Source organism: Manacus vitellinus, unplaced genomic scaffold (assembly GCF_001715985.3).
Source record: "Manacus vitellinus isolate BGI_N305 unplaced genomic scaffold, ASM171598v3 scaffold_20_pilon, whole genome shotgun sequence".
Taxonomy (NCBI): domain Eukaryota; kingdom Metazoa; phylum Chordata; class Aves; order Passeriformes; family Pipridae; genus Manacus; species Manacus vitellinus.
In genome coordinates, this window is record NW_021939471.1 from 6,936,708 (window position 1) to 7,080,886 (window position 144,179).

At 40.2% G+C, this 144,179-nt stretch overlaps 1 protein-coding gene and 1 long non-coding RNA gene across 8 annotated transcripts; one reads left to right on the plus strand and one right to left on the minus strand.

Annotated features, from left to right (window-relative positions):
- Positions 1 to 2,430: 2,430 nt before the first annotated feature.
- ANKRD44 (ankyrin repeat domain 44) lies at positions 2,431 to 76,580 on the minus strand. 7 transcript variants are annotated; one of them, XM_018071800.2, is made up of 28 exons: positions 76,498 to 76,580; positions 67,580 to 67,658; positions 61,232 to 61,302; positions 56,788 to 56,988; positions 54,652 to 54,739; positions 52,789 to 52,931; positions 51,176 to 51,388; positions 49,648 to 49,726; positions 46,262 to 46,376; positions 42,626 to 42,708; positions 41,213 to 41,276; positions 38,731 to 38,799; positions 37,907 to 38,047; positions 35,008 to 35,091; positions 33,895 to 34,006; positions 27,327 to 27,353; positions 21,794 to 21,865; positions 20,139 to 20,340; positions 16,321 to 16,399; positions 15,137 to 15,254; positions 14,257 to 14,473; positions 13,443 to 13,530; positions 11,469 to 11,552; positions 10,091 to 10,236; positions 9,171 to 9,253; positions 7,922 to 8,004; positions 7,020 to 7,111; positions 2,431 to 4,809 (listed from the first exon to the last, which is right to left on the minus strand). In XM_018071800.2, the coding sequence occupies exons 1-28, from the start codon at positions 76,531 to 76,533 to the stop codon at positions 4,544 to 4,546; spliced, it is 3,135 nt and encodes a 1,044-aa protein (XP_017927289.1). In that variant the 5' UTR covers positions 76,534 to 76,580; the 3' UTR covers positions 2,431 to 4,543. The 7 variants fall into 7 exon arrangements, with proteins under 7 accessions (XP_017927289.1, XP_029815347.1, XP_017927284.1 ...); XM_029959487.1 differs by lacking the exon at positions 35,008 to 35,091 and having other exon boundaries at positions 2,431 to 3,366; positions 4,642 to 4,809; positions 41,213 to 41,330; XM_018071795.2 differs by having other exon boundaries at positions 41,213 to 41,330.
- On the plus strand, positions 10,751 to 19,490 carry LOC115307434. The gene is made up of 3 exons (XR_003915759.1): positions 10,751 to 10,842; positions 13,394 to 13,570; positions 19,382 to 19,490. It is a non-coding gene; the product is annotated as an uncharacterized LOC115307434 (long non-coding RNA).
- Positions 76,581 to 144,179: the final 67,599 nt, after the last annotated feature.

Genomic DNA, 144,179 nt, shown 5'->3' on the forward strand with positions numbered 1-144,179 from the left:
AAAAGTACAAAGTGCCTACATATATAGTTGCACTTTCATCTTCACTGCTAAATATTAAGCCTCCCTCTTCACTTCCCCCGTCAAAAGAAACAAAATTTACGCAGTTTTCCAACAGTATTTGTACCATTTTTATTTGTAAAAATAACCATCTGAATGCATTGCGAGAGTAGTTTACAGTTAGGGTTCTTTATTACATTAATACAGCATTCAGTAGTTGAAAAAGTTATTAAACTGTGCTTGAGAAGATTCAGGTTGAATTCCAAGTCATTCACCGAATTAACTTTTTTCCTCATTTCGTATGTGACATTTACCCAAGTCCTTAAACTTCAATTTACAAAAGCAAACAATACCGACAAAACCCCACTGAAACCATCAAACAATATTTTATATTGTTTATTACAAATGTTATGCAAAATATAACACTGGCACCAGATGCGTATCACCATGGTTTGTAAAGATATATTGCACATGCTAAAGCATAAAATATAAGACAAAACCTACAAAACATAAGATATTGGCTTTAATATGTAGATCACTGCATAAGAAACGCATAAAATTACATTTTATACACACACTCAGATTGTCACCAGTTTAAAACGCCCTTTCCTATAACACTGACCTAAGGTTTAATTTTTGTGTAATAAGAAAGCATTTTCAGCACTGCAAAAATTATACATTATTCCTATAGAAATTTAGCATATTAATTTTCATTTCAATGCAGGTAGAACATATGAAAAGAAGAAACACTTTATACATTCAAAGAAGGTCTGAAATGAAAATTTACTGGTAATATATTGCTTTTGTAACACTCAAATGAAAAAAAAAGACAAGTTTCACAAAACATTTCCATTATACACAAATATAAAAAGGCACTCTAATATTTCTTACATGACTAAGAATAAAAATCACAATTTTTTTTTAAATCATTCTCAAGATACATAACCAAGTTTCTCAACAGTACAATGGATAAACAATTCATTTCATGTGTTTGTTCTAATTCAATAACCTGGCAGTTGTTTACTGCATAAAAGTACCAAACACATTATGGTGCCCTTTTAATAGCGATGAACAGAAATCCCCTGAGCTATTTCACAGCAATTTCAGGCAGTCCGGAGGTTGTAACTCAGTATTTATGAGAGAGACTTGGGACCCCATCCTGCTATGGATTCCACCTGCAGCTGTGGTTAAAATACAGGATGAAACGATCCTGCTAATACACCTGGGCAGGCAGCTGCCCCTCCCCAAATACCCTTTGCTTGGTGCAGACACAAAAGTTGTCCATGTACTATAAACTGCAGGATCCAGGGTTAAGTGCAACAATTATGTATGATTACTCTTGTAAAAAAAGTCCACGGAAAGGCAAGGAGATTATTTACAAGAGTAAAATTACTCCCATGCTTAAATACCTGCCCTAAATTACACATATGTTTCTACATGTGATAAATTACAGATTAATGTACTAGCATACATAAAAAAAAAAAGGGATTCCGGTGACTCCCGTGAGACGTGGGACAGGCCAACACTGAGAACTTCCAAGTGTTTCACTTGTGGCAGATTTCCTCCTCAATATAGCACACTCAAAACACATTTGCAATGCCCTTAAGGGGCAAACAGTGTATGTTCCAATGATTTTTGGAATAGTGCATACTGACAGCACTGTTAGCTCATAGAAGTGTTTAATGGGTAAAGGTTAGATTTGGTTCCTAGAAGGATCAGCATAATTCACCTCTGCTTCTGGGATGCTGTGTCCATCACTGAGAGGCAGGAGCTGTTGCACTACACGATTACCAGAGTTATGAGGTATTGCAAAGAGAAGTAATTTCCCTAACTCTGTCTGGTAGCAAGTAAAAATACTGAAACTTTTTAAATGGCCACTTAAAATAACGTAACAACTCTTTGTAAAGAGTGCTGGTTTCCTCCTAATGAAGTAATTTCATGTACAATGGGATAACTTTCCGTATTTCAGGGTAAGACATGGCTAATCTTACCAAGGAGCCTCCCTACATTTCTGCTTAAAATAAGAATCCTGCTGTTAGACAAGTGGCAACTATTTCCCATTTGTTTGTTTTCAATGCCATCATTCCACATAAAGAATCCAAAATTTGGGACTCCTATTTATTTTGGAACAAGCACCACTGAAAACTTTGATGATTGATCTCTCCTCTTATTTTCAGTGCTTAAAGTAAGGTGGTTATTGCTATTCTGCAACTTTAAAAAGGAAAACTGTTGAGAAAAATCAATCATTAAAACGTTATTTTGTGCTATTTCTGAGGAGAAAACCAGGGTTTCAGGTGATCTGTCATTCTACTGCAGAAACTAGAGTTGAAAGAGACACTATCCCTTGTGATTTTTTTTGTTGTAAACTTCGGAAAATTGTTAACATTCAAGGAAAAATATTTAATTTTCACAAGACAAAATAAAATTAATATATAAATTTTCTTTCCTAATTAAGGAACTGAAATCTGCCAATAGATTTTTAACAATTAAGTGGAACATGGCTAAAAATATCGCAAGCAAAATGTAAGTCCTTCCTTTTCATTCCCACTGCCAAAAGCAAGCACCACGGAAGCTCATCTCACTTTCCCAGCACAGACTGGGCCTGCAGACAACCTGAGCATGAATCACAGGAATGTTAACACCTTGGCTCCATGCTGTGCTACCTTTTCCCCTCTACTGCAGCTCTACAGTGTTTTCTCACCTCTCTGGCAAGGGGCTGGATCCCTTTCTTACGCTCTTTAAACAGGGGAAGGTGTTTTGCTTTCTGCTTTTTACCAACAAAGCCTGTGGACCCAACCTTTGCATTCCACACAAGAAGATGGGCACTCTCCCAAAGTGCATCCACTCTTCCTTTTGCTACTCAGGCCATCACTCTTGCCTAGATTCACATTTTGTTTCACACCGTCCCAAACAGTATGCATAAATGCTAACTAGGAGAACAAGCCATAGTTATTTTTCCTGGGCATTTGTTTCATTTCAAATAAATAGAAAAACATTTACATTAAAAGTATATGAACATATTTTTTAGTCTGGAAAAAAACCCCACCTGTGGTCAACACATCAGTTAAAAATGTCAACTTGAAACCTGCGTCATAAAATGTAAAATTCACTCAAGACTACTAATTACCTCAAAAGTTTATATTTTTATGGTTTAGGAAAAAATACTTCATTATGTCACTCACATTTGAAGAAAAAAATAAAAGTAGCAAAGTCTTCAATTTAATTACTGAAGCATTTTGGTCCTCTTGGTACAGCTGGTTAGTTCAGGATAACTTTTTGTTTGGGTTTTTTTGTTTTTGTTTACAAAGTCTCATTCTTCCTTTTGTACATCTGTTGCAGAGGAGGGTTGTGGTCCATTTGACCTAGAAACTTTGGCAGAAGGAGTAAACATATTCACAAAGTTGACATTGCTTTAAAAGCTGGTGACAATAGGCTTTTTAACATGTTATCTCTGATCCCCTGCACAGTACACTGCTATGTTTTCTGGTGTTTGGTATTTCAACTTTTGGTGTTATGCTTTCATTGCTTTACCTTTGCTCTGTTAATCCAAACACTGGCAAAAGTATTTTAAGAGTTGATGCTGTTTACAGTAAAAATAAGTTATTTAACCATAGAAAAGGAACAAAAAATCCATTTAAGTTGGCAAGTCATTATAAACTTTTACATACACTTTTGTCTACACTTGATTTCTCCCCCCTCCCCTTTTTTTTCTGATACTGGAATCATGATTAATGGCTCAGGTGACAGAAACATCTAATGACCCTAATTCTGTAGTGCAAATAAACCATACACGTTTGTGCTGAATTGAAAAAAAATAAGGGCCAAGTGATTTTCATTTTACACAAGTGGTGTCCATGGGAAAATATGGTGAGATGAGTAGAATTTGGCCTTAAGAGTTAACAACTACATTTTTTTAATTGTGTGCTGCAACTAAGAACTGTAAAAAGTGCCTTCTGTATGTTTAAGTGCTTAATACAGGCAGAATGTAAAAGGTTTCATTTCCTGTAGAAAAGTAATACAGGCAGTTTTAAGATTACAAGTTCACCTTTGGTTTGTATAAAAAAAAAATTATCTAATTAACAGAGCCCCTGGAAGCAGGAAACAGACAAACGTAGGAAGGGGGTGATGCTCTAATCTTTGAAGGCTACGCTGGAAATATGTTTGTCTACTAAAGGTACAGCTAAAACATGAAAGAATTCTTCACAAACAGTTCCCTGTTTATTTGTGCTGTCAAAAAGAAAAAAAAGGCATTTTCTCTTTTTCTACTTAAAATAAGAGGTAGAGACTTTCCACAGGGGCACTTTGGACCTAAAGAAAACATCAGGAAACTGAAAAGCTGCAGAACACTAACGGGAATATGTTCCAGTAAATCCCTCTAATTTTGTTATTTGAAGGCTTGATTCTCATCAACACTACAAATCTTTCAATACCTACTTGTCAAGAATAATAGTTAAGAATATAGTTGTGAGATTTAAGCTTTTTAAAAAGACAAAAAATAAAGCTGAAATTAAATAATAATGAAAAGAAGTTTTTGAATACCAATGAGTCAAAATGTTTCAGAATCCGAATCATTTTCATTGTACCCATCCTCTGTTCCTATGTTATTACTCAAGGGCTTATTGTAAGAGTTAATGCTACCCATACTGGAGCCATCGCAGAGATGTGTCCTGCCCAAATTGTCTTTTTTAAAACAAACGAAGTTGAAAGCCGTCACTGAACTGGAAGGAGAAAAAGGCATCATGGTAGCCAAAATGAGTGCCAGGCAGTCAGCCACGTCTTTGTTAGGAGCACAAGCCAGGGCTGGCGTATGACCTGGGCACAAACGCAGACAAGGCAATGGTTAGTGCTGAGGTACCGGGGGCAGCGCCGAGCATTCCTCAGATACATCTCTAGGGACACGGGAGCGGGAGATGTATGGCCGGTTACAGTCATGCCAGGCAACGGGGGTGTTACTCATTTCACATTAGACATGCTGGGAACATACACACTCTGGGGGGCATTTAAATCACCGTGACCACAACAAGCACTATTTTTTTAAAACCAGGCAGCAAACAGACTTCACGATTTGAATAAAAGCACTTGCTAAACACAATTCTACAGCACGGACAGTATGGTGAATACAGAACACGGGGGGTACAGCAACAGGGACAGAAACTGGCTTCAGTTTCTGTGCGTATGAATGAGTCTCATTCTGAGAACAACGACTTCCATTAGAACATAAAAGACATTGGTTTAAAAATATTTGGATTTAATAAGCAAATGATTTTAAAGACTGATCAGCTGAGTATCTACTCAACTCGGAGAGTAGTTTATTTAGGAATTAAGTTATAAAAGAATTAGATCAGTGCACAGGGTACATGGATAGCAGGTATGACTACATGGATGTTTAGTTACCCAAATTTACCTTGTGTTAGAAGAATTAATTGCTGTATTCAGCAAGCATGGCATTTAAAATACATGACACTTTAAATACAAAGCTAATATTATTTCAATGTCAGTAAAGTGAAGGACTGGGGAGCTATTAGAAGCTTGTCTTCACTGCAGTTTAACTTGGCTGCTGTCCAAGTGCTGCCCCTAAAGCAGTTCTTCACGTACCCGAACCTTGGAAGCTACTGTGCTCGTTACACTTGCTGTCTGTACATTTTACAGGCTACTGTGCAGTACTCCAGCACTTTCCAACAAATCCTCCTCTATGGTCAGAGCTGACAAATTCTTTGGCAGCTGGCTAAATCTTAAGTGCTGCAGCACAACTAATCTGAGCGAGTGACCATTACTGGTACCTGCTGCTTTAAGTAATCCAAGAGCACCTGAAGCATACATGAATTTGGTGGGAAAACATGAGTACTGTTCTGTGCACAGTTAAGCACTGACTGCAGTCAATGCATTTCTTCTTCCACTGAGTTCCAAGCATTAATATTCTTCAGAGCTGTACTTACACAAAGATTGTACTTAAATGTTTCTGTTTTAAACTGCGTAAAATGGCTCTGTTTTAAACTTGTTCCTAGAAACAACTACAATTAGAAAAACTAAATGTGAATAAAACTTAAACTTCATTTTCATTTGTTACCTACATACAAATTAGCTGGATCTGTATGTACACTTTTAAGGATAAAAGCTGTTATTAGAACCTAGCCTGGTTGCTTTTTCTGTTCCCTATCTGTACAATGAGGTTGGGGTCAGATGGCTTCAGTGGAACTCATTCATGCAAGTATAGCTAGGTGGCATTTAGTTTATAGTAAATACTCACCACTCAGTTCTTTTCATCCATAGATTTCAAATGTCTTGCAATGATAGGTGAGTATTATTATTGTTACTTTACAGATATGGAAAGATGGAGGTCCCAAATTGTTACATTAATGACATTAAGTTAGTATTGTAAGAAAGAACAACTTATTTCAGGAAGATATTTTCTAAAATTATAATTTTAGACTCACATCTCTCTATAGGCTATATAATGTTTAGGGAAGGACTTCATTGAAGTCTGAAACAAAATTATTAAATTCATTAACTACTCGTGTATTTTATGAGCGACAGTAATTTAATTGCATCTTGGATTAGGTCAGATAAATGGCAAGCACAAGGTTTGATCTCAGAATGAACTGGGACACACTCAAACATATGTGGATGGTTTTCTTCCTACCCATTAACACATGCGCTGATTGAATGCATAATCCTTAATTCTTCTGCAAGGCGTCAGAATTATCCGGTGCCACTTGCATGTTTAGGAAATTCAAGTTACCACTGCACTCAAGCATTAAAAAAGACTAGCTGTTGACAGTACATGCAAAATGAACAGTAAAAGGGACCACTGTGATGTTTAGAATACATTTTTAGATTAAAGAAAAATAAATAGTATCTTTTTTATGTTTTTAAATAGGTACTCACACAACTCATTGTCTGTTCTTGGAAGGATAAAAGCATCAATGAAGTCTATCATCACCTTTTAAGTCTATTGCTTCGGTCTGTTGTAAAATTACCTGTTGGGTCCTACTGAAGACTGTCAAAGTATATTATTTACTTACCATTTTCATCTACTGCTAGGACACATGCCCCTTTGGCCAGCAATTCTTCAACCACCATCTTTAAGCCATTTCGTGCAGCAATATGGAGAGGTCTACAAAAACATAACAACTGAATTCAAGTTCAGTTTAAAACAGATTTTCTAAACAAAGTTAGGTAATGCTTAAAGCATACTCAGCATCTGAGTGTTTTCCTTCCTGGGATCATTAGAATTATACTGTAGACACTAAATTATATTGCAGCCTTTGAAATAATCATCTTATACCATATCTATAAAACATATGTGCAAGCACACAAAGATGGCTAAATTCTAAAGCCTTTCTTTAAAAAGTTCATATTTTTGCACTGTTCGCAGCACACAATTGACATTTAAAAGGAAAATGAATCTAAGCCTGAAGAAATGCCTGTGTCCCATCCCTAATTCTGGCTACTACAGACTGTTCAGAATCATTGTATTGCCTTTTTATCCTTGAATATTCGATTGCTAATCTCTGTTATTGCAGAGCAGGTGGAAATTAAAAATAACCACTGGTTTTCTCCTTTCCTGGCCCAACACCCAGTGCTCCTGTTTGGGGACATTAACGGGACAGGAAAAAAAAAAAGCTAAAAAATGTCAGATGTATACCTACACATTCACGTGATTAATAGACATTTTGATACAGTCATCAAATAAATGACTTCATATAATTTTTTCCACCAGATCATGTATAGAATTGACATCAATGGAATCAAAATTAAAAGAGAAAATGCAATACAATTCTGGTCTTTTTTAAGAGAATGCATTCAAAAAAAATTAGAAATTAACTTCACTGCTCTATGAAAAAATCTGAGATGTGAATTTGAAATGCTAAATTGGAATCTTCTGGTAAATCAACTGAACTTGAGAGGATTAGGCTATACTTACGTCTGCAATGCATTATTTTTTGCATTAATAAGGCTCTGTTCTTGTATCTTGTCAAGTATTAACAAGGCACATTTTTCATGACCCTGTAATCAGGGAAAAAACCCAATAGTGTTAATTCACTGAGGATTTTGAAATTGAGGCAAAAGAAATGTTACATAATAAAATGTTACATAATAAAAGTGAAATTTAATAACTCAGTTTGAAATACAAAACATGCTGCTCAGTAAGATTGTGTAGAAGGTGAACTATAGGAGCCTTAAAATACTATTTTTTAACTGCCACGGCTGGGACGTTTTAGCACATTCAGAAAATTACACATTCACCTGTCTTTCAACACTTCATTCATTAAATATGAATTCATTTCCTCAGCTTTCAGAGAGTACTGCTGTTTCTCTTGAGAGAGCATTCAGTGGATAATTTATCAGAACTATCTAGTGACATAGAATGGTTTCATCTCAGAAAGCAGTAATGCGCTTTCTGAGTCTTTAAATGCCTTTCTGTATTATTAATAAGATACTACAAAACCCTACCACTGTGACAGAGCTCTAACAATGAATCTTTGGGAATAACACTGATCCAGGCCTTATTTCTGATCTTGTTTCAGCACAGCAAGTTGCAGATGCTGAGCCTACAGTCCTGGCAGGTGGAACCTTGGCCTGAAGGACCTTGAGAATTCAGCAAGGCTCATGTGTCTCCAGACACTGGAATAATACAATCAAACTGGAATCCAGTCTGTGGGTAGGAGCAAAAGAAAAGGCCCAGGAGAGGGAATCCTGTGGGCATTTTTTCTTGCAGAAACAGCAGTAGCAATTGGAATTAAGAGAAAGAGGGGGTAGGAATAGACATCACCACCAATCTAATCAATGCCTCTGGTTTTACTGCTACTCTGTCAAGGGAAAATTTTGGGTTCCTTCCACAGAAATTGGAGAATAAGAAAAAATACTTTTATTTTTATTTTGCTACCGAACCTGTTAAGCTATTTTACATTGAGATTATCTGGTAAAATCTTAAAGGGTTTCCTTTACTTCTCTTAGTGTCACTTGCTTATGTTTCAGTTGCTGTAAGAGGTATCCCTATTTCTCCCAAACTTCGAAACAGACTTGAGAAAAAGCTTGGAACAAAGTTCCCTTTCTCATGACAAGTTTGGCCACCACATTTCCATTGCAGAAAAAAACTTGGGAGCATAAACACACATATACATTCACACAGATTGTGATGAGCAAAAAGCACTGAGAGGTCTTCAACTTACTTTACTGCTAGCCAAGTGCAAAGATGTATTTGACTCCTTATCTTTTAATGTCAGGTCAGCCTTGGCAATGTTCACCAAAAAGTCTGAGGTATGGAGTAGAAATCAATGAACAAACCCAATGGGCAGACAAACATGTCAAAACAGAGAAAAAACATTACTATTTCAATATATGTGTGCATACATGCTAATCAATTAAGCTTTATAAAATGGAGTGAAATTAGTGAATGAGAACAGACTAATCTTGTGCAGTTACTCAGCAAGCAAAGTCAGAGCTAACAGCTTGTTCATTGTGCCCCAAACTGTCAAACATATATTAATTTTAATTTATTTATGAACTTCCCTATCTGCAGATACACAAGTTTTGCCTGAATCACCTTCTCCTGAGAACAACCGTGAATCCTGCTCTAAGAGGACTAAGTGGATATAAAGAATTTGAGGGTGTAGCCTGCGCTGTTGAAACTAGAGAAAAGGGAATACTCCAAAGACAATAGGTCCCAAATCTGTATGCCTATAGCACACAGTCTAGCCTGGGGAAAACAGCTGCTGATAGCTGCCATTTCAAGAACAGGACTTCCTATAATAGAGGACAGAAAAAGGTTACACAATCCTTTTCACACATGCAGCTTTACTGCTCTATAAAATCAAGGAAGTAAACAGGAGAATAGAATTACTACTCCCCTTGTGCTCTTTACAGTGTGATCTTGGGAGGAAATAAGACTCGAATTTGTTACTGCAAATGTTCACCAAGGCTGCTGAGAAGAACAAGTACTTTTTTACAGGTGTAGAGGCAGCTTCATACAGAAGCATATTAATTCATTTTCCTCTCTTAGTTTCCACAGGATAAAAAGGATGACTCATTTGGGATAGTAACTGCAGTAGCACTCTCCCTTCAGGACTAAGAGAGGCGGGGATGTCCTTACCTACAGCCCCTACGTGGCCGTTCTGAGCTGCCATCATGAGCGGCGTTTTCCCTGCGTGATCCGCAGCGTTCACCTGTGCGCTGTGGCTCAGGAGGAGCTGGAGGCACTCCACGTGGTCGGCGAAGGCTGCGGCGTGAAGGGGCGTTCTGGGGGAGAGGAACACGGCCACAGCTTTTGCTAAAGAATCACAAGAGTCACGGGTGCCCACCTTCCCAAAAACCACAAAGTGCAATTTTTTTTTTTTCCTGCGAAACTTAAAGTTATCACCAGTAGGAAGTTATAGTAGCAGCATCTTAAGTAAGTTAAATAATATTTACAGTCTCTGTCCTGGGAAGTAGGAAGGTGGATATAACAGTTTAGAGATAAGACACTGTGAAGAATCTCATATTAGCAGCGTATTTGTTTTAACAGAACATACTGCCTAACATGAAAAGCAGTACAATCCCTCATTCTTATTCCTGTGATTTTTTTTTTTAATAAGCCTCAGATGGGAAGAACTATCAGAAAAGAACAGATCCATTACTTAAAAAAACTAGAATATTTTAAGTTATATCCAAAGATACTGCAGGAACAGCACTACTCTAAAAGGCAGAAGGAATACAATCCACTTTGAAGGCTATCAGTTTCTACAACACTGAGACACCAGAAATCGTTTGCAGACATTTTGAATCTGAAGTGTGACTACTAGAATTGAAAAGACAGTTGGTACACAACCCAGCTTACTGTTACTTCAGTTTTGCTTATCAGTAAAGGTGAGATGGTCTTACCCTTACACGATTAAGTAATCACCATTACTGAGGGTATTAAATTTGTTTTAATCAACAAAAACAATGAGTATTCAGTTTTTAGAATTTCAGATGTTTTATTTAAATATATATACAATGAGGAGATTATCAATGTGACAAGTGAAAGATTTGGCTGAATGCATATCTTTTGCTGTGTCAGTATTATTTTGCTGCATAGACATTTTTCAGTTGTGTGCACTAAGAATGCAAACACAACATGAAAACTTTTAATGAAATACTTTTCTATATGTAAATAGTATCACTTCATTTAGCAAAGAGAAATGTGTTTAAACATTTAACAAACAAAACAGGTTCAGGGAAACAGCCTATAGTCATAGCTGTTCTAAACAAACAAAATGCTATTTTTTTTTGTTTCTTTTCATGTGTGCTATGACACTGAATACTTCATCACATTCTTACTTCAAGTGAGCCACCATTTAACTGTGCTGCAGTGCAAACTGCTGTCTGAAAGAGTCAGCATGACATGTCTTAGCTCAACCATAACAGATAAGGATTAGTTCCAGGGGTTCAGAAAGAACTATGAAAAATACTGAATGGATTCACGAAATGCGATTTCTTAAAGAAACTATTACCTTCCTTTGTCATCTTCACAATTAACAATGCTGGCATCAATGGCTCCAATGAGTAGTGATGCACAGTTTTCATGATCATTGATTCTGCCAGAGAAAATACATTTTCAAAAAGGTAATAAGTCTTCATATTTTTCCACTTTGCAATATTAATTTACTTCACTTCCCATTAATATTTTTTACTGGTTATTTCCAAGTTACCCTAAAATGCCTTTGTCTTAATGCTTTCAGTCACATTTCTGCATATTCATCATCCTTCCATTTAACCAGACTGCATCTGCTACTATGGATTTCAGTCTCTAAAGCAAAGCTGATCCTTAATTCACTATGCATAAAGGTAATTTCAAAGCCCAGCCCAAACCGAGTACTAAAACCTTAATATCTTAAAATCCTTAGTCTGTATGTCCAACACACCTGGATCTGGAAAGCACTCAATCACAGATACTTACATATAGAAAGACTTATTCTAATGTTTAAGGTACTGAAGCCGACATCTCTTCCAACTCACACATTTAGTACTTTGAATGATGGATGTATTCAATTAATACTTTTTCTGATTATTGCTAAATTGTGTCATTTCATTATGAAAATGAACAGTAACAGTACTGGACACACAATATAGCTAACACACTTCCACATTGCATTAGCAGCTGTTTTCATTTTAAATTTACATATATATTTAAGCTGCACACATGTTAATAGTTTTGAGAACTGCATATTCTTTTAAAAAAAACATTGAAAATTTTTTTCAAAGCCATCACTAGAAATTCTGATTTAAAATACTATGTTTCAGCCACAAAGGATTTTATTTTAAGTGGAGTAAAAACAGTGCTTCCAATATGCTTTTATTTCTCTAATACATTGACTTTTTATAATCTCAAAGTTTGATACATGACAAGTTACTTTTCTACTTCCTAATGATGTGAAGGAAAGCCTACTCAGTAGTAACTTCTGTCATTACTTCTGAAAGACGTTCATTCTTCTAAGAGAACAGAGAATAGAATACAGTTATTCTAATTATTGGCAGGATTTGGGAATGTTTGCGTTTGTCTTTAGAGCACTTAATTCCTTACTCTTTGATGGCTTACACGTTTTAATAAGCATGTTACATCCTATATACTAATCTTGCATTTTTTTGTAAAATGCATTTGCAATAATGTTTTGCTCTATTAGCATCCTTTCTGCATGAAAACATACTGCTTTCTGTAAATAGGATGTGTCTTAAGTACATGCATAACTCATAATAGCCAACACTTTGTTGTTGTTTGTAAGTAATTTGAGAGCTTTGAATACAGAGTCTGCCTGTAAAGCTGATGGATCCCTTTGGTGAGGACCTGGATAAGAAGTCAAGTCCCAAACCCTCAAGACATGAGATTATCTCAGAAGTGAAAAAGACCATGAAGAAAGTCAGACTGGAAATCACTCCTCTGAGGATGTGTTGCAAAACATATGGCCTGCACAGAACACCATTCTAGCATGACACAGATTGTCATTTTAAAGGTTGTCCTTCATTAAGGTTTTGTTCCTGTGCTAAAATAGAATCACCTTGATTCTGACAAATTTATTTGAGCCACTGCATTTTTCAAAGGAACCTCCAAAGGTTATATTTACACAGACCGAGGCACTATAGCCCAGGCCATGGCCTCAGAGTGGAAGAGCTATTAAGTTCCACCCTATGTGAAGAAATGGCATAAGTCTGTAATTGTAAGCAAAGGAGTAGAAACTCTAAAGGAACAGAAATACAGCTAATGTAATTACAAGTCAGCATTTTACCAAAAAGCTGAGGGTTATGCAAAAAATATAGTCTTTATTCTATCACTTTTTAAGTAGAAGTATAAGGACAATGTTATGGTCAGCTTTAAAATTATTTGCTCATGCAAATAATCTCAAAAAAGCTAACTTTCTTCTCATACTGCTACTTTTTGCAGACATATCCTAAAGCGACATCTGCATTTGTTACTGGAGATTTCTACTTACACAGCACAGTGCAATGGAGAGAAGCTATTACCATAGAATTTGTGGAAAAGTTTTTGTTCCAATAGTACCTCTATGCAGTTTTCATGACCTATAAGAGATCAGATATTTCACAGTGTTGCACAAAGCAGGTAATTCACTTAATTCATATTAGGTTTATACAGGTTAGAATTTAACACTTTAAGTTCAAAGTTGGATACAATGTGTAAATAAGCTGTTATGCAACAAAACAGGGGATTTTTTTTTTGTTTTATGGCAGCAGCAAGATAGATCCAGGTCAATATTAGCACTTATGGAAAAAAAGAGGAAAGAAAGAGTCTCTTTTTAATGTATGTTGCCTTACATCTCCAAAGATGTATGGCGAATGATCCAAATGACAGTTCTGAGAATCTTTATTCTTATATTAAGCAACAAGTTCAGATTATCCTGTTTAGAATAACCAGTTCAGTTCAGAATATCCACCTATTCACATGGCCACTTGCATCAATAAATAAGGAGGTGACACCTCAAAGGAGCATTCCTGGTCCCACAGAAATCAACATCATTGACACAAGTAACACCAGAATTTCACCCTGGCTTCTTGTGACTTGGAACAAATGAGTTGCAAAGTCACTGGGAGGTATCACTGGAATTTCCCTGCCTTCTGAACTGAAGGGTGCACACAGCAAATGCTACCTACAGAGAGCACGTAGAGCTCTGGGAGATAACTTGCCTCTTCAAGTCAAGCTCCTGAAAGGCTTAAGCTGCTTTGTTAACATGTTCCCCTAAAACTAAGGCCACATTTGAACTTGGCAGTAGTCCACAGGGAGAAGCTTACCATTGTAACAAGCCCAGTGCAGTGGTGTGTAACCTTGATTATCTTTCAGACTGCAGTCTTCCTCAGCCAGTGCGATCTGCAGCAACTCGTTCAGCCAAGTGGCGTGACCCCGAGCTGCTGCAAAGTGCAGGGGTGTTCTGCCTCTGGCATCTTTACACAGAATAGAGACTTCTTTCTCTAACAGCATCTGAACACATTCTTCGTGCCCAGTCATAATCTGATAACAAAGAAGTGAGTGAAGAGGTTGACATAATACAGATTCTTGCCCAGGAAATATGAAATATGATTGATGCCTGTGAACATGAAATGGTCTGGATGGGACTCAGCAGGCAGAGATAAAAGCTCACTTGCTGAACTGCTCACTGCAATAATCATAAAATTCTATATAAATATCATCTCTTGTATCAGCTTCACATTGGACAAGAAGCTAGACTTACCCAGGGAAATCTATCTTAGTCTAGCTAGACTAGAAAAGATTAGATCTGCCTCAAGTTTCACCACTTCTAGAAAACTTAAGGCTTACCTACTTACACCATTCCAAGAAAAATGAAAGTAACAGCTGGCCAGTTCTTTTAAAGAAATTATTTTCAGAATTCTTACGTACTCAGTTATAAGAGTAATGACTGTTATGATAAAGTGTCTAGAGCCAAGAAAAAGTGGTCTAATCACTATTTCACCTAATTAATTAAAGTAAATGTGAAATAAAGTCAAAAGCAGAGCACTACTGAGAGCAGATCTGTCCTACTTTTTACATCATTGATTATACTTGGTCACATTTTCAGTCATTTACAGTGTTCTCCATATTTAAATATCCCTATATTTATGAGTGAGTTGTAGTCACCATAAAACAAATAATTAAGAATCATAAAAATTAAGTCACCCCTCGATGTAAAGCTGTGCATCCCAGGAGATCAGCTGCATCTACAGATGCTTCTTTTTCAAGTAATAAAGAAACAGCATCAACGTGCCCATAAGCCACTGCAAGCATTAGTGGAGTTCTAGGAAAAAAAAACCCAAACCAGTCACAGCTATAAAATGACATACTATGTCATACTATAAATGCCCCTACTTACTTACACAGAGAGAGAAATCAGGAAGCCCTACATTTCTCTCCATTCCTACCCATAAACCTTTTTTTTTTACCATGTTTATCCATATGGCACCCAAGTGAAGATCTTTTGTATGAAATTATTAAGATGTTTAACAATCAACTGCCACGACTGAAATAGAAACAAACCCATTTTTAAGCAGTTTACAGAGCAACATCATTCAAGGCAATCTGTTCTCTTAATAACCCACAATTATTGTCATCTCTGGTGACACATGAGTTTCACAACACCCAAGTTTTGTGAATGAATGTCCCTGCTAGTTACCAAGATGACAGTGACCCAAAGCATTTCTTTTGCAAAACTGCACAATTGCTTAAAGGGGATGAAGGGGCACGAGGAAACTATTCAAGTCAAACTTTGGACTAACATATCTTCCATTTTTTACTGAAAGAGACTTATTTTCCTTCTATTTTTAGGCAAGACTAATACCATTTAAAATTATATGTGCAGACATTATATGTACAGCATAAGATGTTCCATACACCCCAGATGAATTTTTTAAACCATTCACACTTTCACTTTAAAAATACACTTTATTGTCTCTTTGCAACTGTCATTTAACAAGCTGTAAAGTTTTTGTAGGAACATCTCCGATGCATGTGTCACCTCAAATAAACACTGTGTTCTACTGCACCAGCCTAACATAGCATGCAAACCCTGAAACAGCAACATTTTAGAAAGAAAAAGACTCTACAGAAACATCTCAGGAGCTTGTTAGTTTTTATTGAATCTGGCCCTCAACATCTATAAAAGAATGCTTAAACTATGAAGCAGAGGCTAAGATTAATGATTAGTCCTTTCCACATGGCTTAGATCAACTGAATATGTACTTTGTAATCTCTGCCAAATTCTATGAGGAGAAGTGCAGGAAATACAGTATTTCAAATAATTACTTTTTTTGGTGAGAAATATGAGATGCTATTTGAATTGCAGAGCTAAAAAAAAGAAAACTTACTGTCCTTTGGCATCTGTCACATCAGGGTTGTCTGCAACTTCTAGCAACAACCGTAGACAAGGTGTATGGCCATTAATGACTGTAAAGAAAAACAAGTATGTTTAATTTCAGATACTTCTCCACTGGAATGCTTATGGATAAGAAATTTCCTTACAGAAATGTCCACAGTATAAGAGATTGGTATTCTCCCAATTTTCATTTAAATTCATTTCACTTGTGCCAGTGAAATGGTGAGCTGTTTTTTCCCTGACCTCAGTAAGAGGAGGATTAGTTCTCTTAAGATACAAAAATCCCAAATGAGTAAAACAGAAATCATGATTTTCACTACTGAGAAGATTTATACTAAACCAGACAGTATTTCAAAATCCCCCAGACTGAGCAGGCACACAAGGTTTGGAACACAGTAGGAAGTATGTCAGCAAGGTTCCTTAATTTTATGTGCACTGTACAAGCAAGTACTTCATGCTATGAAAAGAATAAACATCTGCAAAGAATGACCAACTATACAAATGTCATATTCATGAAAGCACATAACACCAGAGACTAAAATTCCCTTTGAGTTTTTCCATTTTATCAAAAATAATACTTAACAAAAACGTTTGGAGTTTTATTTTTGTTTTGTTTTTTGGTGATGGAGTTTATTTTGGTTGACTTTTTTTGTTGTTGTTTTTTTTTTTAATGTAACCCATTGCTGCTGGAAAACAGCTCTGAGTTACTAATTTTGCAGGGCTTGACACTGAACCCCATCTGTGTGTCAGTTGGCTTAAAGGCTTCAGCCTTTCATGGAATGAAGAGACAAGTATTTTCTTCTTTGAAAAACAATTGCTGTGCTCAGTAGATATATGTGGTGTTCTTATTACACCAAGTCATGCATTCACACTGCCCACACCCCGTGGGCTGAGGCAAAACCCTTGGACACCACCTATGTCACATCACTCTGGCAGAGAAATGGGCACACATCATCACATTTAAATTATTCATCCAAAAATGGTCTTAGTTGCTCTACCCATAAAATTAAAAGACATTTTTAGTTATTTACCACTAAGTAATGCCATATACGTGACATGTAAACAGTTCTGCAGGGCAGATGAGTCACTGGCTTAGGGGGAAAAAAAAAAGAAAAGATCTGTTCTTTCTTCCAGCAGCAGGAAGAGAAATCTTAACTTGTTCACAAAGACATCTGAAAAGGATTTTGGTAAATGAGTTTTAGAATAGATACTCACAGAAACTCCTAGGTGCTGACCTAGCAATTGCTAAGCATTGCAGAGCCTGCAGGGAGTGTTAGTTTTGCCAACAGAGCTACAACACTAACACTAGGGGAACATTTGCAATGGATTCCCCAGGCTAGACAGAGGACAGGCTGGGGGTATTAAAATTATACAGGGAACGTATAATTTAGGTGAAGGAAATTCTCCATGTTATGAGGTCAGAGGAAGCCTATTCCCTAAGGGGGCAGACAGAAAAAAGAAACACTTCATTAGGCGAGTTCTCTACTAAAGTCACAAATCCCTTTACTGAATGGAATTCTGGAGAATCCCATCATCCAGTTCACCACTTCATATCCCCTCAGCTTTGTGTTCAGCAACTGTGCTGGTGTAATTAGAAGGAATGAGGGTAGACAAGTTTAAGGGGATGAGCACACATGCCTTCTTGTTTCTTTCCAGTGCACAGTATTGCATGTGCAAGTAGTGCCCTTTGTGTGTGTGCAAATGTGCACTGTCACTCGAGGGATTAATTCAGCAAGAATTCTGTTCGATTTCTGAAAATATGCCATGACCTCCTACACTTGCACTGCAAATACAACATTCTGAATGCTGCAGCAGCTCCAGGCCGAGTTCCCGACAGGTGGCACCAGTTTTTGCTAAAACACTCCTCACCAAAGTGTATCGTTATGAAACGGCACCATGAAAATCATCACGTTGCAAGGGGCTGTTTATAGCAGTTGTGGGTAGAAGCTTTACTCCAGAGCTAATTTCCACAGAGCTCTGCATAGCTCTTGAGTGGAAGGTTCTAAGTGTTGTCTTAATGGATATTTACCCAAAGTGCACTTAACTCACAGTTGAAAGCTTCCAAATTCATGAGGATGACGAATGTTCTTTACTAAGAGTTCAAATATTCAACCTGTTTTTGCAGTATTTTCTCTTCTGCTTAAGGTACATGTACTCTTTAGTGTCTCACTCCTGGGTGTAGGATTTTTTTCCTTTTTTTCTTCATTATTTGGGGGGGTTGTTTGTTTTTAATACATATTTAACTTATTTTGCTTCACTGCAGATGTAAAGAACATTTTATTTTTATCCCTGGAAATGCTTCTTAATCTGAGAAGCAAAAAGTATCACAGACCAGAAAAGTCTACAATACTACAGTGATGGGGGTGATTAAAAAAAGATATTAAAATCGGGGGAAAAGCCCACAGTCTGAATTTGTATGAAAGTAAGAAATGTGTGTAGTAAAATAACACCTTCCAGTCAACAAATTCACTCCATTCTACTTCACAGATTTAATCAAAAAATTCATATTGCAAGTCAGAGCTGCTAACAAAAATATGGTTTTGTTACCATTTAGTTTTCTCAGTACTGAAGAGCCCTTACAGTTCAGCTGTGACAACTAGAAACTTATGTCACTATAACCACATTTTTAAATAAATGCAAATCATTGCTATAGTGATGATGTAACAGAAAAAGATATGTTTGAAGTAACTACAGAAAAGCTCTTGAACAACACAGCTCAGTCTTGTGGTAGCACTAATATTAATTTAAATTAATTAAATCATCAGTATTTATCATGAGGAGAAATGTGTTCAGTTCTGATGCAAAACTGAAGAAGTCAGAAAGCATTTTTAGTATGCAGTGAGATCTATCACAAGCATTTCCTTCAGTGCTGCAGACAACATTGATAATAGTCCTTTTGACTTTATGTTTTTATGATCACACACAGAGAATAAACTGGTACTAGAGGATATGTATGCATTTTAATCTAAGCAAGATTAAAAGATAAACAGAAAGACAATTAAGTCTGGTCCTGAATTAATTATCCATGTGGTATTAATTTTCCTTCCCACTAGAGGCCACTGCTACCCTGTACGGAGCTCCTCCAGGAACAGCAGAGGAGACACCTTCCCTTTGGCACCTCCAGATATTTACCTGACAGGTACATATCCAATAACAACCTTCAAATAAATGATAAAGTCTACATTTCCCAGTTAATTATGCGTGTTACATAATTAACAGCCCACACATGAGGAGTGGAGCGGGCTCCCAGCAAGTGCAAGTTCCCAAGCTCAGGAGTAGGAGGAGGTCTGAGAGGAGGTGGTGAATTTCCATAGTGTTGCCACTGCAAAAGGCTGCAAGTTTTGAACACCAGGATAATTTCATCACCAATCAGAGCCTACATGTATTTTTCAACCTTTCTTCCAAAGGAGCAACCGTGAGGCAAGTGTTCCCTCTTCCCCTGATTTTTTGACTGAGGAACCATTAAGAGAAGGCATCACAAGGGAATCACCACACATCTTAAAGTGTAGTTGGTAATAGAGAGGTATGGTAAAGAAAAGGCAAGCAAGTAAGGGCAGAGCAGTAGTGGTGTGGAAAAATATGGGATTCTGTGTGAGGGAGGACTGAACCACGGGGACAGAGAAAAAAAGACCAATGAAATGGAAGATAAATGGTTTAACTGTAGGACCTCAGAAAACAAGCATCAGTCCTCAGTACATGTGAAAATCTCCTTCCCTTTAGAAGAAATGTGCACAGTGACAGTAGGTAGGTAAAGGTGACTGTTTCCATGTGGTAGGGTTTATACCACAAGTGTAACAAGATCACACTCACCTGAGGCATGGAGGGGGGTCCTTTTGGTGACATTGTCTTTTACAGTGACAGAAGCACCCTGGCTGATGAGAGCTTCCACACACTCTGCATGTCCTTTAAATGCAGCCAAGTCCAAAGCAGTGCGTCCCTTCTCATCCTTAATATCCAGATCTACCAGAGATTGGAGAAGTACCTCCAGGGCTTGATGATGACCATTATAGGCCTAGAAGTATGAAATGTGTCATGTTAAAGAACACAACTCCTGTCCTTCAAAGACCTTTCATATAAATTGTGAATAAAATCCCTCCTTGTCAGTGTCTCCTAAACACAATAAAAATCACACAGTTTTCTTGGTTCCTTCTGACTCCCTCTTCAACTTGAAAAGATTTTCCCAAATTACACTGTTGCCAAGAAACTAAAAAATTCCTAGTGTTTAGGGAAAGAAATTATGATTCTTGATTTGTTCTAACCTTCTAATACAACCCAAGATGAGGAGTTTCAGGCAATAATTTGCCCATTCAGCACAGGTCAATCAATTAATTTTTCACATTCTACAGTATCTGTCAGGGAAACACTTGCTTCAAAAACTAAATTGATTGTGATACTGGTCAGAGTTTGCATGGATTATCACCTAACTGGTTGCTAAATTCAACACATGTGCTGGTCTCCAACTAAATGAGGGCAATTCTCAAACCAGACTTGTGTGCAAATGCAAACACAAACTTGACCTGCTGTTTATAGCTGATGCTTCATGGAGTATTCCTGCCAGCTGAATCATTTGGTAGAACAACCACAGTGACAAGCACATGCACTTCCAGACCTACAGTTGCACTGGAGCCAACAACACAAACACAGCTGGCACTGCAAAACCCCAGTGGATAGCCCCAGAAACTGGAAATATTTCATTCACTTTGTAGGGACTGCCCTCCTCTCCTTACTGTCAGACTCACAGAGGACATCCTTTTTTTTATGCATGATTATGTAATTACTATTATCAGAGCTGAAACTGTGGACTCTCCATGCCTGGAGATATTCAAAATGTGATGGGGCACGGCCCGGAGAAAATCTGGTCTAGCTGATTCTGCTTTTACCACAGAGCTGGGACTTGATCTCCAGAGGTCCATGTCAACCTCAACTATTCTGTGATTGGGAAGAGGGATCATGACTCTTGAGCTCTTGGGAGGGAGAAGCTATTGTGATCTCTGAGGCCACATGTGCTAGATTCTGTTGCGATATCACAGTTTCCATAGCACTCTCACAGAACACTTCAGGAGTTTAAAAACACGCTTTCCCACACCCTGTTGTGTACCAGACAGTTTTTTGCACTGCACATCTCCACAAGAACATCAGAGTATCCCATTCCATGATCAAAGTTTAAGCTCTGGTCCCATATTTATAAACTAGGTCTAAATAAAAGTTGTGAATTTCCATTTAATTTCACTTCAGTGCCTGTGTCATCTTCTTACTGAAGTGTTAGAATCAGTAAGAATCGAGAGCTTCAGCTGCCAAAAACTTAATTAGCAATTCCAGCCCAGAACCTGTTTTTGTTACATCTAGGCCTACATCCCTTCCCACCTTTTTCAAAACAAGTCTATGGTTAAACTTGCTTCAAAGACAGAGATTAAGGAATTATTCTAGGAGATACTGATCAAACACTTTACACATCTCATACTTACAGCTAAATGCAAAGGACTTTTGGTAGCTGCAGAATCAGATTCTTCAAATATATTGTTGGTTTTTTCCAGAAGCTGGAAGAAGGAAATAAAAAAAAAGGCAGTCTTAAAACATTTTTACATGAGACAGGATAAATTTTCATGGATTATAAATCTGTAAATCAGCAAAAATATATTTTAGCCTCAGTGAGTATTGAAGAATTGTAAAGTGTCCTCAAGCTTTTCTGCACAGGGTAAAGCTATAAGACTAGTTTAAAAGCTTGTCATGAACATCCTTACCCTGATTAATTTGTCTCCATGAAATCCTAGGACTTGCTTGGGTGAGAAAGGAGCCCTCAAAAGAAAGGATTTGTGGAGTAAAGCCCTCACTAAGTTTACACTGGAGAAAGCACAGTTTCATGATTACACAGCATATGCAAGCCATGTCTGGTACAGTGTTTTGGATAATTCTGACACATAATTAGCACTGGGAATAATTATAACTGAGCCGTGAATCATTCAGTCAATTTTATAATTTATCAAAGAAGAATCTGCTCCTATAATGACAGTCTTCCAAAATCATACATGGTGTTGACAACAACATTGACAATTCAATATTTGTGAGTAGCACTGCTCATGTGCATGGTCCTTTGCTTAATAACTACTCGAAGTGTTAGTCTCCAAATGCCTTTGGGGCTGGAAATTAGCATTTCACAGAAAATCAGTAATGGGAGACTAAAACAGAAAGAAAAGCATGACAGGCAACTACAACTGACTTGTAACATTTCTAAGGCTACAACTCAACTTTTCACAGCCTTTTTTGAGTTCTCTTTTCATTTGTTTTGGATTATTATTTTTTTACAGAGTAAATTTCTGAAAAGAATGAAAAAAAGGAAAGGAATTTTTTGTGACAATCTGGGCAATTTTAGGCTATGACAACATGAAAAACTCTCCAGAGAGACCAGTGAAAGCCTAGGGATGGCTTGCCTGTGCTGCAAGATGATGGCGTGTCCTAAATTCTGATGTAGACCTGAACTTTTGATGTAACAAGTTAGTCTTTAATAGACCTACATCAATGATAAATTTATCCAAAAATCTAACTGGAATAAAAGTCAGCATTAATAATGCATGAGGTGTCACAAATCTCTTATCAAGCAAATGCAGTAATCTGAACCCTATGGAAAAGCTAGAAAATTAAGTAGTAATTTCATTTATTTGCATATTTTGTGCCTAGTAATATGTCAAGACTGGGAAAGAAGTGTGTGTTGATAAAAATACCACTCATAAGCAAGTGGGTGTGTGTATTAACAGGTAATACAAATTTTAACACTTCCCTACACCTAAGGGCAGGGGGAAAAAAAAAAAAATTCAAGTCCCCCACCAGTTTCTTGGTAGGTTTGGGACAGTTAAGAAACACATTTGGTGTTACCATGTGGAACCACCTCCAGCTAAAATACTCTTCTTCACTTATATAAGAGAGCTGTAAACAGGATGAAGCAGTAGCCAGCTCTGAATACATGAATACATCTGATTTTCCCTACTGAGTAAACAATCTAAAAAAAAAAAAATCCCACCAAACAAACCCAAGCACTAAGCCTGTTCCTCTGCCTACCTAATACTGGCCTTTACTCTGAGTCCATGAGGCCAGCACAGCAGGCTAATTGAATCACTTTTAATTACATTTATCATCATCTGTTGAAATTCCAGGATCAAAACTGTAACAAAGAAATACTTCCTTTCACCTGTCAGAAGGCTCCAAAAGTCTCCTGGAACAAGGCAGATAATTGCCTCTCAAGTAAATGAAAGAAACCACACAGAAAATTGACAAAATTAAGGCTCTAAAGGCACAATTTGTGGGATTGAAGAGCCCCTCACAAAAGGCATCTCCATGGCTTGAAGTCAAAGCAGTTTAGGCTGATGCAGACTAGGCTTAATGAGCTTATTAGTCATAAGGCTGAATGTCTCCATCATAAAGTCAAGCGTAAATAAGAATTTGAAGGCAGAACTGGTAGCTCTCAGAAACAGGGACATACAGTGCAAGAAGAGAAATTATAAAGAACAAGAAGAGAAAGATTAAAGAGAACAGCATTAATAATTTTGTTGGATTTTCCTGTCAAGTACCCCTTTCTAACAGTTAACACTAAGTCACCTGAAGGATAAACATCATGCACAAAGAAACGAAAAGTGCCAGGTCCAAGAAATTCTCCAGTTGCACCAGTGTCTCTAGGGTTCTGTGGATGCATTTATAGTAAATTACATCTCCTTGTTATATATATGAAACAGTGTGTCTTTGAGTGATTCTAGTTCCATTATACTTAGAAGAAGCTATCCATAATTGCATCAGTTTTTAAGAAGGCGAATTTACCACTCAAAATCATTTGCCCTGGCAGCCATGGAAGCTTAAATCCAGATCCTGCAGAGCAATCCCAAGGTGTCTGCTGCCATCCACACCTGTCTTGGCAAAGCTGGCCAAGGCATTTCACTGAAGACAGACAAATAAGCATGAATTACTAATAGTTTGTGGTTACTCGTGGCTGGCTGGAGAATGTCCCAGCATATCACATTTCTTGGTTTTGTGACTTTGAAAGGATGTCTTTTAGCTGATCACGTTTCTATATATTGAGTGCCACAGATTTGAAGCCCGTGTCAGAATTGTGCAAAGACACTGCAAGTGAGATTGATGGGCACTCTTCTCTGTGGTTAGGTTAGAACCTCTTAAAAGGCAAGGCTACCCTTACTCTCTTTCTGCCTCTTGGAAATTTCCAGCATGACCCCTTTCCTTCCCATAACAGCACTATTTAATACTGTATGTAATCATTCTGTGAAGTCTTCTTCAGACTCAGAAAGAGGAATGTGAATGCTTTGGGAGGGAGACACAGACAAAGTAAGATAAAACACATCAATTATTCAGTTCTATTCTTACAAACTAACAGCACTACAAGGATACTATTCTAAACTATCTTCTCTCCCCCGGTTCAGTATGAAGATTATTAACTTCTACAGTTCTCACCATTCTATTTGTGCAGTAAGGAAATATTTACAGGCATAAGAGGATTTGCTGCTTGATTTTATTCTGTGGTTATAAGAAATTACTATATGGCATATATGATATGGTCTGGGTCTCCCCCTTCATTGTTTGGGGGGTTCAGATATGCCACTTAATGAGTCTGGGTACTTCATATGACTGTCCTTCTAGACTATAATATATTCTAAAATTCAGTTCTGGTTTAAAAAAAAAAAAAAAAAGAAGCTCACTGAAGCATCTGAGTAATTTAAAATTACTGTTAAGGCAGAACAGAATCTAGTACTTTCATCATGCATAAAAGGTTTAAGCTACACTTTTAAAAGGAAGAGTCAAAAGAAACTTCAAACCATAGACACTGTGGTGCTGTGGGACAGGATGGGTGCTATCTCAAACCATAAAAGAGAAGAGAATGTGTGATCCCATCCGAGCCATCACACACAGGCACCTCCAGACACAGCTATTTAAATGCACTCCTGATAGTTATGTCAAAGGTTTGAGCTATCTAGCACTGAAGTTAAAGTGACTTTTCTTTGAGAGTTTTGCTATTCTAGTAAGGCAACTTCAACATTCCAACACACAGACTCTCAGTACTCTTAATGCCAATTGTAAAATGGCAAAACATTAGATTAAATGTGTGTATTCTATAAATAGCTTTACTCTGAAAGGTTATTAATCAAACAGCATTCAGAAATTTTCACACACAAAGAGCTGATCAAAAGGCATTTGAGACAAAATTTTAAGTTGAACACTGCTCTTCTGCAATAATTACATAGCAATGCAGCTTATCACTGACAGGGTCATTCGTAAGTGGAACTAGTAATGATTTTTAATGTCACTTTCAGAACTGAATAAAAATATATCAGCTAGATGTCACTGTGCATCTCATCTTTCCTGATAAACTGCAATAGATAATTGTCTCTACTGGGAGAAAACATACCAATAGCAGCTTCTTTTAAATAAAGGCTTTTCCAGCAAGTAGCAAGCACATGATTGAAAACTCTCATCAGTTGTTTCTGATTATATAGAAAAGAGTAAAAGAATTAACCTCTGTACGACTTTATAACAGGGAAGTGCATTTTTAAATCTCAGAATTATTCCTGATTGAATAATTCAACAGGTAAAGTGGCACAAACATATCCTCAGGGAAAAAAGCAATCCTGTAAGCTCTCTCCATGTTCGTAAATACAAATGCTCAAATTATTTTAATTTGATCAGGTTAAAGTCAATGTGCATCCTTAACCCAGCGGCTGGCATTTTTCTAAGATCAGGCTTTAAAAATCAGATTAACCAATATTTACATCAATTTCCCTCACGTGCATAGATTATGGGTGAAGTTAAAATAATGTAGGCAAGAAGTAGTTTCACAAGAGCTTAGGTAGACTGAGCCTGAAGACATTCATCAAGTAGTTCCATGCAACTCTTCCAGTACAAAGTTTGAATAACCAATGCCCCACCAGAACAGTCACCACCATGCAAACAGGACACTTACCTGGCATATAAGAGAACAATGTTCAAGTCTCTAAACATATCTAAATCTGAAAACTTGAGCAAACCTCCAGGCCACTGGCTGTTCTCACCAGGGGCATAGATCTTCTGCTGGAGCATTTCCACTCCATAAAACCCATTTCATATTAAGCCATACTTGGTGGGTCATACAGAGGAGATTCTCACCCAGTATTTATACATGGAGGACAGTTCCAAATGAGAGTGAGATCCCTCCCAGTACCAACCAGCACAATATGTTGGTCTCTTCTGGGGATATAGAAATCCAATTTCTTTGTCAGTCAGAGCAGAGATTTGAACCTGGGACTTTCACACTCAAGTCATATATATCATGTTTCTTTCTGGCCAGAAATTCTAACTCAGAGGTTCTTTAGAGCCTCAGACTTTGCTTTAAGGACCCTTTTAGCCAGTAAAGCTTTTGCAAATTTCATGGAGTTGTGCAAAAGGTATAGGAAGGCTTATCTTTAGAGAAATAATTATCCTTAAAAATTTCCTTTTTGGACAGAAAATTTGAGTGCTGGTGAAATAGTGACAGTCAATTTTTAAAATGTGCATTTCAGTGTTATTTTTGCTACTCTCCTCTCATTTGAGCCTATGCTCTGTAAAACACACAAGTGCTTTTTAAATTCAGGCTTACTTGAAGCTGTGTCATTTACATTTCTTCTCTGAACCACTTTGAAATTGGCCACAAACTTTCAGAAAACAGACAAGGGTTGGTTCCATTTCACATTACCAAATGCAAAGTTACTTTAACATCCAGGAAAGTGTCATGCCAGTCAGATACGTGCACTGGACTCACAACTCCTAAGACTGACTGAGGAGAAGCAACAGACTTGAGCAAAGCTTGAGCCTGTAAGCAACAGGAAGAAGGAAATCCAATGGAAGCAAAAGCAGCACACATGCAATTTCTTGAAGTACATGGCATGCTAGAGTTGTGATTCTTCTTCCTCAGCCTTTATCAGAGTGAATACAAGGATTTGCAAAATACAAAGAAAATACACAACATGCAATCGTTTTTCATTTACTCACTATATCCAATGGAGTTTTGCTTCCAATCTAATTAAAAATGTCAATTAGAATAATTAAAGACAGAAGTATTCAAGTATAATGGTAATCTGCAAGTGTTTCTTGGTTTTTTGTTTTATTTTTTCTGTACAAAAACTGCATTGCAAGCAGTGCACGAACAGAATCAAGACCTGATCCTGTGTGCCCCATGTCTACACTGCCCACCCACTGTGGAAATACTCCTGAAGCAACAAGACTACAGCCACTGTGGATAAACAGCAGTTACAATACTTCCTAAGGAAGGAGGGAAAAGAGGAAAATAATGATAATGTTTAAGATCAAACAGACCTACAGGTACAAAATTTATACTGTGGGAAACTTTGCTTAATGAAGTTAGATCGCTTTGTAAACCTACAAATACAAATAAACCAGTGATAAGTTCTGTTTGGAAGTCTGCTCATGCAGACAAACATCTTGCCTTCAATAAATAAGCCTGATTACACCCCTAAAATCCCAGTGACTGCAGCTCTTTCTGAGCTATGCACTCTCATGCAGTGCAATATGCCATGATCAAATGTCCTTTTCATTGGATTCAGTAGATTTGAGTGAGTCAGATATTCTTCTCACATTTACATTTAAACACCACACACACAGAGACACAGACAGGTATTTAAGGCAACAGCAGAAGTCCATGACCTCTTTCCAAACTGAAGGAAAAATGTCTCCTGCAATTCTGCAATGGCCTTGTTGTTCTCTGTCAGAAGACAGCAGATGTAAGTGCCTTGCTTCTCCACCCCGGGAAAATAAAAATATAGACTAAAAAAAGACAAGATCTGTCAGAGAGACAGAAAAAACCTCAGAGATGCTAGGCAATACTCTATCCTACAAACCAAAATGCCAGCAGGGTGCCAGTGCAAATGGTAAATGGCTGCACTCACTCAGATCATAAGCAGCATTAGCTTTCTAGGAAACATTTTTAGAATCAAAATTGTCTACTTTCCAAAACATAAAATTTAAGACAGGTTGTACTCTGATAAGCTAAAATATATCGGTGTATCCAGCATATATAGGCTCCTATTGATCATTTAACCGGGGGTACAAATTGCACAAATGCTGACATCAAGTAATTAAATCAGTCTACCATGATTTGAGGGATTCTAGAACTGAGAGACAAATTAGGTTTAATAAAGTTATTTTTGAGCATTAAGTTCCTAAGTTCTTCTCTTTTAGAAACATTTCAGTTAATGACTTTGTACCTATGTCTATGAGAGCTTTTCCAACATGGAAGCTCCTTTTTTAGCTGAGAAGTGCAAAGTAATTCACCACACAAAACATTATTGCCTCTGATTCAGACAAAATATTCCGTTTAAGAAGGAGGGTGTTGGTTCTGGAGATAGGCATTTATGAAGGAGAAAACCCAGGATGTATCCCCTGAATAAAGAGATCTGGGTCAGGGAGGAGGCCTACAGGTTGCCACTGGACAAGCACCGGAGCCAGATCCCCATGTGGCAAAGGCTTTTTAACACCTATCCCAACCATGCTTGTGATTCCCTCATCACTAATTACCAGCATCCTGCTCTCAGATGGATGAATGAACAAATTCTTGCTGATACAAGACATAGATAATGAGCAGCAGCCACATCGAAGAGTTATGTGGTCTGTAATTTCAATTTCTCCACAGGTTAAGGAACCAAGTGTTTGAAGGCATGGCTTAACTACCTTGGAGTGGCAAGGGCTGGTCTAATAAAAGTTGTTACCCAGCATCTGCTTTCACAGCACAGCCAAAATGGCCTTCTGCTGCCAGCCATCTCCCTCTGCCCCTTCTCCCTGACACACACAGCTCTGCCATCACGTCGCTCCAGGCAGGCAGAGATTTGGCTTTTCTTTTGGACACGGCTTTTGGTTAAACCTTGCTCTCTTCCCAGCCTCAAATGAATTAGCCCCTGTGCTGATTCAATCTCTGTTAGTCAAAGAATGAATTTCATTTACTAATAGAATAAGAAGAAGAGCAGATTAAAAGAAAAAATAACCATCAATTCTTCCAGTCAGAGAAGAGATTTCACTACAGGAGACAGGCATTTAATTCTGTCTGCCCTAGCATTGCATAGAAACCTATTTTTATCGGCACAAAGTGCTTGACTGTCTCTCCAGACAGAATTTTAATGTGAAATTACAATTTAAATTCCACTCTTTTCACACCAATAAAGATTTTGTGATAAGAGATCATTTCAATGAAAAAAATCCCATCATATTTTTCTTTTTCTTTTTTTCAAAGTAGTTTAGTGATGTGATCAGCTCTAAAATACCAGTTAGCAATTGTGACCAATATCCCTGACTACTGAACACCAAAGTCAGTCCCAATCTAAACAAACTTGAGGCTATTTTTAGAAGTAGGAAGGCAGATGGGAGTGTCAGTTGTTTGCAAGCACACATGCCCACCGTTCAGCCTTTATGAATGGCTCCTTACAAGTGGAGAAAGAATTGAAGAATCTACTTGCACTCTTCTTTTCTTAGCAACATCACATCATTCATTGCAGGCAACAACCCCACTAATATCCCAGACAACCTAAAGGTCCTCCAGGAAAAAAGCTTCTGTTGTTGCATTCTGTGGTGGGAGCGCACAGGCACAAATTTTATTTGTTTGGGTCAAAGGATATGACCTTTTTAGTCTTATTTCTCATATCTCTTAATACCTTTGCTCTTCACACAAAGAAATGTAGATAAGTTCCAACCAAGGTATTGGGCTCACAGTAAACACAAAAGTCAAAAAAATGAAAGTATATTTTCATAGATAAACCAACCTTTTCTAAACTGTACTGAAACATATAAATATTTTATAACACTGAGAAGCTATGGTGCTTAAAGCACAGACCAAATCCCCCAGTGAGGGAAACTCCACTGGATGCTGCATCTTCTTCTTTGGACTTACTTTTGAAAGTGAACATTTATTTACAAATATGCTCTTTTAGATACCTGTTATAAAAGCAGAGGGAAGAGGGGAAATAAAAATTAGTCTTACAAGGTCCTTGATGAACTTGACATATTCTGGAACACCAACATAATTCCCTAACGTTTTGCTGAAGTTTGGTATTGTGCATGTAAAGAAATACCAGTAATCATTACTTATAGAAAAACAAGATTATTGTTGCATCCACCTTGGCTTAGTTTTGACCAGAATTAAAGCTCCATATTTCACATGAACTCTTTCCTCTAACAAGTTTTGGGCCCATAAGGAACTGTCTTGTTCTAGGATAGATAATTCCTAGATATTTTAATTTATAATCTATTGATAATAAAACAAAAATATTTACCAAGGGGATAAAACAGTAAAATAAGAGTTAATTTGGCACTGAAAAGTAATGGTTTTATTTCAATAATCATGACTGAGAATATCTTCTTCAGGCTAGAAAGGACTGGAAATATTTTAAAAGGAATACTCCATATGTTGGAGTTCCTGTGATACAGATTAATGGTTCAAAGTTAGTGCTTTTAAGAAAGATATCAGTTTATCTTATTACTGCATATGTGAAAACAAAATAAAAAATATCTCTGCCTATCTACAGACATATTTACATTGGAATTAGGGCTGCTGGGCTCCCACTGCTCCTTGAGTAAGAGCAACTAAAAATATTGTGAATCTAATTTTCCTTTTCACTGGCACTGAAAAAAAAAACAACAAGAAAAACTTATTTCCAAGATATAGCAATAAAACCAGCCAAGTACCCCTCAGTCACAACCAGCTGCCCTTGTGCACCTGCTCTACACACGAACCCATCATCTCAGTGTGCAAGTTACCTGGAACTGGCAGCTGGAACTGGCAGCTGCACCATTCCTGAGCAGAGCCTCGTGTGGCTCAGGAGAGAGAAACAAGGCACAGCATGTTGATCATTTCCTTCATCTCTGTTGGTTTGGTTTTCAAGCTAAACACAAGGCTTGAAGACTAAGATGGCATTTCATGACTTACTGTGCTTTCTGCTATGTGGAGAAGAAGGGGCCTCTAGCTAAAAGCCTTGCCTAGAAGCAATTAAACTTTACTGGGTGCTTCATTCAATTATGAGTAACAAGAACAGTCACTGTACTCTGGTTAACAGCTACCAGAAATCAAGGTCATGGCTCATGATGAAGTCCTTGTCATAGGTCTACCACAGAGAGCACAACAAACTGTGACCAAGAGACCAGTCAGCCTCACAAGACAGCAAGGTTCCTTTCCATCTGCACCAGATGAATCCTTATTGCAGCTTTTAGACACAGACTTCAAAGAGCCATGAACAACCACAACTCTATCAAAACCAGTTTGACTGCATTATGGGATTGTAATGTCTACAGATGACACTACTTTATCAGAAGTAACACAGGAAACAATTGGCTTAACACATGGGAGTCTCATGTTGGAATAAGTGAATAAACTCAGGCACAAGGATTCTTTCCCATTTCATGCGCACAGTACAATTACCTTTCAGCTACTCAAGACTGCTTTTACTCAATCCTGAATGCTAGCATTGCAAAGAAATCAGTGTAATGGTGGTTCCTGTATCAGTCAGTTAGTCAGCATTATCAAATATAAAGTTACTAAACTCGGGACGTGGTAGCTCACTACAACAAAGCTGAATCACCTTCTACTAACAGTGAGTGCAAAGGTGACAGGTCCTGCTCCTACTGTTGGATGAGCAGAAATGCTTTCTGACACATTTAGCCTTTGTATTCCAGAGAGAAAATGAGATGCTTGTCAGACTCTAAATACCAATGTCAAAATCCTGGTCCCCCAAAACTTGCAGGTTGACATCTTAGTACAGAACATCGGTTCTGTGCCTCCAAAAGACTAAAATTCATAGCACTTTTCCACTGTACACAGAACAGCTGTGTGACTAACTCTGTAAATGACGCTTGACCTTGGGTTTCCATGCTGCAGCTATAGTCACAAATACAGGAAGACTCAGATGGAAAAACATGGAATTTTTCTGTCCAAATATAGAACACTTGCTGCACAGCTGTCTCTGGCCCACAGTTTGCATTTCACCCTCCAAAATTAAAAGAAAACCCAACACCTCTGACATGCACTGCATTCCCAGCTCTTTCTTTTGTCTGCCAAGCCTAAGCAACAAGGATTCAATAGCAGGTCTGTCATATGTTGCCAGAAAACACACACAGCAACAAGTAAAAGAACAGAGAGGAGACCTTGCTCCATGCCTGATCCATGCCTCATGGCACCCAGGGACTATGATACAGAGGCTGAAAGAGAATCCCCCAGTGAAGATGCTTTTATGGAGGTCTCTGCCTGTGCAAGTCATACAAGAATCTGGTGATGAGACATGGGTAAGATTGCATTACACATTGCTGTGGCTATACATGTGTGGGCTTGTACACAGCACAGAGCACTCCCCTCTCTATATATGCCAAGAACATTTGGTTTTGTTCCAAATGGAGGTCAGGCTCAGCAGAGAACCCCTCCTTCCTCACAGGCAGAGTCACCAGAGATCAGCTCTAGGAGAAGGCTCTAAACAAGGCAAGGCCAAATTCAGTGCCACAAGCAACAAAGGAGCAGTGATATTTTAAGTGTCCTAAATATACATGCTTGCAGATGGGAGTTAAAAAGTCTTAACATCCCACCTGAAATTCTGACCCAGTCTTGCCCTGGCATAATTACTGCCCAAGGTGTCCAAGCTGCTGGGATCCTGCCACAGGCCAGCTGCAGCATTTTTCCTGTGGTGGCACATGTGGTGTGAAAGCAGCATGTGCTGTGCAGAGCTCCTCCTCAATAATTAAATACTTTGACTGTTCAACATAGAAAGAACCAAACAACATATAACACTAAACAGCACACAGTGTTCTTACAAAGCGTGAATATCTACACAATTTTTTAATTGGGTTTTATTATTTTTTAAAGCAATTAAAATCTATTTATATGTGATCACCCTGGATATCAAGCAGTTAACACCCATCTTCATGACACTTACTTTTACAAGTCACAAACATCTGTAAATCCACACCACACATCTCCTAAATCCAATGTTTGGCTAAAAATTTTTGGCTTTTTCTAAGATGCAATTTCTAATCACTCAGGCAGAAAATAGTAAAAAAACAACAAAAGAAAAAAACCGGTTACATTGCATACAAGGTTAATCTTGATTCTGGTAATTTTATCAATGCTGCTATTGTTTCACCAGAGGCAAAAAAGAAACTGCAGGTATGCAGCTGACAAAAACTATTTACTCTCTCAGTTTGCAGGTCAGATAAAGTGTCAGCTAAATAAGGCACATTCTCTGTCATGTACCAGGAACTGTCCCTTACTACTGGTGCATACACATAGACTGGGAGTATTTTGATCACAGTTAAAACTAATTTGTGCACACAAAAACTCCACTCAAAGACAACATTTAAGTACCAGCTTGTTGAATAAGTACTGGATAATCAAGATGAACTTGTTTTTAAGATACATCTGGGTGCATATATTTGAGTTTACTGCACCATATTGCAGGTTTTCACAGATTTCTGAATATCCAAACAACTCAATAGTAGCCATCAGGGGAGTTCACAATATCAGCATATGCACAAATATAACAGCAGACAGAGACTTCTGCAACTGAGCACTCACCAGTTCCAAGCACTGCCGGTGCCCATATGCAGCAGCGTAATGCACAGTGTTGTACCCCTCTTTATCCTGGATGGATGGGTTGGCATCGTTCTGTAGAAGGAACTCTAGACACCTGTGGATAATTCACCAGTGTAAATGCAAGCTCACAATACTCAAGAGACTCTTCCTTCGCTGCAGCTGGAAGTGGCACTCAAAACTGGCAGCTGTGAATCCTGTATTTGTAGCAGCATCTCAAATCACTGTTCACCAATAGCTCCTCACATTCACCTTTTTTTTTTAAATCAGAACATCCCCACTCATCATTAAGGATCATCTTCAAGAAAAAATCTTCAACCTAACTTTTCTGGCTACTCTAGATTACAAAAATGGTTTTCTACTACAATACCAGAAAGAAAACTACACAACTCTGTGCCATGATGTAAACAGCCTAGAACTGCTACTACTCAGATAAAGACTCATATATCAGACCATCGGCCTCCAAATGTGCACTATGGCAGGCTGGAGAACAAAGCCTTAACTTAGTTAATTTTCTGACAGGTGCATACATGAATATATTTTCTTCTTTGTTGGCTTTTTTAAAATTATGTTTTTCAAAATATGTCTTTTGCTCTCTTTAGGTCTTACTACTTTCTCTTATACAATCAAGATACCATCATTTTTATTATTAGTATTTTCTTCCATAGGCTGTGATCTGTAGTGAATATAAGGCTGTCATATGAAAAAGGAGATTTAAAAAAAAAATAAGCAGATAGATAAAAATGTTAATCCCAGTGAATGCATTGAGAAAGCCATTGGCTACTTCTTTTTGCAGTATACATACTATGTTGTGAATGATACCAAAGACAGTGCACGATACTAAAAAAAAAAATCATAAAATTACTGAAGCTGTACATTTTCCATTAAGAAACGGCAACAAGCACAGAAACAGAAATATTGAGGCATATGTGCACAGAGAAGAGGGTGGAGCTTTTTTCTATAGGTTAGCCCTCATTGAAGCCAAGCATTGTGTTTAGCAGAGCAAAGAACAAGCAAGAGCAGAGTGTAAAACTGCAAACCAAAGCAGTGGTGTTCTCCAGCAATGAAGTCTAACTGCTTTTTTGACACCAAACTTACAATGCAGCTTCTTTTTCCTTCATCTCAGTGGTTCTTTCAAGTTCTTCAGCATTTTCATGGGAGTTACCTAAAATATTCTTTCTTCTTAGCATAGAGGACAGAAAAATGCAACTTATTTTCAAAGTATCATACTGGTGATTTTGATGCAGTCTGCCACCCATCCCCAATCTCATCTTCAAGGAGCTGATCTCCTCCAGCCAATAGTAAGAATGATACAAGTTAAACGAGTGTACTGCATGGGTCTGCAGTTACTAAGTTTTGCAAGTTATTGAGACAACTATAACCTGGTAGTTTATTGTCCCACAAGTAAAAGTCTGAAGAAAAAAAAAAATATCCTGGTTTGTATCAGATACAGTTTGATCATCACTTTCTAGAATCCTTCTGTTTCTCCCACAGCAATGTTGTGCACTTTTTTCTTTTCAAGAGAATAACTCAGGATTACCACACCTTGCTTCTTCCTACAATAACCTACTAGTTCTTCTCTAGCATTTAGGATTTAGAACAACTTTAATCACTGATACTAAATTGGTCTATCTTGAATCTGCATTAGCTGATCCCCTCACCTTCTGTCAAATACCTTGGCAACACTGTGTGATTAAGTGGTCAGGTTCTTTAGATTCTGAGGGAAATTCTGAAAGAGCTCAGCATGTTATCACATTCCTGCATACCCAATGATTTTTGGCACCTCTGGTTCCCAGCTGGATGCACAGCAGACAGACTACAATTTGAGATCTTACAATCACGAGCTTGTGATCATCATCTTTCTTGGCCACCAAGGATAACACAGAATATGTTTCCAAGCTGCTATCATCAAGGATTAGTGTTTGAAAGGTTGGTAAAAAGACAGTTTCCTAAATTTCAATCCTAATACAATACACAATATTCCCAAACGGATCCTGCACAAAACAGTACATCTGTCTTTAATATGCCATTTCCCATTTGGAATATCAAGATTTGACATTCTTCCTGTAGGTGCTAGCAGTAATGGGTTGTTCTACAATCTCAGAGTTTGTTGCCCACTGACTCAGAAAAAAATCTTAATTATTAATAAAATAACTCCCCTGAATATTAACATTGCAAGTTCATAGGCAGTATTCCTGTGCTATGCTGAATTCATACTTGCATCTTCTTTCAGTTAACTAAAAATCAGTGAGATCCCAAAAATAAGATTCCCTGAACAGAATAAGCCATGATCTAGAGAAAAAGTACATAGTCAGAATCTGCAATTGCCTCGTTAATGAAAATGCTGTGTGATTTCTGTTGCTGGAAAGGATACTTTCTGAAGATCATAAACAACAACAGTTACCAGAATAGCTGAAACAATAGGGCAACCTCACTGCACCAAGACTTTTCCCTGTTCATTAACTGCCCACATCCAAAGTTAATGATGAATATTCTTTGGACTGAGATTGCCTGACCTTGGGAGTTTTTTGACATACAGCAGGAAAAACAAATTGCTGACCTATAAAATCATGGACTGCAAATAGCTTTTCATCCATGTAACAAGGCTTCTTCCAGAACATCTCAAACTGAAAAAATTAATGAGAAGACAGCATCACCACATCTGAACCAATTTAGGTTTGGACTGTGAGGGCAAATAAAGGCCATATATTCCTACCAGGGTTCAGGATGTGACTAAAGTAAGCTTTTTCTTTTTTAAAGGGGGGATGAAAGCAGATACATCCTGAAGTTAACCAAGAGCTTGTTTAAATGCAGGAATTTCATCTACCTAGAACCAAAAGCTGAAAAACACACACTGAATCATCATTCTCAACACCCCAAGTAACACCTCACCCTGGTAAGACAGAATTAGAAACAGCCAGTGGCGAAAGCCTTCCTACAAGCCTACCCTCATTTTAATGCCAAGCACAGACCTTTGGCAATCCTGCCTCCTTCTTCCCAGCACTGTTTAGTTTTGAGGGCAACAGGGAAGACATTTTTTATATCAGTGTTATCATAGCAAATAATGCAACAGCTATCAAGGCTCTGATGTGGCATTCAAAACTCTGCCATAAAGTTAAACCAAACTTTTCCCAGTGTGGCTTTGAGGTGGTATTCTGCTGGGAATGATGCAGATGTACTTTCACCAGACCTTACTACACAAGAAACCAAAAACTAGTTTTTTAGTGTCTAAAGAAATGAGACAGAGAAGCACAGGATGACCTAAAATAAATACAGGTTGCTAAGTTTTAAGAAAGAACTAACTGGATAACTGAGTCTGTTTTATACAGTATGTTATAAGGAAGAGATTGCCAAAATATGCAACTCTCTAGGAATTAAAATTGCAGTCACTAACCACAGCATTTCTAAGTTGTTTTCCCCCTTTCTCACAAGAACAACACCATGATCTGCCAAAGGATATTCCCCAGGCCTCTCTCTAAAAAAGCAACCTGTTTGGACAGGGTGAGCATTTTTATCAGCTCTGACAGTGGAGTGAGACTGATGGTTAGATCCATCCCATCTTATCCAGAAATCTGTCAGAATGGCCAGGTGTCTGTAACTGCAGCCCACCTAGTAAAACCTCTCCTGCTGTCTCTCGCTCCGCCCCTTCTGATGGACGTGCAGGAGATGTAGAAAATTCACTGAGCTTATTCTTGCGAGGAAACCACACAGAGGAAAACAGAAAGGCAAAACGTTGTGAAATTAGTTTAGTAGGACAGGGTGGCTGCAAAATTGTGTGTTACTTCAAAGGTAAACCATGGAGCCGAAATGCCACATCACCTGGGGATTTGGCTTATAGTCAGAGTCACTCAGCGTGGAGCTCTGCAGACATCTGAGAGGAATTCCTTTGCTAGCGGGATCATTTTTTTGGCTCAAACTACACGGCAACATGAAAAGACTAGAATGACTCTGATTTAGCAAAACACTCAAACCAAGAATTATGCAGAGGCTTTCTTACTTTCGGTCCATGTCAGAAGCAGCAGCATAGTGCAAAGGGGTGCGGCCCCACTCATCTGTTTCATTAATGTTGGCTCCTGTTGTCACCAGTGTCTCAATACAGTGGAAATGGCAATTTGCAGCTGCATAGTGCAAAGGTGTCCTGGAACATAAGTGGCAATTTGTTACCTCATATTCCAATATGCACAACCAAGGATAAAGATAAATCTTAAGTGTTGCATTCCTACAGATTTCCTGCAGTCAATATCAGCACCTTCATTTATGGGAATTTAACAAAATATTGTGTTAATAGGAAGCTCTGGTGCTCCTACAAAGTCTAATAGGATACAGATCATCAGCAAGTGTCTTGCAAACAACCTATTCCCAGTGACAGCCTCTGTTGTGGCTCTACATACATGTTACTTTCTTCCAGTTGGGAGGCAGAGCAAAGCACAGTGTCCCTTGCAGCAGCTTGTTTAGCTGGCATAGCAATGCTTCATGGGAGGGAGGAATACTCCAGGAAGCACATCAAGTGACAGCTATTCTACCATCATAACCCAGGCTTGTCTTAGGCACACAAGCACAAGAATTTAGACATTAAGAAAAAAAACTGTGATATTTTTAAAACAGAAACCTCAAGAGGGTGGGATGGATTTAATGTATTTAATGAAGTCTGCACCTGTCTGTCTGGCATATAACTGCAGCAGCAAGAGTTCTGCAGAGAATGCCAAACTACTTTATTTTACTGCCATTTTTCATAGAACATATGATTTCCAGACTTATATGGCCTTTCTTTCTTGTCTGATAGATTCTTTGTTTTTTAAAAGAGCTTCATATTTTACCTACCTTCCACATTTGTCCTTCTTATTAAAATCTGCTCCACTGCTTTGCAAGAGTTTTATACATTCTACATTACTGGAAAGAAAAGTAAAGAAAATAAAACATGAACAAAACAGAAGTTTACATCTGTATTGCCTCCTCTCCCCCAAAAGGAAAAAGTTACTCTAATCATTTTTGTATTATTTGCTGTGCAAAACCACGGTACAGCAACTACAACATGAAATTCTATCAAACAGAAAATGAAGCTTTAAAAATACTATTTCCTTTTTTTTTTCCTAAAAAACCTCAAACTTTTCTTCTGTAGAAGAGAAAAAGAAACTAATTTTCCAAAGAGAGCACAGTAAATGTGATCAGAATTCAGTGTGTTTGGAGATTTTCAATGGGAGCTGTACTCTAGTGCTTCCCACACTGAACTGGCATTTTATAAGAGAATTTATAAAGAAAGTTGTTGCTTCTAAAATGCCAGTCTAATAATGAAGAGGTGACATTTAACGACATCCACCCCCATTCAGCAAGGCATTCAGCAGTAAGCACTTTGCTCAGATGCTGTTTACTTAGTGAGATAGAATCACAAGAGTCACTTTTAGGTTTATTCCCACATGATTTGTGGACTATTGATAGATCTAAGCACATCTCCAAGCACTTTGCTGAATAAGGGGCACAGCTATTTAAAGTGATGGTCATATCAACATGGCATTTATATAAGTGGGGGAGAATTCACCACACCATAGCTGTTTCTTCATCTTGTTTAAAGCCAGGTAATTTTTAATAGGAAACAAAATCAGCTGAATTCTCACATCTTTTGTAATTCAAGCAAATTAAGGTATGACTCCAAGCCAGAAAATGACACAAAGAAGTGCAGCACTTTCCAAGAATCCTTGTCATTCACAGAAGCAATAAATCACCTGTGTTCACATTCAGATGAGCAGGCCTTTGAATTATGTTCTTTTCCTAGCACCCATGCAACTCCCATTAATGTAATGGGAGTAACAGGCATGTGTCAGGAAAAAACTAATGCCTTTTGTATATCTCTAGTTATAGGGGAAAAAAAAGGACTGGATGCAATTATGCAATATTTTGGAGTATGTTGATCCCTACTCTAAATTGCAATTGCATAAAATAACTACAGAACACTCACCACAACGTACTAAAAATAAAAACACTTGCTAGTGTGACAATTATAGTAAACCACTGGGAAAATATGGTTTATTTTCATGAGCCACTTTTGCTTCTTATAAAGCCTCTACTTCTCTTTAAGACTTCCAGGATGTTTTTATTATGCTTTGGGGGTGTAGCCTTATCAAAGAGGTAGCATCTGAACTACATTATAATAAACTTCATCCAAGCAACTGTCACATCTCCTCTATTAATGTGAGAGAAGTATCAGGAAGAGCAATACCACAGGAATAATAAAACCAATATTTGGATCGATTTTATTAGCTTTTTCTTTTGTAGTAACAAAAACTTGGTAATATATATTTTGGTTCACTGAGAAGAAAAAGCAACTTCTATAAAGATTGCCAAGTATTTGCTGTGGATGAGCATTTCTGCTTGATATAACCACAGAGAATCCAAGATGGGCTGTAGCCAAGGCTCCATTTCAGCTGTTTTCTGAGCCATAAAGTACTCAACAGAAGAGTCAAAACTCAATGCTTGCCAAACGTTTTGTCCTTCTGCTAGGTTAACATCACAGCACTTCACTGACAATTGTTTGGAAATGTTTAAACTAACTGAATGCTGCATTTACAGCTTAAATTGACATATTTCAATTTTCATTGCAATTTCCATTTCTGGCCTCCCAGCACTTGTCAGGAATGCATCACCCTGAGAGAAGGACAGTCTTTTGACTTTCTAATTTGGAGGTTGGGCGTTGGTTGGTTGGTTGGTTGGATCTGGGTTGGTTTCTCTTTTAGAAACTTTTAAACTTGCACCTGAAAAATTAAAGAGGGAGATGAACTACATTTGGACTCCAAGGTTGCAATCTGATGGGCACCACTGCATTTTCGGACAAGGACAAAGTCCAAAGGCAAAGGCCAGGAATAATCCCTGCCAGCAGCATCCCAGATCTACAGCTCCTACTCCTCACTTGCTGTGCCCTAGGAACTGATGATTTCCTGCAGATTGCTGGCCCTCAGTGACTTCTGTGGCCAACGGGCAGGGCTAGGTGAGTGTGCAGTACCCCACTGAAGCTGAAGCAGTCTTCACATGGGCATGATAAGAAAGAGTTTTACCCTATGCCTGAAACCCATGCTTCAAATCACAACCCAGCTCACTACAGCAGAGGGATTCAGATCATCTCCTTTCCTTTGCAAGCACACCCCAACACGAGGGTAGTAGCAAAGGACAGCCTCAATTTTGACATCAGGCTCCTTCGCTTCCCTTGCACATCAATAAATTCCCCTGGGGGTGACACAGTCAAGCTGGCTGGCAGCAAACCTGCAACGAAGCCACAACATCACTTAAACCAGCTCCAGCCCCAGCTACTCACCCTCCTGCAGCGGCAGCGTGGAGGCACGTTCTTCCGAAGCTGTCGGGGGTGTCTATGTCAAAGCCTGCAGACAGCACGTGCTCATTACTAAACAAGGACACTATGCTATACTTTTGTCCTAGTTAAACCACAGGAAACACCGCAGAGACAGAAAAATCAGTTAGTTGGAAAAAAACAGAACGCAAGCAACTACAGTCAGAGAGAGGTTGTCACGGGAACGGCGAGCGGCTGCCTGGCTTTGGCAGCTCTATAAAAAGAGCTGCAAAGTTGACGAGCGACTATTTCCGCATCCAGCTCTGCGCCACATCCCTATTTACAGCCCCGTGACAGGCATTTATGAGGCAGATACTTATCGAGAGGACTGCGACAGCAGGACACGAAGACAGAAAATACAGAGACACGAGGAAGAACCACAGAGTCAGCCTAAACATGAATTGGGGCTGGTTTTATTGCGTGTGGTTTTCAGATCGGAAAGAGGCTTCCAAGGAGCATGCAGGAATATTCATCAAGATGCACAGGGCCAAAGATATAATCCTGGCAGTGCTAACTCTGGTCACCCAGAGCATTTTCTCTTCCTTCCTAGTGGTCAAGGCCAGAGGGCACCACAGTTTAATGTAATGGGGTCTGTAATTACTATTTTTCACATTTTTTTATATTCTACAGGATAGTTTAGGGGGAAAAGTAGTGGTAGGACATTTTATATGTTAAGTAATGAAGGAGTTTTCTAGAAAAGGCATATGATATGCCTTTTCATTTTTTAACTCATGGGAACTCTTGCCTGGAAAAAAACCCCAAACAGAATTTGGGATTTGACCCCTGATTAGTGCCTTTTTAAAATGGTTGCACCAGCAAGCTCCTGCTTCTTCTGCTTTGAGCTTGCTGAGGATCCCAAGACTGCTCTCTTGACTCTTACAAGACACTACACATTCAGTCATTTCCCCTCTCATGCCCATAGAGCTTTGGCCAGCCTAACTCCGTAACTCTGTACGGATTCAGAAACACACTTGAGTTGTATCTAAAACATATCATCTTTAGTGAGATGTAAACACCTGAGCCAGTGCAGACCCCAAGGAGACAATTTCTGAATTATTCTTTGGGGGGGGCGGGAGAGGTGAGAAACTCCCGAAACAAAACAGTCTCTCACATCCCTACAGTTTGGAGAAGGGTCCTAAATTTCCTTTTTCCTCCTGGTGAATTAATATAAACCCTCTGAACCTATCCTCCAGGATGTGAGGAAGTACCAGCCCGCCGTTAGGAAAGCCGCGCACACTCCGGTACAACTGCACCACACAGCCAAACACGGGGCACAGGAAGTCTTTCATTTGAATAGTTCACAACAATGAGCATAAAGGGGCTGTAGGCAGCAGAGACACACACTACTCGAGCTCCAAGGACGCTGTGGGACTGACTTACCCGATGACAACAATTTCCTGCAGCAGTCTGAGTGAGCGTTCAGCGCTGCTAAGTGTAAAGGGAACATGTTGTGGATCCCACACCTGAAAGGCACAACAGCCTCGTTACATGTTGTCATGTGAAAATGCAGGTTGCATACAGACACAGCACATCAAAAACTCCCTCCAGAAAGGCAGCACTTTTTTATCCTTTTCTAGGAAGATTCTTCCTTGGTGCCTGCCATTATTTTTATCTGTATTTCCTTAACAGCCTTCTCAGGAGTTAAAAATACTCTGATGCAGCAAAATCTTGGCATTCTGCTTTGAACAGAATGTGGCAGGAAGGTTTCTAAAAATTCAAGGCGAAGCAAAGGTAAGGGAGGAAGAGAGAGAACAGATAATGCTTGGAGTCAATTGCCCAGTGTGGGATGCACAAATTTCTGCACCAAGTACACATACTGCAACTGCCATTCTGAGCTAAAAGTAAATGCCAAAATCTTCTCTATATATTTCTGAAACCCATTTTTTCTGCACTTGACATCCTTTAGACAATTCTCATGTGGGTTTACAAAGCCTCTCCTTCTTCTCCCTCTCTCTCCTGGGGCTGGAGTAGCTGATGACTCTTCACACTTGCCTTTAGGTTGCCATGTCACAGTTTTCTTCTGGATCGTAAGAACCAATAATCTAATTTTCCTATTTGCTCCAGCTACTCTCCTCACACTCCCTTTCACTTTTTCCTCCCTTTAACACATGACCAACCTTCTTTTCAATTACACTATAAACTTCTCAGAGCAGACATGATGGGTAAAAAAAGAAAGGTAGGCACCTATCATTAGGCTAAATCTGTATCAGGCAACCACATAATTTTTAAACAAGCTGAGCACTCAGCAACTTTAATTAATATCAGCAAATCATCCCAATGCAGTTCCTAGGCATGCCACTGCTTACTGTCTTAGAATACTTTTGGGTTTGGACATCTTGGTGTCTTGCCATTCAGCATTGTTTTATGTAAAGCATTTGGCTGTTCTAGAAATATTATCCTACTGGCAGTTCTCCAAGTGCACATAAACACAGAGCCTCTGAAACCAAGCTCGACAAGATTATCATCTACTGCCTGCTTCAGCAGACATATATATTTTTAAATTACAAACTCTGGAACAATAGCAGATGGATTCATATCAGTCCTTCACTTCTGCAAGACAATTGGTGGATGGGAGAGTATGATCACCTCATGGAAGAGGATTTCAGATACAGACCCAAAAACAAAGGAACTTGTCTTTCTGCAAGACCCACCATAAATCATAATTACTTATGAAGCTTTAAACAAAAATTAATGTGAATGTTTGTAAAGATATTTTGCTCTCTCCAACATTCTATCAAAAAATGCATTTAACTAATTTCAGTTTCTTTTTAAAAACTTTATTCTTTCCAGAATCCACAGGAGTCTCTTTCCTTGGTCTTCACATTAAATGCACCCTCCTTGCTGCTTCACTACACTGAGGAGTGACCTGTGGTGCTGTACAAATTTTACTTCTGCTAGAGTCAGCATCTATATCTTACAGTAAATCTATTAAGAGATGATCTGACAGCCTGGTCTTTGAAGAAAACAGCACAAGCTTCACCGAGGTGCTGCATCTGTACCAACAGGTTGCATTTTCTAGCTGTAGATTCATTTATATAAGGTAATATTGGACATTCTGTGTTGCTGTGCTTCTTCCTACACCCATTTCTCTCCATCTCCTCCTCCACTTAGTTATCTAACGCAATATTATTCATCTTTTAGGTCAAGATTTCCATCCAGCATGTTTTAGCTCGTTTCCATCAAAATACACTGTCTGCACATCTGCTAACCAACATCCCACTTCTACTTGCTGTTCCCACTGGTTCCTCCCATCACTTATACACTTTCTCCTCCAAATGCAGTTGCCTCAAAGACTGATTGAGCTGTCTGCAGTTGTTGCTAACAGCACTGCAGAATTTTCTTTACTAAGCCCATTGAAGGAGCTCAGCCAGATTTATTTACATGCAGCACATATGAAAGCACATTTAACACAGACAGTAGCATCATTTTGATCCGCCTGGTATCTCTGAGCCAACTTTCTTATTTCACTTATTTCTGCTGCTGGAAAAAGTATTTTATTTGACCAATGTTCCAGTCACCCAACTGTGAAATAGAAATTTCTAGCTGGATAACCCTGACTCCAAGAGTGGGCTATCCCACTGCATCTCATTTTCCCTTAAACCCTCAATATAATAGACTGAGACAGACTGCACTGGAGAGAGATATAGGAAAAACATACACGTCTATTTAGACACCAGGATCTTCATGCTGGATATATTAATAAAACCCAGTGACGTTAGCTAAAGCCTGTGGAATTTCATTATCCATGCCAGTTGAAGATCTGTTCCACCTTCTGAGTTTGCACAGCGACAGTTGTACTTGACAGAGGAGCGTAGCCAAATTTGTTACTTTCTTAAATGCCATCAAGCAAACAAACAAAACACTGAGAGAGCTGCAAGTATCCTCAAAATTAAAAGCAGCTCATTTGAATTTGAAAGCAGGTTTTCCTAACTAGGTAAGTCAAGAGAAGTCACTGATTTCTATGGCAGGTTCTAGGTAGAAGACAAATTATGTTTTTGAGACATGCAGAGGTAATTGCCAAAACCTTACATTCATGAAATCAGATGCTGCTATTAAACACTTGGTACAGATACCCCCCATGGCATTGTGTTACCCTGATCTCATACTCCTTTATTTATGTTCAGGTTTGCTATTTTCTTTTGACAGACTGTAAGAACATGAACATTATTATACAGTACTCAAGTATTAATAATCAAGCACCATTTGAGTTGACAATACTAATCATATTTTGGATGCACTCTTGACACATGTGCAAGAGAAAAAAAAAAATTGAATTGAAGCAGAACGCACTAACAACATTCACAAATGTGTCTAATTTCAGCTCCTTGCCATTCTGTTTGAAAAAGACTGCCAAATTCACCAATTTGGACAAAAGCAGCCCTGTTATTTCAGCCACATGAATATCAGAAACATCAAGACAGGCTCTAGTTATTCTGAGATCAGAAATACTTACTAACATCTGCTTTGCAATACTGCATTTCTATTAATTATCTTATGTCATACCAAAAGATACAAGGCAAAGGAATAATCACTACGTAGGAAAGATCATAAACATTAGGTTAATTTAGATACCTAAGAATATACTTTCCCTTGGAAAGATTCTGAATTTTTTTTCAATTAAGTTTCCTATACAAACTCATTGCTATGGACTTCCTGGAAGAATTGTGATCAGGATGCACTTTATATATATACATATATATATGTATATATATATGTGTGTGTATATATATATACATATATATATGTATATATATATACATATATATATGTATATATATATACATATATACATATGCATGTAATAGTGTAACTGGGCACAATAAGAACTTAGCAGAGTTTTCTTCCCCTCCACACTTCCTAGTTGTTCATATTTTAGTCCTGCACTCCCCTCTGAAGTACAGTACAATTATGCTTATCCATTTTAACCTTCCCACTTCAGAACCTGAGGAACAATTGTGTTTCCAGGCATCAGACATAACACCTGATCATTAGAAACAGCTCCACTTCAGCACCTACTTGGCAGTATCGGCTCCGCTGGTTATGAGTGTGTTAATCAAAAGCTCATGTCCATATCTTGCAGCCACGTGCAGAGGGGTGTTACCATCCTTATCAACACAGTCGATTTCCCCTCCTGCAAAAGACATTTTCATACAGTTTAACACTGAAAGGTTCAGCCTGAACCAGTGACCACAAGTGTTATTTCTCTCTAGTGAATGCAGCGTAACCAATCCAGCCACAGAGACACTAAATTTCAGAGACCAAGAACCAGCACAAAGCAGGCTGTCAGCTGTCAGCCACTGGTGCTGAATGTGGCCTGGCAGCAGCATTTTTACCTCTGCAGTGGTGGGGGAAAGTGGGGGAAAGTGGTGGGAACTGGTGAACAGGATGATATACAAGGGTCAAGTGCATCACTCAGACATGCTGCCCGTTTAAGGTACAAATGGATGCCTTGAATTAAAATAACGATATAAACTGCTGAATAAACCATGTCCTCGTTCTTAAAGGCACTGCCACTCAACCTCACCTGTAAGACAACAATGTTAAATGGATTTCGCTCAGGAGGCCACCAGGAACACACTGCAAACAAGTGTGTTGTGTGCTTTTTCTGCATCTTACCCAAGAACAACCAAACAGTGCTTAAGTAGAACTTTTCCTTATAATTTAAGCCTGGCATCTTGTGTTTTATCTTCACAAGCAAGAAAAATAGATTATTTCTTTAAACAGACTATGATCAAAGCTCTGTTTTCTTTTTGGACTGAGAACTGTAACTTTTTTAGTCTCTCCTTGAAACCCAGGTTTACTGTACTCCAACTATTCTCATCCTTCCAGCTGGCCTGCATCCTTCTGGAAGTAAAATGTCAAAAGCCAAAACCAGTACTACAGCTGATGTCTCCCAGCGCTGAGCTGAGCAAAAGGGATTAATTCATGCCTGCTGGCTATGCTCCTGTCTATGCACTCCTGTACTCTGCCCAGCACATGTAGTACATCAATGAGCATTTTTAAAGCACCATGACACTGTTGACTTATGGTCAACAACCTTCTGATTCTCTACAAAACCCAGATCCTTTCTTAAGGAACTGCCACCCACCTGGTTGTTGCCAATCTGAACTTGTCCAAATGATACTGCTGCCTCCATGTGTGATCTTTCTTTTGCTTCACTTGCATTATAACTCCTGTCTCCAGTTTTACAGGATCATTTTTGGTTCTGACTCCACTTTCTGCCAAACTAACAGTCTCTCCCAAATTAATTTTTTTTTCTCCAAATGTTAAAAGCACATTTTCTATTCCACTATCCAAGTTTTTAATGAAAATACAGGATAGTTCCAGACCCAGAAAGGAAACTGAAAACTCCCTCACCCACCTTCCATTTCAACAACAAACCATTTATTACTAATCTCTGAGTGTGGCTTTTCAACCACTTATGCACCAGCACTATAATACTTTAATACTAAGCTAGTTTGCTGTGAGACTGTTTTAATAAAGCATGTAAAAAGTCTTTCTAACGTCAGTATATGTTAATATTTACTACATGTCCACTATTCACAGGAGATAATAGGCCATAACTGCAACAAGAAAAGTTCTAGTAAAGCACTATACAGTATCCCTGGAGAAACTGTGGATGCCCCATTCCTGGAAGTGTTCAAGGCCAGGCTGGATGGGGCTCTGGGCAACCTGATCTAGTGGAAGATGTCCCTGCCCATGGCAGGAGAGATGGAATGAGATGATATTTAAGGTCCCTTACAACCCAGGTCATTCTATGATTTTCTAATGGTGAATAAAGGTCAGTGAAGTGCTTCGACAGGTTTCCTGGGATGGAGCCTCCACCAGTGGAGGTCTCCACAAACATTACCTGCCCACAGAAAAGTTGGGGGACTGTACTGTGTTCACAAAGCCTATTAAAATGCTGTAGAAGAGAATTGTGATATTTTGACTTCTTTTACTCTTGAGAAATCTATGCAAGATATTGCCCACTTTGGCTGACCCCTGTAAAATTCTCCAGCATTTCTTTTTCCCCATTTTTAAAGATAGGTATCACATTTGCAGTTTTCCAATCTTAAAGTAATCCATTCTTCTCCTACAGGTTGCTAGAGACAGCAACAAAAAATTGAGACATCTTTAGCCAACTCATTAAGTACTGCAGAATGAAACTCCATTTCTTTAAATCATTGACATTTCTCTCTTCCACAATGTCCCATGGCAATGAGGCATAAAGTCACTTGCAATCAGATCTATGTACAATACTAAAATTCGAGGGGCAAAAAAGTGAAATCCAAGTAACTTGAAGAGCAGAGATGTGTGAAGGACAGGTGAAAAACTGCCAGTACTTCCAAACACAAATCCAATAGCAAGCAAACAGTGGCTCTAAGTCAGAAAGCATATTAAAGTAAACAACTAAAAACTGCATGAAATCACAGTTTCTTCCAGTTTGCCCCAGGTCCCTTTTATTATTACCATTTTATTTATCCCAGGAAAGATATGGCAACAATTTGCACGATGACCTGAAAGAAGCATGATGTACTGGACACCTTCATTTTAAAATACAATCTTGTTTAAATGTGCCATTACATTTACAGCATAACTGTTCAGCCATCTTCAAGATATCACAGTTCCAAGTTTGGGATTTGGGAAAACAATAAAATCCCCAAACAATGACCAAACTCCAGACCATCCTGTCTAGTGTGGCCAAAACTGGGAAGCTTAAGTAAAAAATCAGTAATAGCAACCTCTGTCAATCAGAAACAAGCCTCTGCCAGATCTCCAGCAACAATAACTGTTACACTCTGTAATGCTCTTGGGCAAAAAAGATGCCTGATAAATGACTGACAATCAGGTATCCTGGCTATGCCAGAACAAACAAGGTAGTGCTGCTCCTCCCTCCAGAGTATTTATTCAACACTTCATGAAGACAGTGGTGAGGGGTGAGCTCAGGGAGGTCAGAGAAGTACAGCTGCTGAGTGCAGGGTAGAGAAAATGGTCTGAGCTTTAAGAACACCTGGGCTTCCAAGAAAGGAGAACTAGAAAGTTTTATTGGGGGTGTTTTTGGTTTGGCGACTTTTTTCTTTTTTTTTTAGTTTTTAAATTGTTTGAGAAAGAAAATTGTACTTGCTGCTCAATGGAAAAAAAGACCTAAATACAGCTTTCAACTCTTGTTTTCAGAATAAGAGTCTGAACAGATCAGCTGGACCACTGTCAGCCGGAAGATTATGAGATTTTGTTAACAACCAAAATATCAGCTTGTGATGACATGATGGAATGAGAGCTGTCAGTGCAGCTCAAAGCCAGAAGTTGATGCAGCAGCCCTCAGAGCAGTTCTTTGGCACTCTGGGTCTGAACAACTGAAAACTGCAACGCTGGAAATGCCTAATCTTTTGGAGAATCATTAAACAAGCACAGAAACTCACCATTCTGAATGAGGGTCTGCGACCGTGTGAACCTCCCATGGACAGCTGTCATGTGCAGTGGGCTCTTCCCGTCCTTACTCTAACAGAAACAAAACAGAAACCCAACCATTCAACATGTAAAGCGGTGGTGACAATTTGAAGACTCTCAGCTCAACATCCTACAGCTATTCTTCAGAAAAAAGCTCTGTTGACTTCAAAAGATTGTAGGAGTGAACCTATAGATGATGTCAAATGCAAAAGGTGTAAGCACACAAGTAAAACAATTCCTCAGCAATGAGTAGGAAATGGGCTGGAGTGGAGCCTGTCCTTACAGCCTGGTGGTACACAATACTTGCTAAAAACCCACACATATATGACATGTTATTCTTTGACGTTGTTTTTAAGTAACACATCCCATTCGGTCATTTCTCTTAACTTTTGCAACAAGGGGAATAAAGAACAGCAAAGGAACCATAAAACTAAGTAGGAGAGCAGTCTGTGAGAAACTTCCTGTCTATCAACATATATTTTATAGACAATCCCAGAATAAAAACCACCATACTAAAAAATTGTTGTTAATAAATTTCCACACAATCAAAACCAAGATGTCTACAAATGACCAGTAGAAAACAGGGAAGGTTTATGAAAGGAAAGGTTCAGTGAATAGGGAACAATGTTTTGGGTTCTAGGGAAAGAAACAGACTGGGGAAGCTGAGGAATGAGAAAATAGCACAGGAGTGGTACCAGCCTCACTACTCACATCACTAAATGTTTGTGGGCAAGGGGTTTCACCTTTGCTGGCAAGCACAGTACCCAATTTAATTTTAATAATTCTGAGTTTAAATAGTGCACAGACTATTCACTGATCTCAAGGGACTTGCCACAGGTGTTAAATGTCAGGAGTTAAATGTCAGTTTTATAGATGGGACACTGAAACACAGAGTTTAAACCAAAGTAGTCAAAATCTTATATGAACTCAGAGACCTCAAGTCTTCTGGTACCTATACTACCACCCTCTGTTAGATAACAGCAAGTCCCTTTCAGCCTCATCAAGATGTATCAATTGTGCCTCAAGAACATTCAGATATCCTAAACATAATCAGACTTTGTAAGCTTGGGCTCTAAAGTAGGTAACAAGTAACCTTCAGCTCTTATTCCCTGAAAGTCAAAAGGAACTGTTTAGAATCAGGTTTAATTATATTCACATTATAGGGGGAAAGAAAACACCAGAAAGGAATAAGTTCCTTGACTTACCACCATCTCCTGAGATACCATTTTGACAGAGCTCTTGAGACTATATTTCAGTACTGGTTTGTGCATTCAAGAAAGTGGCTGGCCTAGAGTTTAGAGCTGCCATTATATCTATCAAGGCACTAAGAGCTCCTCTGCTGGGAAGTAATCTCATCCAAACAGTTTAATGATCAACATTCTCAGCATCACTCTAATTCCATCAAGGATTTAAAGCCATGCTGTACTCATTATTACAGTTTCTTCCTGAGGTATGCAAATAGGATAAAGTAAAACTGTAGAGCTGGAATGCAAGTTTTACCTGAATATTAACATCTGCCCCATTATTCACTAGTAGTTCAAGACACAGTGCTCCGTGAGTGGAGGCAGCAGCAAAATGCAAGGGAGTGAATCCATTATTATTGGGCTGATTTACATTAGCACCATAGTCAATCAGCTCATTAACAACAGAATCCTGACCATTGTAACAGGCAATGTGAAGTGCAGTATTTCCATAGATGTTCATTTCATCAATCTAAAATGAGACAAGGAGACATAGTTAAAATTACAGACATCAGCTTAGCATTTTACATAATGCATCATAGACCACAATGGAAATAGTTGGAGGTTCAAACTGTCATAGGGCATATTTCTCACCAGCAAATTTCATTGACAAAATACACTCCCAGACAGCTTAACTTGGAATGCTTTACCTTTACTATTATTAACTTTCTATCCTTCTGGCAATTTCTAAAAGCCATTAGGAAGTTTAAAGCTGATAGCAGGACTATGTAATGATGAAGATGATGAAAAAAATCCTAACAAGCTGCAAAGCTTTTACATGTAAGTGGAAAAGCAAGACAAATAAAAAGCTCACAATCTTTACTTTTAAAAAAATTACAACAGCGACTATTGAGTTTTTGTGAACAGAACCCAGGTGTAAGAGCTCTTTCCATACATTTATTTTGGAAGTGGAATGAAGGAATCTGAGTGAAAGAAAGGTTAAAGTGAACAGCCATTTATGGTTCAATAAGAAACCACTTCAAGTAGCTCAGTGTTATAAAGATGTAATTAAGATTATGTTACTTCTTGATGACCAACTTAGTATTCAACTGCTGTTCTCTAAAATAGGACAAGACAGACTGTACAAGACTCAGACACAGCATGAACAGCCTTCTATGAAATACAGGTGTCTCAAAGATCATATCCCCAGTGGTGGAGAATGTGGAAGTTAAAGCAGTGCTATGCTAGTAATTACCTAATAACAGGCAACACCTATTTCCCTTCAACTTCACAGCCAACAGACTGTGAACGTGTACTTCTGACAATTTTTTGGCATATCAAGTGAGCTGAAGATGCAATGGCAAATGCAATGGTTTTATTTGCCATCTCTGATTAACTGTCTAATTAGTGCAAGCTCTTCTGGTCATCTCACCACTGCTTTGAGGAGATGGCAATAAAGAGAAGTCTGTGCCCTGAAAAAAAGTTATTTTCCACAGTGAAAATAATCCTTCTCCTTCCCTCCATCAGCTACAGAGGAAATATGGGTCCCTAAACTGAAACACCCTGAACTGCTGTCTAGGTAAAGTATGTAGTGGATATGTTAAGAATAACCACACATCATATCAAAGGAAATGCTGAGTCAAGGAAAATTTCATTAGTCCATCTTCTTCTGCAGGAACAGCATATATTTCCTGATTTCTTCAGCAAGGTGGCCTGGAATTTACTGTCCATATCAGACTTTCTTTAATACAGTGTGTTTCCTGACTCTTGAACTAATAAACTACATGAAGCATGAGGTGGTCCAGAAAATGGGACCTCTTTTGTTTAAAAGCTCTGCCAATGTCTTTAGCAGCATCTGTAAGAAAAAAAAGAAAAGACTATCTCTAAATATGGAGAAACATGGACCCTACAAAAGTGCACATTATCACATACCTCCACCCCCAGGTTAAGGAGTTGCTTCACAATATTAATCTGCCCATTGGATGCAGCTGCATGAAGTGGGGTATAACCCTTCTTGTCTTTACAAGTCACTTCTGCACCGTGATTAATCAGTAAGGCAACAACTTCCAGGTGACCTTCAAAAGATGACAGACATTATCAATGAATACATCATCCTACAGCATCGCTTCTCCCAAATTACTGCTTTCTTGCTAATGCACTGCCCTTTCACTGCTATTTTAAAATGCTCCCACAGTTTTACAAGGGGGAAAAAAAAAAGCATTTTTATAAATGTTCCTAATCCTAGGCCCCAGGCCTTGTCAAGAAATCCATGCATTCATCTTCCCCAGATGTGTCAAATTTCTCTTTACTGAATTAGTTTTCCAGTGACTAAAAGAACAAAACCACACTTCTTTTCCATTTCTTTCTCTAAGACTAACAGTTTGTGTTTTAATCTCAGAACAGTGAGCACAGGAGCATGGCAATAAAAGTCTCCCAAAACAGCATCCTATAGATGTCCTCTGCAAACACACCTATTAACACTTCTTGTTTTTTTGTTAGTGATAAAAAAATAACCTTAATAAATTATAAAATGGAGGTACCCTCTTTGCTAGCACCATTGAGGACATAGAAAACTAAATTTCAAGTGCAGGACCTAGGAAACTGCAGAGACAAATTACAAGTGTCCAAAGATAATTAAGCATTCAATAAACTGTGTGAGGGCTTATAGGATAAGATGCTCAGGTCTCATTATCTAAATTCTGTCTAAATTGCACTACAGAATCCTGAATGCTGTCTAAATTGCACTACAGGCTCCTAAATTCCATTGCTAATTTAGGCCTTAGATGTTATCTAAATACTTTTAAAAGTACATCACGAACTTCTGAAAATATTTAAGTGCAGAAGAGACGTGGAATTGTACAGCACAATGGAAAAGCCTTTCACATCTACACAGTGGAGTCCAAAGCTCTCTAGCTCAAAAGCCACATCACAGTTGTTGGCAAGAGCCTTCCCATCTGTCTGTGTGTATCAAAAAAAACACACAATATGCTTTTCTCACAGTTTGAAATCTCCTATTATCTCACTTCCAAAAGTGAGATTTCCAGGATTTAAATCAAGATTTTTGACAGGTCAAATGAAAGAGTTCCTGGCGGAGGGCACACAACTCTCGACAAATTGTAATCTGAAATATAAACTGCTTGGCCAACAAAAGCTCTTGAACAAGCATGACCACTATCACAAGCAACCTTTTTCTAGTATTTTTAAATTATAATGCCTCACTGCAAGAAATTTTCCTTTAACTTGGAAGGAATAATAAGCTCAACTGATTTAATTAAGAAGTATTTGGAAACACCACTGATGTTTTGAACAGATAAATCGGTTGCTCTTGTCCACTCTGGAATAAAAGATGACAATTTGCTCCTAACAGGAAGAAATCACCTAAGAAGCATTTCTTAAGAACATCATAATTTAGCTACACTATAAACTTGGATTTATGACCTTAGTTATCTGCACTTTATATAAAGTAGTCTTTAGCAAAAACTGAAACATAACCTGTTGTTTTTCAAGCCCAAATATAGTTCAGGCTGGAACTACAGCCAGGATAAAAAAAAACAAATTGAAAAAGCAACACAAAAAGCCCACAATTAACTGTCTTAAAAAGGAAATCACAGCCAAGATCTCACTAGCTGCAAACCCATAAATGGACAGAGTTTATTTAGATCTGCTGAACCCTTCCTCTTCAGGGTAATTACAACACTCACTTTCCATGGCCAGATCTGTTCTTGTTCATTTTGAAACATGCCATTCATTTGTGAATAGGAAGTTAAAAAGCAGGAGCAACAGCCCAAGCCTTACCCATGTACGCTGCCCAGTGAAGAGCTCTTCTGTCCTTTTTGTCAAAAGCATTGATGTTTGCCCCCTTGGCCAAGAGCAAGTTCACCATCTAGAAATAACAACAGCAAGTAAACCAACCCTATAGATCACACACAACAGATTATAACAAATCAATCTACCAATAAAGGTGAGACCATAAAACACTGTATTTGAATGATAAATTTGTGAATGACACAAACTGTTCAAAGCCGTGTGCATTAACCACATGCACCAGTGACAGTCACAAGGAACCAGGACAAGTTCTGTGTCCACAGAGGGGGGCTGAGAGCAAGGAGGGGGCTACTACTGCAGTGTGCTTCAGATCCAGCTTGGCAAACTACCTGGAAGAGAAACAGTTTTGGAAGTGAAACTTTGCTGTTAATTTTACTGTTAAGACCAATTTAAGCGGTTTCCTTGTGGACTGGGACAAGGTTCCTCCAGACTGTGTCACAACAAACTCTAAGATCTGCTTGATCTTTCCACAAGGAGTGTCTATCCCTTGCCACACCATAGTGATTTTCTTTAAGTTTCCCTGTGCCTACTGTCTGTGGACAGCACCAGGCTGTTTCCTGCACAGTGCTGGCCTTTTAGACAGCACAGCTAAGAGGTGAAAAGCTGCCTTCCCCATTGTCAATCATTCAACATGAAATGGAAGAAAAATGGGAGGGGGGGAGGGTGAAAAATAAAAAAAGAATGGAAATCACAGTAACTCCAATTTTCAGCTAAACATTTTGAAGTCATAAATTACAGATGGTTGTCTTCCTCTCTTACGCTGTTTTGCCACAGGGATCAATGAATAATAGCAGATATTCAGTCCACATTTCTGATATTCTCTATCCAAAAGCTCAGGAGCTTTAGATTATGATGTTTAGACACAAAACATTACTGTCTTTTTCCTACAGTGCAGTATTTTAAGGGCCAAACACCATCATCTTACAGGAGCTGCCATTCCTCTTCCTTCTTTTAATTACAGTATAACTGATCAACTTTTGCTGACAGAAGCCTATTGCTCCAGTCTAAGAGTTTTTCTTCAATATCTTGATCATCAGGTGTGAAATGGAGCAATGAAGATCACTGTACCCAGATCTAAAGATTCTAGCAAAATCATTTACATAGCAGTTTTATTTACAAAACTATAGTTTTTCTCATATAATTAAACAGTAATTGTGATAAACTGAGAAAATGATTCGAGCTAATTAAGAGAAAAACAGTGTAAGGTCAATATGATCTGAAGAGAAAAGAAAAACAAGTCGTAAAACTTAATTGGGCCCCTATAAAGAGATAAAACAAGTTACCTCCCTTTTACCTTGTGTAGGATTTATAGTGAGAGAATTTTGTTTAGTTAGCTAGATAATAGCACCTTTCTTAAAATTTATAACTTTGTATAGATAACAAGCGAACATCTGCTGAAAGTCTGATTTAACAATGTGTAATGTTTATACTCATGTACCTAACAATGTGTAATGTTTATGCTTATGTATAATGAATATGCATGAAGTAGCTGGAAATAAATGTAGAACAACTGTATTCTTTGGGTGTGACAGGCGTTGGGAGTTGTTGGACCCCTTCCCTGATCACCCAGCGCTGAAGTTGCTTTTATCATATAATAAATTCTGATTGGAAATTGCCCGACTGGGTCTCTGTTTCTCACAGTAATAATACTAGAAGGGTTTGCTTGTGTAAGTAGAAAAACAGAAGCACATTTTCTAGAAGACTAATTAGAAAAGCCGAGTGACTGGATCTCACACAGCTGCACATTTCTTCAGTAAGAGATGAATCCACCAGTTTTCCATTCTTTCCAATCTCTTATTTTCACAGGGCAGTCCAGAGGACAAAAAGCCAAGGACACCCTGGAGCAGCTGGAAGCGGTGGCACAGCCAGCTCTCCATGTCTGCATGCCCATCTCCCTTGCACGCTGGCTCTGCACAGGTGCTTTCCAGCCACTGTCCTATTTCCGCAGGTAGGAAACCTGTCACTCAGTCTGGAAAGCAGCTGAGCAGCAGGAACCGCGGGGGTCAGGGTTGGGGGGGTCAGTCTAGACGCAACCACAGCAGGTCAAGTGCATGAAACGGGAAAACAAATTAAGCCCACGGTCGGTCGGGCTCTTGGGCGGCTCACCTCGATGTGGCCATTGAGTGCCGCGTGGTGCAGCGCCGTCCGGCCCCCGCGGTCCGACACGTTGACGCTGCTCAGCAGGGGGATGATGATCTCCGCGCACTTCACCGCCTTGTTGGCAGCAGCCACGTGCAGCGGCGTCTGCCAGTTCTTGTCCCGGGCGTTGACATCGGCAGAGTGCTTGATCAGCACCTGCACTGCCTCCTGCAACGGCAGCACAGCCACAGCGTGACCACGCAGTCGGAATAAAGGCCCGGCCCACCTGCTCGACAGCTCAGTCACAATGCCTGGGCACGTCACTCATGCACAGCACACATGGCCAGGAGGAGGGAAGGAGAATAACATTTATCAGAACAACCTCCCAGGGTACTGAAATGGCACTGTTCATTCAAATGCCAGAGCACGCGTTACCGCTGCTGCCATTTAGAGCAGTGGCCTCACAGTCCAAATCTCCCAGTTGGATTTGAGGATGTCCAAAGCTGCCTATGAAGAGAGCCCAGCCTGTTCAGTCAATTAAGCTTCAGTACCACAGTCATCAGAACTGTGCTCTCAGTGAAGTGATGCCTTAAGCCCCTAATGTTTTTTATTTTTCTAATATTTGTAAGACTTGTAAGTTTTATAAGTAGTGGAAGTAGATTTTAAAAGCAGCAAACCCCCCCCCTCCTTTGTCCCTTGTCCCTTTCCCTAGCACCCTTGTTTACACATTCCTTAACCCTCTTACCCCATTCTATGCTCCCTATATCAATCCTACCCCTGAATATAACAGAAGTGTTTAGTCTTTTGTCAAGGCAAGGCCTAGATTGTTGGCAGAACAGCATATCACAGAATACGATCAAGAATTAGGTAACTCTGTACCCTTTGTGCTCTGATGAAGAGGAAGGTGGGATGAACAGGGGGTCCCAAAACCCCCAGACCCATTTCTCAGGGGGTGGACCCGGGGCAGACCAGAGTAAAGGCCACAGGGTGGACACATCTGGGATTGGATAGATGGTATTATAAAATGTAACCTCTCAGGCACAGCCTGCGTGCGTCTTGTAACATCTTAGCCTTGGCAAAATAAACCCTTTCTTATCTCACCCCTAATTAACTGCTCTGGAGATTTTTTCAGCACCAAAATTTCACGGCAACAGAAGAAATGGATGTACTTATTTGAGGCATTACTACCCCTGCTGGTGGGTTCAGCCTTGGCCAGCAGCAGAACCATCCCGGAGCTGCCTGGTATTGGCTCTGTCGGACATGGGGGGAAGCTTCCAGCAGCTTCTCACTGATGACACCCCTACAGCCCCCCACTACCAGAACCCTGACATGCAATCCCAATACATACTGTTACAGCAATCACTTATAAACTGAAAAGCATGTCACTTTGGACAGTAAAATAACAGCAAATTGCTGTTAGTTGTATTTATAAACAGGAAAAATGAGACGATAAAGAATTTGTGAAAACAAAGTTTTAGCTTTGCAAAAACATGAGAACGTTGGTGTCCCCAAGTTAGCATTAGCATTCCTTTCCTCCCTAAGGGCTAAGCATAAGCCAAGGGTCTTCACTGTAGTATCCATTCTGTCAGCCTGAGACCAAACAACATCTTTTAAGGTTAATTTTGTTGGTTAAAAATGAATATTTCCCAGTGAGAAAATGTGTTGTTCTCTCTTGAGAGTCCGTCTCACTGGAGAATTCACAATCAGTTCTTTCCTGCTTCTGCTCATGTATCTGCCATTAAGCAAGTCTGGGAGAAAAACAAGTTTTTCTCAAAATTACATTTTGTCTCTTCTTCCTTTTTTCTCCGTGAACAAACAAAATAGGAAGGAACCACTGGGGACACAGTAGCATTCAAGTAGCCTTGTCTGCTAAATACAACTCACATCTGGTAAGTGAGAGAGCCCTAGTCCTACAACAGCACCTTATTCTTTTTCCATAAACTGAAAAGTTTTCTGGTAAGCCCAGCCAAAATTTTATTAATGAATAACAAATGCACACAGTGTATTTAAATAGCACTTTCATGTGTAGAATGGCCCAGGAGGGCGCCTGCAGTCTGTATCAACAGTACATACATTAGTAGGAGTAGTATTTCTTTGTCCTCAAATGATCTCAGCAATTTCATTTTCTACAGCCATCTCACAAACTGTTTTCTAACAGATTTTTTTCAGTTAATGACATTGCATCTCTTACAGCATCAATAATGATATATGGCTGTTGATGTCTCAATAGGATTTTGTTTTTTAAATTACAGGTCTACTATTTTAAAAGTCATTTAAATGTAATTCACTGGAGACCTACTCAGTTGGGACATGAAGTCAGCAGGAAAATTCATGCACTTTTAATGAAAGAAAGAAAAAGTTAAAGGAGAATTTTTAGAAGTAAGTAATAAGGACTGAAAAGCCTGAACTAAAAATATCTAGACTTTTAAAAAATAAAACCAAAAAACCCATTTACACATTTTTGTTTACATCTGTTACAATCTGCTGCTCTATCAGTTTTGGGATCAAAAGTGAAGAGTCCTTATGGAGAACTTTAAATTCTATTGCTTTTGAGAGCATGAGCTTTCCCCTTTTATTAATATAGTCTCTACATATGCATGCAGTGCACAGCTATGGTGTAAGCCTCTGCAGTCAGTGTCTGTAGCTATCCCAAATTATCACAGTGAAATATCTTTACTTTTTCAACTATAAGGCTGAAAGCTGATAACATCCATTAACAATCCTACACAGTCACACCTGAGCGTTGTTGATTTGTAAATAAACATTTAAATCCCTAAATCCCACTTGAAAAATCATTAAGATATAACTAAAAATGTGTTCATGCTTTTAACATGTAAAAAGGATTCAAGAAAACAGATTCGGAATCCTGTGAAAGCTTAATAGTGAAAGGTTGATAACAAAACTTAAAATTTCTTGGTGATCATTCTGAAAGCAACTATACTCACAAGAACTTCACAAACTACAATGAGTCCTACTGGTGAACTCCTAGACCCTTAATTCATCTCCTACTATCAATGTGAGCTATGAATTCACCTCCTGCTATCTACTACTACCACTATTGCAGCTGCACATTTGTTCACTTGTGTAATAAAGTAAAAAGCAGAACTGAAAGAGCCTCAAAAATCCTGTTTCAAAATTATTACCAAAAATAGCACTTATATTATAAATAACAAAGAACAAAGGCCAGGAGAAGAAAGTTACATGTGTTTATAAAATACATAGCAGACCACAAAAAGGCATCAAAGGCACTCCCCTGCTGCCTCACTAATGCACCTGGGTACTCACTGTGAGGTACCACAACTGCCAGCACACTTTCTCATTGTGCTTCAGCTGACAAAGAGTTAAAAACGAGACTCAAATCCACAGAAAGACATACATTTTCTGTTAGGACTGTCACTGACAATAAAAATCATGTACTCTGACACATCCAAAAGAAGAAACCAAGCACGCTGCAATTCCCGCATCAGAAAGACTGTGGCTGTTTTTTAAGGTTCAAGTCTGATCTTTGTTTTCCAACATGGCTTTTTGTATTTTGCTTCATTACAGCATTCATACTCTATCAGATATTCCTTTCAGAGAGTTTCAGTGGATGCCAGCAGCTGGGAAGCTCAGCCAGCAGCCAAACAATGCCCAAGTTCAGAAGCAAGCCCAGGATTCCTGCCTCCAGGCTTGGCAAGCGCTGGGACTGTTACGGAGGTGATTCGAGCCCATCAGTCTCTGGAAGACAGCCACCCACTGTCTCTTTTACAACCCCTCCCCTCATCCCCAGCAGCCAATTCAGTCTGCAGTTGGGCTCACTGTTAACTAAGTATTAGGAGGATAAGAGTAGACAGGGAGGTCTACAATGGAACGCCAAGAATAATGGTGCAGTGGAAAATACAGTCGTGCCTGAACTGCATTCCTGATAGTTATTGCTGCTCCTTTTTAAGACAGCAACAGAAGAGGTACAACATGACGCCAGAAGATTTTTATTTGTCAAGTAGAAGAAATATGGGCAAACCCTCCCTCACGCATGAATCAAGTGCATTAACAGAAAACCTAACGGATGCCTTGAAATGCAGTTAACCAAAACAAACTATGTAATGTGTGTTGGATCACATCCACATCCACTCCCTTCTGGCACATGCACAGCATGTACGCATCCACATGGATTTATTCCTCTTTATTTCACCACTTGAAGATGATGTGGGCACACTGTGGACTCTATCCCACGCCAATCCTGGTCACCTACTCCAGCTGATGGTATGACTTGCTAATGTAAAGCAAGGTGAAAATCATCCACATTAAGGCTCAAAAGCAGCTATAACTAACTTGTAAAAGCTGGCCTCCAGCTGCAGTGCTACAGGCCCTGTACACAGAATATGCTTTCCCTCTCTGCCTCACCATGCCACCTACTATGGCTCTCAAGGGCTTGCCTTTCCCCCCAGCATGCAGCTTATGTGCAAAAGCAGGGTAATCAAATCTTACTCACTTCACTTCTTGAAGCAACTGCTCGATGGAGAGGAGTCAGCCACATATTGTCCTTGGCATTAACACGAGCGCCTGCAAATAAACAGCAGAGGTTACATCCACACCTTGGGTGCCACACCAAAAGCCTTGCCCAACTGCTTCCTAGTAACAGGAGTTGAGCTGTATGTGGCACTCTCAGTGCTCCCCAGGACTCTCCTGGCACCCTGCTCATCTTGGAAATACATTTCCAGATATCTGATAGATAGGAGCTGAAATGTGATTTGGAAAGAAAGGAAATGGATAGGTAGGACTATTTTTACGAATCGCTTTGTTTACAGGACACTAAAGAAGTAAGATTTGTTGCAAGTAGTTATGTATGTATATGTGTGCCTACATATACACATTTTCTTAGATCTACTGATACAAAGTGAAAGAGAGCAGCCCTTTGCTTCGAGCACTGCTGCTGTGTGAAGATAGAAGGAAGGGAACTATCCTGAACCGCCTCTTGCCTTCAGCTGCATCAGGCAGAACACTAAAAAATGACCACTTCCCTGCTTCACAAATCGTGCTGGGATCAAGAAAACACGATCAGGAAATGCTCAGGCTGGGGACAAAACTGGGCACTTATTACATCAGGTTCTGTGAGTGTCACTCAGAAAACATCAGAAGGCAAGGGATGAAGGAGACCACCTGTTTGCCTTCTGTGCAGTTCAGTGCTAATGGACGCTCTGAGAAAGGCAGCTGCACAAGAGGATGGGTTTGGGCTGGCTTGCCAGAGAAAAAGGATAAAGGAATCATATTTAACTACAGTGGTTCTGGCTGCCTGTAGACCAAAGGGAGTTAAAAAAAAAAAGAATCCTCTACCTTTGTGTAATAAAACAGATTTGTTTGCAGGAAATATTAAAGCTATTCACTGATGTGACATTGCAGAAAGGAAATTCACTGATCAGGACTAGAGAAACTAATTTTAAAAATTTTTTAAATTTTAAAATATTGTGCCTTTCAGGTCTGCAGGTAGCAGCACTATTCTGAGAACAGTAGCACATGCAGGAAAAAAACCCATAGAGAAGCACAAGTGTCATGCACATAGCCTGGATGAGCCTCTGAACTTCATGAACAAAGGGGTTCTTAAGCTTCATTTTGAACCATAACTTAAATGTGTACAAAAGCCTGTAATTAATAAATCCCACTCTCTGAATCAGAATCACTTTCTGAGAGGTGATTCTCAGGGATATTAAGATGCTTGACTTTGAATCATAGTGTTTATTGGGAATTGTGCTAGATAATCAGAGAAAAAACAAGTTCTTGCATATTTCCACAAGTCAGGATGCAGTTTTTTGGCTGCAAGAAAGAGAAAGCCACTTTCATAACTATTGCAACAATTAGAGGCAATCCTCCAAACTCACCTCAGAACCTGGTGGTACAACATGCCTTCTGGGAAAACACCCTTTAGAAAAGACAGCAGTTTCAAAGAGTTTTCTAATAAATCTGTCTAAGCAAGGAAGCTATTATGTTATTTTATCTTCCCGAGAAGGCCATTACAGTTAATACACATTAGTACCCTGCCTTTTTCCTGCACTAGAGATATGTGAGGCAACAACCTTCTCCACTATTAGGAAGCTGACACCTGCCTTCAAGGCACCTTTGATTATCCTGACTTGGTCTGGTAGGGGTCTTGGGGATGCAAACTGCCTAGATGAATTCCTAGTGATTGCCACCAAATACCTCTTTTTGGGGTTAGAAATTTATTTTGTATTTGCCTTGGGGTTTTGCCTCATGTTCTTAATGAAGGTTTCTTTTGCTTTACTTCTACTGATTCACTAATTCCTAGCAGCAGATGGTTGCAAATCAGAAAGGCTTATGTGTGGAGTAGCAAAGTGTGACAAATATATTATTCCTCAGTATTCAACAACTCCAGTGGCACTGGTATGAAGATGATTAGAAAACTTAGCAAAGTGTCTCCATCAGTAGTTATTCATGCCCTTCACTGATCCACTTACCCTTTGAGAAACTGAAATAGTTGCCAAGAAAGCAGCTAAAGAAAATAATAAAAGGAAAACAATAGCAGTATAAATAAAATAACACCCAGCATGCTATCAGCCTTTTCTTTCTCAGCTGTTTCTTTACCTCTCTGTGCCTCTTTACGTGAAACAGTGAAATTGCTCTTATGTATCTAATTCAATGCATCAGTTGAATATGTTTCTGATTTCTGTTTTTAAGGAGCTACACAATTCAGCTGTTGCCTGTTACAGGAGCTGCTGTTGTCCATTTAGTGAGGTTGCACATTTCCTGAAGAGACGTTTCAAAACATTTCTCCCTGGCCTGCCCATTTCCTTCACCAAAATTCAGCTTTTGGGTTCCCAGCAGTTCCTTCCAGTCAATGGTTAATAACAATGAAAATTTCACCAACACTGATGCACTCCTTTGGGGAGAGAAAATACCTGCCATTTTAAGGAAGATCAAGCAGAGGCACCCAGTGAACAATGCTCATGTTTTCAAGGGTGTCCTGTACACTCCAGGAACTTGAGCATTCATCCTGTGACAGCCCAGGGGCAGCTCTTTGAAAGCACTGAGTAAAGTGCTCTAGAACGTGCTAATGCACCTACAATGAGCTCTGTACAAAAAATCAGAAGCCTAAATTTTCAAGTCTATCCCACGACACTTCCTCAAAGTCACTCAGAGATTGAGTGTCCCTCTCTCTACTCTGGACCAAGTACCTTAACAATATTTCAATGCACTTCCTACAGTACTTTGTGAATTAATCTGTGTGTTTATAAGCACAAAGAGGACTGATACACACTTGGTGTATATTGTGTCCTTCATAGTACAATCTTCCTTGAAAATATAAGTTGCTTTAAAGATTTCACTTAAAATCCTTTCAGGTAGCCACAGCACCCATCCACCCATAAAATGTCCACTTTACAAAAACTCTTCAGAGAAAACCCTTTTCTCAGCCCCATCTTCTGCACTTTGCTGTTGGGAGGGCTCGTACCCCTGAGCCTGAAGGAAAGGCTTAGCTGTAGGGATTTGCCCTGGGAGGCTGAAGTAGACAGCATAACATATAATGTTACCAATAAAATCAAAAGAGAGGAAACTTTCTGTGTTCCACTTTTCTTTAATAGGTCTGGTTTGTAATCTTTGCTATCTTTCACTCTCAAATTTTTCTGCCAAAAGAGAAAATAAATCTGAAATTGCCTTCTGATTCTTATGAGATCTGAAATAATTTGATGCTGGCTTTCAGGACAGCATCAAATTATTTTAACATCTCTTTACCATAACCAAAGTACAATTTTCCATGCAGCACATCTGCCAAATCCACATGTCTCTAATAAACCTAGATTCCACAGTCTAAATCTCCAAAATTAGGGATGGTCAATGAAGGAAGAAAACTCTACTCTTTAACCTATTAATGTCATCATTTACATGCACCTTTCCAACTCCTGCTATGAGACACAGCAATAGGCCCTCACAAATGTAAGGATATCTGCCATAACTTCTTGCCAAGAAGCTCAGAGTTTTCAGGATTAGTAAGGCATGGTAATATTTCCAAGATGGCAAGTGCCTTGGTAGGTAACAAGGGGTGAGGGACTGAGCTCAACCATTAGTTCCCCAGGTACCAGCTCAAAGCCCAGGATGAGGGGAGGCCCCAGCATAGATGAGAATGGAGCTTGGGTTTGCCCAGACAGTTGTTCTTGCACATCCATGACTGTGTCATCAAACAGAGCTTCATTTATGTGAGGTGATTACCCTGGTCCTTCTCCTTTTTGACAGAAAGGAGGTGAAAAAGTGCTCAAAGCTCCCTGCTTTCATGTAGCCTGGAAAAACAAAATGACAGCACATTTCCCAAGTTTGAACCATATGATTATGGATCAGACCTTTGGGCTGCTGTAAATCTATCTGCCTCTGACATTTAATGGGCTGGGGTGATTCATACCAGTTGAGGGATCTGCCACTCTATCTGCTGTATCAGTTCCAAACAGATTCCATTTCAGTGGCTACCTAGAAATCCATTTCTGGTCTGTCTCCAACAACCTGAGCAGAAATTTTATTCATTAGACACCACATGTATTTGTGCTGCCACCAGTTCGTGGGCTACAAATATCAGAACGTGCATATTTCATTTCATTTCTCTCCCGAGCCCTGTGCAAAATGCAATACATTGATACTCCTCCTAGTTTCTGCTCATACTGAGACTATTGCTTGACAACAGCAAGCATTTTTGCACTTTCCCTCTCTGAAAACACCATCTCATTTTAAGTCAGACAAGAAAGTTTTTCTGCTTATGTAACTAAATTTGATGTTCAGATTAATCTTTTATAATATGTTTTTACTAATACAGTTTACTGAATGAAGAGGTGAAGCAAAGGAAGATGCTGCAGTTGTCTTTGTAGTCTAGTTCATGAAGAGATCACAGTCACAAAGAGGTGTTTATAACAATTCAACCTGTTCATCCAAACCTCAGAAACCTCCAAACTTGCTCTTGGATACAAGTACTCATGATCGTCAAATAATGGAACATCAGATATTAAAGAGCAATGAACAGGTAGAATATGCAACACAAAATTAATTTTGATTCATGCTGAGCTAATTGGGAAAGATCCACATAGTTCCTGCAGACTGAACACCAGCACAGTCCCACTGACACAAAGTTCAGTTTTTAAAAGCCCACATTACAAGTTTTTCACACTCTGATATATCAAAGAACCCCAAGATATATCACCTACATTTTATGCTGTTGACCAGACAAACCCTACAGCCCTGGGATGACATTTTGGCTGTCAGGTGCTGGAACTAAGTGTCCCAGAGGAACACTAGAAAGCCTCCTTCCCTTCTTAGGAATGTGATCCAAACCAACAATGTTCACCTGGACATTTCTGGATGCTATTTGGAATCAAGGGACAAATGGGCAAAACAGCTTCCCCTATATCTTTATGAGGATGTTGCCTGTGCTGCTACTTGCAAAACTTTTTCTTTTTTTTTTTTTTTCAAAAAGACATTACTTGTTCAATCTTCTCACACCACAGTGGAATGGGAGTATGAGACAAACAACACACACTGCAAGAACACATGTACAGATGAAGCTTATTAACTCTTACCTCCCAATGTAGAAAATCATGTTTGCACTTAGCACATTGAAAACCCACCCAAGCATAACCTGTCAGTGGAGCAATGTTCTTTCCAACTATTTTGCTGGCAATCAGGGTTATAGCAGAAAAGTCTGATGGATGATGCATGTCCAACCAGTTACCTCCATTAAGCAATTAGGCAAACCAAAAATTCCCCCACAATGAACAGAGGAAACACATAGCTACAGCAAACTGAATTCTCATTTTCTGCCTTCTCCAGGTGTGGTTAGACTGGTAAACCAAAGATACATGTTTGTGTGGTGTGGGTGCACCCATCAACAGCCTGATTTAACTTTGAAATTGGCTGGTGCTCTGAGCAGGGGGCTGGATCAGGTCATCTCTAGAAATCCTGTCCAGCCTGAATTATTCTAGGATTCAAGGTTGGAAATTAGAAGGTGCCTTGCAGTCACAGGACTGATAATTCTGAAATAACTTTAAAAAAAATACATAACTAATTTGAAGAGGCAGACCAATAATTTGTGAAACCAATTATATAGCAGGGTTGCCTGCAAGGGGTTAGACATTTGTACCATAAGGTTCCTTTCAATCCCAAATTCTTAAACCACATAAGCTTTATTCTTACAGTTCTCCAGTTTAGAAAAACACTGCCTTTGAAATTTGCAAGCACATCCAGGAGTTTGCCATGAATTATGTGCACTTCTTGAGAGATGTCTGCTTTATGCTTTGTTCTGACATATTTTGATCATGTTTTTTTGCCACTATAACAGTTGGAAAACGTGTTTTGATTTGTTGTTGTTGTTCAGATACATCCTACTGCACAGTTTCTAACATCCAAATAAACTTCCTGACTCTTAGAATCATATTTCTAATGTAAATACCACTTAAAATTCATTTAAACTAATTTATAACTTTTTTCTATTATTCCATAATAATTTTTGCTTAACAGGAATTCTTGGCTTGTACTCCAGGATGTGAATCCACGTTTCAAATACATACTTCAGCAAGTTTCTGAAGCAAAAATACTGTCAGTTTGAATGCTTTAAAAGTTGTTAAAAACTAGTTACTTTGTTTATTAATTGTGCTCAGTCACTGTGCATATTTTATAATTGTATCACTAAATTGAAATATATTTTCTAAGCTTGAAACATATGCAACCAACTCCATGAAACTCAGAATATATAGGCACTGCCCAAAATTCACTTTCATATGCTCTGCTGGGTATTCCTTGTAGCTTTAAAATTAGCTATTTTACCAGTTAATAACAGTGAGGGTCACCACCTTACCTGACAAAATGAGAAGCTCAATGATGTCTGCATCCCCCAGGAATGATGCCACATGAAGAGGAGTTCGCTTCTCGGCATCCTACAAAACCACAAATAAGTGCAAACATTCATGTTAAAGAGCAATGCATTTGTACATATTTATTTGCTGTGTGCGTTTCTGTTTACAATTAGAAATGCAATCTCACTGAAAGAACAAAATTCAAGATCTCAACAACACATTTCCTCCCAATAATCCTCAGCTTTTTTTTATCACTTGTTTCCATCACACCTTGCAGAGACACTGTCTTTACTCTGATAGCCTGTTTACAGGTAGATCAAATCAAATCTAAAATGAGGAAAAGGCATCATCCCTGTGTCTCTTTCCCACTCTTAAGTATCACAGCAACACAACTGAGATGTCTCTGGATATCAGACTTTGTAATGCAGTTTGCACCAACAATACAACAAGACACACAGAGTCTTCAGAAGGATAACTTGGGAGAATGGTTTGGAACCACACCCAAGGTCAGGATGTAATCCTCTTAGTCTATAAAGGTCTTTGTATACCATTTAGCCTGGTTATCTACACAGCAGCCCCAAATGGGCACGTGCACTTTGATCCTTTAAATATAAAAGAAGAAAATACTACTAGTCAAATCTGTATCTTTAAACCTAGAAGAACTGCTAATTATCATATATATAACTTCTGAAATACCTCTACTTTTATTTGATTTCTGTAATTTTGCACATTAAGGAGTCCATTTTCAAGATTTTCTTTTCTAACTTCAAGGGGTATAAACACAGTGTTTAAAAAAAACCCTTTCTTTTATTGCTTTGCTCAGATGATTGCAGAACATAGGTCTTCAAAAGAAACTGCTAAAACATTATAATATGGGCAACAACAATCACAAGAACTGCTAATACTGCTCATTGTGCTATTTCATCCCTGTTTTCAGTCCTAAATGAATTTCATTTTGGTTTCTTAACCACAAAAATAAGTTCTAAGAGACCTTATCAGTGAAACTTATTGCAACTTATTAGCATTAAATATTGTAAGCTGGTAACAAATTCAACACTTCCTGCAAACAATACCAACAGAGAAACCCTACCAGTGTCCCTGAAGCAGATCTCTGAGCCTGTCATATAAAATATCACTTTTACCATGACCAAGAAGTCAACCACCATAAGCTATTTTGTAATACCTTTGAAGTATGCTAAAAACGTGGACAAATCAGTGCAGCAGAAGCATTTGTCATTTGAATGTTGAAAATAATTTTCCAACACTGAAAGGCACAGAGCCACTGATCAACCAGAATAATTTAATTGTTATGGTTTTTTAAGTATATATAATGCATATAGTCTGCAAAGTCTGCTCCATTGCATTTTGATCTTTCATATTGGGCATGCACATAAAACACTCAGAAGACAGATTACATAAAACCCAGGCTGTCACAGGTCAGAGAGGAAGGTATCTTGCAGAACTTCACCTCCTCACATGATAGGTAAATTAAAAGAACGTTAAGCAGTGTCCATCCAGCAGAGTCCTCGCAGGAACCAAAATAACAAGCTGGATTCTCTCACATGCTCAGTTCCTAACCCCTAATCCACCACGAAACAGCTCTCACAGGTACAAGTGCATATAAGACTTTCCACAAATATTCTGTCCTATGGCAAAAAATATGCTAAGACTGATCAAACCAGAATCAGTTTTATTTGGGTTTTTAGTTTGCTCATTTCAATGCACAGAGCTCTCTTTATACAATGCAGCATTTGTAGCAGCCATCGTACCTGTCAGTGACAAATTCTGTGACAGCTTTTTGCAACACAGCCAACTTTGGCAACAGTCAAATGCTAATGATACAAGACCAAGCAATTTTCTGCATCAAGGAACCAAGGTTACCCAGTGCTTTATTGATTATAAAGATATTATGTAGTAAACTGTAAATCTGATGAGAATTTGATAACAGAGATGAAAGGACATTAAATAGAAAACTAAAATTTTTATCCTTCCTGTAACAGGAATAACTCTCTGTAAGCTTTCTCAGCTTTCACTTTTTAAAATCAATGCAAAGTCCTATCATATTAAGCAAGAATCAAGTTTCCAGGGAAAGTTGGGTTTAGTCATGAAACTGAATTTAAGCTTCATTTCTCCAAGAGGAAAAAAACCCTAAAACTTCTCCGTTTCTCACAACCAGGCACAAATCAGAGTTCACTTTCACAGAGAGTCCTACAGGAAACATTTTCTGGAGTTTGGCAGGGAGAAGTCCACACACTACACCCACAGACAAGCATGCAGATGAGAAATTCAATTGAGGAACATCCTCAAGTTCCTGTTTAGACTCTGCACAGGACTGATGCAGAAACAGAGAAACTGAGGCATCTCCCCAACTGTCCAACCACACTCACTGCATCCTCCTCAAAGCTGTGTACCACTGCAGCCAGAATCACATCACCCACTGCCTTTCCATCTGGCCCATGCCCTGACATCTTTTCAGCTACAGACATATTTGTCACATGATGGTGGGAACAGGAGCACAAAAGTAAATCAGTAATGATTTAAAGACTGAAGGCTACAAACAGAGGGAGAGGACTAAAATCTGTCCTTTCAGGAAAAGGCTTGGCAGAACCTCAAACCTCAACATACGTTATCAAGGCAAGGAAAGTAAGTGGAAGGGGGAGAGATGATAACACGGTTACAAATAGCATTAAGATGAATAATCAGACCTGCTTCAAGTACAGTTCTCTGAGGAACAAAAGGTCAGTAAGAGACAGTAGATAAACTGTAAACAATGGTTAGAAAATCATGCTGAGATGAGATAAACACTCTTTTCAGTACCTAAAGGAGGCCTACAAGAGAGCTTGAGAGGGACTTTTTACGAGGGAGTGTGGTGATAGGACAAGGGGGAATAGCTTCAAAAGGAAAGAGGGCAGGTTTAGATTAGATACTGAGGCTAAATTCTTGACTGTGAGGGTGGTGAGGTATTGGAACAGGCTGCCCAGAGAAAATGTGGATGCCCCAATCCCTGGAAGTATTCAAGGCCAGGTTGGATGAAGCTCTCAGCAGGTGTCACTGCCCATGGCAGGGGGTTGGAACTAGATGATCTTTAAGATCACTTCCCACCCAAACCATCCTATGATTCTATGAAAACTGTTTTAGTAACCTATCTTAGTTCACAGAAAAGATGATGCTGCATACTAACATTATCTGTATGCTTTTGTTTGTTTTAAGTACAAAGAAAAGAAATTAAGACTCTAACAAACAGGAAATCGGTGACAGAAGGCCTCAGCATGAAAAACACTCAACACATACTTAAACTGTTCAAGTGATCACAGTGACACTGATAAGACCCTTCACAGGCTTAAAGTTAGACTAGTCCTTAAGTGCTTTATTGGATCAGAGCCTTGAGGTACATGAAGATTAGAACAGTGAACTGAATGAATCATATCAGCACATGTAACATATGCAGGCACATTAAGAAAAGGGCCTACATTTCCTCCTCAACACAGCCTACATCTCAAGGGAGATAATGGATTTGAATTTTGAGATCAACTGCAGCTGCTCAGATCAGGTGATGCTTAAGACAGAGTTCCTTACTATTAACATATAAGTGCAACTGCTGCAGAAAACAAATGTATGTATCCTTCCTTTGTAACCAAACTGACTGGGCAGCTAACAGGAATAGCTGGAATTTACAGAAGGACTTTAATGCACCCCAGAAACCAAGTTAATGAAGTCTTTGGATTCCCACCACCTTCTGCCAGAGATGTGCCTGGGTGGCAGAGTAAGGCATGTGAATGGCTACAACTTCCACTGATAAAGTCTAACCAGAATAATAACAGAAAACAAACTTCCTCCTCATTCCCTCCATTTACAGTTGTTACATCTGAATACACCTAAATTTAAACAGCACAACCATTATAAACCCAAACATTTAGATACAACTTGACTTCAGGAATATTCAATATTGGCAACTGTTAGGAACTACTGAAGAGGCTAAAAGCATATGAGCACCTACTTTGTGAGCTATTTACAACCATTCCAAGCCAAAAGCTGATGGTGTACCAAGAAAATATCTGCTGCTTCAAGGATTTTTTTCTACTCATACATTCTTTTATTAAAGGCTGTAATTCACAGAGCAAATGGAAGTGTTTAACTGTGAGCACCAGCTGAAGGGGAAAGTCAAGCTGTGTAACTTATGTCTCGCACTCTTTCTTCTGCTTGGTAATAATCGAGTTAAGGAATTCCTATCTGAAAATGCAGATCCTGGTTCCATCACCTCTTATCCTCACAGTCTTCAGTTTGGCCTCAGAAACAAATATTTTTCTGGACTGAGTCTTTAGTTGCCCATGAGGTAGAAAAGGTAAATACTTTGATCTCCTAGAGACCAGAAAAATTATCTGCTCTTTTTCCCCACATTTAACACTTGCCTTCTGTAAGGCTGACGGCAGCTTTCATGCGAGAAAAAGATAATTTTAACAACTAATTACTAATTCTATATTGAGACTGTAGGAACTGTTATCCTAATGAATGGAAATATTCTAATGTTTATGAATATTCAATGTAAGACTCAAAAGATAGACTTAAATAACTCCTCTATTTTTACAAACACAATATTAACTTTTGGGGGACCTGGGGGGAAAGGCTGAAGGCATGGGAACGTACATCACACGTAAATGGATGGGAAAAGATTTAGAAAATTCAAGTATTTCAGGCTGATATTGCTGCCTTGCAAGAAAATAATGCAGCTACAGCCAAACCCTGCCATGAGGCTTTGATGGCCTATACATCCTTAGCGGTCTCTAACATTCTGGGGACACTGATAACATGAGTCACCAGCACAGATATATATAACGTAGTAACCACTAGTATACTAACATGCTGTTGCAAAGCAACCCAGATTTCAGACTCTCAGTCTCTCCAGCAGAATCTTTTTCACAGTTCAAAAATTTTCTGTACAAAACATAAAGAAAAAAATTCTAAAACAAAAAAAAATTAAGTCATGCTAGTTACCTTGCATTGCAAGCATCAATGTAATTTCATATTCAATTTCCTTAATTGAGAACTGTTCATAATATCTGTAGAAAAAAATTGTTCCTATCACTTCCCACTTAAAGAAACAGCGTATCAAACAGCACTACTAGAGGCTAAATACCACTGGAAACACAGCTATTACCAAACACCAAACTGTCATACTGTGTCAAAGCAGAAGCCTTTCCAACTTCTTGACTAAATCCTCCAGAAGACTTTCCAGCACAGCATAACTACATCTTAAAGAGGAGCATTTAATTCCAGCATAGCTTTATTCTCCTGCAAGGCTCCACGGCGCCAAAAGGAAAATCATGATTCCTTGGATGAGAGCAGAGATGAGGGTCTGGTATCCCAAGGTAACTGAAATACCACATTACAGTCTCTCTTAAGTCCCAAGTCAAATGTGTCACTCTAAATGACAAGCTGGTCTTCACTTCAGCTATCCCAAGCATGCAAAGCCTTTCAGACTCACAATCCCAACCATGTGTGCACTTGTACCCTCAAGCACTTATACCACCTCCAAAAATATGCTTAGCAATATTACAGAAATATATATATATAAATTTTTTGTGTGTGTGAAGACCTGGATGAAGCCTGAATCCTCCTGACAAAAGCAGTCCTGCAAATCTATGCCTTACCAAGCAGAAAAATGTGTAAAAGAAGTAATAAACAGCATACATACATACATGTCTCTCCATAGTGAGATCTTTCTTGCCCTCCTCACCCATAATAAACATTCACACAATTATCTCTTGATGCTGATGAGCAGCAAGAAGCATCTGCAGCTTCTCCAGCTGGCAGAGCATTGAGCAAAGAGGCTGCAAGGATCAAGCCCAAAAGGCCATACCAGCAACTGTGCCCCAGCAGCAGAAACAGAAGCACCTATGTTGTGGGAAAGCAAATGTTGCCTTCAACAGTCTCACTGGTGGAGTGAGGTAGCACACCAGTTACTTTCCCAAAAATAAAAATCCAGAATATCCAGAAGATATTCTGGAGACATCGAAATTTTAAATATATTTTGGGTTTTTAGGGTTCTAACCAAGAGAAAACGCAGGATTAGGGGATAAAAAAATAAAAACAGAGGGAATTAAATGTCTGGTTTGGCTTGCAAACATCACATTAGTTATAGGGAAGAATACTGGAAGGGGTTTTGGCTTTTTTTGTTTGGCTTTAGATATTTTGAGGGGAAACTGGAAGACTAAGATGAAAATGGAAATTTCACAGGAAGATTTCAGTTTATAACATCACACATAAGAACTAGACTTTGCAGATGTAGGGTGCTGCACAGCTGTATGTATTACAAATCCCAGATAACAAGGGGTTACAACTGGATCCAGAGTAGTCCCTGGATTCTAGGAGTCATTCTCTCCCACTCTTCCCAAAGTAAAAATAGCACCCTAAAATATCCCCACCTATACACACAGAGCATGATCACCCTACTATTTCTAAATGTACCAAACAGCAAATGTAGACAATGCCTACCTGAAACTAGTCTGGCAGTCTAGATAGTGCAACCAATATTGCAAATGTCCTGGGAAAACAGGCTGCTGAACACTGCCCACAGGCAGACCACATTTCCCAAGGAAACAGTGCACATTTGGTACCCCATGGTAGGGAATTGCTTACCCAGTATAACAGCTAAGGATAACAGTGTCCATGGCCTCAGGGTGCACGTGCTCCCCCCAAAGCACAGCTGGGGACTGGAGAGGTCACAGTGACAATTATGGTGGCAGAATGAACTAAACCCACACTTGTAAGCCAAACAGTCACAGCTTTCACTGTGTTGCAACGTGGAATTCACAATTATAGCAGCATCCAGAATGTAGCCATTTCTATCAACATACACTTCCCAGCTTGGAAAGATAATAATTATTTTACCAGACCAAAAAAAAAAAAAAAAAAAAAAGTAACATGCTAAACTTCTGATTTCCTCCAAGATTTCCTCCAAATTCTTTCCTGAGATTAATTTTCTCTTAGGAAGTATGCACATACATTCCTAATTTTGTGGAGTTTCTCTATGCGCTTTTTGTTCTATCTTCCAAATACTTCTCTTGCTGCAGATTCCAAAAAAACAATGTTTAAAACTCCAGAAATTCCCAGAGCTTGCTACAAACCAGCCTTTTATTTTGTATCCTTGTCCTACCTATATTTAAACTATTCCAGTGTTAATAGAGCCAACCAAAATGATCAACAAAGGACAAATCGCTGCCAAAGTGTCAGAGTTTCCTCTCACGTGAGCAACCAAACACTAACATGGAAGTAATTAAAAACACCCTTAAAATAGAAACATAAGCACGCAATGCAAATTGCCAGCTCACAGCACAAGGGAGGGAAATCTTTTGGTCTTTCTTTAGTGATATTTTAAGCAATTAACCCTTGTCTGCAGTCACTATTCAGAGCACAATCTTCAAGTTTCACGTTGACCAGTATTTTTCTAATTGCTCAAAAGAAAAGGTTTGTGTTTTGCTCCTGACAAAATAGCTGTTCAGGCAAAGCATTCTTGGATGGATTTTGAGTATTGTAAATAGTGTTCTGGGCAGACCATTCAAGTTCAATGACTTTTTTTATTAAGTACCATGGTATTCATCTGCAAAATATGTATTCCTCATCTATATCACACCTGACAGCTGAGAGCATCTCCCTGGCAACCATCACTACACACTTGCAGCCAAAGGATAGAAAAACATTTGAGAAGCAGGCAATAATCTTGTGCAGGAAATGCTATTTTAAAAAACAACATGAAATGCAGAGGAACTATGACATTCACCTAGCTTGTTGTGGGGTTTTTGTTTAGTTAGTTTGGGGCTTTTTGTTTGTTTTTTTTAGACCAACAGCAAAAACAAATAAAGAAGAAACTCAAGAGAAATGATTCTTTAACAAAGCACTTTTAGGAACTTTTAACAAAACAACCAGGTACTGATAATCACAGGGAAAGCCTAATGTCAAGGTCCTGGATCAGATTCCCAATTTAAAGCAGAAGCAAGTCTTTCTGCTCTTGAAGCAAATGGAGTGGAGCCCCAGTCAACCAGATCTGTAGGATCATTTCTCCAGTTCCTTTCAGCAGCTCCGAACCAACAGGTTAGACCCACTACCTGCAAAAGTTTCAGTGCCAAGACTAAACCAAACCAAGTGCTGGTGTTAGCTATAAATAAACTGAAGACTTTATGTCAGAGAAAGACATGAAGGAAAGGAGGGTTGATTCAAAAGTCCAGGAAACACCTGGAAATCATCATTCTGCTTCTGCTTTATATTCTCACCACTTTCAGAGGCTGCAGATTGTAGTCAGGACTGACAGGACTCTTAGAGTATGGATTTAAGTTAAAATTGAAAAGGGGGAAAAAAATATCCAAACTTCTGCAAAAAGATCAAGTTCAAATGGAGATATTTTCCTCCAATACCAAACTACTTAAATACTACTACTTTACAGCTGCTTACCATTCTGGTTAGAGTAAGCCAATCTCCAGAACAGTAATTCCTCTGTGGTCAAATTATGGCCAAGATTCTGCTTCCTTGCTCTCACTGCTGAGACCTATGTGAAGCTTTATTTTAAGCACAGTCAAATGCTGAATAACAGTTCCTGATCTGCAAAGGCTCTTCACAAAAGGAAACTCTACAGAGAGTAAAAATATGCAGTTTTCAGCTGTTTTCATTCATTTTCTCAGTCAGAGAAAAAAAGTGTCCCTGACTGACCTGCACATTTGGAATAATTACCATACAGTAAGAAAATTTAAAGTCAACTGTTGGAGACAATTATATTTCAGACTACTGATTAGGATTCCACTGAAGTCCCAAATTTCTTACTTCCAAATCATTTTCATTCTGTGTTAATTACGAAGGACATTTTTCATTGTAAGAGCCCATAAGCACAGCCCTCATGTACCACAGGCACATAACATGCCCAGTCACATACCAAGGCGTTGACATCCTCAGTTTTGTAGATCAACATCCGGATCTCTTCTGGATCACCACTGAAAATCGCCTGGACCAGTGGCGGCTGGAAAAACAAAACAGAAGAAGCAGCATTACAGGTTTGTTTATTTTCTGCTTAAGAGCATCTTATTCCTGCTAACATTTACTCATGTTGCCTCCAGACATTTTATGATCCCAGCAACAAATCACCAAGAGTATCTCATCAGTAAGAGCTATCAGTTTGCTTGAGGATAAACTGAAATCTCGGCATGTTTGTACATATAATGAGTGTGTGTGTGTGCACAAACAGAGACCCCCATTAGAATGGCAACTTTTGTCAACAACATGCAATTAGCCCAGATGTTCTCCTTGGCATGTAAGGGGGAAACTAATTACATCAGATATTGCTGCATGTTTGCTGTTGGCACAGATTAATGGTCATGCAATACACATTTAGAAACAGAACATTATGCAGATAATGAATTTCTGAGCAATTACTAAACATCTTGTGCTTTTTTTACCGAATAAATATGCAACAAGCACAGTTAATTTTAACCACCCAAGAAGCAAAATAATTATCTTATTGTTCCAAGTCTGTTATTATGCTATTATGGATCGGAATGCATAAATAAATATTCGGGCATACAGGAGAAACAATATGCCACACTCATTCCTCTGGCAGTGCTGGCGTCACCCAGCAGTGGGAGGGAGCTGCATATGCTCAACTGTCCCGTTACACGTCCGGAGCTGGCAATGTCAGTCCTTCTGGCTACGGTTGTTCTGGACCCCCAGCAGCAAATGTTTGAGTTATTAACCAAGCTGGCAAGACATGACCCGCTGAAGTAAAAGAATAAAAATCTTGCTGCTGGAGATCAGAAAAAGAAGGGGACAAATTACAAAGATCCCCATTCCCTGGAGCAATTGCTGAAACAGGAGATGGCCCCACTTGCACCATGACCCCTCCTGAAGGCAGCGTGGGCACCCCCCAGTCACACTGCCCACCTCCAGGTTGTCTCATGGTCCTACTGGCAAAAACAGAGTTTGTGGTGCCATGCAATCACCAGAATCTAAAATAACCCTGCAAAATGGAAGCATGCATGCCTACTTAAGCACATAAAACCACAACAATTCTTGAGACTCTCCAGAATTTAACTCTCTTGTAAACAGGTTCTCTCAAAATTCACAAACAGGCTGAAAGAACAAAGAAAATACCATTTCCCCTCCTATCTTTTCACTGCAAAATTCATCAAGTTCAAATGTGGAAAATACATTTCTAAGTTAATGATGTCTATTTTAAGACATATTAATCCCTTATGTCCTTGAGAAACAGTCACACTGGAATTTAATTCTTGCCACTCCTCTAATGGAAAAAGGACTAAAGCAGCATCTCTTATCACAACTGTCTGCAGTCTTATGGATTGTTGTGGGTGTTTGAAAAAGAAAAAAAGAAAAAAAACCCAGCATTTCACTTGACCCATTTAGCATGTTTCCTTCCCAGCCCATGTCAAAATGGCCAGAGATACTATTACCCATTGAAGGATGCTCAGTCTGTTCCCTTCTCTCCTAATACTAACAGCTATGAAGAATCAGTGAGTATTTATGAAATCACAATGCTCACACCAAAATATTTTCATTTCATGTACATTTATAATAATATTTAAATTAAAAAAAAAAATAAGAGGAAAGCAGAGAACTCCTCAATTTCAAGCTGAATGGCAACACAACCCACTGGCCAAGCAACAAATACCCCCAGCAGCTTGGATTAGTCTCTGAACTCATTTGCAGGGATGCCCAGCACTAAACAAAAGATATCAGCCAGGCTCTGATGGCACTTCAGCTGAGACCTCAGACATAGGTAAGAGAAAAAAGAGAAAAAACCCTCAAATTTCAGATCTATTGGATTTAAAAAAAAAAAAAAAAGAAGTTCAAATGCTGTTACAAGTGACATTTTTCTTTTAAAAGGGAAAGAGTAAAGTACTCTTCATTGTTACATTAAAAAAGGGAGGAAGATCTACAATAATACACTTTGACCCGTTATCCCTCTGCCAGAAATCTGAATCAGAGGCTTGGTTTTACAGGAAATGCTTGACCTTTTTAATTAGTACCAGCTACTTAACACAGAAAGCAGATTGATAATAACACTGTGTTCTTTAGACTTGTAAAATTTTTATAAGATCCTCATCTCAATCTATGTCCACCACACCATGGTCATATCTACCTGCAGTTCCTTATATCAAACCCCAGTATTTATTGTGCCTCTGAAGCAGGTTATAAGTCTCACACCACTGCCACACATAATCTTTGCTGACAGGAGAAAGTTGCCATATACCCATTACAAAGGTCTTAGTCCTTCAGCCCGTTTTCCCCATAATTTACCTTTTATAAATTAATTACAATAGAATATTTCACTGCTAATTGTAACAGCAAGAGACAGAGACAATGGGGAACTATCAGAGCCTGCAATTGGAAAAGATAGATAAAACCAGTACAGGTTAATAATCATCTTGAGTCACTGCTGTGCAGCCTCCAACTGGCCATTTTCCTAATTTACTACATCATTATTCCACTTCATTTTCCAAGGTATTAGTTTTGAAGGGAGACACATTATTGTCAAGGAAATTTTATTACATATTAAGACATGTTTCAAGGTAAGATGCTCAGTCAAGTATAATGCCCTGTTTGGGAAAAATATGTCAGAAGTCTGTTGCAGTGTTGTTGCTGCAATTTGAGGTCAGAGCTGAGAACCTGCATCCACATCCATCAGCACAATGGAAAAAGTATTGCTCTGTTCAGCAGTTGACAGTGATGGAATGGACCTTGTGCAGTTACACACACATTGATGATGGACGTCCAATGACCTGAACAGATTACTTCTTTGATCTTCACTGATTACCATATTCATGCATGAATGACTTCAACTAACTTCTTATTTTTCTTTTTTTTTTTTTTCAATTCCTGAAGGGTAGATAATGACCCTTCCTAATTATCAAAGAAAGATAAAGTATATTTTTGGAAATAATTTCTAAAACCTGTGACACTATCAATGGGTTATTTCGTTTACAGAAACATTTTGCTTTAAAATTCTTCAAATTCAGAAGTTCTTAAACACTCATAATGAATTAAAAAGCACAAGCACAGAGCAGCTTATATAAAACTATTATTAGAATTAAGCAAGGGTGCAGGGTTTTGGAATGATGAACAACTGTTTCATCATCTCAGCTCTCTGGAGCTTCCAAATTCTTAAAGAGAGTTTCAGCTGGGAGTGTTCACATTTTTTTCTGAGAATATACTCCAGCAGCTAGAAAAACCCTTTCCATGTTACTTTTTCTACAGAGTTATTATGATAAGTACAAAATTTATCAACAAGTTTTATTACTTTGTGCTGTAACAAGTATTTTAGTAAAAATAAAATTTTACCTGGAGACATCTTCCAATGTTGCAACATATCCCTACCTTTACAGCACATGGGGCTATCACAAGGACTTCAATCCACCAGGGAAAATTAACTTTTTGAACTGAAGGCACAATTATTTCAGCAACACAGAACTTAAACCCACGTGGAAGAATGTCTTGTGGCTCAGCTGGTGCCCACAGAGCCAAGCCACACTGACAGAAAGAGTCCAGCACTGGGAAATTCTGCTCCATAGGTCTGACAGCACAGGGGACAGCAGAGACTATTACCAAGTGGCATTGGTGAGTCTCTGAACTCCAGATGAGATGCAGTATTTAGGGGAATGTCTCAACCATCATTTTAATTACTATGTCCAAAGTGGGTGCTGAATCTCCTAGCAAACCAGTTAGTATTTTTGTTGAGTAACAAATAACTAACATATATTAAATATTTTACCCTGATTTTAGACATCCTGACTCACAAACAAGGACTTATTTAAGCCATATTTTTGTTTGACAAGAGCTGAAGGGGGATTGGGAAAGGAGAATCGATTGCCATGTCAATTTGATATAATATACTGTCACTTAGTCTTGTGAGTGAAAAGAAGTTATATATTGATCCTTTACTAGATCTGATTGCATTACATCAAGTTCCTGATCTAAACACTTGTATATGTCCATGTATTCATTTCTCTTTAACTAGCAAGGCAGTGTAGCAAGACACACAATCATTTCAAAGTGGTATTGATTTTGACAATGTTTTGCCAAACACCTTTTTCTGTAGGTACTCCCATTAATCAAGATTACAAGGTTGTCTGCAATGTCACATCACGTATATATATTTCCTTCCACTGGTCACAGCAGACTTCACTCTTCCTAATTTTAGTTTAGGACTTTCTCCCTCTGAGCATACAGCACATGAATATCTGAAATACTGTTTTAACTTACCAGTCTGTATTAGTGAACAGTCATTAACCAGATTTCTCTTCATTTTCAGAGTGCATTTCCCTGATGCTCAGTATTTATACAGTTCCATGTACAGAAATTACTCAATACTAATAATTTTTAACAGACCTTGTAGTCTTTTTCATTTGCATCAGGGGTTAGCCTTTTACTGTGTTTTAGGAATTAATTGCTGGGTAAATACAAAAAGAAGTTTACTCTTGATTTGTTATTTCAAAGAATGCCTTTCTGTTATTGGAATTTCTGTATACTGACTTCTGACAGCAAAGTACTTTCACAGAGCTGGTATCTGGAGAAGAATGCCCTTGGATGGTTGCTAAGGGATGTTTCAGAGCTATTACAGATTTTCACAGAATGACTTGTCCAAACTACTGAAAGGGCAGCAGAGAGAATCAAATCTGTAAAGAGGGTATACTGGTTCTCTGGAATCACCTTGGCAAACTGACAGCATTGTTAAGTGAGTGAATGTACTTACCTGGGACACTTATACTGAGCGGATCAATAAATACCCTGTACGCTGCAACATCTCAAATACGGCAGGAAAAAAATATTTCAACTCATTTAATTCTGTCTTCTTATGTCCTTCCATGTTTTGCAGACTAGCCAAATGATTTAAGGATTGCACATCAATCCACTGCAGAAAGGACAGCATGTGTGCCTACACATGGCTACTTATTTCAATTTGTTCCACCCCGTGTCAGTGCTCAAGGACCAACAAACTTACATGACACACAGAGGTATTAAACAAAACACAGGTCAACACTCCCCAAAGTAAGAAAAACTCTGTGTAGATGGCACTTACAAACTGAGAGATCTTCATGTTGTTTTTAGGCTGGCATTTAAAGGACACCACTGTGCTCTGACACTTTCCCTAGACCAATGACTTTATAACTTGCTGCCATGCTGTGCTCTAAGTTGTTTAGAGGGATGTAATGGGCATTTAAGTTGCACTGCAAGAAGTGTTAGTTTTTCCTGTAATGGCCCCCCATTTCTTTCCATGTCATTTATAACAGCTTCTCCAAAACCTCAGGCTGCATTCATCCTTCAGACCATAAAAAGGACTTCAGCACCAATGGCACAGGGCACCTAGGAGCAGTGGAGAATCCATCACTGCTTCATTTGCTGTTATGCTCTCCTGAGATTAGGAAAACATATATAAACTGTAACTAGAGCATATGTTTAGCTTCAAGAGCAACCTTGTACCTAAACTTTCTACAGAAAGAGGAGTTGGAGGGGGCTGTCTGCATTTGCCTGGACAACACAGGATCCTGAACCTGCCCACAGCCTCAGTGCTGAAAGCCTGTCCCTCCAACAATTTGATTCAAATGATGAATGGCAACTTCAACAAAATGCAAAACAATGCTCAGTGACCAAATGGAAAATACCCCAGAGCAAACCTATGGCTCCCAGTATGGTCTAACCCTAAGGGACATGTTCTGAGCAGCACCAGTGGCATCAGGCAAGGATGTCTGCAAGGACAGCAGTGTGGTACAAGCAGTGTTTGTGTTCAGTGCTTTCTCCCCTCCCCTCAAGATTAGTCAAATGTTCAGTAATGCAGAAGTGGTTCCTAAGTAATTTTTCACCAATGTCTGAATAATTCATTTGATGCTAACATGGTCCATAGGTAGTTTCCACTTAGGTATGCACTCAAGCCTTTCCCACAGTGGCTTCACAAATGAAGACGTGAATATTTGCAGAAACACTTGGTGCAAAATTAGTTGAAATAATGGCAATTCTAACATGATCATCATATATTGCCATTGCTGGTAACATTACAAACCTGAGTTTAATCACTGGCATACATTGCTAATTGCATGACAATCACAAACAAACAGCTACGGAAATAGAGCAGCTCCAACCTTAATCTGCTGGGTAGCCAGGCAGCTTGTGCAGGCTGCAAAGCCTCGGGGCAGCATGGCCCAGGGGAGGACATGCATCCTGGGAGGACTCCCACCCCTCCAGATGAATTCAGCTGGGTGCCTGGTATCCAGGACTGATTGGGTTCAGAGGTTGGAAATACAACCTACCAAAAATACCCTTTTGCATCTTGTGAAGGGAAAAATCACATCACCCCAAATTCTCCTTCATTACTAATATTGCACAGCATTAGGGGAATGGAAAAGTATGATTGCTGGCAAAGGGTTAAAGTAAGTAGTAACAATAAAGATGTTTGAAACAAGACTGTTTGATGATAAGCTGACAAACACCTTCCATCAAGGATCTCATTTTGAACATCGCTTACACTAGGTTTGGAAAAGAACAGCCTGAACTGCTTAGAGCATGGCTCAACCCTGAAAAGGGAGCAGGGCTGTCATGACACATCCTGCATCACATGCTTTTAAATGATTTCCCCTTCAATACCAGTCAAGTCTTTGCAATGACAAACTGGGCTTGAGACTGGAAATCCAGGCTGTACTCCCACAGGCTTCTGGCTCTCTGATCCCTCTCAGCAGGGCCCTGATGGCTTTTGCTTACACCCCACCCATAAAACTCTGTGTCTCTGGCCAGACAGAGAAGACAATAGATCTGATTCTATAATTACACAAAATCACAAATGATCATTTAGTGAGTGATGTGCAAACCAGACTACACTTCAGCACACTTTCCCAGAAACACACTCCTTGTGAAGTAACGAGAATAAACCAGCTTTACATCCCTGCCTCCCCACCAGCCCTGCACCCCCCCTTCTGGTCCACTCTGTGCCCAGCCCTTTCCTCCCTTCTACTCTTCTTCTCCAAGAGGTTCAAACCTTGGCTTCTCTCTCTGCTGCCCCATTTCCATGCTGCTGGAGCAGGGGAGCTGAAGTTCTTGGGTGATCCACACTTGAACACCTTTAGTTGCAAATATGCACTATCAAACACACGCTTGTATTTCAAGCAAGTGAGAAGGAAAGAAAACAAAAATTGAGACAGCTGAAACTTCAGCCCAACATTCATTTGGTCAAGCCTTCATGATACTTAAAAAGGAAAATAGTCAGGATTGACCCTGCTTCTGCAATGCTGGATCAAGTCTGGTATTTCTGTTTGCACAATTTCTGATATGCCATTCTGGATGGTGCAAAACAAGCCTCTCAGCAGATCTATTTCTGGCTGTTAGCTTGGCTCCAGATTTTGGCTGCCTCCCATTTTTCATTATGAAGCCTATCAACTGCCCTGAGAATTGCTTATGTTTCCAGGTGAAGCGAAGGTTACATCCTGCCATTCCTGGAATCCTGAAGTTCCTCTACACACCAAAAGCACTGCATGTTGCCTATGTTTTGTTAAACTTATCAGTTAAAGGCACCAAAATAACCCATGGCCTGTTAAATTTAGATCACTTCTAAAAAGGAAAAGCACTAAGACTTTAATTCAGCTTGCCCAGTGTCCTTTCCTTCATTGTCATTAGTCTTGATTTAAGTGGTGGAGTTTTGTTTTAGTTTTGGGATTTGGGGTTGGGGTTGGTGGGGGATTTTTAAGTGCCTCCAGATCAGATCAGAAAATTAGTTAATAAATTCTGTCCTACATTAATCAAGTGGAGAGAGACTCAGCACGATGCAGACCGGTTAAAATAAGAAAGCTTTTTCAAATGAGACAAAAATAAACATAGTAGCATAACATTTACTATATTCACCAGCATTTGTTACCCATTTTAGTGAAGAAGAGTCTACCACAGACAACATAATAAGATTTCTTGAAATACCTACAAAGATCGAGGATAATCGATCTAATGGTACCCTGAATTTTTCCTGTCCTCTTGAATTTGTTCAAAGTTTCTTGGGGTTTTATCTTGATACAAACTGTGTCTTGTGTAACAGCATTGTGTTGTGTATCAGTGACACCATTGAACATTACATCATGGATTGTAATGGCACTACCAAAAAAAGATCCCATTTTTTTACGCATTCTCAGCAGCGAGTGCTGCACTACTTAACCATTTGAGTACTTCTTGTCATACCTGTATTTTGTCTCCCAGAGCTTTCGTCTTTTTTTTTCCACCCTTCTTTTATTTTTCCCCCTCCCCCATAATCCAGTCATTTAGGCAGAAGCAGGGAAGGAGTCCCGGTACCAAGGCAGTGTTTCTGAACAAGAGCACAGCAGAAAGTAAAATCTCTGGGGGCAAAAATTCCAGCTGGTGTAAATCAGCTTAAGAGAACTCCCAACTGAGAGGCCCTGTGCCATGTTACACTACCTGCCTTCCAAAGGGCCCTGCATTTTCTCCCCACCAGAAGCACAGTTGAGAGGTGGCCAGGCAGCACAAGGTTATGAACATCAAGAGAAATTAAATGTTCAGCAGCAGAACAGAGCAACAGCAACCCCAGTGACAGGTCTGCTCCTTGCTAGACATTTAAGAATAAAGCAGTTAGGGGAGAAGCTCACTTACAAAAACATCAACTCTGCCAAAAGCTTCATTTCCTGCTCAGTTATCTTCAAACACATTTCAAGCACACCAGCAATTTATTATTTTTTTTAACCAATTGCTTAGGTGTTAAATTCCACAAGCAGAAAAAAAAAATATCAAAACCGATTCTGTGTGCAGGGGGAACGAACAGGTCCATGCTGGCTGCAGTTGTCAGACCCAACCTGAGACATCTCCTCCATTCAGTGGCCCCACATCCTCTGGAGACCTGATATCCTGCCTTTACCCGACCCTACCAGCAGCAATGGCAACCAAGGAGAAAAAAAGAAACGGAAATGCTGCAAGTTTATCTTCCTTTAGTTTATCACTTGTGAAACCATGACTTACCCCTCTCTTCCTTGTGAGGCAAGGACTGCTACACACACTGCAGCTGGTTTAAGCAACCTTTTCATACTCCTCCTTCAGTGCAGTAACACAGAGAGACCTGCCTGTCATCTGGCAGCCTGGACACTCAACAGTACAGAGAAACAGTCCAGTCTATCTCTTACTCTACTGTAATTAAGTGCTTTATCTGATATATGCAGCGTGCATTGATACTCATCACATGCTCTAATAAAAATCCTTTCATTTTTAGAAAATTAGTCCTGATTTAGAGAACTATAGAGTGGCATCTGATCCTGTAACATCTTACTCGGTAAGATCAGAACTTCCGCTGGTTAGCAGGGTCTGGTTTATGTTACTGTACACACAGAGGAGGCAGCTATGAAACAGAGAGTGCCATAAGAAATTTGCAGATACTTCTGAACTACAAGAGACAACACAAGGACGTTGGAGGGCAAGATCAGAATTTATAACTGCCTTGACAACTTATACAAACAACTAGGCTGGAGGAAGAGGAGGACACTGTTCAGTATGGAAGAGAACACAGCATGCCTGTTAGTGAGAAATCCAGAGTTGTTACACAGCAGTTCTGGGTAAGAAAGAATTTGGGATTGCAGTTTATTAACTGAATGTAACTGAACAACTTTATGAAAGAGGAAGAGACTTAAATTAGGATTAAGACTTGCAAAACACACAGTAGTCCTGTCACACAGCTCAGTACTGCTTAGGCTGTGACTGGAGGGAGACATTTAGTCTGGGGCACTACTTGACTTGAAGACCAAAACAGAGCTCTAAAACATGATTTACAGAGAAAATCTAAACAGATCAGAGCTGGTCAGCATACACAAAAGAAAATGTAAAGGAAACACGAGAACAATTTGCAATACATAAAAGGTTGTTACTAAAAGAAATCATCTGTTTTCCCCACTCGAGGCATACAGAGCTTGAATGGCTGCATGCAAGGAAGATGTATTCCTGCTCCATTAAGGGCAACACAAAGCAGGGCACTGGTTACCAATTTGAGTTACAAACTGTGAACTGTAGAAGACTATATTTTAAAAATAGATCTAGTCCAACAATTACTGAAAGTCAAAGGTATTCTTTTCTGTAGGCTTCAGTGGGCAAGAGATTGAACCAATGAAAGCAAAAGAGGCCAAAATTCACACCACACTTCCATAAATATGAAAGTTAATGCAAAAGGATAAGCTACAGCAGAAATCAATAATTTTATTTTTTTTCCCCAAAAGTTCAAGGGGAGTCTAATGCCTTTGGGTAGAAACACACCTGGCATGATTCCAGTAGAATTTCAGATCTCATCAGAAGGTAATTACAGCTATGGGGGTTTTTTCACATGTGCTCATACACAGATATTAAGGACATATATTTTGCACTCACAATCTCACATGCTCTTGAACCTCATCTTCCTCTTAGCAATGATCTGCAACACTTCCAAGGTCCTGCTCTCACGGGTGTCTAAACCAAGCCTCAGACAATAGCAAACCTCCAGGGTTATGAAAACAACATAAGAGAGGGACAAGACATTTTAGGGACTTGAGCACGATCTAAAACATCATACTATTACCATTGTATTACAGGTGGATCTTGCTTGGGTTCCAGTAACTTCCCCTTGTGTTGCACATCACACACAGAGCCTCACCTCTGCCTGTCTCCTAAACACTATAATGCAGCTCATTCCATGCTCATGCCACCCCTGCCACCTCCAGAAAAACTCAGAAAATCTCCCACATCACTTTCTCTTACATAGCCAGTGTCAAATATACTTTAAAAGACATTAAAGACTAATGTTGATGTTTCCTGATTTCTCTTACAGTGTGGTGGATTTCACACTGCGCTTGAAGAGCACCACAGTCAGTTATTACTGTTTTCATAAAACACTAAAATCCTTTGCAGATTTTAGTCACTGGTATTTGCTTTTTGCATAGCCAGTATAAAATTCAGATTAAATATGTTTAACTACTGAGGCTGATGACAGTGTTATTTCCATTAATAGCAGAGTAACTATGTGTGAACATGAAGATCAGTTCATAACAGCATTTCATCTCTTTCTTTACGTTAGGCATACTACAGTTGGCATGGAGTTCTGCTCAACAACCAGAGCAGATGTTTTACCTCTATTTTGAATCTGGAACAGATTAACAAAGTTAGCTTGATTCAACATATCCTGATAATATCCTTGCACTCAACTTCAGCCAAACTATTGAAGCTGACAGGAAAAAAAAAAAAACCAACAAAAATCAAGCTTTGCTGATGAATGCAATGTCAGGTAGCCAGGTCAAAGAAATGAAATGGAAATTTAAAAAGGTTTCAAAATTGTCTTCACTTCAGAAAACAATTCAGTATATTCCTAGCATGGTGCATGTGACTGTGACAAATCCAGCAGCTTCAAAATTACTTTGGACAGGCACAAATTAAACAGAAAGATGAGCCTGAGAGTTATAATGAGCTATTACAGTCTTTCTTCCAACAAGTTACCATTACTAGTTCTGAGCAGCTTTGTCTGGATACCCTCTGGAAAGCCTGCAAGATGCCTCTAAGACAACCCCGTGCACTAAATACATCCCAGTACCTGGGAAAAGTTAACCTTGAATGCAAAGCATCAGCCAGAAGGGTAAGCATATGCATTCTTGCCAGATGAGGAAGTAGGATACGAATCTTCTTCATTCTATTTCTTCTCAAGTAGCTTCCAGCCATGGCCACAATCTCGTGCTGAAACCCTTCAATACTAAGAAGGGAGGCAAGACAGAGGCTCAGCGCCCCAGCTCCCAACATGAACTGATTTTGTGCATGCAGCTGTCTCTTCTCTGTTATTTCCAGTTCCTATCACACAAATCAAGCAGTAATGTTGGCAGCCCAGCTTTGTTAGAGACCCTCCCTCTGTCCATATCGCATCTAGACACACTGATCCCCTCTGGTCTGGGGTAATTGTTGCCCAAACAGAGCTTCCTCTTCTAGAGACAAAGGCTCGGTATAGGGGTGCTCAGCCACAGAGTGACCATCAAGGCAAGCAAAATCAAGGCAAGCCCCACTTATTTTAGATTAGTCTCTTTAGAGCCTCTTTGTAACAGAGGAGGGCAAAAAAGTCATCCAGTGAACAAAAATGAATACAAGAGAGGGAGGGAGTGCAGTCCACTTCAGATGCCCTTCTGCAAAACAAGGTGGTCAGCAAAGCCAGAAAGGAAGGGGAAAAAAAAAATTAGTTTTTACAAACCCCTTTTTAGACCCAAACTGAGGTGCCATCTCACCATCTCTAATCCAAACCCCATTTTTAATTTTGCTAGAGAGGCCATAGCTTATGAAAGCTGAAAGTTAATTAGACTTGCATAGTTTACACTTCAGCCTCTCATTTATTTTTTTGTGAGCTATTCCACTTCATTAGTGAAAAGCTTACTATTCTGTGCTGTTGTCATGCACCACCAGTCTGATACCAAAAGGAACGCTTGCAAAAAGAACACTTTCAAGCTTGACAAAAAGTAATTAGTTGGGGTTTTTTTTAAACAGATGTTTTTATATTAAAAAACAAAAACTGTGTATCTTGAGTCTCTAAACAGTACCGCTCCTGATGTCCTCTCCAGCTCCTTCATGAATATTCCTGTATTATTAGTCTTGTCAAATTTATCTCAGTAAATATGCAACCTTACTACAAAATAAAAAGCAAACCACCAGCACTTAATCAGCTGAAGCATGTAACTGCTTGTTGTCAAGGCAGTGGCAATGTGCTTAACACTCATTTTTGTCTGTGCTGTTAAGCAGGGCATTATTCTCTACCTCTCTCTAATGACAACAGCAGAAAGAGCTGGTGACAGCTTGATCAACTGCCTAATGAGATCCGGAAAGCTGAATTACAGTAACCTAGCTAAACGATAAAGCCAAAACAAACCAGAGGATTTCCCAATCCAGTCTGACTTTACCGTTCTTTTACGATTCCTTGGCCACACCGTGGATGCCTGTGGTATTTGAACACTTCCTCTTAACAGAGAGCTCATCAAGTCATTTTGCCCATCAGAGAAGAGGATGTTTGAAGAAGAGCACAGGCAACGTGTCTGCACTGCCACTACTAATCCCAGGTAGCTTCTTTGAAAATGAGATATCTTTCTGGGATCACGCTAGGGGAAATGAACCCCATACATGAATTCAAGAAGAAGCATATAAATCCCATATAAATGACAAAAGGGTCTGTGGAACTAAATTAGGATCTCAATGGATCTCCATCCACTTTCACAGATTTTTACAAGTGACTCGAGTAATGCATCAGAAACTAGTGAGATCTGAGAGCGTCTAAGCTAGACCCAGGTTTAGCTCTTCACTTGCTCAACTCTTTTTCAAGAAACTGGTTTGGTAAACTACTGTCTTATTTTTGTCTGGTTTATCCATTCTCAGGCTACCCTGCCCCTCTTATCTGCTAAACAAAGCAAATCTCTCTGCATCTCACAGCCTCCTCCTCTTAGTCCTTGAGAAGCTCTTGCCTGACTGTAATTGAAGATCTGCCCGTCTCTTTCTCTGATGTCTTGTTTACACTGGTGTATGTAGCTCACCACTCACTGGCTGCCAAACACTTCAGAACAGTATGTAGAAAAACATAGTCTTGCTGTGCCAAGGACCTTCAATTTTTCAGAGCAAGACAAACAAAATGCATTTAAGAGCCACCTAACACTGTTCGCATTTTATGTTCAGGGCAAAAATTTTTGAACTAATCTGCTATCAGTCTGTTGACTGATAGCAATGTTTGGTGCTTTTAAAAACCCCAAGCATAAAAAGCTGCATCATCTTTCAGAGGGAGGGAAAAGTTTTCAGAGGGGTGGGAAAAGCTGTGCCATCTCACCATCTAAATTCACCATGATTGCAAGGAGTTAAAAAAAAATAAATTTAAAAGGAAACTAAAAAAGGAAGTAGCCTGTTCCCAAAAGCCTGTCAAACTGCTTTCACTGAGAGTTTTGCATAGGGAAGTCCTGCTTGCAGCCTCTTTATGTAGGGTCCAGAATCCCTTCTCCTCTGGGGTGAGATGAGTGTGCTACCCACAAAGTCTCACAGACCAACTGAAACTACACTGTAAACGGGACCTGCCCAAGGGGAATTCAGTCCCAATGCCCCGAGCTAAAACGATGGTTGGCAGAGAGCTTTAAGCCATGGGAACGTGGTGATGTTAACAAAAAAGGTGGATATACCCTTCTTCATCCCAGTGATATGCCTGTACGGATTTTTTCAGGCTCATTAAACACAGGCAGAATCTCAAGGAAGTAACCAGAGAGGGGAGGGAAAAGCAGCAAATTCTTCCTCCTGCTTTGGATTAGCCAGTTCTGCAGTCAAGACTTCAGATCTGACTGGACCAAAACTGAGACTGCACTGGTCCTGCCCCTCCAGCCTTCAGCAGGAAAAAGCTCTCTTGATATATGCCTTGAGTAAGGCATTTTCAGCAATCTCATTTATAACCTAATTCAAAGTTCTAACTTGTAAGCTGGATATCTTGTAAAATTCAGAAGGTGAAATCCATACAGCCATAAGTAGCTGAGTGAAACACAGCAAATCTCTCATCCCTATCCGTGCCATAGCATTTTGTAGACCATGGGGGGCAGGTTGTATGTTTCTGGTGTATTCTAATCTAACTCCAGCTCCTCTCATCCCTGACACTGTTCAGGTCCTGGAAGCATTTTAAGTATTTATGCCTTGAATTTTATTTCTGTCTCTGCAGGAAGCAAAAGAAAAAACTCAGCTCCAAGTCATATTAAATATTTGAACAGAATTCTACAAACCAAGAACAAGACATTTCTAATCTAGGTCATCTTATAAAGATATTACAGTGTCACCACACTAAATTTCTACTCTCTGATATAAGGCTGTCACTAGTTAACTTGCTGCACTGACACAGATTCTGAGAAAAGCCCCAGGAAATACTTTAGGCTGGATTCTGTGAAGAAAGAAAAACATAAATCACATTTTTAAATATCTGTACCCAACCCCACATCCCACTCAGTTTCAGATAATGGAACCACACAATACAGCTTGCTCTTGTAGGAAGTAACAACTGATAACATGCCAGCCTTTTTGCAGCTTTTCACTGGAGTGCTATCTGAGTCCAGCTTTCATTCAGCTTTCTGTATTAAGAGAGCATAAGTTGGCTGCAATGCACTCTGAGTTTGCTAAACACTGTTTAGCAGGGATAAGGGGAGAAAGTAAATCACAGTTGGACATCATTGATCAGCTTCCAGCCACACTCGACTCAGGCTGGATATGTGCAGTTACCTTCAAACCCAAGCCAAAATATCCTTTGCTGTGCAAATCCTACGTTTTTCCGTCTTTGCAACCTGCTAAGCCTTTCTTATTGACCAACTTCAGCTCCTTTCTCCTTCTCTCCCAGCAATTAATGTAGAATCAGGGTTTGGGCTGGAAGGGACCTTAAAGACCATCTCCTTCCAACCCCTCTGCCATAGGAAGGGACAGCTTCCACTAGACCCGGTTGCTTACAGACCCATTCAACCTGGCCTTAAACACTTACAGAGATGAGGCATCCACAACTTCTCTGGGCAACCTGTTCCCATGCCTCACCACCCTCACAGTCAGGAATTACTGCACTGGATGTCAAACTGATCATTCCTGCTAAGTTTTCTGAAGTCTAGAATAGCACAGGAGAGGAAGAGGCCCAGAGAGCTATGATTTTACAGGAAAGAATCAGTGTTGCTGAAGATAAATCAGAGACAAATACTGGAAAGTAAAGAGTAATATATCCTGTGTTCTGCCTCATTTGCTACAAGCCTGGGAGTTTGTACATATTGAATGAAAGAAGCTCTCTGATGACCACCACCAGTGTCCTCTGCAGCTTCCCCCTGGTTACAGTCTCCGAGATATTGATTCCACCTTTCCACAGCAACATCACCTGAAAAAGATTCATCCTCTGTATATGATACAGCACCCCAGTTACGTCAGAGGAACTTGTGGGAGCCTAGTGCCCAGTTGTGTGTGTCACAGCTCATCAAAAGCCAGGGCAGAAGACCCAGACACTGAGGAAGCATAAAAGATTAATTGCTTTAGGGAAATTTTATGCACACTTGGTTCCTACTGCCACAACATCATTTTATTTCTGTTACCCTCATCTGGAGTCCTTAGGCACCACTGCTCATTTCCACACCGGCCTGTGCTTTGAAAACCCAGCCTGAGGGAAAGCTGAGAGGCCCAAGAAGAACTTGTCTTCCCTTCCTTCCTAAGCAGCCAGCCCTTACTCATGAATTAGTCCAAGGGATTAGTGACTGTTCCCTTTCTAGCACACTGCTGTCTTGATCACACCAAAAATCCCACCCATGCCCTCGGTCACATAGGTGGCACAACAATTAACATACCGCTGGGGGAAAACTATCCTCCTGTCCCTTCTCCCCAGGGGACTGGTTCAGAAAGCTCAGCAGAGCAGCGAGGTGGTCTGCAGCCCTAACACCCACACTGCACAGCACCCACCACTCAGGCACCAATTACCACAGCTGTCAGCTGCCCAGTGTAACCAGAGGACAATACATACCCCATATCTACCCAGACAGCACCACATCAGCACCATATAACCAACCATTTTTCAGACCCACAGAACACACGAAGGAAGGAAGGAAGCAAGGAAGGAAGGAAGGGAATAGGTAATTTTACTGTGCTGTAGGTATGGATGAAAAGCACTTTGTGGAAAGTACAAAACCAAAGAAATATACATTGATTTTAATTTCCAAAAGTTTTTAAATCATAGGTTGTTTTTTGCAACTGTATCTCACAGAGCTGTCAAAATCCACTGCCAGCCATGGATTCAGCAGTATTCCAGGCTCAGAATGTAATTCTGGAAGCACTACATTGTACATACAGTTTGGTCACCTAGACATCTGCCCAACATGAGACTCTGGCTGTAGGCATCATTGCACTGCTACTCTGAGCCATGAAAGCAATCCCAAGCAGCAGGTAACACTCTGCAGCCTCCCTCTGACACGATAAAGTCGCTCTGTAGGAAAAGAAGGGTTAATTAATCTCTTTAAAGAACTATAATTAGTCCAACAGGAAAGTCAGTTTTGTCTTCCTGATTCAGTGACAGCAACTGCCAAGAAGTCTGAACACACATGCAGAGAGGGCAGATACATACAGCCTTCAAAAGCAAGCCTGCTCCAAAACCTGAATTTACATGAGGGACACAGACTGATTTGTCTTTAGTAATCTTGTTTATAAAGTATAATGCTTCGCTTATTTTGTTTTCTTTGTTTTTTAAATCTGTCTAGGAAAACCAAACTATGCCGTTCCCAACTCTTCTGCATCAGTGCTGCTTGAATTTCAAATGCAGATGATTATTTTGTTTTTCTTTTCCCAAAGATCCAGGAACTTTAGTATTACACAATTACAATAAGTGGATTCTAAATAAGACATTCAAAAATTTTCAGTTCCTGTAGTTGATATATACAGCTTGCTTTGTAGATTTAGTTGAATAAAACATTAAAATGCAATACTGGATGAGCTTTACAATGCTTTTTTTCCCCCCATGTAAATTTAATTTCATTTATCAGTTCAGCCTCAAGTCAGGAGTTCAATATTTAGTTCCTATATTTAATTACATTTCCTTTTCATCATGGCCTTTTCCAGATAAATGTTTAAACAGGGTGGTCACTGTAATATAAAAATTACTAGAGTGAAAAGAATGAAGTAATAATGTTCTCATCTTTATAAGCAACATTGTATGTTAAATTCTAGGATGCTGATTAAAAAAGGGCAACGATGTCACTGAATGAAGAACTCAATAATAAGCCCTCAAGGAGAAAATGAGCTAAGTAGTGCTAAAACTTAACAACCAGAAGATGAAATTGTCATACCTTTTAGAGAGTATCAGGGAACCATTCATGCTTTAATAAGATGCTGTAAAAGCAATATAATAAATTAAGTTCAGCACATCCCAACTTCACCCATGTGATATCAGTGACTATCTAAATTATGTGCCAGGTTTGGAGGCAGAATCAAGAGCCCACATAATGGCAGCATCAGAACCATTACCTGGTCCCATCACTCGTGCACTGGGTCAGAGACTAGAAGTACAGTCTTTGCTGTTCCAGCACAGAAATTACAGTTCTTCATGAACTCAAACTCTTTTATGTCATAAGAGCACAAGGAAGGGATAATGTTTATTTTTGTCAATGCCTACATGCACACTGAGTGATAAGCACTGATACTGCTGTCATCACTATTACCCACATTTCACTTTGTCTTTGCCCACAGTGAATCACTTTGCCTTCCATGTTTATTCAAAATAAAACTTGCTACAGACCAGACATTTTGGTTATTAAAAAATAGACAAATTTATTGTAAAACCTGCTGCATAAAAATTACATATTTCCTACATATTTCCAGTAGTTCTTCCCTTCACAGGCTCTGACTGTGTAAGATATGTATTCTCTCCCTTAGTTCTGTCTCATTTACAGTCCTGTTTTCAGCACCTCTTTTTCTTTGCTGTAGTCACTGGTGAGGCCATTTCTTCCTCAGAAGAGCAGAAATTACTCATTTTTAATGGACACCATCAGTGTTCTGTTCCTGTCTTTGCTTATTGTGAGTAGACCAAACTTCTAACATTTCTTTTTTCTAGATCTTGTAAAGACACTGTTCATCAAACCCTGTCTACAGAGGAAGTAAGTTTCTTTCTAAACTAGGGAGGAAGTAGCTGCTCTGTTTCATAAAGCATGAATTATTGCTTGGACTTTTCAGCTTTTTTTTCATTTACTGTTAAATAGTTTTTTGACGTTAAAACTTGACGCAGCCACATAAATCTTCTGAAAACATAAAACATGCAACCCTCCAGCAAGAGAGACACCAGAACAAGGCATACACCATATCTGCAGCCCCTCAGCCACCAGCAGCACAGCAAGGCTGCTGTCCTGGGAAAAGGGACAATCCCACTTGCCCCCAAACCTGCTGCAGTCACCACCTCCCCTGCAGGCTCCTCTGACACTCATGTGGTTCATAGAAAACAATTTTGGGGAGCTAAATCCTACTCTCCAAGAGGCAGCAAGTATTTCTCTGCTGATGGCAGTCTCTGAAGCTCAATGAGCAGCCCAGAAAATGCACTAGTGTGGGGGATGAGATAGGAATGCAGGGAAAGGAGCAAGCAAGAGCCCAGGAGCACCCTTTCCAGCCAGACAGAGCATCAGTTCACTGCTAAAGTGAAACCTTACTGGCACTTCAGTCAGGCTGTGCCAGCAGGGACAAGCTTTTACTAGAGTGACAAACAGCTCTGGCAAGTCATCCTTTCTGTTCTCACCGGTCCTGGGACAAAAACCATGGGAAAAATATTTAAGGCAAGCCATGAACCTGTACCTGAAAAGGAGGAATTCCTTACACTGCAATCATATCTGCCAGAACTTGTCCATCAGAGCCCTTACACAGGGCAAAAAATTCCTCTCCTGTAAGGGTTCAACCCAGTTAAAAGGAGCATTGAGAAAAACTGAAGAATGCAGAGTGCTTCAAATGCCCCATACTGGACTGCTCTTAATGCTTTGAAAATCAACACAGAGGGACACTGATTCAACTTTGCATTCGGAGTTTAGCTTTGCAAAAGGGGAAACACTTTGTCCAGGAACCTAAAATATTTTCAAGGACTAAGGTCCAACAGAAAGCAGGTCTAAGAGCTCTACTTTCATAAAAAAACATTCTAACAATATTTTGTTACTTTGATTGCTTAAAAAAACCCTGTCATACATGGACATAAATTATACACAGATTTCTTGTAAAGATTTCCTCAAGTACCTGGAGGAGTTGAAGTCCTAAGAATGACTACTGACTTAGCTGAGGGCTGTCTGCACTTTGGGACAACATCTCTTTTCTGTGATTATCTCATTTTCTTCGATGTCAGCAACTCCCTCAACTTTTCTTGAGAACTCCAAATATGTCCAAGGGAAAGAGGCTGGGGAGAACAGATATGCAAACAGGAAAAAGAAAAAGAAAGCATCCTGAAAGACCAAACAGCAGCAGCACCTTCAAAGGACACACATCTCATGAAAGCACAAGCCCAGTCTGCTAAACTTCAGCTTCAACAGGCTTCACAGTTCAACCCCAAAGGGAGAATACCCAGCATACAGGGCATGAAAGGTAACAAACAACTCTGAGTGGCAGTTTATGTTCTCTCCTGCATAGAGTCTGGACAAAATAAACCACATGAAGTACATTTTTATAAGAGGTGGAAATTGATTTTCACGAAGTAACTGGGAAGACAAAAGTCAGATGTTACAGGACACTGAGCTTTTCCCTGTCAGAACACACAGCATCCAGCCCATATAAATGCCAGACAAACCTATCATATCAGGGGTTACCCAGTGACCTGGATCAGCATCCATATTCCAAAAAAATAACATCTCTTCATAGAAAATTCATCCCAAAACAGAGCTTAATTTATTAGAAAAGCAAAATGTGGAAAACTACAAACAGCCATGGTGCTGTCTCTGCATGCCTATGACCAATGCAAACCATGTCTAGATGCAAGCATCTTATGCTTAGGTGACTTTATAGGGCAAAACCACAGAGCTGGCATTGGTCCCAAGCACTAATCTCATTTTCAAGAAATGACAATTACTGCTACACAGTAGTGCAATTCTCTTAGTGGTAACTGAATTTAACCAGATTTTTCCAATATGAAACTGCTAAACAAATAAAGCAGCAGAGAAGTAGAATGAGAAGAAATAAGTTTTTATCTACAGAAAAGATGATTCTTATTTACTCATCTCTTACAAGCACTCTGAGAATATGCTCTGCTGAGCATTAAAATGCTGTAAGGCAGTGAAGAGAATAATCTCTTATGTACGAACCATCCAGCTGAAGGAGAAAGAAAACTACATTCCACATTTAGTTTTGATGATGTGACTGCATAAACAAAAACATCCGAGTGAAGATTTAGAAGGAATTGAAGAATTTTAAATGGTTTTGTTGGGATTTACTGTTGATTTTAGTCCATGCAGTTCATTGAACAAACTAAAATACAGAAGCACTAAATCTGGTATGATTTGGTATAACTGGTATGACTTTGTCTGTACTAGGAGGCCAAAAAAGAAACTTAAAAATCAGAAAACCTCCACATGCCTTGGGACTGACATGTTAACAGAAAGTTTGTGTAAGCAGGATGTTGCATAAATAGAGTAATTCATATGTGGATATATATATATGTAGATACATGCACTGTGTATGTTCACCCCATTCCACAGGTGCAGTCCTAGCCCAGACAACAGAGCCAGCAACATTAACCTACAGGAAAAATCTTCACTTTTACTTCTCCAGAAATATGGTATTCCTCCTCAAAAACTTATGCTGCACAGCCCAGATCTGTGACTTACTCTTGGGCCAAGAACAACTCTTGTACTCACCAGACCCTCAGGTCTTTAATGTTTTATTTGGATGCTTTTAAGCACTGAAAGAAAACCCCTGGGATAACTGGTAGAAAAACCAACTGAGACAAAGGAACTGTGCCCACAAACAGCAGCAAAACGCAAAAGTAGCAGAAGATGTGCAGCAGAAGCCAACTACATCAATACAGATATCTCTGTGTTGTTCAGTCTCACACACTCACCGAGCACCTTTCTACTATTTGCATATCCTGGGTATGTCAGGCATCCATCCCCTTGGGTTTCCCTCGGGTAATCCACCTCTGTGGTCAGATCAGACTGCAACGACTTTTTCCAAACTTGCCAAAGACATGAATGTCAGACAGAGAACTTTCTCTGAATATTACATTTGTAAGTAGGCAGTCAAGCAAGATTTCAGACCTGAAGCAACAGCAAACTCTGGCTCTGAAAGCATTGTGACAATAAGCTCATCAGCTCAGGCTGGAAGTGTTGGTTACTGAGGAAGACCAGATGAAAAGCCAATGCCAACAGAGCTGCATGACTCATAGCACTCACCTCAGCCAAGACAGTCCTGACAAAAACATCACAGGACTAGAAAGGGCAAATGATCTTCGGTCATCACACAAAATAAAAGATAACAGACAGAGATCTTATTTTTTTTAAAACAACACAAGACTGCCATGTGAAAGTGTGATGCTAATTACTCTATTTCAAGAATGCTTCAGAGTAATGGACAGAAGGGAGACAGGCGAGAGACAGAGTAATTAAGGCTTCATAATTATTTTTAAACAAAAGAGTGCTCAGTCGCAAGGTTGAGCCTCTCCAGGGCAGCTCAGGCTCCTACAGCAGGGATCACCAGAGCTGGGGCTCAGCTGGCCACAGCCCCGGGGTAGTGTGGGCAGGAGTAGCATGGCAGTGCCAGGTAGCCAGTTCCAGGCCAGCCCATGGAGCAGGAACAGGAAACTGGCACGTGGCCTGCGCCGCCTTAGACTCCCAGTTATTATAATGCATTACTGGCAAAGCTCCTGCAGCAATAGAAAGACGGGAGGAAAATTAACTCAGGTTTAATAAACACTGTAGGGTAAACATAATTTCAGATAGACACCAAACATAAATACTTAGTTTTTTCTTAAAGACACAGTTAACTCAGATCTCCCACAGCTTTTCCTTATGTCTATCTAAAAAGTCCAAGGAGGTTTTTTTTTTTCTCCCTTATTTCAAAGACAGGATCACAATGTCTCAGATGACACTAGAACAAAATGAAAACAGGGGATGGTGTATTACTGAAAACAGGTATCTGTTACAGGCCAGCCAGCTAGGGTATCCTTTGCACTAGATAACCTTTCAGTCAAGACAAAACACCCTAACTAGGGCAAATGTGTTTGTAAGGTCAGGACACAAACAGAAACCCACAGGGAGAGTTTGGAAAAGTTCATCCCCATGTAAGAGGGCTGCCAAGAGCACCCACTGATACCATGGGCCCCAAGTGTACAGATGAGAAGGATAAACACATCTCCAATTTGCATGGATGATGAACAATTTTTACTGCTTTTGCATGCTTGGAGCTTTGATATTTTGGCATTGCAAAATACTCACCAAGACTCTCACATAGCAAAAAAATCAATAAACGTAACCCAAAGAGAGAAGCCAGTGGGCATACAAGACACCTAATTGTCATGTAGTCTTCGGAGGATAAGAGACAATTTCTTCCAAATAGATAGCAAGAAATTATGAAAATGCAGCATCTAAAGAAATAGCAAGGTAAATCTCAGCCTAAAAGTTTGATACACATCCCATGTTTCATTAATATGTTATAAGAAAAGATATTCTGAGCCTTAAACCACACCCCAAAATTATCAGCAATTTCATTTTTCATGCAACACCATTGGGATTCTTCCACTCATTCAGGTGCCCCTCTCAGAAGGCAGTAACATTAATGCTTCAGTTTTGACACTTCACCACTAGAAAATTCCTACTGTAAATTACACTTGCTGTAACAAAGTTTTTGCTGTGCCAGCCCAAAGTTTCTCCCTACCATATTGTTGGTAAGGTAACAAAAATGCAACCACTAGCTCAGTTTAGCACTGCCTCTAGAGCAGTAAGATGAACTGCAAAACATGACATCTTAGAAGGTTTTGATATACCAATTATCAAAAAAGCAGCCGAAAACACAAGATATCTTAACATAACAATATCAAAAGACAGAAAGTAGTTCTAAGGGACAATTCATGTACTTGGTTCCAAAGTTCTGTTTTGATGGGTAAGTAGAAGATCTGCAATCCATGTTCACAGAATAGTTTGGGTTTTGGAAGACACTGTTAAAGATCTCTAGTCCAACCCTCCTGCAATGAACAGGGACATCCTCAACTAGATCAGGTTGCTCAGAGCCCTGCCCAACCTAACCTTGAACATTACCAGGGATCAGGCACCTACCATCTCTCCAGACAACCTGTGCCAGTGTTTCACCACCACCATTATAAAAAACTTCTTCCTTATATCTCATCTAAGTTGACCCTCTTAGTTTAAAACCATCACTCCCATCTTATGGCAACAGGTCCCAAAGGCCCTTCTGGAAGGGAGCTGCAGTGCAAGAGGTTGCCATCCAAATAAATCCCATTTAAAGCAAGACTAAACTCTGAAGACAAGGAGAGAATAAATCATCTGAGTAACTGCAGTTTATAGTTAAATGCCAGGTCATTTCATGGGATAAGACAGCCAAAATATATATATATATTTAAAAAAAAAAAAAGAAAAATATGAATTCTCCCTATTCTCTGTAAGATGGAACAACAAGAGATAAAGGAGGCCACAGGAAATATTGGTCTTGCTTACAAACAGCACAGACACAGTTAGGTTAGGGTAGAATAGAACCAATACATCCTCATGCTCTCAGAATTCTGCATTAAGCAAAGGCCGTAAGATAATGAAGATGCATTGCAAAGAGGAACCATGTAAACAGCAAAGAAACCAATTCCATAGTCTCTGCAGATAAAATCACATCTACAACACCGATTTACCTTGAGCTAGTGAGAGGTAAAAAAAGGTGGAAGGGGAGACACAAACCATGGGTCCACTTCCAGCAGTAGAATTAACACTGAAAACCACAGTGCCCTCCAGGGAATTTCCACTCTGCATGTGCTTCCCAAATACTTTACAGCAGCCACATTTCAGGATAGAGCAGGAAAAAGAAAAGAGGACTCTGTCCCAGCTTACAGTCCTACATATGACAAGACTGAAGATTTCAAATTCCCTTCAGGTGTTGATCCGTGAATCCTCCCTGCATTCCTACAAATATCCAAGAACATCCAGAGCAACAGGCTGACATCTGAACACTCCCATAAAACTGTGTCAAAATCAAAGCTTTTACATTGTTAGCTTCGGCCAACAAGATGTCAACAGAGTATCTCACAGTTAGACCTGAACCTGAATCCAAGCCACTGTCATGATCAGAACAAACAGGTCAGTTTTCCATATCAGAGGCAAAAAAATCTTAACAGGCAAAAAACTTCATTTTAAAAGAAAGGTGACAAGATGCCAAAAATTCATCACAGCAGTGATGGAAACCCACTAACCCCTGCAGCAACACCGGTATTTGTTATTCATCACAATTGTAACAAATTATCAGCAATGTGACAATTGCTTTTTGCCATTAAGCAGCAAGACAGTATTTTCATGAAGGGAAAACGCTGACAGTGAGCAGATCTTGCTGGGTGACAAACAAGCAAGCCATGGCTGACATGGCTGAGGCAAAGAGGTTCTCCAAGGGTACCAGTGCTCAGCAAAGCCATTTTGCATTCCCGTCATTTTCTGTCACGCATACTTCACCAAGTACATGGTCATTTTTTTCTTCCCACATCTTCCTGAAAGAGGAACCTAATCCTGTATTGGTAGAGACAGGTTGTTATTATTATCTACAGGAAAAACAAAAGATACTCATCTTATCTGAGGCCCAGCGTAAACAATGGGTAGGGAGAGGGGAAGTGGAGACCACACCACAGTGCTGCCATTCACTGTAGACCTTACAAACACCAAAGGTCTGAGTGCCTTGTCCCCTTTTTGCAGGCAGGGAAACAGAGATGTGAGGGCAGGGAGAGCACTGTCCCGGGAGGAGCAAAGGCAGAGCCCACCATCAGCAGCAGGACCTGCAGGCAGCACTCACAGGCAGCAGCGTCTGTGCAGCCCAGGGTTATCTCAAGCAATGCTTCCAAGACACGGAGATCAGCATTGGTTTTCTATACATAAAAAAAGGGGAAAAGGAAAAATGTTTCCCATTCCACAGGCAAGCAATCTTAGCCACACCACACTCATGTGATTACAGCTAAAGGGGACAAAAAGAGGCACTGTGTCGTCGGATACAGCCCAGCCTGGATCCAAGTTAATTGTTTCCGCAGACAGGGCCATGGAGGAGCAGTGCTGACACAGATGTTTACACCAACCTCCCCTGAGGCAACCAGGTGACAGAGGCACTGGTAACACAGCCAACAGAGCAACAGCTACCACCACTGCACCTCCTGCCTGTCTCAACAGCACACTCCTCTCCAGGGAACAACGAGTATGTCCTGCCGGGAGAAGCTCTTGTGCTGTTTTGTATTTGAATGTCAGGTGGTACAATAACAGCCTAATTCATGATGAGGGCGTGATATGAAAAACTATCCTTATTTGTCTGTTTTCTCTAAAGAGAAAGAAAAATCTATTGCTTTTTCTACAAAATAACATGAAAAACTCAGCCACAACTATGTTTACGCAGACTTTAGTGCAGGAACAACTAGCTAGGGCATTATTTCAAAAGAAAGACAAAATCATTAATGTAGACCCTTGCTGGACAGTTGTTTCACTTATTTCCTTCTAAATAAACCAAAAACACAACAAAAGTTCTTGTTGAAATACAAAATAACTTCTCGATTCTGAGGTGGAGAGAGAGAGGACTTGTAGAACAACAGAAATCTTTTGTGAAAGGGAAAAAAAAAAAGAGAAGAGTAATATGTTAGTGTCAGGTAAGAATTCAAGGAACAAATCACCAAAGGAATAGGGGCCTCCAGAAGTTCAGTTGCTCAGTAAGCTTCAGCTGCATGAAGAAAATGTTCAAGATAAACAAAACACACCAATGTTCAAAGTCAGGTTCATGAGGCGGCTCCATCACTTCATTATGTTGGAAAACAGCAATAGGAAAGACACAGTCATTTCTAAATGTTGTGCCACCACTTCTTGCTTGACAGCACAGAATTACTTTTCACAGGCAGCCATTTCAGACCTGAAACAAAATTAGATGTGCTGTAGCCAGGATTTATACTTTCTTCTGAAGGTCTTAAAGTTGCCTCCTGCCAGCGTGGCTTGGCTGGCATAAAAGGAAGGATATGCTGCAATATAGTCACATCTATTTGCAATTATCTGTTTGCTTCAAAATACTAGCAAAACATCCTGGGTGGAGGAAGGAGGTGACAAATTATCTAAGGGGTGGCAAGAGGAGGATGAGAATTTCCATTACAAACTACGTGTTAGGTAGCCCCACCCCAAAGACATCATGATGCTATACTAGGATATGAGAAAAGAAAGATCATGGTTTGCCTCTGTCAAATTACAAGAGTGACATTCACATTATTTTAGGGCAGCTCACATCTAAAACCTGCATGAACACTATCAGCTTAGAAGGTCAACTCCTAAAATCCTTACAAGTGATCCTTGTGTTTCAGTTCAGCCTGAAGAGAAATTTAGATCAGAGCTTTCTTCAGACACTGGAAAGGTCTTTAACAAATATTTTCACACCATAAGCTTACTTACTTTCGGTCCCAGAAAGTAATATACCAGGAAATATACCAGAAATATACCAGGAAAAGGTATAAAGTAGTTTTTCAAGTATTTTTTAACTCTGTTAGATACCTACTAAAAACCCTCACAGTCCTAAGGAGGCCTAGAAAAATAGATGATTTGACTCACACGTTAGACACTGGATGAGAGACACTGACATTCATCAAGAGACTTAAAACAAGATAATCAAGTCAGGCAGTTTACTTTACAGAAGCCACCATTTGCTGTCTGGATCTCTAACCTACTTCAGACACACAAAAAAGCTATCCTTCATTTTGCCAGATGAGGTAGGTTTTTTTAAGAATTTAACAATCAGTATTTTGAAAAAACTATTTGGAGCATATAGAGTATGTTATACACAAAGTAAACTATCCCTGAAAGCTTGCTAAACCAATTTTTTAATAAATTGAGCTCTACCACTATATCACTCAGTCACGTACATTTGTTCTGTTTTCCATCAGAAACTGAAATCTTGGGAGAATTTCGATCTCTGTCTCTCTTTCAGTTTACACATATAAAGAAAAATAACTGCTCTCAAGTTATCAGGGTAGATTCTTGCTCAGTAGAGAGCAACCAGGGAATACAAAAGATGTGTTCACAAATTCCCTCAGCAGATCCAGCATACCAAACAAATGTCTGCAGGTCTTCACCATCAAAAATAAAACAAAGCAAAAAAGGAGTAAATTAAGCTATGCTTAACTTGATTACACAGTAGTAAAAAACCATGGGTATTTCCACCAAAAACATCAGGCATGCTGATAAACAGCAAGCAATGGCAACTAGCCAAAAAATGCACTGTAAATAGCAAGACTGTTTTTCACTACCAAAAGACAACAGTGAAATGAGTTGGACTATCGGAACCCAGCTGGGAAGAGATTTTTACAGAAGCACATTCGTGGATTTTTAAGTTTATACTTTCAAAAATGTACATATGAAAAGGTTGATATTCTTCTGTTTCTTCCTTTTGGAAGTCACAAAGGAGGCAAAGATAAAGCATTGTGATACTATCACAGCCTACATGGATAAGCTATTTGACAGTATGAAACTGTCTGGAGAAAGATTAATTTTCTTTAAAGCAAATCCCAAAGTCTTCTATGAACTCTTCACATAACAAACCTTCCACGTTTTTTTGAGATAAAATCTGAGGAAAAAGAAATTGCTGCTCTAAAATTTATAAGTCCTTGAATTCCTTTGTTAAATAATAAGCATTAATCACTGTTTCAAGATAAACATAAAAAAAATGTATTTTAAGAAAATGCAGCTTTGTAGCCTTTGCAGATGAACGTGCTTGCATTTGCACTTTGGTCTTTACCCTCTCCCAACACACACAGGAGCTTTACATCCCAGCAGCAATTTCAAAGTAAGTCCTTAAAACAGCATTTTGTTGTTGCAACGTGTTCTGCCAAAAATGGAAAAACTTTCAATCTAATAACAAATAATGTGTCAAGCTATAACTACATTCATTAAATTTCTCCATGAAGTTTAAGCACAGCAAAATCTCATGGTACAGTTTCCACCAGTTCCTGTTCCAAACACTGTGCACAGACTCTCTTGATCACATCTAACACCCACTCCCCTACTGCACAACAGGGAAACAATGGACCTGAAGGACAACTGCATGTCACCAGGAGGACCAGGAAGAGCTGAACTGTGAGACTGTTTTCCATTATGTGGCAGGACCAAAAATAATTCTGTGTTTCACTGAGATGTCACCAAGAGAAGAGACAGCAGCCAATTCCCAAGCAAGTAATGGTGTGTTATCTAACAGGGTAGATATTTCAAACTGAGGATTGCAAACACACTGCTAGGTTGGTTTTTTCCACTTCCTCCCCCTTTCACCATGGCTGACACTGGCTGTGGGAAGGATGTGTGCACAGCTACATTCAGCACTGCCTCCATCCCACAATAAGTCCAGCCTGAGAAGCCATGCCAGGACACATGTGGTGACAAGCTGGCGGGTCTGCTGAGCTTCCATGTCACAACTGAAAGGCATGAGAACGTGGCAACCCAAAGGTCTGGGTTTCAGTTCTCCCAACTGATGTCAAACACAGGAGAGAAAAAAAAAACCAAACCAGAAGATTCTCCCTTCCAGGAGGCTGATAGAAACCAACATATGACACAGGTTTTACCCTTTGCTTATTGCAAGAAATGCTTCCACACAGCCCTCTTCCTTCACCTCTAGTATTTAGGCAGCTTCATTTAGTTGATGCCTTGGAACTGGGCTTCATTCAGCACCTTAAAGTCTGCTCACTCAGACTGCTCCTTCAGGCATTGGCAATGTTTTTAACTAATAAGCACTCACTGGTTAAGCTGAAGATGGAAATACTTATAAAATGAATTACATATCTAATACCTTGCTGGTTGAGCTGGTTTTCATTAACATTTGGAAGAAAGGTTTGGTAACAGCTCAGTGGTTTTGCCTGTTTCTGTGCAGTCTGTGTCTGCACGGAGAGCAGGGGGTGAACACCAACAGCCCTGGGCACCCAGAGAGGTCACCTCTGGCCACCAGTGACCTTCACAGTGCAGGAGAGATGGAGCATCAGCACCACAGCCTGGGGAGAGCCAGTGGCACGTTCACCATGACAACGAGGATGAGGAGGTTCCTACCTGATGAAAGATTAATGCCATTGCAACTGTAATGGCCATTTACTTACCACTGTGTTTTTACTCACTAGCACTTTAAAGAGAAACAGGAATCAAGTCTGACACAGAGGGGAGAAGAGAGGAAAGGAAGGGATGGAGAAGTGAGAGCTCAGGTTCTGTTTGCAGGGGAAAAAAAAAAACCAAAACCTTGGTTTTGGTGAAATTAAAAATTAGGGGAAGTATTTGAACTTCTGTGTGCATTCATCTCAACACAGCAAGTAAGGGCTCCCAGCAATTCCCTAGGCAACACAAGTCTACAAATTGCATGTGTGCTTTGAAGCAAGCACTGAGTTTACAACACAGACGGAAAACATCTTCAAAGTCTCAAATGAAAGGCTTGAGTTTTCCAGAGTTAAAGGAAAGTAAACATGCATAAAGAAGTCAGTTTTTGTTCTGGAAGTCATGTTGTTTCCCTTTTGCAATGAAAAAAGGATCAATATTTTTTAAAATATGAATAAATGCTCACATAAGTCCTGTAATACTAGGCTTACAACAACAACTATGACATTAATGGTACTGGTTGGCATTTAAACAAGAATGGGCAGAACTTGTCATTTTCTTGTATTTAAGCCAAAGAGTTCTGAGGTTGGCATAGAAAGGCAGCACCTCAGTTTAACGTAAGTAAAACAGTATCAAAGTAGTAATAACAACACAGTAGCCTCAAGAATTACAATATCAGGTAACAATGACTAAGATTTACCTGCAAAATTTGGAGTTGGCTTATTTATTAAGTTTGGGTTTTTAAAATTATTATTTATTTCAGCTTTGGCTAACTATTTTGAAGGCACTTGAAACTAGCTAATTCTACTGAACGTTGCTTAGAGTTCACTGCCAATTGAATTAATATAGGAAAGAAACAATGAAGTATCTGTCTCTCAGGAAGTAGGTTAATCTTTACCATCCACAGTAACCCACCTCCTCTTAGCACAATGAGGAGGAATTAAAAAGAAGAAACCCTTCCCAAACCAGACAGGGCTTCTGAGGAGCCACAATTAACACCCCAGAGCACAAAGCATCCGTACAAATGCCATACCCCATATCCTACCTAGTCATTCCAATACACTTTCCATGTCTGCTGTGCAGCTCTCCCTTCACCACAGACAAATTCTCTGCCCACGTGGAGTCAATTATGAGTTTCTTAGTTACTAAGAAATTATGCCAAGCAGAATTTACCCTGTAACATTCTGCTGGGGTGGACGACTCAGCTTCTCTTTGGACATGGACAGAGGCAGGCAGTTTTGAACACTGTCAGTAATTACCGGGATCCTTTCACTGTGCTTCCTTAGGTCAAGAAATTTGTTGTATCTAGAAGTCAAAACTTATATATAACATATGCAGTGTTTCATAAACACATACGTATTATGTATACACACGTACATACACACATGCTACATATACACAAACAAACATAATTTGAAAAATATCTCCAAAGTTAGGATTTCAGGCCTTAATCCAACTCAAGCAATAGGACCATATGAGAAAACCTTTGTGGATGGAGAGATCATCCTCCATCTGTGTCCTTTCAGTATCCTTGCATCTTCCTGACAGAAGCTGACCACAACTAGGAATGGGACAATGGATTCGAAGTGTATCCAACTTCATCAGAGGATTCTTACACTTTCATCCACAAGGGGTTCTGCAGGGAGGAGCAGGGGCAGTTTGCTGAGGACAGGATGTTTGGGGTTTCTTCTGCCAAGTCTCTTCTGGGACTTGGTGTCCCACAAAAGGGGTAAGGATGGCTGAAGGGAGAGTCTGAGGTATAAACACTGTCATGTCTTAAGTGGTAGAAAAAGACAATTGAACCAGAAAACTGTGTTTTTCTGACCAGAGAAACCAGAGAACTTATTCTGTGAAAACAAGCCAACAGCTGTGTTTACCACACATATGCCATTTTTAGGACTCTATTAAAACAAGGGCTGTCCAGTATTCAAATTTGATCAGTCAATAGGTGAAATACATTTGAGCTGAGCATTGTATCTTTCTGATATTTAAACCACAGTGGAAAACATAGCTGCAGTGAACTATTCCCAGTAAATACCTTATTGTAAAATAAAATAATATACACCCTTTTTCTGCATAAAAAGTACTGTTTTACAAGTATTCAAAGTAACAGATTTTGTTCTACCATAACATCTAGTAGTGAATTAGGGATCCCATCACTCTGCATGTCTATTGTATCACAACAGAGCAAGGACAGGATAATACAGTGTATATACAGTACACAGTATTCAAGGGAAAATTATATATTGTAGTTTCACTACATCATCAGCACAACATACCATGACCATGCCAGAAAAACTAGCTTGGGTTGCTCCAACACATACCAGTGCTGCTGTTCATCAGGCTGGGAGGAGCAGCTCTGCAGGTGCTTTAGGCACTCAGGCTCCCCCCTCGGTCATGAGCAGCCAGTTCTGCACCAGACACTCCCTGCCCTCACTGGTTACAGGGCAAGATCAACAGATTGGTCCTTAGGGCTGCCCTTCCCTAAAAGCAGAGTCATGTTTTATATGCCTTTTTAAAGATGTGAAAACTCCCTGACCAGCATTTCTTCAGACACCCAGCACCAGACTCTCCTGAGGCTGACACACAGAAGTCCAAACACCAGCAAAATCTGCTGCACTCCTATAAATCTCCTGCTAAGAGATTTTTTCTCAGAACAGCAGCTCAGCCATTGCAAAAGTCAGGTACCATGCAAAGCCACTGAAATGCAACTCCTGCCTAAATATGTTCCCAGAAACCCAAAGGCACTTCTTATAATTATTTTTAAAACAAGCATAGCAGCATAACTAACTCATTTTTATATCCTGTGCTGTTTAAACCTAAGGCTATTAGTAAAGGCCAAATTGCTAGATCACGAAAAAATTACAAAAGACACAGCACTTTTAACAACTGTGCACCTGCTGAACTTCAATGGCAAGTCAAGTCTTGCTTATGCATGTTTAAAGACTTAAGAGATTGGTATGACTAACATGAATGAACACATGCATTGGGATGCACCAGGAGAGAAAGGAACTGTGCTATTTTTTCTGTGATACCTTTAATAACCATCTTTTAGAGCAAGGCCAGCTTGCTCTAAAAAGGAGCGACAGAAATGCAAACCACCTGGTTTGGCTGGATGCCTGCATTGCAGGGCACTTGACCCCAGGACTTCCTGAGCTCCCTGCTATACTGGATCTCCAACAACAGCCTGGATGAGTAACAACAGAACAGCACTGACATGCAGCAGCAGGGTTACAAACAACTTCCTCTGCTGAGACATCTCTGCTGTAATTACAGCCGAGGTGAGCAGCACAGGCAGGGAGGGTCAGTGCCCTGGGGTCAGCACCACCTACCCTGTGTGCATCCACTGGCTACCCCAGATCAATCCTGCTCCTCTACCTTTCCCCTCAGTCAACCCAAAAAGTCTCTTTAGCACAAGAAAAGGGAAAACAACATTATTGGGAAGTGGAGCAAAACAAGATCATCTCATCGCGGTTTCAGGTTTACCTACAGGTTTCTTGCTCATCCTTCAAAAACAAAAACTAGAAGAGCTTCCAGGCACAACAGCCAGGCAGCTTAACAATAGCAAACACCAAACAAGCAGTGTAAAATCAAATGAACAGCTTGGATGTCTGCAGCAGACCCTGCCTAAGCTTCTGGTCAGCAGCCTCCACCTTTCCCAGTCATGGCACATCATCTCCTTTCTGCATCATCACCTCTAGTTCTTCATGCCTGAGTCTGCTCAGGGTAGCACTCAGCCCTCAAACTGAAAATTACCTGCTTGTACTAGTTGTGCTTTTGCTTGGCTCAAAAAGGACCAGACAGATAGGCTCGTGCAGAAGTGCATCGGTGACGTATCATATAAAACATGTAAGAACAACAAAAAGTTTTCCTCATGACCTACCACACAGGCACAAAATAAAAAAGGGTGCAAAGGTACAAGGACCACAACCACAAACTCCGTGACTCAGTGAAGGCAGTGGCCACGCAGGCATGCAGCACACCCAGACACAGAAGGGACAACCTTCAAAGGAGCCAGCTGGAGCCACTGTCCCCAGGTAAGAGCAATCCCTAGATATGCAAACTGCTAGAGAAAATTCAAATACATTTGCAGCTACAACTTAGCCTAAACTTCTGTTTTCAAAAGCTACCAGAAGTTGGTTCGGGACTTTTTGGTTTTGGCCAGTTTTTGTGTTTGTTTGGGCTTTTTTTAATCTATTCCTCCTGGAAGTGAACCCACAAGCACACTTCCATATAAACAATAATTGGGCAGTATCATTGTTATATAATGAGCCCTAATAAATCCGGATAAGGGACTCAAAAAGATGGTATCCCCCTTGCTTCTGCAGAGTTCAGCAGGTAATTCATAGTTATAGTCAATACCTTTCATTATTCCCCATGCTAAAGAGAGAACAGCATTTTTCAAAATTTATTTGGCAGAAAGGAGGCAGAAGCAGTTTAATTATATAATTGTTAGACTGTAGCATGGAACAGACTGACCTCCCAGCCCTCCAATTATCTAACTAACCCTGCCAAGTTTAGAACTAGATGTCTTCCAGTCTTTCTTATGAAAGCTGTTATTTTCTCTCATAATATTGCAATCCCTCTTTTAATATAGTGATATAATCAGAGCTCCAACAGTTTTGCACAAGTATAGCCTATTTTGTTCAAGCAAAATCTTGAAATATAATTGAAGTCCTAAGGGTGGCTGCAGCCAATTTGTTTTGATAATGCTTCCTGTTTATAACAATCCTAAATTTCACTACAGAGAGGAATGAGTTCATCATTAAGGCATGGAAGGAGGGAAATAGGATGTTTATAGGATCCAATTCATTTTACCTGATCTTAGAGACTTCATCATTTGGTAAACCTCAAGTAATACAATCTGCAAGTGCATACAGAAAATGCAGACAGGACATCTGTGACTGAAAAGTCTCCATGCAGACAAAAAGTATCACCAATTTTCCAAACCCCATATTGTAAGCATCCTCTGAACATGCTACATAATAGGAAAAAAAGAGAAAGATGAGAAGTTTTAGGAGGGAAAATGCACACACTGAACACACTTGAAACTGGTTATGGGCTAAAATAGTAGTTTCAAGAATTTCTCTCAGCAAAAACAACTGGAGTATGTGACAGCTCTGCTATACCACCACAGTTCTGTAATACTGCCTGAAACCTAGACTGACTTCCATCCTCAGTCCAGAACACAGAGGTCAGCTTCTACCTGGCAAGATGAATCACTCTGTCAGAGATCAGTCAAATCAAAGGTGGGATCTCACAACACTTTGGAAAAGGAAAGATAGAAGTACATAACAAAAAAGCTCAACACTTGAACAGAGCATTCATGAATTTTCTGAATGTGTAAGTATTTTCCAGATAAAAACTCTCAACTTGTGCAGCTTAGTTTGAGACTCTCATCTGATTGACAGAAGAGGAGACAGCAGGAGACAGTAAAAGTAGTTTTCAATTCAACTGGAATAACAATGGCAGGAGAAGCAGAGAGTCTCTCTCACTTTTACCAACTACATGTCAAATCCAGGCCACTGCTCCTACTGCCAGACATTAGCCCACATTATATTATTCAGTTCTTTCATTATTAATGAGGCACAGCAAAAGAAATCATGGCACAAACTCTGCTCTGCTGCCTTATCTTTGGGGCCCTGACTGCTGCCCACATGGTTTGTTTGCCTTTGTTAGGAAAATTTCTAAAAGCTACCCACTGTCTTGTGAGAAAGCACAGAAGTCAACCTTGCACCTTGAACACAATCCCTTCCTGCCTTCTCAACACTGTTTGCTTTGAACTAATGGCATATTTGAGAATAAACTTCTGCAGCTCGTAACATCATGCCTAGTTATTTCAGGGTGTGATCAGCAAGGTCTGTTCCACTCCTGAGCTTCCTGGACTGCTGATGGGAACATCCCACTGACTAGAAATAACATGATGTTTCTACCCAAGAGGGCAGGGAGCACTGGTGGCAGTGGGTAGGGAAGCAGGGCCCCCCAACCCACCCCTGATCTGCAGTTTAGTGATGAACATATTCCACCAAGTCAGTCTAAGACTTTCCCTTGAGTTTTGCCAGGATGTAAAAAAAAAAAAAAGCAGTAAAACCTTTTCAATGCCATGGTTTAGGAAAGAAACAAAGGTTATACCATCAGGCAGAGAAACAACAAGAACTAGTGAGACAGATCAGATAAAAGTTGATTTAAGATGTTCTAATATTGTTTTCCAAGTCAGAAATACAATACAACCTTAGAAAGAAGGCAAGCTTAAGCTTCCATACATACTTTGATGTGTGACAACTTGCTCACACTATTGTTCTCTGTAGAAAATTTCCAGTCTGTTTCTGTTCTGTCTTTTGTTGTACTAGTGCTGGCATAACTCCAGTTGTATTCTGACATACATAGCTTCATATTAAACACTGCATTTTGAAAGCAGCTTGAAAAGCTTTCCCTTCCCAGCAGAAGCACAATACAACATTACACTTTTGTACCTCTCAAACTGTATCTGTTTGGGAATAGTTTACTCCCAGCTTAATAATATTTCATGGAAGTGCATATGCTGCTCGCAACACCCCTCTTTCTTAAAGATAACATTAGCTGTTGCCCCAGGTTTGTGTGCTATATTTCAATTTCGCATAGAGTGCACTACAAAACATAAAATTATTACTGGTCAGTACATGCACAAATCTGCCTCCAGTTCTTTTATAACTACCTAGCTAAAACAATCTAAACATGTACCTTTTTATTTGTATCATGTGAAAGTAAGCAGACCCAAATCTTCACTGTTGCTGCTAAACACTGGGCTTCTCATCCTTCAGTGCAGGATATTGGCATCAAATGGCAAACGTCATCCACACACAGACACACATTTATATCTCTTGAATATCATGAGACCTAAACATGCAATTATCTGTATTTTTAAGCATATATAATTATTTTCTTTTAAAAATAAACCTGCTTTTATTTTTAAAGGCAATTATGTATTTATTAAGTATATACAAGAGGCGGATCCTCCGAGCTTAAAGAAACAACAAAATAGCTGTATTTTTCTAAAGGCTCTAGGATTTTCAGCAGAATTGCAGCTTCAAGCAAGTGATGGGCTGTAGAGGGTGGGCCTAAACCAGCACTGATCAAAACAGCAAAAGCTCCCTTAAATCCCACCTCTGCCATGCATAGCTGTGAAGGTTTATCCCCTGAGTATTCCCTTGTATCTACTGACTCTAGGATTCCTTTCATTGTTCAATGCACAGTAATTTCCAGGCTGAAACTCAGTTCTCAGCCATATTCCCATACAGTTGCTTTACATCTGCTGCAATCACAAAGACTGACTTGTAAAATGGGATGACATGAGGAGAAGGTTTCAAGAATCAGACCCTTCTTGCATCTCTGCTCCTGCCTTCCTCTGGCATTGCCTTCATCGTAGTTTGCGTATACAAGACTCTAGGAGCCCCAAATCAGCAACACAGACCACAAATACACCAGCACAGACACAAGTTTCCATATCATAACATTGTAAAGCATACACAGAAAGGAAGTCATTGGGCCAAGAGAGATATTTTGTGATTTAGTCTCTTTCCTCACCCTGTGGTCTTACTCCCTCTTCTCTCAGTCTAAATTACTGCCTGTCCATCTGGAGAAAAAGGCAGCTGTCACTTTATCAAGCAAGTTTATTTATACATCAAGGCAACCATGCCAGGATGTCACACAGCCTGTCAAGTTAACATAAAACTAAGGCCATTTCCAGAAGAACAAAGGCAACCAAAACCCCTCCACCATATTGTATTTCCCAAGTTTGTCACAGAAAATTAGGTAGTGATAATACGCCAGGAGTAGTCACACAGGTCTGATTTCCTGGACCACTGATCCTTGGATACTAGAAACGATGGTGGGAAAAAAAATATGCATATAAAATTGTCTGTCACAGTGCAGAGCAAATACAGAATGTCCTTGCTGTTAAGTGCAGCAAGCTGATATGTACCTCACATGTAATTGAAGACAGTAGAGATTCATTTAAACTTGCAGTTAACATCATGAACAACAAGACATGAAGAAACTGTATTTTAACTAATTACAAAAATCAGTAAAACATTCTTTAGTGTCTAAAATATTGTGGTTAACAAAGAACTATGTGGCAGCTATATCATGTTCTCCCCTTTCTTAGAATATTTAGACTTAAATAATTTCATCTTCAAATTACTGGAGCGGATTCTTGCAGGTACAAACCTTGTTGGGAGGAAAAGAGTGACAGTAACAAATTAAACTAAATACTATTATCATATACAAAAAGGAAAATTTCCTAGCTTTTAACTAGGTGTACAGAAGGATAAGGACAGTGTATGTCAGTTCCAGTCCTGTCCTTCAGGAATGACTGGCATTTGTTTGTGATGGCTGTCAAATATACAGGTACCAGAATAAAGCTCTGTACAGGGACTTTAACCATGGTTGGGTGCAAAAAAAGACACCTGTGTAACAGTTCAAAACATCACTGAAGAGGTTAGGACAGAAAGTGAGTATCAAGAAAATCTGAAGTACTTTTTCAGAAACTAACAGCACTGCCATCCCCACAAAAGATTGGACAGAAAATAAGTATATTTCCCACACACAACATTTACCAAAGTAGCACCTTTTCCTCCTGTCCTCCCAAGTGCCCAATGCACAGAGTCACCAGGAGGATAACAAATGCAGCAAAGCTCATCACTTTAAATCAAGAGGTGCCAGACAATTCCTGAGCCTGTGCCATGTGACACACCCCCATGATTTTCCATTCCATTCCTTCCAGCAACATCCTGAAAACCACTCCAGTTGCAGGCTCTTTCAGCAGCCACAAAAATAAAGACAGACCCAACCACAAGTGAAATATCGTGTTCAGAGTTTATTTTCTCCTTCTGGCAAGGGAAAAAAGCTGGTGTAATGGCCCAGCAGAAGCCACTTGGCACAGCAATGGAGGACACCTTGACTGTAGCCATGGCACCACCATGGAAATACCTTGTGCACAGGCAACACAACACCTGTGGCTTAGGAAGGGGAGACACCCCATCAGTATGTAGGCACGGGGGAACATGTCAAGGCAGTAGCTATGAGTGCTGTGCCAAAATCTTACTCTGGCAGAGTGCCAACAGCAGGTGCCAGACACCTCTGAGAGCAGGGGGATCTCCTGAAGGTCCCAGTTGAGACTGGTCACTTAATTGAGCCAGTACCACAGCCAGGACAAGAGCTCAGGGCACCCAGAAAATTACAAGGCCTAAGTTAAAAGCAAGACCAAGATCTGTCTGCTGTCACCATACAGGTTCAAGGGCTACACACCTAGTTTCAGTTATTCCTAGATTAACACTTAAATTAAAGACAAAGATAGAAATTAGCAGTAATCTTCCAAAATTCTATATACAACCTGAGAATTCCTACTAATTTACCCCCAATTACTCCTCTGAATTAATACTTCAGTATGAAAGCTCCAAGAGATGCTCCACAAGCTTTGCAATTCCAGCCCAAAGAGTTCATGCCAACAGACACACATAAAATGCAAACAAGGCTGTCTCTTGAGCACTCCCAGCATGAGAAGCCAATAGCCAAGGGGGAAATGCTAGTCCCACTCAAGATAATGGCAACACGCCCATAAATTTTGGTGGAACCAAGCTTTTATGTCTGCACATCTAAAAAGAAGTTCCTGAATGGCAATATATTTACCATTATTGTCATACACCACTAACACAAACCCAGAAACTTATGAGTTAAAAAATGCCAGAAAGGTTTCAGTAAGGTATTTTGTTAATTGTAAAAAGCAAGTGACATTTGAAGAAATTGGTTAACAATCAGAGAAGAGAGGTTTCTACTTTTCCCACAAGCAAACAACTACATTTTATGTTAGTGCTACAGGGTTGCTGCCTCTGCCAGCAGAAGATAAATGCATTTCTTCTGCTAGTTGCAAATTTCTTCTGAACCTGCACATACTGTATAAACATATTGCAGAGTAACAACACATATGCAGGGAGTTTATCCCAAGCCTGCAAAGCAGATGGCCCCACAAGCCCCAGACAGCCCTCCAAGCGATTACTTTGTCCTGCTCTGTCATCCTCACCTTGAAAGGTGAAGCAGGAATGAAAGACAAGGAGCAATGAATGTCTTTCAGAAGATCAATATTCCCCATAATTTGTTCCTCCAAATAAAGGGGTGTCTGTATCGTTTGATAGTGAGCCAGGCCAGCTGGTCTCAGAAATCCCTGGCCAGTACCAGAACAGCACGTGGGAAGGCACAAATTATTCCCTGAAGCACTTTAGACCAAGGTGCTCATAAGTAGTTCAGGCTGCAGCACCACTGCTCAGGTGTGCACGGCCTGGGAGAGGGGCTGGCAGCAAGGCATCCATGCTGCTTTTCTTTGCTGGCTGTCAGGTTCACAATCAAGCTTACATTTTACATACAAGCATCCAAAGGTTGCAAGAGATACTGTGCAAACTAAAATACTGCCACCCTTTCAACACGGTCTTCAGAGGGAAAATAATTGTGACTTCAAGGAGAGAGAAGACAGACGTCAGAAATAAAACAGATAAGACCAATTAAAGTGAAATTACACAGCTGTAAGGTACCTTGCTAAAGCAGCTATGTTGGAGCTCAGTTTTGGGATTTCCTTTGGCAGGCAGTGCTTGAGCCAGCAGAGGGAACAGATCATCACTGCCCTGGCTCCTAGGGACCAGGGAGCAGGAGCCCTGGTTGGTTTTGGGCAGCCTGTGTCAGAGAATCCAGGTCTTTTATGCACTGTTCACGGAAATTCCTGCCGTGTCATAATAAAACCCACAGGCCTATCATTATTTTAGTCCTAACTTTTTTATTACAGTATTCAGAGATTGAATTTTAAATTTATATCTGTATATTGAACACATTCCTGAACATTCAATAACATCTTTTGGAGACAGCATATGGCTTTATTGCTGTTTTCAGCATGAAGCTATATGAAGCCACAGGTCAGAAGAAATTTTTTAATAAAAAAGTCAACATTTTTAGAAACCAAATTGCAGTTAGGTGCAAAGTAGGTGCCTTCCAATACCACAACAGAGCGCTTCACACACATTTTAGCACCAGATAGTTCAAAGCCAGACAGCATACAAAACAAGGCACAGTATCTTATGGCCCTGTGATAGAGAATGGCCTTCAAAGAGGAATTTTTGTCTGAAATGGTTTCAACGAGGAAACAGGGGAAAACTATCTGGAAGTTTCATTGTTCACAAAGTACTTGGGTGTAAAATCATCACTGGCACATGTGTGTGCAGTCACACAAAGCATTCTTCGGTTAACTGAAGAATCCTGGCTTTACCAGGAACTGAAATCCCTGGCTTTGCCTCCCCAGCCCTACCATCCGGGTGCTGATTTTAAGGCCAGGAGTTGAGCGGATTCCCGTGGTCACAGCAGTTGCCCACAGGCCATCTGCAGAGGCCTCTTCTCCCTACAGAAACTCTGCAAGGTAGCAATGCTGCCGGGAGCACAAGCCAAGCAAAATCACAGCTGGCAGAAAATACAGTAAAAAAAATAGTTCCAGAAGACAAGAATACAGCAGGAGAAAAATTCAAAGGAAGTAAGCAGATGAAAATAATTATAAGACAATTTCAGAGACGAATCTTTGGGTGGCTAAAAAGGAAGCAAGACAAAGTTCAAGAAGAGAAAAGCAAAGGCAGCCAAAGGGTCTCAGCTATTCTGATAACAAGGAGAGAAATGTCACAGGGGATCAACATACTGCATTTAATAACCATTTGGAGCCAGGATGAGGTGGGAAAGGTGGTGTTAAGTTTTTATGAAAGATTCAAGCACTGGCAACACAAAGACAATAGCTCCAAACAGTGTATGCTGACTTTAACGAGCTCTGGAGGAATACAGTAATAGTAAGACTGGCTTCACCTAAGCTATCCAGTCCCAGAGCTGCAAACACAGGGGTCATCAGTTGTAATGTAAGCTCTCAGTGAGGTCAGGGCCTCCTTGAACATTAGGGAAGCGTGGCTGGTTATGTGCAAACCTACACCTTTACAAAACCAGACGGGACATTCCTTCTACATTCACGGGGAGTATGAAAAGCAATGCCCAAGCCTCCATTCTGGGGCAGTATTGTCACTCAAAAGACAATTTTCCTAACATTTGCACAAGGAAATGCTATAAGCATGATTTCTCTATTGCTTCTTCCCAATGGAAACACAGCAGTGTATCATTCCTGTTCTCCATGCTGGTCCCCTGTGAGAGCTCCCTCAGTTTGGAACAAGCAACTGCAGTGGTTTCATGAGGGACTGAGTGGAATGGGAAACATATCAACAAGCTCAAATGCTTTCAAGAATGCATTAAATATATCTGTGAGACCCAGCCAACCTGCCAAGGCAAAGGTAGTATTTACAATGTGGTTTGAGAGCACAGACTTCAAAGAACGAACTGGCATCAGCCACAGAGAGCTCCTGCCTTATCACAAAGGCTTCTCAAATCACAAAATAACCTGCCCAGGTATTTAAGGTATACATGGAAATCACATTTCCTACTGTTACTCTCCTCATTTAACTTGTCCATTTGTTTTCAAGATCAGATTTAATTTTCTTCACCTTGAAGGCCTCTCAAGGAACTGTGCTGTATGTTCGACAATCATGAGAAACAGGTAAATGTACTCTCAAGTCTGCTGTGGACAGATGTCTGTTCTCTTAAATCTCTCAAATCATTATTCCTTTCAGATGGAATTTATTATAATGTTAAAAGGAAGCCAAATATATTAAACCTTGAAAATCCATACAAGTAGTAGAAATTCTGGTTTGTCTAGTTGCAGCCAGAATAAGAAAATATTCAAAATTCTGAATATTCAGAAAATATTATAAGATGTTAACTCCTTCATCTGGCAAGCCATTAATAAAAGAGCCTTTTACGAGCAAGAATTCTTATACAGATCTAGGTCACCCCTAATATTAAAATTTCCATTCAATCATCCTTCAGCTATACCAACAGAACCAAAGTGCCCTGAACAGACAGCTCTTCTAGACCTATTAAGAAGAAATCTTCTGATCAGAAAGCATCACTTTATCTCTCTGCCTTCCATTCATTCATCTGTCTTATAACATGCTGGAAATATTTGTACTGGAATGCAAGAAAGTAACTATAGTGCACCATTTAAGGATTAAAAATGCCTCTGAAGAGAAGAGTCAGTATCTACAAACCATTGCTACCTTATAACGCTGGGTAGATTCAGACACTATTAAATTCCTTACATATTTTAGAGTACATTTCTTTTCCCTCAGTTTTAAAGCTTTCACTAAACTAGACAATGGCATATTTTTCCCCTTTGCATGCTGAAACTGGAATTGCTTGCCTTGGCAACAAAATCCTGTCATTTCTATTCATGCCAAAAGCGTCTTTTTTTTTCCTGTATCATTGACCACGTTTGCTGCAGCCATGGAAAAAGCTTGATCAGAAAGCTGCATCACTGACAGAAAGTAAAGAGTACCCTTCTGAGGGTCCTGCAAAGAAAACAGTCACAAAAAGCAAGTAGTGAAAATACACTGGGTTCTTTTATCAACTTCCCAAATTACAAACAGTTGAAAATTGCCCAGATGTCAGCCTATCTCATCACACTCATAAGAGGAACAAGTCTAGCACTTACTGTTCCTTATTATCCCTCTCACAGCTAGAGTAAAAGTCTGGGGCCTTTACAGGGTGGTTCCTGCTGGTGTTGTGAATGCAAATTTCAAAAAGAGTGCACTAAAGTCCTATTTCCCTGAACAGAGCAGAAAAATCAACAGCAGAGATTTCACTTCTCAGAAATCCTGATATTCTGAGAATCTCTGAGAAATTCTGTCATGTCAGAGACTTCTGGAAACAAAACACTTTATGACTTTCCAACATCACAATCCTCCTTCTTCTCTTGGTCTATCAAACAGGTTGGATGCATAAAATACAGGGAGGTTCAAATGCTGCTGAAATTTGGGGGACCAGGATGCAGCTCACCATACTTACAGCTTTCAAAACATGAACCAACTATAACAAATGGTATTGTAGTTTCCAAATCTGAAATAACACCAACCTTCCCATCTCTCTGAGTCTTTGCAAGAAAAAAGTAAACACATGGGCCCTTCATTAGGATGAACTTTTGTTTCCATCCTTTGTTGTGGTTTTCTTTCTTTAATTACCTTAACATTCTCTAGATGCCTATAAATCGTCTGTCTAACAATTTGCTTTGTATACTTCACAATGCTGGCATTACACTGAGTAATTCCCTGGCTCCTCACATCCCCCCTTTTAAAAAAAGGCATAACATTTGCCCAGCTCCAGTCTTGTGTTTTCCCCATCCTTCACATACTCAAAAATAATTTGTATAAAATTTCACATTGTTATGGCTATTTTACATTTTAATTTTTCAGTCTTTTCTGATTGCATCCATTACTTGTATACCTTCCACATCATATAACAGACCTTTATCATTTATATCATTTATCACTGTCTTCAACTTACATCTAGCATATTTATATTATATTATTTATAAGATCATTTGCATTTTGTTTTAAGAGAAAAAATATGGGCTGTTTATAAGGCCAAAGTGAATGGATGAAAATCTCTTCATGAAATCATCACAAAATGATGAACCACAAATGACACAGGATACCTAAAACTATTTGAGAACTAATGACTCTTGCTTGTACTGCCACAGCTCTGGTCTTTTGGTGGTGTTAGAAGAAAACAATCCTAGTTCTTCTGAAGCTAAGAATGAAGGGGATGATGAAACCTCAGCAGAGATCCAAAGGATTTCTACTGGCACACCCAAGGGAAGGACTGCTGCAAAGGGAGCTTTAACCGCTACCTTTCATCCAACTTCACAGCACTGGAGGTACTGTGGCAGTTGGCAAAAAAGGAAAAAAAGAGACTGTGATGAAAACATAAAAGGGGAAGAACTCGAGGAGTGAAGTCCAACATGTGAACTCTGTGACACAAACTGGGGACAGGGGAAAGCACAGACCACCTTCCATCACGCTCTGAAAAGATGAGAGGAGCGAGGAAGGAAAAAACTGTGCTAGCATATGGGCAAAAGAGAAAGGGCTTCTCAAAACAAGGAATAGCACACATGGCTCTAAAGAAAACCATGGTTGAGGCAACTCAGAAATACAGAAAATATATGTTAAGGATCTATACATGCACTATGTAATGCACATCTTATAAAACATGTGTATGAGGTACCATTGGCCATAGTACTAAAACGGAGCAGTTGTCATTAATATTACTTTAATACAGCATTACCCATTCACTGGATGGAATCCCCTGCGGCTCCTGAAACACCAGGCACAAGCCTGAATTTGAGAAAGTGTTACACTGAAGCAGCATTTCTAAGTGTGCTGCCTGGACGGCAGCTGGAGCACAGGATGAGCCGCCAGAGTCAGTAAGAGTCACGCCAGCCCCTTAAAGAGGGAGTTGGATGGGAGAGCGGAAAAGTAGGAATGCCAGGCCATAACCACTACCTACACTTTGGGGTTAATAAGAAGAGGTGTCAGTTGACTTCTGTTTCCCAGAGTGGGTAGTTGAAAAAAAATAAAAATAAAAGAACAGTTGTTTTTCTATCATCTAAGCGTTACTGCCTCCCTTTGTATCGAATGCAGAAGCGGTGTGGCTGTGGCAGAAAAACCTCATTTGCAGAGGAGATCAGCTGAACCATCACTTCCCTCTGCCTTGAGATCTAAAGTGAAAATTTCTTCCCCTCCACCCCCCTTCCCCACTCCAAGGCCCCTATAATTACTCCACCGTTACAAACACTTAAGAGCATTCCACTACGCCTTCAGACTGTACAGGTTTTACTCATCTATTTCGGGCCCTGTTTGGTCACCATATCTTGTGGTATTTTAAAAGCTACTCTTGTATTAGTGATTTACTAAATGGGACTCTAATTAAGACTAATAGCCCAGGTGACAGAGAGAAAAGAAGAGAAAGGATTACACTTAACTGCACTTACTAAAAAACAAACAAACAAAAAAAGACTGTAAAAGTGCTTGTGCTATACCTCTAAGTTAAATTAAATTCAAGAATAAAAACAAGGCATATGAGGTCTTGTAATTCAGGAGGTTTTACATATCAGCAGTAAAAAAACCATGTTTTTTCTCTCATTTCTCTCATATTGGAGTCACTCAAACTCTCCAAACTGGTTCTTACTGCTGTTGGAAAGCTTAAACCATTCCCATGGCTCAGACCTTTGAATTCTTCTGTGACACAGCCTACAGTAAGCCCAAAAATGGAAGTGGTCCAAAGGACATCAAAAAAGCAGGTAAGCTAGATGATTAAAAATGTACAATGACAGATCAGAAATTCATCCTTCACATTAACATGCACACTGAGCCAACAAAATGGTTACTGCCACTCCAAAAGGCCAAGCCAATTTCATACTTAGAAGTATCACATATTCAGGAAAATGACAAAATCTATTTGGGCTATGGAGGGGCAAGTGGTACAGAGATGGAATGCTTTTCTCTCTGAAGGTGTGCTGAATCTTGTTCATTTTTCCCTTTTTGGACTGCCCTTCAAATTATTAAAGAAACACACAAGAAAAAACCTAAAAGTCTAAATTAGATCTGATGAACCTAACTCTTAATTATCACACTGATCCCTAACTTCTTGGGCACTTCTATAGGATTAATCTGACCAAAATCATTGTTGCAAGAGCCTTTTCTATTACCAGTACTGCAGCACTCATCCAAGGGCTTCCACCTTCCACATGGAGGTGACGGCCTAAGCGATGCAGTGACATAGCTGAGGTCTGCCAGAGGGTTAGAGACACAGGAGGAAATGACCTGTGGAATGACTGTGGGACCAGTGTGGAGCTCAGTCACCTGGAGGGAATGTTGTTCCCTCTTCAGCATCAGCTCTGAGGGAAATTTCTGTGGGAATGAGGCAGGTATCAGACAAATCAAACATTTTCAGCCTGCAGCACTGCAGAGATCCAGACAGTTCTGCACAGCACTTCCCATATAAGCAGCACAGTTAATTAACTCTATGTTGATTAATGGTGCTCTCTCACATCAAGAATTTATTGAGTCTGTTATTATATACAAGGTCATAATTGCCAAACAGCCACAGCTAAATACCATTCCTTGCAGTCTACCCCTTAAGCATCATAATGTAAAATTAATTGGTACTTGTTTATTAATTAATATGAAATATTTTAAGCCATGCACCATAACACTTACCACTGCTCTTTTCTAAACAGACATGAATGAACACAACTATTTAAATACCTTGGGAAGAATCTCCTCTTTTGAATCGGGGTGGAATGGGGGGTGCCTTTGTTCTTTGTAGTGGGATTTTCTGTGCTCAGGCAATTACCAATAGAGCTATTCTCGAGTATTTAGTCAGCAGTTATTCTGAGTGCATTAAGACAGAGCAGCAAACAGTCTTATGCAAGAACACAAGCGCCCACACCAAAATATCTATTCAGAATAGTTATTTCTGAGTAGCTGTTTCAGTAAATTTCCAAGCACAACTGAGATCAGCTCACAGCAAACGATCTAACTTTGCCTCAGGGTAGCAACGAAGATCAAAAAGACACTTGAACTCCTTTGCCCCTCCTGGGATCTTTAAATCCAGGGTTAGCCTCTATTTAGGGAAAAGTCTGGCATCATAACAAAGCAGACCCCCACAGTGAAAGAAAGAAGCCCACAGGTTGGATCCCTAACCTTAAGGACAGGGAAACAAATGCACACACATGCCCCCTTCCCAAAAGCAAGGACCTGGGCAGTCACTGTCAACAAAGCTACACTGGCTTTAGCCAAGCCCTGGCACCTCAAGGCAAGTCAGAGCACAGGCCTGCCTGGTGGTAGCTGAGAAACCAGAGACAGCATCCCAAGCCTGACACTGCCACACAGGTAGGGGGAGCATCAGGGCCCAGGAGTCCAGCAGGGAGCAGATCCCTGCTCCTGAGCCTCACCTTTGCCCCCAGCCAAGAAAAGCCCCTTCTATAGATATTTCTGCAGGCGGTTTTACTACCCTCTAAGGGTTCTAAGGTGATACAATCCTCGTCTTCAACAACATTTGTTTCCCAAAAAAGGGGCATCAGCAATATAAACTAGGTCTGACTGGTTTTTTTGCTCGTTTAAGGCAGACATTGGCAGAGAGATGATTTTACATTGATTCCGCTTGCCACGCTGTGAACACCAGGGATCAGAACAACTTTACAGGGAATACAACATGCATGAACTTATGTGGTAAGGCATAAGTAAGCAAGCTCTCCTCTGGCAGAGCGAACTGTTTCTCCCTCTGCAGAGAAAATCACCTTACTGGTGAAACACCTACTGTGGCTTAAAATAATTGAACCTTGAACACATACGGCAATAAACATATTAGCTGAACACTTTGCTAAAAACAGGCAAAAATCTGGAGTTTTCTCTCCAAGCCTGCTGCTTGAAAGCAAACAAAATACACCAACAGAAGCAGTGTCAGGAATTAAACAATCACTCTGTCTCAAATGCAACGTTGTTGTTGGGATTACATCCATATAGGTGAAGCACAGTTATTCTTACAGCACTTTTTTTTTTGATGCTCCAATATCACAGCAAGCAGCAGTGCAATCCAATCCAGCAGACTCTGAACAGCTCAACAGTCTCACAGGGAAAGAAAACACATAAAGAGATTTTGTTACTTCTGTGGGTCAGAGCCTTCCCTTTTTGCTGGACAGGCAGTTGTGCACAAGCCCCAGGTGAAAGCTTGTTCCATGCTAGAGCTTTTTGAGGCTTAAGGCACTGAATTACTCCTGCTTGTCCACCTCCTTTTAATTTTTGTGTCACACGAAGAATTCTCCAGACAAACGTCTGGAAGTGTGTAGGTCTTTAAAGACCTCTTTTAAAGGGCTAGAGACCATGTATCTGCACAGAGTCATCCCTGAGGAGTCATGGAGTTTTCAGACAGTTGTTTGGAGCTGTCTTCAGCTGGCCCTGTGGGAACAAGAAGTGCTGAAGATCATGTGCCTGCTCTGTGGTTTGCTGTCATTTGTCTCTCCTTTTCCAGACAGCTCTCTGATGAATCACATACCTGCCTTGGAGGGCATGAAGAGGCATAAAAATCCACTCAAGATATGCAAACTCTACCCAGGAACAGGAACCAGGAGATCCTAAATGCAATCCCTGATTAATGTGAAAGCTCTGCCTACGCCTGTAGGAAGAGGATAAACGCAAGGCTTGCTGTAACCAGCTCCCCCAGGTGACTGCACCTGCCAAGCTGGGGAATGCAGGTGCTCCTGGGCTGTGTGATCTCAACACCAACAGTAGGCACATCCTCAGAGAACTCGGGTCCAGATAGTTCACTCTCTGAGCCATACAGGCTACACAGCACGTTTAGCTAGTCTTACCCTTCTCTGTGGAAGAGGACAAATCTGTTCAGCTCCATTTGCTCTCTTTTGCAGAAAAGAAATCACACTCCTCTGACTAGCAGGGGTAATGCACAAATTTGCCAGTCTTCATGAAAATGCTTCTAAAAGGAGCATTTTCTAATTAGAAATTAGAAACTAACAGTATGTCTATAAATATTTAATAGTAATAAACAAAACTCAGTGAGAAGACATGGGTGGGGTTTCTGAATGGGTTTAAAATGTCTGCTTTGTATTCAAGTGGATTACCTGTGTTAGAATTGAATTTAAATGTATTGATCCCTACTTAAGGAGATATCCAAATGACTTGAACGTGGTTATACCTGGGGATCAGGTCTTTTCTGCCCAAATGATTCTGTGGTTCTAAGATTGATCAGTTTAAGCCTGACATGAAACAGACCTTATGTGAACGTACCCAAAGGGCACCATCTAATCCACTGACAGTAAGTTTTCAGATTTGAGAGGCTATCTCCATTTCTCTGAATGACCCAGCTTCCTGTGTGTGCTCTGTGGCAGTCACACCGCCCCGGATTATCAGGACATTCAGGCTAAACAAGCAGCATTGATGCACAACAGGCTGATCTCACTTTTACCATTTGCACTGCCAGAAGACACAACTAAGCCTATGACACAGGATTAATGACCAAAGACAGCCACCCACAGCAATCTGCCAGAATAAGCCTTTACCTACCAGGTGACCTAGAAACCATTTCCTAACACTGCACTTGCTCTTAAGCAGCACCAATGCTGATTTTACACTTTATGGAACAAACAGCTAAAAAACCAAGATGTTCATTGAATTTAACACTGTGCTATGACTCTTCATGCCACTGTTCATTTCTTATCTTGCAACATCATGAGATTGGCATCAGCCCACACAGTTAACAGTGTTAAAACAACTTCCAGGGAGGAAGGGCATCGCTGTGGATCAGCGACTGAAAGAGGTAAAACAGGATTTGGCTCCTGCTCTGCCACCTGTTCCCTTCTCAGCCTGACCTCGGTCACAGAGTTTCTCTGCATCCCAGTACTCCAGCTGAGAAACTGGGTGATGACCACCTTCTCCTGGCAGCACAATCAGGCAGCAGCACTGTGCATCCAGCTACACCTGCCTGCCTTCTCCTCTGCCTCCTCCTAGCATCCCTTGTGCTCTCTGCCTCAACTCCACAGGGTAGCTCTTCTCCTTCCACCTCCCTCCCTCCTACCTGAAAAGCCATCTTGGCATCTTCTTAAAAAAAAAACCACAAAAAAATTCAGATTTGTGTCTAGCCAAGGTTATCCAAGGCACAAGCTCCACCTGCAGAAAATCCCACCAGAAGCAGGGCCACATCTCCCAAAGAGGGGCAGGATTATGCATATAGCTAAAGGATCAAGGCTTGTTTACACTAAAAGAAAAAAAATTCCTCATACTAGTCTTGATTCATGCCAAGTGGGATACACCAAGACCACTCTCCTAGGCCTGCTCCTCTCAAACAGAGGCAACAGTTGCAGCATCTGGCACACCACTTTTACTTGACTGGTAGAACGCTTTGGAAGTGTTCCTGGAGTCAATAACTAAATAAGTCCCTCTCTTGATTTTAAATTGGAGATAAATGCTGCATGTTGCACTGGCAAGCACATTAAAGCAGCTGGAAGCATAAAGACAATACAGGGTATTTTAGGCCTTTGTTCTCTCATTTTTTACCCTTGGCATGTTAAACAACCAAAGACCACACTGAGCAAATCAGTGTTTTACCAAATAATACTGCGGGATTGTAGCTTCCAAGATCGCAGGCTCCCTGCTGGCACCAGCTCCCACAGCAGAAGGCTGGCTCCAGCAGCGACACGAGCCCAGCTTGGTGGCCAATGGACCCACCTACTACTGCCTACAAGGCTCAACAGCACAGGCACAGCTTTGCTGTGCTGCCTTATTCCATAGAAGACAAAAGACATAACCTTTATTAAAAAAAAAAAAACCACCCAGAGAGGCGAGAATGAAAATACCAGTGAAAACGACATGATGTCCACCTTTGTCTATTGTAAGTATGGAAAAAATTAACTTTATACATAGAAGCACAGCAAGGCAAGTGCTGCTACCAGTGTGTTACTATAAATACAAAGCAGTTTCCCCATATTCCTGCAAAGCTAGTCTAGATTCAATAGAGCTGAAAGCAAAACTTCATCTGAGGATGAGATTTCAAAGGGCAATCTGTGGCCCTTTCACCTTGGAAAGGCAAGCAGCCCATCGTGTTAAAATGATGTTATGATAAAATGGGCTATGTTCTCCATCTGAATGGTACTATCTGCATTATTAATGACGAAAAGCATATAAAAGCTCATTAACGTTCACACTCATTTCCTTTACCAGAAATTATTTGATCACATTTAGAATGTGAAAGCTTGTGCACCTGATGGTGCAGTTTTCTCTTCAGCTGATACATAGTAATATTTGATTTTTATATTTTCCCTTATTAATTTCTTTAAATTACATGCTCTTTACTGCTGGTAGTACCTCATTTACAGAGACATAAAGTTAGAGGTATGCAGCTAAGTAGGCACCAAACAACTATTTTGCTGAAGCTTTTGCAAGGACAAAAGACATTTGTTCAAGCAACAAGTCTGTAAAATTACAAAGGTTGCAAGATGGTCATATAATGAGATCAGAAAGTATGCCAGAACAAAAATGCTAATGCTTTAACAGCAAATTATTCAACACTGGTGATTATTTGCAGACTTTCTGTATCATTAAGGATATCAACACGTGGCCCTTGAAGCAATCCTACACATACATAATTCAATAGCACAAGGGTTTTTTTCATAAGAAACCAACTCCTTTATGGAAAAGAGCTGAAGCTCAGTAAATAGATGCCATCAGGTACATCAGTTATGACTGTATGCACAAGTCAACCATTATGGTTTTGCCTACTTCCTCACGGGAGCAGCTGTGAGGAGGAAGTGGGGCTTTGCAAGGGCATTCTCCCCAAAGTACCCTTGTAAAAATAAAAGGGCAAGCCTTTACAAACAATTCCAGCACAAAAATGCACGTCCATACATAAAAAACAGCTCGTAACAGGAAGAACAAACATCAAGCAGACAAGCCTGTAGGCTAGGAGGTTCAGCCCTGCATGGCAGAAATGTATTAAACAGCCTCCATTTTTGGTTGTACATCTGCAGCCAGGAAAGATTTTTCTTCCCCCAAAAGCAAAATACATGCAAATGTCTGTCATCAAAAAGCACACGCTTTTTCAGAATGTCACAATTACCTAGCCACAACTAAATGCTGTAATTTGTTGACCAACTCCTTGCAAACTTCAAGAATGACCTCAAACCCTTGGTTAAAACTGCAAAATAATTTCTCTCCTTTAAATGTGATTTTGTAACGCTTTGATTCCCACCCATCACCAGGCCGAAGGGCTCCAACAGCATGCTGCTACATGTTTCTAGGGCAGCAAATAAAAAAAAGCTGAAGCCACAGACAGCAGCTGTGGGAACTTTCCAGCCTAAGCTTTCCAGCTAACAAAAAAAAGTTACAAATGACAGATATGTACTTCTGAAGAGGGGAAAAACAAACAAACAAAAAACCCCTGCTAATTTAAATATGGAAACAGTAATCAAAAATGCACTAAATGGTTAAAATATAGAGGTATTCTATCAGCAGGTTTAGCTCACCTGTGTGTTCTGCAACCTACACAGGCATGTTTAAGCAGAGCACTCAAGAAAAGCAGGAATAAAACCCAGAAGAAGTGATCAATGTTATAATAATAATATACTTTGAAACATTTGCCTAATAGGCTTATTTGCCTAATAGGTTCTTGTAGCCATCTGATGACACTAGAACCTGTATCAGTACCACTGAAAGAAAAAAATTCTGACCAACAGAGATTAAAAAAGAAGCCTAAAAACATAATATGTTGAAGTATTATTTTGTATAAATACTACCCAAGCCTGCAGACAGCCTGAAACAGTAGCTCTTAAAAAGTAAGCTGCTCATTTCTCAGGTAAATGAAGGTCTGTTGGTGGAGGGACAGCTCACAGAAGAGGAGAAGGCACTTGGCCTGGCTCCTCTGGGTGAACACACTGCAAATCACCACACCAGCACAGGGAAACCCTTCCTATCACCAACATATCCCAGAGTCTCAGCCTTTCTGGCCACAAACGAGCAGGATCAGCTACACCCAGACCTCTAGAAACAACCCTTAAAAGTTTTCTTTGCTGGCTTTCAGGAATTTGTCCCCAAGACCACTGTGTGACCGACAGCACTGCATGGTGCTGCTGATGGACCGGCACAGGCTTGGAATCGTGCCCCAGGAGAGCTGCAGCACGTGCAGTCACTTACTTCAGCAATCAGCAAGCTCCAGCTTGGGCACTTTTATTCCCAGGTCAGAGGAAACATCTGTCCACCCCTGAGCAAGGATCCAGATAAAAACACCACCTTGCCAGAACCAAGCCATTACACAAGTGCTCGAGCTGGGAGGAACGTTTATTTCTCGACTAAATGTAGTCATGACAACCACATCTTCATTTAAGAGATGAGCAGGAAGAGGTCATGAGGCACTTGTCAGGCAGGGATAAAATACCACACCTCAAGTGCGTACAGGAGGGTAAGTTTTGCTGGATGCCATCTGCAATTCAAGAAAACTAACACCCTGACATGACAGGCACACACCCCCTCAAAACAGACAGGCATCAGGCACAACCACTGCCAAACCTTTACAGCATTACCAAATAGCAAACTTTGGGAGGATTTCTCTGCTTAAGAAATATCTATGATAGACTTGAGCACACTACGCCATGGCAGAAATTCTCCTTATTAAAGTGCTTCTTTTTTACCTTGAAACAAGTTACAAAATCATCAGGAAGTGAAACATTGCAGAAGCTGTGGGGTTTTGGGGGGGGAAAGAAGCAGCTTCCTTCTTAAGACTCTTTCTTGCTCTCTTTGGTGACCCAAAGCTTTCCCCACCACCTCCTCTGAACAGGAGCATCCCTGGAGGCATTTAAAAGATGTGTAGGGACATAGTTTAGTGGTGGATTTGGCAATGTTAGATTTATGGTTGAACTCTATTATCTTAAAGGTCTTTTCCAACCTAAACAATTCAATGATTCTCTGTGCCAGAGCCCAGGTGCCATCTATATCAGATGGCATCAACTATCATTCCTATAGGTCTGAACAAGTACAGGAATGCTGGTACATCCCATTTTTTCCAAAGTTTTCATTTTGTTTTAAAATGCATAGAGCCATATCTCCAGTATGTATGGCATGCCTGGGAATGTCATGGCTCTAGAAAGCTAGTGGCTGCCACATTGGAGTTATTTTGGTCCAACCACATTTTAATTTCACAGGAAATAACAGAGACACACTCCTGTGGGTTAATTCCTCCTTCTTCCTTCCCCACAATTACCTTAGTTTTGTGGCTACCTGAGTATTTTGTACCAAAAGAGATTATCTCTTTCTTACTGTGAGCCCTTTCGAAGCCACTTGGCAACGTGCAAATTAACATATACACCTTAGTATTATCCAGCAGTAATATGAGGAGGGGAGGAATCATGGGATCTCATGCCAAGCAAAATTAACTCACAGGCTGGCTGTGGCCACAGGGCACAGGTTCATTACTCCTATTTTATACACCAAATTCAGGGGTATTTTCTCAGATGCTTTTACTTGCCAGAGAGAAAGGATACACAGAAAAACAGTCATATCAATTGAATGATTCTGAAATAAGGTAAAGATACACTATCACTTGGAGATGTAATTGGTTTTGTAAGGAGACTATTTGTTACTGTTGTATTCATTTGATTTTAAGTGTATTCAGACACAAGTCCAGCCTTTCCTCAGATTATTTTTATGATCTTTGACATCTGTTTAAAATTATTTAAACATCTGTTTAATGCTGTTTCTCTGTGACCATAATAAAAAGGATCCTGGTGGTCAGCAAAGAACAGTCAAACACAGGAAAACATTTGGGAAAGGGAGAGAAATGGTCCTTTCAGTTCTAGTCACACTGCATTACTCTCAGCAATCAAGGACAACAGGCAAAATACCAGGAGACAGGATGAGGTTTTGCACTTAATAGCAGCCTAAGTACACACACTAACCATTTATCTGGGCTTCATTATCCTTATGCATGCATATGCGTGCTTGCAAGGGCAGCCTAAAAATAATTCTGTTGCTTTGTACATGCAGGGCCTGGGCCGGTGACACTAAAGTCACACTTTGACCCTCCAGGTGAACTGGCTCAAGACTAGATAGAGCCTGTGTCTGTCTCAGATTTACAGCAAGCTTCTCACCAAATTTGGCAGTGCAGGCATGAAACCACTAAGCCCTATGTCTATTCAAATAGCTACACAGTCTGCATTCCTAGGTAACTTCCCATTTTATTTTTGTTTATAGAAAACATTCTCAGTGTCTTTCAAAGACAGAATGATACATTTCCCCTGTAAACATGCATAACTATAACCAACAACTAGGCAGGGGAGAGCTTGCAACAGCCTCTGACAGACATCAATAAGCAGGATGTCCCCACGCACAAGCTGCTCTGACCATCTCTGCCTCTTTGGCACGACAGGCATGTTTGTGCCAAGGTAGGGAAGGCAACCTGGTCTGCACAGGCAGAGCTGGCATCCCAAATCAGACACAGCCATGCACAGAGTGACTTTTGCTGGCTTTAAACAGAGAGAAGAGGATGAGAGTTAGCTAGAGAGACAACCTGCAGGCCTGTGGGTACTGCTGGCAATCCTGCAACCAGAGCCTCAGCTGGCAAGGCAAGACTGAAAATGAGATGGAGACACCACAGAAACTTAGATTCTTCCAAAATAATTTCCCAAAAGCTAACTCACAGAAGTTTACGTACAGACTTATTTGAAGATAATTTACCGTTTCACAGAGCCCTGACAGGAGCAATTGTCTGATTTCTGTCCAGAACCATCAATGAAAAACCTGAAGATCAAAAGCACACTCAGCAGGATTTCAACTAACAGGCTTTCTCTGCAAGTGGCAAACAAACAGCTCTCAAGAAACCAAGTTACTTGGTGCAAGTATGAAGAATAAGCTGTGCAAAAATCTGCAGACAACAAGCAGGGAGAGCAGCAGCAGGAAGCACCCTGAATCTGCTGATTACTCAGAGGATAAGAGAGGTGGGTCCAGACAACAAATGCTGCTCAAAAAGCAGCCCAAAATAAAAAACTAACCAATACCTTCACCCTTTGAGAGCTTTGGCAAAGAGGAAAGGACACTCATGAGGAGGGGGGAATGGCAACTCAAACTCCAGGAAGGAATGAAGAGCTGCAGTAAGGAGGTCTCCTCAAACGGCACTGGAGGGGCACAGCAAGGGTTTCTGTGCCCTCTCATATACACACAGCCAGACTCAAGCTGTGTCAGTGCAACTCACACTTGACAGCCTCTGGCTGCTCACTTGTTGAAGCACTTGTCTTCTGCTCCTTCTGAACTCTAGCTTAATTGCAAAGGTTTTTATCATATACAACTCCACCCTCACATACTATAAAATACTAACACTTATCAAAATGAAAAAGGTACAACTAATGACTTGGATGGGGAACAATAAGCAGTAACTCTTAGAACTGGAGGAAAAAAATGGTTTTTCAGTCCCTAAACTAATTTGCATGCTTGCTGTAATCAACATTCACTGCAGAGATGGTAAAAAGAAAGAACTGCATAAACGTGTTAAGATTTAGAGCAAGTTTTGCAATATTTGTATGTGACAACTGAAATATTTAGAACATCTGAATGTTTACAAGTGCACAGACACATCACTGTGCACAAAGATTATCATCCTAAGAATTAATTTAAGTTTTGTGAATTATCTTAGCTTGTTTTCAGCTTGACATTTAGTCATTCAAAAGCGACCAGGTGCAGTTACAGAAAAAAAGCAAGGCTTGAAAGAAATTCATGTAGAAACAAATGATGGTAGAACACACTTCCTGTGCTTAAATGACTTACAGGTTTCTTGTGGCCCAACTGATGAGCTAGAAATTACCATCACTGGAAGCAAATTCAAGTAACCTACACTAATGCTAAACTCTTAAATAAAGCTCTCCTGCCTAAGGAGAGAATGCAGCCAAAACTACTGATAATCTCTTAAGGATTAAGCATAGCCACACCTTAGCACCTTTCAGCTATATCAAAAAAGCAATAATTAACATCTGTCTGCCTTCAAAGCCTGTATGAGAAATGGTGTGATTAATTTCTCATGTGTCTGAGTGTTTCATGTGCTGTTAGATGCAGCTGGTAAGAGACCCTGAGAAGGGAAAAGAGGAGGAAACAGACTACTTAGAGAAACACGTGTTTAAACTCTCAGCATGGAGGTTCTCTAGTCATCTCCTACATGAGCTCTCATCACTGGTCAAGAAGGTCATGGATCCAGAAGAAAGCGTGTGCTACAGAAATCCCAACAACAGGCAGAGAGCTCTGGGTTGCAAAGTCAGCCTTCTCTGAACATCACAACTAAGACCCAAAACAAACCTCACAGTCAGTGCACAAAGAGGAACCCCCACTCCCAGCAGCCCAGGTCCCAGCTGCTGCAGGTGTATGTCGTGTGCAGTGTCCTACATCCTCCAATTCTCACTGCAGGACACTGCAAGCACATGGACAGCTGTGGCCTCTGGGGTTTAAGGAAAAGGAAACAGTTTCCTGAATCGCTGCAAGTTATCGCTGTGACAGTTGCCCTCAATCCTGAAGAGCAGGAAGAAATGCAGGAGGAGCCTGCTCCCACAACTCCAATGAGTCCAAGCACACACAGCAGCTGTTATAGGAATGCAAATCTTCCCAGGCACACCATTCTCCATCCCAGATTCACCTTTGTTTTGCTGGGGTCTGTCTAAACACATGGGGCTGCTGCTATTGTGTCTCTCTTAGCTAAAGGTGGGCCAGTCTGGGGACAGCACTCCTCAAACCTGATGTGGATGACAAGCCCAGCTTGGCCTGGTGCACAGAGAGCTGCTGAGGCAGGCTGTGCAGCCCCAGTGCCTTGGTGACACTGCTCGGGCTGCACGTTGGAAAGGCTCTGCCAGCAACAGCTCCAAGTACACAGAAACAGGCACTCAAACTTCTGCTCTCGGTTTAAGAGGAAGCACCACAGCCAGCTTCGAATGTATTCTCTCCCCCTCCTCCAGCTTCTCAGAACTGAAAGAAACAGGTCTGGGAAAGAAACTGAAAGAAATAAAAAGAGGTCTAGTAGGATGAGTACAAGTAGACCAGCATATCCCTTTGTAAACAACAGGAGACACACATCAACGAAGAAAAACTATCAGCCTGCCTTATCATGCCCCAGACCACAGCCTGATCACAAACAATGATGAGCATCAACCAAAATTTTGAGTGTCCCCAAAGCAGGCACACTGCAGGGGCATTAACAGCAGCTCTAAGGAGCCTCATCCCTGAGCTTTGAGGGTTCTCAGAGAAGGAGAACCCTGAGACAACAGCCTATAATTTTTCTACAGCATTACACACTTCATCAGGATGTGATCTACTTGACTTAAATCTATTTTGACTTCTACTGCTGAAGCAAAATCCTCACTGCAAGATTTCAGCAAAGGTTTAAAAACGCTAAAGGCAATAAACTCAAGGGGTTCATTAAGCATGTAAAAAGCACTGAAATGATACAATTTTGGTCCTTTGTAACACGTATTTTTAACATTAATGTTTGCTGTTTAGATTTGTAGCATGCACATCCTACCTGAATCTCCTTATTTTTGAGACTCAGTTTGTGTACCATGGGGTAGTGAAGTCTCCTGGTGTGAAACATTTTCTTTACCAGTCATAAGCAAATATCTCAAGATGTGGATATTCAAGGGACATGTCAGGAGACAGCCCATAAATACTGCCTTCTGTTACACACAAAAACACGTTATAGTCCAGTCCCACAGTATTGCTTTTACTTTAGAAGCAGCTTTACCATTTTCTCCTTTCAAAACTCTTTTCAATGTGCTATGCAGCGGCTTTGTGAGTGTGGAAGATTGTATTGGAAAAGCATAAATAGACTGTGAGGCTTGTGATCTCTAAGTACGGGTATTTGGAGTGGGGCTGGCTGAAGGCAGTCCTTCTGAACCCCACAGGAAGGGTCTAAGGCTCACAGGACACCCACGCTGCAGATCACAGGCACACCAAGTTAAATTAAAAATAGCAGATTAAAGCACGCAAAGTGTGTAACAGTTGGTAGAGTGTGTGGATAAATTAGGATGTGGGAGCCATAATATCAATTTACTAAATGTTTTTAAATGCTTTTAAGTACCAATGATTAGAAATACTTTTATACTCATTACAGCTGTCTGCCCATTGCTAAATTTAACACCATCCAAGGATTTAATACTACGGGTCTTCCTAGCAGCCTGTGAACAACGGCGACAACTAATCCGAAGAGGCACTTCCTAAGCAAAAAGGCGACAGGAAAAATAATTTCTACGCACGGCACGGCAATGGAACGAGGGAGAAACCCAAAGGAAGGATAAGCAGAGCCGACAGGCCTTTCGAAACGAGCCGCTTCCATCCCGCCCTGCCGACGGGAGATGTCAGGGTTTTCACCGGGGCGGCAGCGCAGCGCGATGCAAGGGGAGCGGCGGGACGGCTCCTGCTGCTGTGCTAGGCCCTCGGGAGCTGCGCCTGCCCGGCCGAGCCCCCGGGCCGCGGCGACTAGCCACGGTCCGCCGGCAGCGAAGGGGCAGCGCACCGGCGGCGGCCGGCGGGCGGGGGAGCCGGCCGGCTCGGCGCCCCCAGGGAAGGAGGGACCTGGGCGGCGGAGAAGGGCCGCCCCGGCGGCCGCACCGCCCAGCGGGAGCTGCGGCGGAGCCGAGCGCGAGCCGCGCCCGCTCACCGCCGCCGCGGCGCCCACTCTTGGTGTGCGAGCTTGAGGCACCGCATGCCTCGCGCCGCGCTCCGCGCACATGCAGCTCGCGGCGCGGCGGCGAGCGCGCTCCCGACACTGGCGCTGCTGCGGCGGGCGGCATCCGCTTCGGCGGCGGGGCGGGGGCGCGGCGGCGCCTCGGCGTGGTCGGCCCAGGAAGCAGGGGCGGGCGGGAGCCGCGCCTCGGCGCGCCGACGCCGGCTGCCGCGCCAGCCGCTTTTTTGCTTCGCGCGGGCGCTGCGGGAGCGGAGTCGGCGGAGGGCGGCCCGCGGCTCCTGGGGCCGCCCGCGGGCAGCGCGGGGGGGGCGGCGCGCCGGACCGGGCGGGACCCGCCGCACGGACCCGCCCCGCGCCCCGGGCGGGGGTCCCCGGGGCACCTGCAGCACGCTGACTGCAGGGCAGACCCCCGGAGTCCCGTGTCCACCGCAGGGCTTCACCTCCGAGGACCGAGCTCCTCAGGCCCGCTCTGGTTCCCGCCGCGCTGAGGGAAAGCGGGGAACGTGCTATCCCAAGCCGGTGTAGGAGAAGCCGAGGCCTCAACCTTTCCGTCTTTGTCATGTGTGCGTGCATATGCGTTTGTCAAATCCCATCAAACGCGCACAGCTGTTTGACAGGAGTCTTCTGGGGTTTTTTTTTACCTCTTTTTGGATTATACATTTTTAATAGCTGTCTTGAACGAATCTGGTAACTCCTGACAGTCCAAGTCTTTTCTCACTCAATATACATTATTTCACTTTTCAAGGACTAGCACACTAAATAAAAAGCACAGTTTAACACGCAAACAAACAAGTCACACAGTCCCTGCCTCATGCTGCAGAGGAAAATGAGAATCATCCAATGTTCCTGTTGAGTTGACCTGCAGGAAACCTCAGTTCCACCCTCAGATCTGGCTGTCTGTGTGACTAGAGTATGAGAGCAACACTGCACAGCCAAGCATACAAGGGGCAGGGGGAAAAGAAAAAAAAGCATGAAAGGGTAAATTTAAATTCTTTCTTACCCCTCAGAGTTGACAGGTTGAATCCCTGAAGCATGTGATTTGATTAAAATTGTTGGCACAATGCACAGCATCATCATCATCACAAACACACAACATAAAGAGGGTAAGCACATTTTTTCCAAGGACATGTAAGTGAAGAGCAGAGGACTGAAGATTCCCTCTTTCCCGTTGCATTTCACATTGCAAAAAGGCCAGGTATTTCCCCACAAGCTAGATTCTGCAGTAAAGAGCTCCCATAGCCTGCAACACATCTTATAGGACAGTGATTTATGACTTTTCAACTCTTAATTAAAGAATGGGATGACTTTAAGTAGTTAAAAAAAAAAAAAAGAAAAAAAATGGAAGTGTCTTCTATGGAAGAAAATTAATCCAAGAAGGAAACAGATGTTGGTTTCAGACTTCTGAGGCATCATTATAAATGGGAATTGAAAATAATATACAAGTTACAACACATTTTGACTTCAACTATTTTCAAGGGGTCTTAACAGAAAAAAATAGTGTTAATTTATATCAGTCTTTTAAAGGGGAAAAAAAAGCAGCGAGACAATTCGGTACCTGTTAAGAATGCACGAACTGTGGCAGTTTTTCTGTTTAATATCTTCACCTCTTACGGTCTTCATCATGCCATGACACCTTGATGCATTCTGCTTGCATCAGCAAATTTGCTCTGTGTCAAACCACGCACTGAGAAGGGCAGTTGGCAGCTCTGTGCCAGGGACAGGAGCCTTTCTGTGTCACGTTGATTCAGACCAGAAATTCTGCTTTGACAGTCCGCTCCCAGGCTCTGCTGACACACGCTCACCACACACAGGTCAGACATAAGCAGAAGTGACCTTCCAGCTGAGGGCAAGCGAAAAAAGGAAGAGGGAAAATGGAGGGAACTTTCAGCACTAACAAGGAGAGGTATGTTTTGTTGTTTTCCACCATAAAGGCCTATTTCCAAGTTCCTACCATTCACCCCAGCCTTCTCCCTGCAGTTACACTTGGTGGATACATAAGGAAAATGATTTTTCAGATTTGTTTCTGTGCTCCCCTCACTTTCCAAACTAAGAGTCTAGTACAAATCCTTGTACCTTCTTTGGGACCTCCAACAATCTCCTGTCAGGGAGCTAAACCATCTGAGTAGAGATCTGCTGATGCAGCAGGAGCCCAGTTCCTTGGGAGTCAATAACTGGGCTAGATGAGAGCTAGTGTTAAAATATTTTTCTCCAGTTTTTCTGTTCCCAACAAGCAGTCTCATGCCAGCTCCTCTTTCCCAGGCCCCACAGGATGATGGTGGGGAAGACCAATCACCCACAATGCCACTCCTTGGGAAGGTCCCCCAGGGGCATTCAGGACAGTAGAAAGGGTTTGCATCCCATTTAACAGGGCAGCACTCAGTTTAGAGAGGTCCTCACAATTTTATTTGCACTATCTGTTTAAAGTGTCATTTGCATGAACTGCCTAGACCAGCCACAGTGCTGCAGTCATTACCCTCACAGTAAAGGAGTCCAAGATTTCTCTGAAAGTACAGTGTCTTCCCCTCCTGTTCACAAAATGGCACAAACCACTGTGTTCCAGGCTTCTGACTTAGCATGCACAATCAACAATAGGTTTTCTGAGCTATTTTACTCAACAACTTCTTAGCCCTGGCTGGTACGTAACAGTAATTCTATAGCACATTTTCATGTGAAATGATGCCATATGCTCAGCTGCCTTTTTTGGGAAAGAAGAGTCACAAAGCCACTGGCTAACTTTTCAAGTAATGGTCATACCTGCAACTCTTAAACCTGTAGCACTATGTTGACTTTCTGTACTGAGATATGAACAAGTATCATCAAAACAGGTGTGCAGCATCCTTAATGAGAGTACACTTGAGCTTGACAGATATTGTCATCTTGAATTAAAGTTGTATTTGGAAAGGAAAAAGCCCCAGGGCTATAGTGGGCCTATGACAGTGGAGTGGAAAAAAACTCTCTAAGAATGGCTGGTGCATTTGTTTCTTGATCTCTGTCCAACCCTAAAAGGATTCTGTGCGTCCAGTTGAACTCTTCCGTGAAACACAACCCCGTATTACATATTTTAAAAAGCATAATAGGAACATGAAGATTGAACTTCAGCACTTAAGCAATTTCTAGCCAACAGCAAGGAAGAACAGAACTGCCCCAAATATTCCGCAGTTGCCCACACTTAGGTTTTGTGATCTTCTGGCCACAACACAGTAAGGTTCTGCAGTATACTGACCCAATATCACAGGCCTCTGCTTTTTTTATTTCTTTACTTTTTTATTTTGTCCCCAGCAAAACCCAAGTTCCCCCAGTTTCATCTGAAACTGGATGAACGCCATTTGCTATTAGCAGTCCTAAACGCATGAGACACTTCCTCATTTAGATTTTGTGCCAGGAAAGCCTCAGAATTCTTATACCCACTTGGGCTCAACAAAACTCCCAGACACATTTAGATTTAAGCATGTGACTTCAACAGAACTTCATCATTATCACAAACGATCTGCCCTTGGTTAAGATCTCACATGTCACTTCCTTGTGGGGTGATGGTACAAGTCTTGTTTTGAGTACTGCCTTAGGACTTGAGAGACTCACTATAAATTCTCTCTCGTGCCACAGTGTTCCTGTATGGTCTTTGTTCCTCATGGTGCTTGGCTTGCTGCTTGTACAAGGAAATTCTCCCACCTTGTGAGGTGAGCACTCTGACGCAGCAGGAAAGGGATCTCAGGCCACTGGCTACTGCTCTGAGTGTTACTTTGCCACCACAGACTCAGTGTTAGTCTTCCCATGCAGCATCAGGAAAATAGAATTTGGGAGCTGCACCATAGCAAAAGAAAGTAATCTCATTGAACAAACCAGTTTCACAGAATCACCAAATATGCTGAGTTGGAAAGGACCAACAAGGATCATCAGGTCCAACTCTTAGCACTGCACAGGACACACCAAGAGTCACATCATGTGCCTGAGAGCATTGTCCAAGTGCTCCTTGACTCTGTCAGGCTTGGTGCTGTGACCACTTCCCTGGGGAGCCTGTTCCAGTGCTCAACCACCCTCTGGGTGAAGAACCTTTTCCTAATATCTAACTTAAACCTGTACTTACAAGCTACAGAGAACTGGGACGTGGGTGGGAAGCGGGTGAGCAGCCTACTCACAAGAGCAAGGTCAGGAGTTCTCCCTGCACCGCTGTTCCTCCTGCAGCAATACAAATGTGTCTGCAAATTATCTGCCCTTCTGCATCTCAGACAGACAGATCTCTGCATTAGTCTGATGTTTCCGCAGCCTAACAGGATGTGGTCACTTTAAGGCAGCCAAAAGTCTGCACTGCCACCCTCCTCCCTACTCCTGCTCTGCCTGCACAGCTGAGCAGCAGAGGCAGGGGGTGGGCTCAGCTCTGGTTTGCACTCCAAAGTCAGGTCTGCTGCTGTATTTAAGCAGGATGATCACTCACAGATGGAGGGTTCAATTGTTCCTAGACATGTGTTTGGCTCCTGTCTCATGAAGAAAGCTAAAGTAAACACAGTCGGCATATTCCTTAGCAGTGTTTATTTGCCACTGTGGAGCACAGATGACTGAACTGATCAGAAGATACATTTGTTATCTCTAACCATTTCTAAAGATTTCGGGTACCTGGCATGGCTCTGGTCTCTACCTGCTGCCTATTGTCCAACAGCAGCACATGAACATTCTGCTTCGTGCTCTTCCCCCTTGGGGGAGTCAGATTGGAGTGATGGATAAGCATCACTGTGAGACTGCAGTGGGGGACACAAGCACAAACATACAGAGCTGTGTGAATTTGAAACCAAAGGGAGACTGGTGAGTGAAACACCAGAGATGGTAACTAATTATTGCTGTCACAGTGCTCCTGCACTGCACGGGGTTACTGGGGGGGGGGGAAGTCATCTTAGAAGATGCTTCAAGCTGCCTGTCATTGCCCTCTCAAAGTCTTCTCCCATCTGTTTTAGTACAATTTTTTTTCCACAAGGTAAAATTAATTTTTCCCAAGGGTGATTTTTTTTATCTCATTAGGCTATTTTTCTTTCTAGATCTACTTGTTTAATATTTACATGGGACATGGGGGCAGGGGGAATCAGGTGAATCAATCCACTGATAAGGGCAAAGTAGGGCAAAGAGGAGACTTTAGAAGCACCTCCTCTTACCCAGACACAGGCCTTCTCTCATTTCAAATACTTTTAAATTATAATTCTGCAGCCATGTAGTCAAATGCACAGAGAGGCTTACACATATGATACTGGAAATTGTGAATTTAAAGCTGGAATTAGAATTGTTGCAGCCTTCTGCTGTGCTAACCAAAAAGGAATAAAAACTCCCTTATATATTAAGGTGTTGTTATAGTTGGTCTTAGCTAGCACATCTCTTGCAGATGTCTATGTAATGAGTAGTGGGTATTGAAAACAGGGGAGGAATTAAGGCAGATGACAACTAAACAGGCTAAACGGGGTCAACTCCTTTCTGGTTACACCAGTCTAGAAATGCAACTCTGTAAAAGAGAAAGATTTCACTGACAGTGGAAAGCACCAGTCTCACTTCAGTTCTTAAAGCAACGCATTAGTGGCCTGTGCAACTGCATATCCATCTTTACAATCCCTGACAAGAGACTGCGACAAAATTTTCAGCAATTTGTCACATAGCCCACTGCACAAATCCAAGTAAGTCAGTAGAAGACATGTTGATTTCCAGGGGCTTTGCACAAGGCTTCACATGATGCAAGGGGACAGGACAAGGGGAAGAAAAACCCTGTGCTTTTTGCTGCCTTGTGTCACATAAAGAGGTCCAGAGAGATCTGTGTTATTTTGCTGTTTGGGGGTTTTACTTTTATCTCCAGTCCTTCTTTCCTGGGAAACACTAGGTTATATGATTCTCTTTTAAGCTTTCCAACACAACAAAAAATAACCCACAAAATATAAAAGCAACCAGAAAACTCCAATGCACAACAAAAACCCCAACACATTAGACAGGTCATCACAGCAGGGAGCTGCTGGCTTGGCTATGGAGTCTGGACTCTGTACCAAAATAGAGAGTCTATACCAACTCATGCTATGGTACAGGAAAAAAGGAGGAAAACGAACTGAGAGGGAAAAAAGGATGAGCAAAACCAGATTAGTAAGAGGAAAGTTGAGTATTTAAATTTTCTATTCTCGGCCCTATTCCATTTATGGGTATATAAAATATCTTAAATCTTCTGTGCCATTAATCTTCTTGGGGAAACATGGAGAGAAAGCAGAAGACATAAAAAAGTATGCTTAGGGCTTCTTTGTCCACAGTGTAAGTACACAGGAGTTTAAAGTATTCCAATCCTACCCCCACTGCATGCCCCCAGCTCAGGACAACAGTTTTTGGTCTTTAAATGCAGTAACTTCTGGTGCTCATGGTCTGAAGCGATTCACTTGCTTTGAACTATTCTTTTTTAAATCTAAATCCTCATTTTCCACTGACTTGAATCTTCAAGTATGCTTGACTTTAAAGAATTCAGCAAATGGTGTCCAGGGGGTAGGATTCCTGTTACATTGAAACATCCCGTGTACCCCCGTGAGTGCAACATCAGGTAATTGTATAAATTGTATTTATCTAATGAGTCACACTCGTTAGAAAGATATAATTTAGAGTTCAAATGGACAGTACACCAACCTCTCTTTACACACTCACTTTACCTAAATAACCCACTGCAATTAGTTATTTATAATCCATACTTTTGAAGTATCTTTTTTACTTTCATCTTCAAGATTAAATTCATTGAACTGTCGCACTAATATAAAATGACAAGTTTTATTCTCAGTTGCATCGGGAAACCATCATTATTTTAATAAAAGAAGATTTCATGTCCTTGGTCTATTCACTTCACAGTACCTGCATAACCTTAATTTCTTTTTGTTATTAGGGATAGCCAATGGGACACCAATGGAGGCATGCAAGCAATGTTGAAATCTATCAGCTGAAACAGAATAATTTTAGAAAGAAACCACTGTTCTCCAAAGTCACAGTCTTAAAAGTGAGGAGCATTGCACAAGCTAAATTAGATAAGAATCCATATTAATCCCTTCTCAGTGCACAGAGAGGAAGAAAGCACCTGTGCCTGAGCCTCTGCCAGGACCTAAAGAGTTCAACACCAGCTCTTAAAACCCAGGTTAAGATTTGGGAATGATAGCAAATTCCTTCCCCAAACCCAACTATATTTTTTACAGGGCCCAAAAGTGAGCAAAAGATTTCATTATCAGGTCACACAAAGAATGAAAACCCATTCCTGAAGCTGCACTTAATTAGAAGGAGTGTGGAAGCACACAGCAACTAATGTGGGGTTGCCAGCAAGGAGGGAGCAGTACTATGGTAGTTTTCTCTGATGTTAAGGTTTAACTCATAATCCAAAGGGAGGAGCTTTTTCCCTTCCATCAGAGAAGTTATGTGCCTAGGAGCTCTGTGGGGAGAATGATGTGACAGAGGGTATCAGTAATGTTATTTTTGGAGGAATGCTGGAAGTCTGGATTAAGTTCAGATCTGCTGGATGCAAGCTAATGGAAACAAACCAGCCCAACAGCCTGTAGTCCATCTTGCTTTATGGTTAAATATAAAACATACTATATAGCACTACACATGCCCTTACAAGGGAACACTAGACTAGAACTTTGCAGAATGAAGATCTGTGAAGTAAACCAATTTAATTATCTGAATA

Excerpts from the sequence above, each read along its gene's own strand:
- ANKRD44 (XM_018071795.2), bottom strand. The coding sequence starts at position 76,533 with ATGTTGATCTACAAAACTGAGGATGTCAACGCCTTG. Across the intron at positions 35,092-37,906 it reads GCTTCTGACATGGACCGAAA|AAGAAAGAATATTTTAGGTA; the intron begins GTAAGAAAGCCT and ends CTCTATGCTAAG. Across the intron at positions 34,007-35,007 it reads AAGGAAAAAGAAGCTGCATT|GTGTCTAGAGTTCCTTCTAC; the intron begins GTAAGTTTGGTG and ends AATTATCCACAG.